Source organism: Alosa sapidissima, chromosome 5 (genome assembly GCF_018492685.1).
Source record: "Alosa sapidissima isolate fAloSap1 chromosome 5, fAloSap1.pri, whole genome shotgun sequence".
NCBI lineage: Eukaryota > Metazoa > Chordata > Actinopteri > Clupeiformes > Clupeidae > Alosa > Alosa sapidissima.
The window spans coordinates 32,980,348-33,124,526 of record NC_055961.1 but is presented as its reverse complement, the minus strand read 5'-3'; the positions used below and the strand labels follow the sequence as shown (position 1 = coordinate 33,124,526).

Below are 144,179 nucleotides of genomic sequence, written 5' to 3'. Positions count from 1 at the left end.
CAAGAGGAGACGAAAGCTCTCACCCTCTCTCTCTCTCTCTCTCTCTCTCTCCCACTCTCTGTCCCTCTCTCTCTTTATCTCTCTCTCTCTGCAGACTTTATCAGCCAGCTAAAAGGATGCCCTCACAGGGAGCCAGTCCACTTAGAGGCCAGACGGGACATGGTCTGGGGCCTCGTGCTCAACTGCCCAGCCGTGTGCGTCTGCCGTAAATATTGAACATGTGAGGGGCCGAGTGAGTGCACACGGCGGGCAAATACTTCAACCAGCAGCAAGGCTCAAGACCAGACTGACGCGCCGGCCTTGGTGAGAGAATCATTGACTGTCTGAAGGTCACATCGATCATGTTCGACTTGTCAATATGCCATCGCACTTCTTCATTATGGCTATGCAGCTTTGACCTCCCCCTGAGCCAATTTTTGTTTACGATGAAAATGTTTGTCTGAGATGATGATGCCAAGCATGTTTCGTGACTGTTAGGAGTTAATCGTAGCCTGGATTTCACCCCCCGCCAGCACGAACCCCCACCAGTGCCCCATGGTGCAAATCCCTCTCTGCATGCATAGATTGATTTTTGCTAAATATGGTTCATAATGTCACCTGGCATGTCATTGGCCCTCCATGTCTCTTGCCACACTGGAAGTGATGCTGCCCTCTATTGATGAGCTATTAGCACTGGCTCCTGAGCCGAGCGTGCACTAAATAACAGCATGAGGGGCCAGACAAAGGTCACGTCAGCCAGCATCCTCCAGCACACATTCACGTGTGATTGGGAAAGACATAAATGCCGCCATTTGGAAGACTTAAGGGATCATTTTTTTCTGACAAAGTAGATAATTGAAAGCTGGTAATGCACCTGAATCAGAGCCTATGGAATGGAGGTGCCATCAAAGCCCATGATTTCAGTCCCCCAGTGAAGCACGCCTTCAGTCAAAGCAAATTCACACATCCCTTTTTCAGAGTCTGCCTCGCTTCCCCCACACAGCCAAGTTTTAATTGAAAAAAAATAATAATAAAAATCTCGCATCAGCCCTTGAATTTTCTAGTATGCAGAAATCACTCAGTAGACAAAAAAAAACCCCTTTGGCCTACATACCAGACGGAGCGACGGGTGAGAGTCTGGTGAACGTGTTTGGTGTGCAAGTGCAGATTGTAAAGCTCTGGGTGCAGGTCGATAAGGTAATGCAGGCTCTCGTCCTCATCTCTCCCTCCTTGCTCTCGCACACTCTCTCCCCATGGGGTGGGGGAGCTATAAATTAAAGTGGGGAATTACTGCTAACCGTTGGAATAAATTAAAGCGCTTTTGCATCTGTAAACACAGTCTGACTGAATAATTACTGCACACTCCCACTGAGAGACAGAGCTAGAGAGAGAGAGGGAGAGAGAGATGGAGAGAAAGAGAGATGGAGATGAAGGAAGACTGAAAGAGAGGGAGAGTAATGAAGACATAGAGATGGAGAGAAAGAGAGAGGGATGAGTAAAGATTGAGAGAGAGAGAGCGTAAGGGGTGAGGAAAGTGAGAGACAGAGGGAATCCAATGAAGAGAAAGAGAGAGTGAGGAAGAGTAAAGAGAAAGAGAGAAGTGGTGGAGGAAAGAGAGATGATGAAAGACCTGTGTTTGGACAGGCTGGGGCTCTGTGGCTTAGTGGCGCCTGTTGTCGGCGCAGACCTACTCAGTGTATTTTTTTTATTAGCTCCTCACATCTGTGTGAATTGTGTAAACTGGTGCGACGTGAGGTAATGGGGCCCGCTTGACATGTCAGAGTATACAAACATCAGGATGGGCACGTTTTATATTCAACATGCCCATCAGTTGGGGGCATAATTTGTTATGCCTGTAACTGCCACATTACGGACCCCAGTGCCAATGTGCCCTTTAGACTGCTATTATTGTTTGCATTACTAGGCCATTAATCTTTTCAGAGCATAAAGTCCTTGGAATACACTTTATTTGTATAGCTGATGTAACAATACCACAATGCATTGCTAAGAGCATAACTTTAGCAATGAACAGCTTTTTTTTAACCAGAAACACAACTGAGATATATCATGTACTCACATTTGGGTCAATTCTGACTCAAGTCATACACACACACACACACACACACAATCACACACACACACACATCTTTGTGTTCGCAATATGAAAGTGCTTAGATCTTAAAGACAGTTTGCTAGTTAACTACAATGAAGAGTTTGGCATCAGATCAGATCAATTACACTGCACTATTTTCAAGTGTCTCATTACCCAGCTCTGTGTAATATCAAAATAATTTCTATGAGGCATAATATTTTGTGCAGATTGCAATAATAAACTATTTCCCCCTCAGTTCTTACAAATCTGTCAATTTTACATGAACTCAAAGAGGTCACCAGAGAAATCTAACATGATGTGTCTGATCCCCCCCCCCCCCCTGCCGCCTTTCTCAGAGAAACAGACTTCAATGGCTTCAACTCAAATCACGGAAAAGCTAAACAGGCTTCACCGCATTCAATCAGTCATCACCAGCAGTCCGATGGAACAAAGGGAACCTCTCCAGCCCTTTCTGTGCCAATCACCAGCTCCTTGGCGCCTTGACTGACGGTGCGGCGCGATGCGGCCAGGCTGATTGGAGCCATGGCGACGGTGACTGGGGTAAGAGACATGAGGTGGAGCTGGTGGGTGGGGGGGGGGGGGGTTGACTGATGCAAATGAGGGGCAGCCTGGAGTATGGCCCTGCATGGAGATGGAGAGAGGGAGGGGGGGGAGAGAGAGAGAGAAGGTGGGCTATAGGAAGATTAAGCTTAAGAGCAGACACAGAGAAAATATGCCAATCAAGAAGATATGAGAGATTGTGTGATATAGTGAATGAGAGTGAAAGGGGGGGGTATTAGGGCCAGGGATAGGTAGTCAATAAGAGAGAGGGAGAGAGAGAACAAGGGAGAGAGAGAACAAGGGAGAGAGAGAACGAGAGAGAGAGAGAAAGAGGGATAGTAGTAGAGCAACAGAGCTGTCATACTGCTGGTCTCATCAGCGCTCACTTGATAGAGAGGATGTGCACGGGGTAGCAGAGTGACTCAGAGACAGACGGGCGAGAGAGAGAGAGAGAGAGAGAGAGGGAGAGAGAGAGAGAGAGAGAGAGAGAGAGAGAGAGAGAGAGAGAGAGAAGAAAAGAAAGATGGCTTCAGGGACCATTCCGCCTGCCTGTGTCACATAGCCCACACCTCCTCTTTATGCGGTGACTAGCTTGTTAGCAGGTGTGAACAGGCCCAGAGCTACAGTAATATGTGCACCCAGGCAGGTGCCGAGAACAAGTAATGCGAGCATGTTTATAGAGTGGAGTAGAAAACACGGACAGGCAGTCCCCGCTGACTACACACACTCAACATTCTTCATTTCCAGTCGCAATTGCAAATGAGGCGAAACCGTTGATATCCCCTCCATGGGACTGTTAAGTTCATGCTGTACACACTGTTTTTTCCCTCATATTTGCATTCTTATTCATTCATACAGCAGATGTTTTCTTCCCTAATTTTGTGACTCGGGGCATTCCCAAGGAGACATGCAGTCCAGCGAGTTCATCCATTTGTTTCGCGGCCTTCTTCGTCCCCCGGGGGAATTGACACAGTAGGCATATGGTGGTGCTAATGTTTATGTATATTTATACGGCTTCAAAATAGATCAGCGTCTCAGTCACAACATGCCTAACGAACAAAACACCCGATGGGCGGTTGCTAATCCAAGGCAGCACGTCTGAAGAGCTGGTAGGTGATAACTTCTGACAGCTTAGCGTTTGAGTTTTTCGATCGGTCGTCTAACTTACCGGCGGTCAGGATGTGTTTTTGGAGCCATTGGTCTAAAGTAATTATTGCACATCTGTTTCCCAGGTATAATGTCCCTGGATAAAGGAGACCCTCATTAATATCAATCTCATTACAATACACCGAAGACAGCTATGGGTACTTGTGCAATTACCCAGTTGTGTGCAGCCCATCTCCAGCCAGATTTAGTGAGGAAGTCCAGGCAAAATGTTCTGTTATTGTGCACTGTGACTTTTAAAGGGGAGAGATGGATAAATAGGCTGACCTGAGTATTGACTCTCTTTTCCTCTCTCACACACACACACACACACACACACACACACACATACATCAACACTCACACACATATACACACACACACACCAAATATACACACAAAAAAATTGAATTTAAGCAAAGTTTTATCCTCAGAGGTTTAACTGTAAGGTCTTTTGACCCTGGAATCACCCATCATTCATTTCCTGCTGACTGCCTCTCTCTCTCTCTCTCTCTCTTCCCTTCCCTCTCTCGCTCCATCAGTTACAGGCTATATACTCGTGAAATGATCTTCCTCTCTCTCTCCTCTCTGGGTCCCTCAATAATTAACACCAAGGTTCTCTGCTTGTCTAGTCTCAGCAAAACCCATGAGAGCCATGGTAAGAGAGATGGATACACACATGTAGGGGGGGGGCAAAACCTTGCAGAGTTTAAGATAGACAAATAGAGAGAGAGAGAGAGAGAGAGAGAGAGAAGGCAAAGACATTGATGAGGATGAGAGGTGAAAAGAAAGACACGCTGTATAATTCAAAGTCTTCGTCATTCATAATTCACTCATTTTGTCACTACGGGCCAGGAGATTGGGATGTGCTGCAAAACAAATCCACCAACCATCGGTCATTCTCTCTCGCAGTCATTTACCCCCATGATGGCATGGATGATGGTGCATGGCGAGAAACAGGGGTCCAGACGTGAGTGGCACTGACACGCTAAGTGCTTCCTCTGACAACATGCTCCACCACAAGATGCTCCCCATTTGTCTTATGTAACCTTGCAAGAGGAGAGGACCACACACTGTGGCACGTACACCTCAGGAAGCTTTCCCGACCCACCATTAGCGGAGAGCTCACCCCCAACGCATTTTCCTCCCTAGTAAGACCGTGTAGTTTTGCCACAAAGAGAGAGAGAGAGAAAGAGAGAGAGAGAGAAATGAATTTGGATCCCATCCCATTCCGTGCAGAACAGTAAAACAATATGCAAGGACAAGAACACAGCACCACAGCCACGGCTTTGTGCAAAGGGTCTACGGTCACTCTGCAACTTATGTGTTATGTCATCCTCCATAGACATGTGCTCTGATGCTCTGACATGAACCACTGAGGAATGTTTAGTTGGCATCTATATGGATCCATTGTGCAGGTTACAAAAGGAGTGCACAATAAACAAAGCTGAAATTATCATATCTATTATCCGTCTTATCAGCATCCCATGAATATGTGAGTGAAAGCAGAAACTAACGAACTGAGGCACAATTACAGAAGAATACATCAGGCCCTATCTGCAGCAGATGTTAAACGAGCAGAGACAGAAAGAGCACAGAACGTCAAGCGGAGAGAGAGAGTGCTAACAGAGAGAGAGTGCTAACAGAAAGCTTTTGAGACCTCTCCAACTCAGCTGCTCAAGAAGCACCATACTGCACTTTTAAATAAAAACAAAATATGATATAATAATTTTAAAAAAAAGAAACAGCTGGGAAAATAATGCCGGCCTCTCTGAAAAAGCCAGATAGCAGCAGTATCACTCCGGTGAAAGATGGCACTCAATTACTGGATGGTTCTTGGAGCAGCAGGCTCCTCGCGGCTCCTGCCTGCTCCACTACAGAGAGTAACATCCAATCCTCCCCGGAGACCCCTCTGAGCGAGCTAGCACTGAAGCTCTGCCAATCCAGCACAATTCCCACCCCTGAGCTTCCCAGCGCAAATAAGAACAAAATTCCCAGCAGCAGAAATCAAACAAACGCTTGTGGATGTGCCAAGTCGTAATAAGTGTCTGCTGCTCAGCATATTAAGACGACAGAATGAGATGATGAGTGTTGCACTGTAACAGCGAGCGCATCTACATGGTCACGTGCTGTATTATGGTACAGGAGAGAGTCCTGGTATCAAGACTGCTGTAGTAGAGTAGAGTATGTCTCTGTTAATTGAGGTGGTGTGTTAGTGTAGTGGGTAAGGATCTTGGCCAGCATGCAGTAGACACAGACATTGTGGGTTCGATTCCCAACTACCACCACTGTGCTCTTAAAAGGCACTTAATCCTGAGTTGTTCCACTGAGACAGGCCCCTAAAATTGGCATCTGATAGATAGATAGATGGATACTTTATTCATCCCTAGGGAAATATGCTTTAATAAAGTATCTATCTGTAAGTCGCTTTGGATAAAAGCGTCGGCTAAATGCTAAACATAAACATCTCAGATGGGTCTGCTGAAACTGACCGTCCTGACATGCACTGTAACTGAGCCACCAGAACTTACTCTACTGTGTCGTCTGCTTGGCCTGGGCACCGCACAGCGTTGGCCACTGTTTGCAAAACAAAATGGCCTACTGGATAAACAGCTCTCATGTTTTGACAGGTCAAGAAAATATGAGAGGAGCCCCACGAGCACGGCGCAAGGAGAGGACAGTGAAGGGGGAAGAGGTGAGTGATGGTCATGATGAGTCGAGATTAGCGCTGAAGATTTATCACTGGTATTGATCAGCACACAGCCGGGCACTTAACACTCCCCACTGAACGCCGGAGTCAACTAGCAAAAAAAGGAATGAATATTTACACAGCGCTCCCCGCGCCCATAAATTAAGCACGCGTGCACAGGAAGGAAGCTGCTGATGCCAACTTCCAGCATAAACGCATGAAATCAGCTGTATTGCTGATGCACACAGCAGGCCACACATGGATTCATCTAACACACTCTTGCACATGTGCTACTGCTCATGCAAACAAACCACTCACACCGTGTGTGTCGTGTGTGTGTGTGTGTGTGTGTATGCAATGCATGGTGTGTGTGCATGTGTTTGTGTATACGTGTGTATGTGTGTGTGTGTGCGTGTGTTTCTGTGTGTGTGTGCATGTGTTTCTGTGTGGTCAGTGTGAGTCAGAATAAGAGACATGAGGCATGAAAGCTTTGGGGAGAGCAAATTGTGATGGAGACAGCAGCTCTGCAGGAAAGAAGGCTGCTCCCTATTTCTCTCTGGGGGGACACACAGAATTAAATAGAAATTGAATAAGAACTCAGTGGGAAAGAAAAACCCCGCAAATAAACCAAGACACACCATCTTGGCCAAAACCCTGGCAGGTTCTTTTAGCAGGAGTGACATAAATGGGCGCATTAAGCCACTGATGTGATGCGAGCCCCTGATTAGACCTGCTATTCTCCACAAAAAGACACAAATAGCCCAGTGGGAGACACTGATCTGTGTTAAGTTGATTCTCCTTGCACAGGGGCACGAGCCTACTTGTCAGCCTACAAACTGGAGCCCATCAACCACACTCCCATGAGAGAGACAGAGCGAGAGAGAGAGAGAGAGAGAGAGAGAGAGAGAGAGAGAGAGAGAGAGAGAGAGAGAAAGAGAGAGCTGCACATTCTGGCCCGTGTAAGAGGGCCTTCCCTCCATGAAAACACCTCACACACACACACACACACACACACACTTGCAAGCCCCCAACCCCAACCCCCTGCTGTGTGCGAAGGGGATGACATTAATAAAGGATACGCGCCGGTTGATTGGATAATGCAGACAACACAAGGAGTGTGCATGATATTAAATGCGTGTCCCAGGCTTTATGGTCCTCCAGAGCCGCGGAGGAGTAATGGCCATCGCCGTGTTATTTGCTGCCGGTTCAGAGAGCCCATGCGGAGAGGAACAGGCCTGCGCATGGGTTTTGAAAATGACCTGCTAAAGCTTTGGAACCATTTCAGACTGCAAGAAACCCAGAGCCAGCTTTTAAGATTTGATGTGCCCAGAATTGATATTACAGTGCTCAGAGGGCTTGTGAGTATGTGTGTGTGTGTGTGTGTGTGTGTGTGTGTGTGTGTTGTGTGTGTTTGTGTGTGTGTGTGTGTGTGTGTGTGTGTGTGTGTGTGTGTGTGTGTGTGTGTGTGTGTGTGTCTGTGTGTGTGTGCACATGTATGTACTGTATATATATATGTGTGTGTGTGTGTGTGTGTGTGTGTGTGTGTGTGTGTGTGTGTGTGTGTGTGTGTGAGTGCTAGAGAGAGCAAATAAGGGAGAATTAGAGCGAGGGAGAGCAAGAGACAAGTGGGGAGAATGTCAGAATCAAAAGGAAGTGATGGGGTGAGAGGGAGAGAAAAGGGAGTGATGGGGTGAGAGGGAGAGCATCCAAGCCTAGACTCTGAAAAAAACTTGTGGACAGGGAGTAACCATGGCAACGACAAAGCCCGAAGGCTAGTTACTGAAACCGAGTTAATTATGAAGAGGATGATGATAGCTTTATCTGTCTCGGCTGACACGTCTCTCACCAACCCTGCTGTGCTGACAGACTAGCCTATGTGTGGTGGCAGAAATGCAAAAGGGTTTGAAATGGCCACACACATGTATGTTTAAAAGAAAATGAGACATGGAGAAAAAAGACACAATAGATCACAATAGATTTCCAAAGGAAAAGGAAATGACTGACAAATCTGAAACAAGGGATTGGTGGATGAGGGCAGGGGGTGGGGTGGTGTGTGTGGGGGGGGTTACTGGGACCACAGGCAAAGAAATACAATCTGTCCATCCTGGAGCAAGTAGGTCTTGGTCCTGGGGGGGGGGGCATCACTGTCCAGTGATGCATCTTGAATGGCTTGTGCTGAGGCTTTTATGATGTGTTGGGCCACCAGAAGGAATAAAAACCATGCCAGGGGAGTGTGTGTGTGTGTGTGTGTGTGTGTGTGTGTGTGAGTGTGTATGTGACAGTAATTGGCACATTAATTGTCTCGTAAAACAAAACAGGCAAATGGGTTTAGCCCTAATCTAATTTGAAGAGACCTTTTGGAATATTAAGATTTATGTGCGCAGTCGAGCACTTTTCCAGGTGTTTGCGAAGGCACGTCACACCTGGAATCGAGAACTGAGCGAGAGGCAGATCAAAGGGAACAGGAGAAGACATCAGTCACATCAACCTCGGGATTCTGAAGTGGCGCTGAAATCCCTCTGATGCTTCTCCTTCTCTCTCAAGTGCTTTCTCAACACGATCTTCTCTTGTATTCCCAGGGAGAACTTCTCCCAAATGATTTATGTAATGTCTGAACAAAAAATCCTCTTCTCTCTTTATCTCCAGTCTTTCTCAGCCCTTGCCTTTTGTGGTCCCCCTCTGGCTATTAAAAACGTCTCTAATTGTTTGTATCAGTCATTACACTGGTTGGTTGCCCTGGCATGAAAGGAACCAAAGCATTTGGACTGTAAACTTTGCCCCCTAACTCCATTACTGTTATCCACTTTACCCTTTGGACATTCAGAACTAAAGTCTCATGAACCATGATGGCAGCGGCTACATTATATATGCATGTGTGTGTGTCATCTCAGTATAATATGATATATACATACATATATCCGTTATAGTTACTGTCCTCAGTATTTCGTTTCTTGGCTTTTTGTGCTGAGATGCTCCATCTGTGCATGAGTAATTTAATATGATATCAGGAGTGATGTGGGATTAACCTGAGATTACTGATGAGTGGGTCTGTTAGATTATAATTGTATTCCCATATTCCAGGAGCAAATATGGAAAGGCTTGAGAGCTAGCCTGGCCTCCGCCTGCCTACGTACTTTCTACGTTCTTTTACCTACAGTACTCTGCAAAGTCAGAGAGTCTGGTATCCAGGCTACTTGAGAGCAGCTATTGGTAAATTATTTCTTATCTCTACCTTAAACAACCTGATCATCCCATAGAGTAATGAGCACATGTACTGCAAGCCTGAGGAGAGGGTGAGTCTAATGTCTACTGTAATGATAGTCTAATGCATTCATGCACTCAATTATTCATTTTCTTTGGGAGGTTTCTTACCTGCTCGACATCTTTCATGTAATAGAGTTGGACCCTCTAAGCATGGGTATGTGCATTGAATTGACATCACTGGACTGTATATTGATGATATATGCAGTGCTTCAAATACCATGTAGGTAATAACAATTCAAAAAGGACTGGAGTGACATGGAATGTTTTGATGTGTATGTGTGTGTGTGTGTGTGTGTGTGTGTGTGTGTGTGTGTGTGTTCACACATGTTTCTTCTAAATTAACAATGACCAATGAGCTCCCGAAAGTGTCTTGCAGATCAAACAAAAGTCATATAATTTCTTTTAAAAGTAGACCTGAATATGATAGAAACTATATCTTGTTTTGTGTCATCACACTTGTTTGTGTCATGGCATATTGAAAGTACTCACCTACAGTAGGCCTAATGGTGCTGAACAGCTTTCAGGGGGAAACTAATATAGGTCTGACATTGCATTGTTCAGTAATCCTTACTTAATGAAGACGGTGTTTAGTCTGAGTCTGTTCCAAAGTTCACACTCTTGGCTTCTCTGTTAAATGCTGAACTCAGAATGTTATTATTATTTAATTTAATGCGGGCACACACACACACACACACACACACACACACACACACAGAGAGAGAGATAGAGAGAGAGAGAGCAAGTGTGAGAGGGAGACTATTGTCTTCTAGCAAGTCATATCTTAATTAAAGCACTGACTAAAATAACAGACTCTCTTCTTCCAGTGCTGACTGAGAAAAGTCACCCCCCCTGCAATACCCCCCCCCCCCCCCCCCCCCCCCGCAACAATGGGCACACCGCTCTCCCTCTTTTCCTTCACCACTCCCCATCTTTTATTCGTTTCTCCCCTCATCCTCACCCGGCACATTCAGAGACACTGGAGCGGCAAGCGTCAGAGAGATGACGGACGAATTGAGATGACACGTTTCCAGACAATAAAGAACGCCCGGACCTAGTGTAAATTATGTATTCGCAGTGAAAAGCGGGGAAATTAGTCGATAAGGAGAATGGGACCAACCGCAGCGAGCAAGTTATTTTAATCGCTTTCCCATTATCCAACTACGCATGTATGATTAATTTAGTATATTTCATAGTTAGGCCTACGTAGTGGTGGTGGAGAAACTGACGAAAAAAACGTGAGGGGTGGATTGGACAGTTGGTGGAACGAAGAGGAGCGAGAGAGACACCGCGAGCGAGAGAGAGACGAGCTGGCACATGATTACAGTGATGATGACTGATTGACGGGCATATCGGACCAAAATAACATTGGCTATGCTTATTGTTGAACAACGAGTAGTAGACCCAGTTTCTCAAATATTTAGGTTACGCGATAACGGGGAAGTTGTCAATTGTAGAAAAACGCTGGGCGAGAGAGGTTACGGCAAGCAAGGAAGAAATGGTTCGCAGTGTATTGAGAAGGTAAGGTGAACATTTTAAGTAATCTGACTAATATGATTTTTGTTTTAATATATATATATATATTTTTTTATTTTTTTATTATTTCAAATGTGTTGCGGCTGTTCACTGTTATTCCAAAGGGCACCGCGCTTTTGAGAACGCATGAAATGATGCAGAGGGTATACGGGGAGACTTAGGCTTACATACCCTGCTGGAAATACGGGATTCTGGTTTCATGCAATTTTAGATATAATGTCGGGATTTTACAAGCTGCTGCAGCATCCAACTCCGTTTTAGTGACAGCTCAGTGACAGTTTACTGTAGTGGGCATCTCCCTGTTGACCGATAAACCTATAAAGGCATAAGCTATGTTAATTGAAAGTCAAATGTGAAAATACGTGTCGCGTGAAATCCCAGTTGAGCATCGATATGCTGTAGGCAGTTTGACATACGACTAGTCTAGGACTTGCCTCATACAGGTTATGCAGCCTATGTGAATTGTCGCCAAAGTAGCGTATTAATAATAATACAATGCAAAAATCAAATGTGTTGAATCTGGTTGTCGTTTCGAACAAAAAGGTCTGATGGTTATTCGAACAGGTTAAGGATGCCCACGTACAGTTCTGTAGGCTACCAGTGCGTAACGACGTGTCGATAATTTGGTAGACTGGTTGGTAGATGATAAAGTCGGTCGGTTAATGCGGCATGTTGGCTAGATATAAGGGCAAAACTAATCTTGTAGCGATTGAAGGCATAGCCAGGTCATGTTCGTATTCATACTGATGCTACCACAGCCTTCAGTAACCCTTTACACACATAGCCACAGCCTACGGGCTGACAATGGTGGGTCACACCACGTTGGTTGTTTGAGCAATAGACTTTTCATTGGCATCAGCATCAATGAAGAGAGTATGTAGCCTACTGCAGATGTGACTAATTCTGTGGCCTTGGGCTCAGGATGTTCTGGTAGACTCGGAGTGGTGGCTCCATGGCCCTGCCTCCAGTGCTCAGTGCTGCCTGCCCTTGTGAGCCCCAAAAGACTCTTTTTTTTGTTTGTAATAAGACACCCTTTAGCTGAAGTGTCTTTTTCTAAGGATCCTCTTAACCAAACATACCTTGAATGCCACCAATATTGGAACACACACACAAACACACACACACACACACACACACACCACACACACACAGTCACACACTCTCTCTCTCTTTCAGATGAGTGCTCATACTTTAAAGCCTACAGTATTGCTCTCGCTAGTCGTGTTTGGCACGGCACATCACATAGATGGATTATTCCTAATGGCCCCTTAGTAGAATCCTAGCCCGGGGACAGTCCTGCATGCTGAGCTTACAGAGTTGGGAAGGGATCCAGCCATGATGAAACGTTCTGGCCGACTCCTCCGCTAAAGTTAGCCACCTTCATTTTATGACAACGTGGCCCAACAACGACTGTGCTCCCCAATCTATCTGCAGAGACCCAAGTTCTGAATGCTGCAATCATATTATATCATTTCCTATCAGATCTTATTGTTCTCTTCTATTCTTCACATTCTATATTCTATTGTATTCTTATATCACATTCTCATTTGTCTTCTGAATGCTGACTTGCTGAAAGGACCTTTGTGGCTCTCACATGATTCTCTTGTCCTGCTTGTTGCTCGTTCATTCACTGTGGTTTTATTAAAAAGGGCAAATAGTAACCAGGCCCCAGGAATTGAATTGTTTCAAGAGCTACAAAAGCTGAATTCAGTCGATAGAGAAATTTGCTCATGCTCAATCAATACTGTCAGTTCAGTCCTGTTGGCGTGCTTTCTCATTTGATTCCCGTCAGCCGCGGCTCTCCGAGGGGCTGCAACATGTTTTCATCCATGGTAACATCAAGGGACGGTTGCAGTGGACGTGCAGCGTGGATGCAAGTGGGGGACCTGCCTCTCGGCCTCCCACTCCCTCTCATCCCCATTCCCCCCTATCCATTACCTCTCCCTGCCTGTCTCCTCCTCAGCATGCTACCTTCTCTCCTCTTCTCTCCTCTTCTCTCCTCTTCTCTCTTATCGTCTCCTCTCTTCTCTTCCCTCTCTCGGCTCCCTTCTGTCCCTCAGTGGATACCCTGTGCGTGGAGGCCCCCCATCATGCATCATTTATGGCTTCTCCACAAAGGCTTGTCTTTATTAATTCCTTGGATTGGAAATTACTTATAAAAATAAAACAAGCCTTCCACTATTTCTCTCTCTCCCTCCCTCCCTTCCTCTCTCTCTCTTTCTCTCTCTCTCTCTCTCTTCCTCTCTTTCTGCCATGTGTGCTGGTGGAAAGACATGCACCAGTGTAGGAGATCAATTTATTCCTTGGGTGGAGGCAGCCAACACACTTCAGCCATGCCGAAAAATGCAGTGTGCGGAGGTTTTTCCTCCCCTCCGCCTGGCTGTGCGCGCACTTCGCTTGCTCTGCTCGCCTTCCTCCCTCGCAGGCAGACACATTCGCTCTCTCTCCCCTCCCCTCCAGCACGCGTTGACTTCTGCTTTTTTCGGCTCCTGTCATGGCAGATGAGGTGAGGGTCATAAGACCGGAGAAGGTTGCGCCAGACAAAAGCCTTGTCTCTGGCCCTGTTATTGTTGTGGACTAACGTGAGCACAGCTTCCTAATTGTGGGTCAATCAGCAGTCTTTGCTAATACAAAGATGCAAATGTGTGCATAATTGCCTCCCATTATAGTATCTTTGAGTGGCGACGAAGCTTCATGCATAAAGAAGTACACAAACTGCATACTAATATCTCAGTGCTTTATTGTTGGACTAGCCTTGGCACTTTCATGTTGAAAGAAGTTTTCTGCCTCTGTCTCTCCTCCAGCTTCCACTCCCAGTTTACAGTATCTCTCCTCCTCATCTTCCCCCTGTTTTTTGTCTTTCTCTCCTCTCACCAGCCTTCTGATGTTTATCTTTTCACTTCACACAGGGCCTCCATCCAGAGCTGCAATGTTGCTTATGTCATCAGCGAAGAAATAATAAGAGTGTAGACAGAGAGGGAGAAAAGGAGAGATAGAGAGAAAGATGGAGGGATAAAGAGAGGGGGGATGAAGGAGGGAGGGAGAGACAGAGAGAAACAGAGAGAGAGAGAGAGATGTAGGCTTTATGTCCTCACCCCACTCTGTCCCTTTTCCTCTGCTGAAACGCTTCCTCTCGGCCGGTGACAGCTGGCTGCCAGTGGGGCACTTTCGCCATGGCAGTGCCAGTGCCAGCGCAGCCCATTGCCAATTTAACTGCACAAGACATCCAGGTACAAGATATGACCATTAGCCATACAACCACTATGCAGTTACCCTCTCACTTGTCTGTGTGACCTGGCTGAGCTCATGCAAAGCACACAAACACACACACACACACACACACACACACACACACACACACACACACACACACACTTGTGTATACAACATTTGACAATGACAGTACACACAGACAGACACACAAGGAAAACACAGATGTTTGTGTGTTCACCAGATCTATTTTTTCCCATGACCTATTCCAAGATAAAATTTTGGGTACAACATGTCAAGGAACTGTACTGTGAAACATGACTTAACGCAATAGACTGAAATGAGCATGAGTGACACTAACTATACTAGCACTTGCTGCAGGCAGCTTTCAAGGGCTACTGGATTAGGACCACCCTAGAAAGAGGGCTAAAATAGGAAAAAACGTCCTGCTCTTTCGGCCTCTCATCTGTCCTTAGGTGTTTGTCCTAATTAATTCATCAGTTTTTGCGAAGAGCGAACGCTTAGATCAAATAAGCATGCCATGGGCTTTGTGGTATTATCCCATTCTGCTCCTTGAGGTCTGAAAGCACATCTTTGAGGCCCTTTCTTTTAAACACATCCAAGAGACTTTGCCTTTAGATATTCAGGACAGGGCTTCTTGAAGAATGGCATATTACTCGGGAGATGGGGTTTGTGCGGCTTAGACAAAGGGCTGGCTTTCGCCTTTGTCTGACATTTGTTGGGAATTAATTGAAAATTCCCACCTTGGAGCCGATCACCAGATGAATAGATTCAAAATAGTCGTGCATACTTCAGGAGCTTGATGAGTCATTTCAATAAGAATTGTTGCTATTGTTTCACGTTCAGAGAAAAACAGGATATTATACTGTATATACCACATATACTGCACATCACTTCAAAATGAAGGTTCCTGCTCCTCATAGGCATATTTCAGATAGATATAATGGAGGTCTGTGTTTAATAGCTAGTTGTTTTATTGCAATTAGGGGAAGTTATGTGAAGGACATTTATGAATTTATGAATTTCTGTAGTATGTCAGTGTGTCCTTCTATCAAAAAGAAAACACAGTTGCATTTGGCTTAGTGAATTAGTTAGTAGCTAAAACATGTTGGACAAGGATGTTGAATTATTCAGAATGTGATCTTTCTTTAATTAGCAGTGAATGCTTGCAATTGTGAAGTGTGTAGACTAGTGAATGCCACCAATTCAAGCGAGAGCTGACTGCTTGCCATTCTGGATGCAATTTGTTGAATGTTTGCTATTCAAATGAACTGACTGCTTCCAATACAAGATTTCCCCAATACTCAAGTCTAATAGTCCAAGTCTATGGACACTGAACGCCATTGTGGCCAATGAAGAATAAATGAATGCTGACCACCCCTTTCAATCAGAGGCTGCAATTTTTCCTGGTCTGATGGCCTCAATGTTATATAGGCTTAAAAACAGTATTAAAAGTTTGATCTGATTCAGGGGTTTTCAGGGGATAGGGCTGGGAACCTCTCAGATAGATTATGAAAGTACAGATGCCAGGCCAGGCTTGTGCAAACGCATGAGATTATGGCTACACAAACAGAGGGGCACCAGTCAAGATTATAGTTTTAGACACACCAGCAGTAAGATTAGGCCAGCATACTCCCACACACACATGCTCTCTCTCTCTCTCTCTCTCTCTCTCTCTCTCTCTCTCTTACACACACACACACACACACACACAGATGTGCAAGCACATAGGCACACATGCAAGCACACACTCTCCCTTGCGCATAAACACACACACACAAACACTCAAACCCTCTATGGCTGCATGTAATCCTGGATTATTACAGTACAGATGTGGTGCTTGTCCAACACTCCATATTAAAGCCACACATACTCACACACACATGCGCACGCGCACACACACACACACACACACACACACACACACACACACACACATACACGCACACACACACACACACACACGCACACACGCACACACACACACACACACACACACACAGACACACAGACACACACACACACACACACACACACACACACACACACACACACACATAATGCACATCCAGATTAGAGGCGGAGGGTGGGGGGGGGGGGGGGTGAGAAAGGAAGGAAATAGCTGAGCAGTGGGATGAAGCCTAAGATGAGCACGGAGGAATAAGAGAGGAGGAAGGGAAGCCATGAATGCAGAGTTTGGGGGGAAGAGAAGAGAGAAAGAGAAAGGAGGAAGAGAAGAGAAGAGAGAAAGAGAAAGGAGGAAGGCATAGAGGTGGAGGGAAGGAAGCCGGTGAGTGCCTCTGCAGAGGGCACAGAGTAAGAGACATGTGGGCTGGTCTCGTATGCCTCGCAGGCACCTTCCTATCAGATACATATCTGTGGCGCTGCTGCTATTTTTAGTCACGACTAATTAATGACAGGCAGTCTTATTCAAACTAATTTCTGTCAAGGACTTAAGGGTGTAAGGCCTCCACTCATGCTGCTTGCGCCCTGTGATTGAGCTGTATTTAAACACGGAATATTAGACACGCTGGTCCAACCTATAAAGAAGGCTTTAACACAGAAACAATGTACAGCCAAATCTGTCGGCAAAGAATACATGTATGATAGTGGGGACTTGGACTGTGGTCAGAACATCCCTTAATGAAACTACCAGGCTGTTGGCTCAGATTTTGCTTGTTGTTATGTGCTTTTGGAAATGTAATAATCAATTGATTTTTTACCAGGTGCCTAAATCAATCATGCTTTATTGAATGGTTTGTACTACTCTAAGCTCCAAACAAACTGTCACTGAAGGCTTAACATAATGGGATAAAGTGGAGGATGGGGCATAATTGGATTACATTTGTAGACCACATTCACAACAACATTGAAAGACAGGCTGAATTAAATTAGCCAGATCTTGTGCATAGTGAGAATCAAAATAGGATTGGATCAGGTGGAGGTGGATGGCCTCCCACCGTACCAAAGGTAGTTTGCCAAGTTTTTTGCATGTGCATGCATGTTAATGAGTAGGTGTGTGTGTGAGTGTGTCTGTGTGTGTGTGCGTGTGTGTGTGTGTGTGTGTGTGCGTGTGTGTGTGTGTGTGTGTGACTGTGTGTGTGTGTGTGTGTGTGTGTGTGTGTGTGTGTGTATGTGTGTGTGTGTGTATGTGTGAGAGTGCTTGTGTGTGATAGTGCATGTGCGTGAGTGTGTGTGTGTGTGTGTGTGTGTGTGTGTGTGTGTGTGTGTATGTGTGTGTGTGTGTGTGTGTGTGTGCATGTGTATGTGTGTGTGTGTGAGTGTGTGTGAGTGTACACTCCTGTCTGTGTCCATGTGCTGTGGCCCTAGCCAGCCAACAGGCCTGCTCCTCCTTGGACATGACGCGGTGCAGTCTGTGCTGCCGAGCGCTTTCCTCCCTTCTGGCCCGGGGCGCATGCATGTGAAATGAGCTACAATAATCAGCCGAGCTGCAGAGCATTTCTCCCAAGAGTTCACAGGGAGTTCCATGAGCTGCCCATAGGATTTGCTCTTTTGGGCTGCGTCAAAAGGAACTTTGTTCGTCGGCAGTGATGTAATCAAGCCGGCTTTTTATTTCGACACAACTAGCACGCCGGATGCATCTGTATTCAATTCTTTGTCCCGACTTGAAGGGCAAAAAAAGAAAATAAAAGATAGCAATCTGTGGTTGGGTGTAAGATCTTGGTTATTACAATCCCGAGGACTGTAGTTATAGCCTGGGAGCGTTTATCTTATCAAACAGCTATTCCTTCACTGGCTATTAACCTCACATTTCGCGGATGCCTCTATTGTTCCTTATGGAGATGAATCCCTGGCTTCTAAGAGTAAAAGGCAGACACATTGTGAGGGTGTTTCTCCACCCTACTGAATTATTCCATGAATGTCCTTAAAAACTCGCAAATGCACTTCATCTGAATTGCAATTTTGCTAAGTGTCAAATAGGACAAAAAAATGGGCCTTTTTTACTGAGCAAGTCCTATGGAACCATATGGCGTGGACCCGTTCCAGCCCTCCTGCTGGTTTTAAAGGAAAATTGCGAAATTGCACCAACTCAGGCCAAGCCCGACCCTTGCCGGCTTTGTCTTAGTGTTTTACCGTAAAGCCACAGCCTTTAGTGGAGCCATTGTTAAAGCCCTGGACTTGTCAAGGTCTAAGAGGAGTCAGGGTGGTCCACACTCACTTTCAATTGTAAATGTGCAATATAGCTAATGGAGTAGCACATTGTGGTCAATTTACCGAAGGTCCATGGGGGAAGGGTTGATAAAATGTGATAGTTGGATGTTGGGGGTCCATCTCTATATGTGTATGTGTAGTGTGTGTGTGTGTGTGTGTATGTGTAGTGTGTGTGTGTGTGTGTGTGTGTGTGTGTGTGTAGAAGGAGAAGGGGGGGCTGACACAGTGCTGATTTGGAAGAGGCAATAGAGGGGAAAAAGAGGGAGAGCAGCAACACAAGAGAAACTCAGAGATGGAGACAGAGGGTTGGTTTACATCCACTTCTCTCTGCCTCTCTCTCTCTCTCTCTCTATCTCTCTCTCTGTTTCTTTTCAGGCTATTCTCTTATCTCTCTCTCTTTGCTTCTCTCTCTCTCTCTCTCTCTCTGGCTGTTTGTCTGCCCATTGTTTATGGTGCTGTGGAGGCTCAAGTTGCCTGCAGCCTGTGGGATGTGTCAGCATGTAGGCCGATTAAACCATTAGACTTTATTCATTATTAACTCAGATGTGAGCACAACTGGGCCTGTAACCTTTTAATATTCATGCCTTGTGACTAGAACAAAAAATATGATACTAATATGCAGAGATGGTGGAATAAAATAGCCCCAGATTTAACAGTTTATATCTGTATGTACAAGAATAGGCATGTATGATATCATATCATATCATATCATGCAAACACACATATTAATTGTAAATGTATCACAAAAACAGACACACCGTTTTACTGTGTGCAAAAATACAACTGCAGTGTGGCCCCAAATGACTCGCCACTTAGAGGGGTCCTTTGAGGGGTCGATGTGTGTGTGTGTGTGTGTACAGTAGGTGTGTGTATGTGTGTGTGTGTGTGTGTGTGTGTGTGTGTGTGTGTGATGTGTGTGTGTCCCTGTCAGGAGCTCTCTGAGTGCTGAGCTGAGCCTTGGTGAGGCTGCTGGAGGAGCACTGCACTGCTCTCTGGATTGAGTGTCTGGGACATGGAGGAGCTATCAGTCCAGAGCGGGCTGCCATTTTCTCCCTCAAGGAGCAGGTGCAGACTTTGAGCGCTCGTGTCCTCGCTTACTCGTCTCCTCGCTTACTCGTCTCCTCGCTCACTGGTCTCCCCTCTCACTCGTCTCCTCACTCACTCGTCCCCTCACTAGCTCGTCTCCTTGCTCACTCGTCCCCTCGCTCACTCGTCTCCCCACTCGCTCGTCCCCTCACTAGCTCGTCTCCTTGCTCACTCGTCCCCTCGCTCACTCGTCTCCCCACTCACTCGTCCCCTCACTAGCTCGTCTCCTTGCTCACTCGTCCCCTCGCTCACTCGTCTCCCCACTCGCTCGTCCCCTCACTAGCTCGTCTCCTTGCTCACTCGTCCCCTCGCTCACTCGTCTCCCCACTCACTCGTCCCCTCACTAGCTCGTCTCCTTGCTCACTCGTCCCCTCGCTCACTCGTCTCCCCACTCGCTCGTCCCCTCACTAGCTCGTCTCCTTGCTCACTCGTCCCCTCGCTCACTCGTCTCCCCACTCACTCGTCCCCTCGCTAGCTCGGCCGCCAACACCACAGGGCCATTGATTTCCATCCCGCTCTTCATCTATAACACCGTTCAAAATGGAGCATTGACCACCAACAGAAGGAGGGGGGAAAAACGCCTGCTTTTATTGATCAAACGCAGCACTACGGCGGAGTTGTCAAATTGCGTTTTCATGCGCCCGCTTTGGCACCACCCCTGCATCTGCTACGTGTGTGTGTGTGTGTGTGTGAGTGTGTGTGTGTGTGTGTGTGTGTGTGAGTGTGTGAGTGTGTGTGTGTGATCCCTGTTTAAAGGTGCCGTCTGAAATACAAGATGGTAATGAGATTTGCCCGTGTTCTAGTGTTCTTTGCTCGGCCTTTGTCCCCACTCTGTCCCTCCCTCCCTCTCTCTCTCTCTCTCTCTCTCTCTCTCTCTCTCTCTCTTCATCTCTCTCTTCCTCTCTCTCTGTCTTGCTCTCTCGCTTCCCCTCTCCCTCCCTCGTTCTCTCTCTCCTGCTCTCTCATCACCACTCAGTCTTCCGCCATGCATTGACCTTGCTCCCTCCCCCGTCCAGCCAGAGTGAGTAAGTGTGTGTGTGTGTCTGTGTGTGTGTGTGTGTGTGTGTCTGTGTGTGTGTGTGTGTGTGTGTGCGTGTGTCTGTGTGTGTGTGTGTGTGTGTGTGTGTGTGTGTGTGTGTTCGTGTGTGTGTGTGTGTGTGTGTGTGTCTGTGTGTGTGTGTGTGTGTGTGTCTGTGTGTGTGTGTGTGTGTGTGTGTGTGTGTGTGTGTGTGTTCGTGTGTGTGTGTTTGTGTGTGTGCAGCAGTGAGGATGGGGACTGAGTGTGTGAGATCAGGGGGAGGGATGGGGGAAGCACTGAGGTGTCCAGCACTTAAATTGCCTGTTTATTTCCAGTCATCGCATCATTTACACAGACACAGGAAGAGAGCTGCTTCTCTTACTGCAGTGTGTGTGTGTGTGTGTGTGTATGTTTACTATAGAAAAGGTGTGATTAGGGAGAGGTGCTGTTAGTATGGGAGGATGATGTGTGGGTGGGTGTGTGTGTCGGTGTGTGTGCATGTGTGTGTGTGTGTAGGAAAGGTTTTGTGATTAGGGAGAGGTGCTGTGAGTATGGGAGGATGGCGTGTGTGTGTGTGCGTGTGTGTGTGTGTGTGGACTTACTAAAAAGGTGTGATTAGGGAGAGGTGCGTATGGGAGGATGGTGTGTGTGTGTGTGTGTGTGTGTCGTGTGTGTGTGTGTGCTTACTATAGAAAATGTTGTTTGATTTGGGAGATGTGCTGTGAGTATGGGAGGATGGCGTATGTGTTGTGTGTGTGTGTGTGTGTGTGTGTGTGTGTGTGTGTTCTTGCTTATTGCTATAGAGAATGTTGTGATTTAGGGTGAGGAGCTGCGAGGATGAAGTGTGTGTATCTGTCTGTGTGTGTGTAGTGTGTGTGTGTTTGTGTGTATGTGTGTGTGTATGTGTGTGTTCTTGTTATAGATAAGGTTGTGTGATTGGTGTTGTGGGTATGGGAGGATTGAGTGTGTGTATGGATGGCACGTTTTACCTTGTCCATCTCTATGGCACCTTTCTGAGATGGTGGGGGATGGGGCATAGTGAATTGTGATTGTGTGTTTTATGTCTATGTGTGTATGTGACATATGATGTGTGTGTGTGTGTGTGTGTGTGTGTGTGTGTGTGTGTGTGTGTGTATGTCCTGACATGGGGAGCAGGGAGGTGTGCTCTCTAGGGGAGAGAGCGGGGTGTGGAGCGGTACGGAGGTGTGGAGCCGTGTGGCTGTGACAGGCTCCGGTGATTAGTGTGGCTCAGTGGACAGAATTTATCAAACTCAGCAGAGGGCATGAACAATCCCGGACTGCAACCCAGCAATTTGTCTTCCACTTGGCACCGTAAAATAGGGACAAATGCACATTTGTGTATGTTCCAGCAATGCAATGCATGAGTGTGTGTGTCTGTGCGACTGTGTGACAGTGTCCATGTGTCTGTGCTTGTGTGTGAGGGATGTGTGTATATGTGCACATGTTTGTGTGCATGTACTTGTTTATGAATGTGTGAGTGTGTGTGTGTGTGTGTGAGTGTGTGTGTGTGTGTGTGTGTGTGTGTGTGTGTGTGTGTGTGTGTGTGTGTGTGTGTGTGTGTTAAAAGTTAAGCGATCAATACGGAAATGTCAGGAATTTAGCTAACACAGAAGCATTGCATAGTGGGGGTGTAGTGGTCATAAGCATTACATAGTGGGGGTGTAGTGGTCATAAGCATTACATAGTGGGGTTGTAGTGGTCATAAGCATTACATAGTGGGGGTGTAGTGGTCATAAGCATAGTGAGGGTGTAGTGGTCATTAAATGTGAGATTCTTCACTTCACAATGTGTTTCCTCTTCGCTTGATCGGCATTAAAATTGGTTGCACGGTTGCGCGGTTGTGGACTAACACCTGGACAGCTACAGACACAAACATTGCATACTTTTTGCAGTCTGCTTGGAGTCCGCATTCTCTCTTCCAAAATAGCATCAAAATTGCCTGACATCTCATATGTCATAAGCACCATTTCCCATAAAAAAGGCAAACATTTACGTTAAATACAAAAAAAACGGTTAGGAGGACAAGGCCGCGTTACATTAACTAGGTGCTCTTATAACTGGTGGTCATATGTATGAACAGAGACACACGTTTACCTTCTAAAATTTAGAAGGAATTTATGTCAGTTAATACCTGTGTTTTATTTATTTTACCTGTATGCTTCAGTTTAGAGTAAATAATTGAGACCTGTTTTTCTTAAATATGTTGTTTCCATTATATAATTAATAAGGAACCATTAATATCCTATTATCATGAGTGAGAGACTATGAGTTAGTATAATATTTTGTGAGAGACTTGTACAACATGTTTTTAAAGGATGCAAAATGCTAATTATACTAAATACTAATTATCGTTATTAACAAAATCCCAGAAAATGTTATATTATAACAAGATATTTTTGTCAATATTCCAGTGTGTGTGAGACTCTGTGCGTAAGTCTGTGTGTGTGTGTATGTGTGTGTGTGTGTGTGTGTGTGTGTGTGTGTGTGTGTGTGTGTGTGTGTGTGTGTGTGTGTGTGTCTGTGTGTGTGTCTGTGTCTGCGCATGTATGTGTGACGTTAATATTCATATTTACTTGTCGGTCTGAATGAGAGAGCAGGCGTGTGTATAAGCTACGTATAGGCGGCCTGGTGATGGAAAGAGATAGCTTCTAGAATGATGAGTGAGGGAAGAAACAGACAGATTCCAAGGAGCAGAGAGAGAATTATGGATATGTGGTGTGATGTATGTGCATATTTTTCAGTGAGAAGGCAGTGTGTGGCGCATGCATATTAGGACATGTCTGACTGTGGAATGCCAATAATTTTACTGTTGCGTGTGCAGACCATAGGCTGTATAAAAAGATGGATAACGTTGCTCCATTCAGTTATGTTCTATAGAACCCCTATAGACAGTCATTGGCGTTGACCAGTTCCTTTTATACGATACTACCCATGTATACAGTACTACTCAGTAGCAGGCTACTCATACCAGCACATTTCATTCTGTGCTCCCTCATCCATACTATTTCTATTTCTCATCCCTGTTCCATACATCTTCTCATCCCTGTTCCATACATCTTCTCATCCCTGTTCCATACATCTTCTCATCCTGTTGTGCCCTTCTCTGCCTGCATCCTCCAGCTGCATCACTCTGTCCGTTTTGCTTTAGTCTGGCCACAATCACCAGTGCAGTTCAGCACACTCTGGGCGCCAGCGGTCCTATTCCGAATGAAAACTGCCAACCAGTCTGCCTCATCACTTTATATTTCCCCTAAATCTCTCCTCTCTCCATTTTCTTTTGTATTGTCCTTGAGCCCACCCCAGCTCCCTATCTCCCTCCTTCCCTCCCTCTCTCCCTCCCTCTCTCCCTCCCTCTCCCCCTCCCTCCCTCTCTCACTCTCTCACTCCTCCGCGCCTTGTTCCCTGCCCTGCTCTCCTCTCCTCTCTTCCCCTCTGCCTGAATAAGGAATGTCAAAGCTCATCTACTCGAGCATTTAGAGCGAGCGAGTGAGTGGGGAAGGGAGTGCAGAAAGGAGAGGAGAGGAGAGGAGAGCAGTGTAACTGTATGAATGGCTTAAAATGGCACCAGCACTAAGGGTGGATGGAAAAAAAGACAAAAAAAAACGGCAGAGGGGTGGAAAGAAGGAGATTTATGTGGGGGGGGGGGGTCGGGAAAGGAAAGGTAGTCACAGAGAGGGATTGAGGATTCAATTAGTTGGCCAGGAGAGAGAGAGAGAGAGAGAGAGAGAGAGTAAAGAGGGAGAGAAAGTGAGCAGCTAAATTGAGCGTCACATGCTGCATATGGGTCTCTCTTAATTAAGTGTGCTAAAAGGCGCTTTATTAGGGCCGACGTCTCGGCGGGTAGATGGAGAACCTCGAGAGCCATGTCCTCTCCATTCCTCCATATGTAGAACATCGCCTCCTGAAAGAGACAAAAATGAACAGAGCAAAGTGGGGGAAAGGCAAGAGTGAAGGAGGGCTACAGAGAGAGGGAGAGAGAGAGAGAGTGATAGAGCGACAAAAAGACAAAGTAGAATGGTGCTGAGAAAACGTTGACTTTTCAGGAATAATAAGTGAAGCACAGGGCTCTTAAAGGGGATGCATCTGGTGCTGTCTACCTCTTTCCCCTTATTTTTCATCTCTGTTTTTTCTCTCTCTCTCTCTTTCCATCGCTCTTTCTCTCTCTCTCTCTCTCTCTCTCTTCCTCTCCCTAGAGCATGTCTCGCACTGAATGGGCATTATGTTCGCCTGTGTTAAGAGTCTAGTCACATCCGCGCGGGTGTGTGTGTCTGTGTGCACGCGTCTTTCCAATCATTTCAGGTTACTGCACCCCCGCTGACTTGCATCGCTAATTAATATCAAATCCCAGTGACAAACTCACCAACAGGCTCAGTTACAGTACACAAATGCACACACACACACACACACACACACACACACACACACACACACACACACACACACACACACACACTCACACACACACACTCTCACAGTATACACACACAGAGACACACACTTGCACACGTCATCACACCTACATACACACAGAGAGATATACACATATACACACACACACACACACATGCAAACAAACACACACACACACACACACACACACACACACACACACACACACACTCACAGTATACACACACAGAGACATACACTTGCACACTTAATCACACCTACATACACACAGAGAGATACACACACACACACACACACACACACACACACACACACACACACACACACACACACACACACACATACATACAAACACACACACACACACACACACACACACACACACACACACACACAGAGACACACCCAGACATACAAACAATTTCATCTAATAAACATGAGTTCAAATCCCCAGCTGTATACTCATCTAGACTAAAATGTCAAGTATTTAACATTTCTTATACAATGTCATTCAAACATAAACACATGATAATACACACACACACACACACACACACACACACACACACACATACAACACACACACACACACCCTCTTCCCCACCCTGAGATTCTTACCAACACACACACACACACACAGGCAAGCGTGCCTGGTCACGGAACATACAATCAGAATGTGTGTGATGTGGGAGTGATTGCATCAGTGTGTGACTATGCATTTTTATGCACTATCTTTGTACTCTGTATGCCCCTCGCAACACACCAGGGGACTTTGTTTAGCTCCAGACCCCCTCCTCTGTTGCACTGGGAGAGCAGAGCCAGTTAGAGGTGCCATGGGAGGAGGAGACAATAGAGTTTGAAGAGAAAGAGAGCGGAAGTGTGTGTGTGTGTGTGTGTGTGAGTGTGTGTGTGTGTGTGTGTCTTTGTGTGTGTGTGTGTGTGTGTGTGTGTGTGTGTGTGTGTGTGTGTGTGTGTGTGTGTGTATTTGTGTGTTTGTGTGTCTTTGTGTACTGTATGTGTGTGTGTTTGTGTGAGAGAGAGAGGGGGTGGGGGGGTGGGGTCAGCATTTAAGAGTTTTGAACTGAAGTTCTGTTAATAATAGATGAAGCCAATAAACACAAGGTAAACAGGAGGGCGCATAAATGGCTCCTCTTCACATTTTACTGCATGTAGCCGATGTCTAGTATCAAGTGCTACACGCACACTATTTTATGGACCAACTCAACCATGCATCTCCATTCAAATGCCAGCTATGCCATCTATGTGGAACTACATAGACACACACACTTTAAAAGACACACACACACACACACACACACACACACAAAACAAACATAAACATTACTTCAACATCTTGAGGGATTTTGATTAAAGCCAAGTTAAACTCTGGATGGAAATCTGTCTTGGCACTGCATTTTTTAGTGTCCAATTAGGGGAGATGTTCTTGAGATTGACAGTAATTGCTGCATCACTGGCCTCCACAAATACATGGTCACTCTGCCTGCTCTCTCACCTCCCTGCATAGGCACAGCCTCACGCACTAACTCACTCCCTCCCCGTCATTCTGCATTACACAAAGCCTCAGATCAAATCTGTTCACACACACATACACATATACTATACACATGCACATGTGCATGCACGTATGCACACGCGCACATATACACACACACATAGACACGCACACACACAAACAAAGCCTTATTGGAGTCTAGTAAGTCTAGACACACACACACACACACACACACACACACACACACACACATTCATATGGGTGCAAATCCACAAACTCGTACAGCATGTTATACGATGAGGAATGAGTGCAGTTTTGTCGTTTCCTCTTGGGGCGGTCTGAATTATTTAGAATTGTTTACTTTTTATATTCCGTTGTGGGAGAAAGTTTCATTTTGAATTAAAACACCAGTGCCAGCATTCTCCTTGTTGCCATCTGGATCACATGATTCCCATTCTGTTACCACTGCCTCTCTGCACACTCCCTCCAGCCCAACTAAGACTGGCTCTTTTGGAGCAGAGTGGAAATCATATGCCTGGTGTGTGCATCATAATGAATGCATGTGTATTCCGCGCTGTATGGGAGTCCCTTTCACACTTCCAAGTCATTCATTGCACAGGAGATTTCCCAGTAATCTAAATCTGCTCTTTCCTCGTTTTCTCACTGTTCATCAAAATCCTCATGTTCCCTTCTTGGGAAGATTTGTGCGATGAGGATTCCATTTTGAAGAATCTTGGCTTAGCATATGTGATGCTCCCGAGTTAATGTATTAGCCATTAATACCGCTGGATACTCTCTGAAGTGCTTCGTGGCTCGCTTCCCACCATCAATTTCAAACGGCACAGCATCGGTTTGGACACGCACACGTCCGCAGCCAGCCGGCAGCGCCGTTTGCCAATGCGTGCACCAGCCCCACAGGCTCTTTGTGTTTGCATTATGCAGTACTGTGTCTGTGTGTGTGTGTGTGTGTGTGTGTGTGTGTGTGTGTGTGTGTGTGTGTGTGTGTGTGGAGGGGGGGGGGGGGGGTTGTTTGGTTGGATTGGGGGAAAGGGTCGATCAGATGCCATGCTAACGCATTTCATTGTGCTATCTTTTCCCGGACGGTGGAGGCCTGCGATATCAGCTGTCGCGGGCCGCTACGGTCGGCGAAGGCTTTGGCCTGTAATTTGGTTGGATCGCGTATGTCAGTTGAGTGAGTTATTCATCTGTCAGCAATATCCTTCACACTGACCATCAGGCTCAGGCATCAGGGAAACGGGGGCGGGTTGGTGGTGGTGGGGGGAGTCTGGAGACGGTGGTGGAGAACATTGGGCTTCACTGTGATAAATCAATCTGGTATTGATGGAAGTCACAGCCAAACTCCTGCTCTAGCTCTGGGAAGAGTGCCGGCTCGGCCGCTAATGCCGGCGACGGAGGTTAAACAGCAGTCCAGCCGGGCAGGTGTGATTATATTGTTTTTCCCCTCCCCGCTCGTCATGGACCACTCCAACCTGTCAGTCATAACACCAGCCCCTATGGCTCGGCCCCCGCTCTGAGAGCTGCCAGCGGGGTCACTGCTCGTACATCTAGTTAGATATTTAAACCCCTCTCTCTCTCTATCCTCTCTCTCCTTCTATCTCCCTGTCTTTCTCTATCCTCTCTCTCCTTCTATCTCCCTGTCTTTCTCTCTATCTCTCTCTCTCACTCACTCCTGGAAGGAGTATTGAATTTGAATTCACAAGTAGAAGTCTTCAAGATGAATCATTTTCCTCTACAGCACTGGCAACGAAAGCATCTATTGCCGGGTTTCTTGTTTTTCTTTTTCTTTCGATCCTCCGTATTAGTAGCCTACTGCAGGGGATGGCATCTGTTGCCCAAAGCCAAGAGGCAAACACTGTTCCGTTTTAAACAGTCCCGTGCTAATGCTAAAGCTGCGAATACTGCATATTTGTAAAGGCTTTTGTCACTAATATCTCTTCCTCTCTGTTTGCCTTCACAGCTCCCTGGCTCCAGCAAGATTGACTGAATAGAGGAGAGAGAACATATTTTGTCTGGACAGCATCGGCAAACAAAAGGACTCAATATCTGCTGATGTCAAAATAAACTCGTCGAACACACACACTAAAGAAAGCGAAGTAGATAACGTCTCAGCAGAAGCAGAGTGGGAGGACGATGACCAGACAATGGCGTAATGTTGTAAGAAACAGCATAAATTCTACTTCTGTGCCCTGAATATCAAGGAGTGTGCCATGAAAGAGCCATTACTGTTCCTCTAGTTCACCAGTTTTAAAATTACAACTCTCAGTTGGGGGCGGCCCAGTTGTAAATCCATGCCATGTTCTGGCAGTTCACTTCAGTTTCTGACTGAAAAAAAAAAGGTGAAAACCTTCCGTTGGATTTGTTGTTTGGTGGACTATCAGACTATTGGCTTGTGGCTGGAAACAGTGTGCGATATTTTGACCTGAACCCATTTACCCCCTCGCAAACCCCATCCATCAACCTCGGAGGCTGTCAAATCCTGGTCGTGGAGGCGAAAAAGGTGGGGGTAAAATGAGGTTCTGCTCTGGGAGTGGACGTCATGTCTTCCTCGACTGGGACGCGACTGTGAGACGAGACCAGGAAGCGCTTTGGGCAGACGTTCTCCAGGGATAGATCCTGAAAAAAGCGCGTCCGGCTGTCACGGCTCTTCCACGTTTGACACACTCTGCTCAGCGCGTCCGGCGCCGTCTCCCATCAAACCCTTCTCCTATGGGAGGACTTTACACAGAGCGAGGTTGAAGGCCAAATCCCCCAGCTGGGTGGGAGTTTGACCTTCTGCGAACCTGAATAGGATCCCCCGCTGCTCAGTGCACACCTGATCCACTTCTCCAGAGAGCCAACTAGCGAGGGAGGCAGAGAGAGAGACAGACAGCTAGAGGTAAAAGGTAAGAGCCCTCATTCACTGAAACCTCTACAGCCAGAGCAGATACTCATGTGTACCTTACCTTTATCCCGCCTGGTGACAATCCACAGCCCGCCTTTGCTCGCCTTGAAAAGGGCAGTGTGTCTTTGTCCTGCCTCCCAGATTAGGTAGAGTGTGCTCTCGCCGCCCCAAACAACAGAACCTGTCAATTAGAGTAATGAAACCCATCGTATCAGTTATAGTTTCCCAGACACCCTTTGCACACAAAATGGCAAACGACAGCAGCCCTGGCACTTGAGAATTATTTTTTTTTCATGAGTGTAGGGTGTAGTGGGGAATTGACTCTAAGGGAGATGGCACTGGTGGATGTTTGTTAGGGGGTTGGCATTTTAATCTGCAGGAAGCATTATTTGTCAGGAGGAAGGAGAAACATTGGAGGAATTGTATCTCAGCGGCTTTCGTCAGCTGAAGGAGAAATGGACAGTGAAAGTGGGTGGGGTGGTGTGGGTAGGGGGGATTAAAAGAACATTGTGAGAGACCACATACACAGAAAGAGAGAGAGAGAAAGAGTGCAAAAGAAAGCATTAGTGAATGTAATAGAGAGTAGGGATGGAGAGAGAGAGAAATGAAAAAGGGAGGAGGAGGGGGTTGGTAGCTTGTGTTTCTCACCAAATGAAATGAGCAAAGAGAGCATCGGAGGAGAAAGGCGGAGCTCAGCGAGAGACAGATGAAATAGAGGAATGAAGAGGAGATGGAGGACTGAAGATGAAACGGGCTTATTGAGGGTGAGGAAGAGTGAGATTATGAAATGTTGTGGTATAAATACACTGCGGAGCTGGAGGAGAGAGAGAGAGAGAGAGAGAGAGAGAGAGGGGAGAGAATGTGGAGTGAGAGTGGAAAGCAGAGAAAGAGATAGCAGAAGGAAAGTGTGGAATGAGAAGGAGAGAAAGAAAGAGGCGGGGGGGGGGGGCTGCGGGAGAGGCTCAGTGAAACAGAGGCCACAGAGAGCCAGGGCGAAAATGCGACTCAATCAGCAGCCATGTTCTTCATGCAGGGCATGTGCAGGGGGAGCAGGAGGGTGACGGGGAGAGGAGCGAGGGAGAGAGATGGAGAAAGAGAGGGAGAGAAAGAGAGAGAGAGAACGAGGGTGCCTTCAGTGTTCATGGATGCATAGACACAGCTTTTAGATCACACTTAAATGTCAGTGGAAACCCACCCAATGTTGTTTAAACCTGCACAAAAATATATCACATACAAGGCATACAGATGAAGCAGAGACACACACGCACATGCACACACGCACACACACACACACACACACACACACACACACACACATCGATGGAATGTATTATATGCCTTTGCCCTCAGAGATGTATGGTGAGCCACAGTTGACATTTCAGCAGCATTTCCGCCACCTTGAAACTGAGTCTATGTTGGTGGCATCGTGTTTTACTTTGCCATCACAGCAGGGGAAGCAGACGAAGGCATGCAGGTGAACACACAAGTCAACATACACAGTACAGAAGTGCACACACACACACACACACACACACACACACCTCGCCAGCTATACACAGCACATAAGTCTCCATACAGAAGAGCACACACACACCTCCCCTGCTAACACTAGGACCGCTGCGACCGGTGCAATGTTTTTTTTGTTGTTTTTGAATGTTGAATATTGAGTTTAAAATCGAGGGGTCAAAATGATAGCAGTTCTAGTAGTTATGAAACGCTTCTAGTGCTCTAGTGCTCGCTTCTAGTGCTAAACGCCTGGTTTCAATCACCAAACTTTGTGAGCCCATCACCTTGGGTAAAAGAGTCTGCTCAATTCCACTCACCTTGACATTGAACTTGTATGAACTGCCAGGTGTCATTCAGTTAAGACCAGTTCATTTCAATTCTTTCCTTGTATACGGTGCATTTGTATTTTGCTACTGTCCTATTTACTTGGACTCTGCATCACTGTTTTGTTATCCTCTCATTTACCCTTCATTGACATTGAAAATCATGTTTTGCACTATAGATTCTCGCATAAACAACCTAATGTTTTCAATCAAAAATAGCTATGACCATGGCAAAATAGCAAGAATTGCTAAGACCGAATTTGTCAAAAACAAAAACACTAAGAGAATCTAAGAGGCTAAATGCATAAACAAACAGATACATCCCTTATCTTCTTAAAATCTTAAAAAGCCATGTCTCTGGGCTACACAGAGAGTGTTCTATCTTTCCTGTTGTTTTCAGATATCCGCTCCCATTCTCTTCCACATGCCAGGGCATGGTCCATTAGAACAAAGCCACCACCTTTAATGCATTATGAAACTTGTTTCCGTGTAACGACAGAGAGTAGAGTAAACACATGCATTGCAGGGGATTATATATTAATGCCAGCATCCATAGCATCACACTGTTATCATTCACCAGGCTGCACTGAAGATATCAAAGACTCCCCCTCCTTCCCCTGAAAATGACAGTCATCAAGATAAAAACCGACTCAATCATTGCGCCATCATATTGCATCATTTTTTTTCAGACATCATCTGACAGACACTAAAGGGAAATGAGTTGGGATATTTGAATTGAGACGACAATCCTATTGTGCGTAATGCTGTTTTTAAAGTACAGAATCAGATTAGATTGTTGTGCTGGCAATGGCCATGGCTTCATTCCGCACAAGTATTTAAGCACAGCTGCGCCGACTGCCTTTGTTTGTGTTCTGCTGAAAGGCTCTCTTCATCCAACGTTCAGATGTTCAGTTAGTCATTCACATTATATCCCCCTAGCCTCTCCCTCTCTCATTTCTTCTCTTTCTTCTTTTTTCTCCCTCTCTCACGTGCCACGCTTGCCCTCCTCTCCATTTGTAGACATTTTTTTTTTCTTTACTGCCAGGGGGGGCATGACTTGGCAGTTAATGCCTCCAGGATTTATTTTTAATCTGTGATTCCGTGGCAAGAGACATTGAGCCAAATGAGTTGTGTGGCAACAGGTTTTGATCACGGCGGCTCACTTTAGTGGCCATTTGGGATTTGGAGCGGGGTTGATTTAGCGCAGGTCTCAGAGACGGGCCTGTCATTTTGCTTTTCTGAGGACTTGATCCCACTCCAGATTACGCTCTGATAACAGACTGTTGATGCAGGGCCTATTGCAGCATGCTTTTGACTGTCACTCATGATTCCGCTGTCACCTCCTATTGAGCATATCTACTTCCTGCAGCTGTCAGACTGCTCGGTCCATTTCTGGGAAATAAGACACATTGTGCAGTGCACATAAAACATTCATCAACATAATACAGATATCATGCACAGAGAACTAGGTTCTCCTGTAGGAAATGGGAGGCTGTACAAATGGTTGGATGGACAGGCATAAATCATTTGAATCTTTGAAATATCCATCTCGGGGAGAAGAATGACAGTCATAATCTCTTTTCCAGGAGGCACCAGGTAATGCCTTTTATTGATATAAATAAAAAAGAGATATGCGGGTCCCCCGCTTGGTTCTCATGAATTCATACGTCGTCCCATGCCTCTGTTCTCGCAGACGCCATAATGCCCATCCGCCTCGTTTCTGTGTCCAGCCTGCGTTTCAGATATTACGTTCCAGCCGTACCCAAGGCAAACTGGACGGTGGTGGTGTGATTGATAAACCACACAGAGACATTATCTTCTGTGCAGCATCAGACGGATGGGCTACCTGATGCACCAGCGGGCCTCTCTGATAATGCCAAGATGTTTTTTTCTCTCCTGTATCACACGTGACACCTTGCGATTCCAGATATGGCTAGAATGCTGTGTTTTTTTTTGTTGGGATAAAGATAGCAGGGAAGCTCACGCTCACTCAATCACTATTCCCACTGTCTCTCCCTCGGTCCCTCCATGTAAATTGATACAGTCCTTCTTTGCCCTCTCCCTCGTCATCTCTCTCTCTCTCTCTCTCTCTCTCTCTCACTCTCTCGGCCGCCTCCGTTTCCATTATTAGAGTGGTGGTGCTGCGTTGTGCTGGAGGCGACTTGCTGTCTGGACGGTCCCATTTCAGCCAATCCCCCCATGGCTTCAGCCCCGTTTACCAAGCTGACGTCTGTCACGGCCCTTTGTGTGTGTGTGTGTGTGTGTGTGTGTGTGTGTGGATGGTGTGTCAGGCAGGCAGGCCCTGGTCCACACTGGAGGGGACTCATCACACACTCTCTTACTGATGCACACATGCACGGTAGCCTCCTGACATTATTTCATATGCCTGTCTATCTCACACAAGGAGGTGAAGCCATGAGAGTCTGCAAGGTGCACACAGACACACACACACACAGACACACACACACACACACACACAGGCACACACACACATACACACACAGGCACACACGCACACACACACACACACATACACACACAGAGACGTCAATGTGTTGGCCAGTGTCAGTCATATTTTTGAGGCATGAGACTTTTTCACTTTCAGAAAAGCTAAAAAACTGTCTCTCACCCACACATAGTCATGGACACAGACCGACAGACACACAGACACACAGACACACAGACACACACACACACACGCGCGCGCACAATCACACACACACACATACACACACAAACACATTAAGTCACACGTGCACTGAGGCACAGACAAACAAATACGTACTCTCAGCTACAATCCCCATATCCTTTAAAAGCCAGCCAGCTTAAGATAGAAGCCTAGAGTACCACCACGTGACACCACTCTTTTGATTTTCACCTTTCCAGGAGGCTAAGATGAAAGAAGAAATGTGTTTGTGTGTATTTGTTTGTAAATATGTTTGTGTGTTGTTATTGTTCATCCATGTGCCATTCTTTTGAACACCTGCTTAATCCAACACAATCACAACTCCATATGTTCTTAATCCCTCCCACTCAATGCACCATAGCAATCTCTCTCTCGCTCTCTCGCCATGGCGACCCTCTGAAAGAGGTGACCCAAATACTCCACGCTGCTCGACAGACTCGTCCGCCCAGCTGTTCCGTCTCAAGCAGACACCCCAAATCTCACCCAAAATCTTCTAGCACAAACAGGCCACAAGATTAGCACATATAATCATCCCCCAGGCCACAGCCAGGGACTTAGTGGCCGCTCGTTAAAACAAAACACAGTGTCTCGGTCAGTGCACGGGGATCACATGACACGCTATGCCTGCTTATTTCCGACTGATGATGACTTCAATTATTCATTTTGACTCGTGATTAATACATTGTAAATAAGCACGTGTAATGCGTCTGTGCATTGTAACAGATCCTAGACATCTTACAGATCTCCTGCTGGGAATTGTGACAGATTAGATAAAGGAAAACCTTTTGGTTTGTCTCTATTTCTCCCTTCCCCTGACTCTCTCTCTCTCTCTCTCTCTCTCTCTCTCTCCCATCTCCTCTGCTCCCTTGTCTGTCACACTCTCGTTCCATCTCTGTCTTGTTATTATAACTCATATCTGGTGGAGGCTACTTGTGGTATGGATAGATTTGTCTCGCAGTCTAAGATGAGGGGTGACAGTGAATAATAAATGCTTCACACTTTGGACATGTAGTGGAATAATCGTGTAGCAGGTGCTATAGTACTGTATCATTGCAAATATTTATCTGCCATTGCACAAACCATATGTGATTATGCAAATAGTTTACAGGGTAACTAACACAGAGTGTCTTCTGGAATTTTCCACAGGCTGGTGACACTGGATTGGTAGCCAGAGGGACTTGAGATAAATAAGCACTCGACGTTCGGCGCAGCGAGGAGACGCTGCTGCCGCTGCACAGACGCATCAAGAAATTGGAGGCGATAATAGAGGAATCAGAGGATTCGAAGGAGAGAGTCGAAGGAGAGGGAAGCAGCAACATGGCCCCTGAAGGATCATCACACTCCCGTGATTGCCTGTTCACGCTCCTGCTGTGTCTGACTTTAATGGCTGAGGTTTTTGAGTTTAGCGTCGCCGCGGCGCAGGGCCTGGGAGAGCTGGACGCAGGAGACCCCTACTGCCCCTCCGTGTGTCGGTGCGATGAGGACTTCATCTACTGCAATGACCGCGGCCTGAGCGGCATCCCACCGCTGCCGCCGTCCGCCACCGTCCTCTACCTGCAGAACAACCACATCGACAACGCCGGCTTGCCCACGTCGCTCGAGCACCTCACCACGGTCCGGGTCATCTACCTCTATGACAACGAGCTGGACGACTTCCCCATGCACCTGCCGCCGTCGCTGCGCGAGCTCCACCTGCAGGACAACAACATCCGCGTGCTGCCCCGAGCCGCGCTCGCCCGTCTGCCCCTGCTCGAGAAGCTGCACCTGGACGACAACTCGGTCTCCACGGTCAGCATCGAGGACCAGGCGTTCGTGGACAACCCGCGGCTGCGTCTGCTCTTCCTCTCGCGCAACCACCTGTCCAGCATCCCGTCGGGGCTGCCCGCCTCACTGGAGGAGCTGCGCCTGGACGACAACCGCATCTCGACCATCCCCACGCACGCCTTCCGCGGCCTCTCGTCGCTGCGGCGCCTGGTGCTGGACGGCAACCTGCTGGCCAACCAGCGCATCGCCGACGACACGTTCGCGCGGCTCTCCAACCTGACGGAGCTGTCGCTGGTGCGCAACTCGCTGCAGCGGCCGCCGCTCAACCTGCCCACCGCCCACCTGCAGCGGCTCTCGCTGCAGGACAACGCCATCACCCACATGCCCCGGGGCTCGCTGGACGGCATGCGGCGGCTGCAGAGGCTGGACCTCTCGGGGAACAACCTCACCACGCTGCCGCGGGGCCTGTTCCGCGACCTGGATGGCCTGGCGCAGCTGCTGGTGCGCAGCAACCCGTGGTACTGCACGTGCAACCTGCGCTGGCTCCACGACTGGCTGCACGCCCGCGGCAACACCATCACGGTCAGGGGCCTGACCTGCCAGGGGCCCGAGAGGGTGCGGGACCTGGCCCTGAGGGACCTCACCGGCCAGATGGAGGAGTGCGAGGCCACAGCCCCCGCCGCCGGGGCTGCTGGGAGCCGGGAAAGGGCAGCGGTGGGGGGGGGCGGGCGGCGGTGGCGGCGGTGTGGCGGCCAGCTCGACCACTCTCTCTCCACTCCAGGGCTCGCTGTTCACGCTGCGCTCGCGCCGGCCCAGCCTGGGCTTCCCGGACGCCGGGCTGGACTACAAGCTGAGCAGCAGCGCCGTGGGCAAGAACCTGGCGCTCAACGTCAAGGCGCTCTCGCACGACAGCATCCGCGTGACCTGGAGCGTGGCGCAGCACTCGTCCTCCTTCCGCCTCAGCTGGCTCCGGCAGGGCACCAGCGCCGCCATGGGCTCCATCACCGAGACGCTGGTGCAGTCGGACCGCCGCGAGTACCTGCTGACCGCCCTGCAGCCGCGCTCCAGCTACGTCATCTGCATCGTGCCGCTGGCCGCCGCTGGCAGCCCAGGAGTGGGCAAAGGCGCGGTGGCGGGCGAGGACGCCGACGTAGACAACGAGCCAGTGTGTGCCAAGACTGAGACAGCTGACCCCAGCCAGGACGCCGGACAGGACGGGGAAGGTAAGGGGTCGGAGCACCTGACCACCTTGCCCCTCGCGGGCATCATCGGTGGGGCAACGGCTCTGGTCTCCCTGGCGCTCATCCTGGCTATATTCTGTTGGTACACCCACCGAGCCGGCTGCCTCTCCTCCCGAGACCACTACACCCGCAACAACTCGCGCAAGAGCAAGAGCAAGACCTACGATGACTACATCGAGTCCGGCACGAAGAAGGACACCACCATCCTCGAGATACGTGGCCCCGGCTTCCAGATGACCCCCATGGCCACCAGACAGCCCCTGCAGCCCAAACCCCTTCGTGAAGACTACATCATTCACACCATCTTCCCTCCAAACGGCACAGGACTATACAAACCCCCCCACCAAATGACTAACACCACTGGCTACGGCACGAACCGTGGCTACAGAGAAGGCGGCATCCCAGATTTAGACTACTCCTACACGTGATGGGGCTCACCACGCAGTAAGAAATGTCCTGTACTGTATAGATGCACAGTTTTTATTCTATCAGCATGGGTTGTGAAGCACCCCTTTGTGCCTTCTGGTTTCCATTCCAACTTCGCCCCGCTGTTTACGGCACGGAAACTTTTAATTGGCTCCTGTGCCCTGGGGGGCGTCCCCTCCCTCTGTGCGCAAAAGGCTGCGGTGGTGAACGGTCGACAACCAACTGCTAGTTTCGCACTCCGGTAATGATCGGTGTTATTACACTGTTTCCCCTGCGTGCGCACTCTCGATGGGAGAGGTGACTGCCAAAGTAGCCTTGCACAGAAGAAGCTAACATCGTAAAAAAGACTTTGCACACGGACCAGTGTTGCTTTCTTTCTTTGCTCACACAGGCTATTCAGGTCGACAACACACACACACACACACACACACAAACACACACACACACACACACACACACACACACACACGCACACACACAAAAAGAAGCAGCCACCCAAGAATCTAAACCTGCGAACTGCAAAGGCGCAAGAGGTTAGCTGTCCAAGCAGTTGCCATGCAGTAAAAGGCTACAGCAGTCATCGGGAAAGAACACAGAAAAGGACACTACATCCTGTGGGTTCTCTCTTTCTCTCTCTCTCCGGCTCTGCTTCAGCGCACAGAGGAAACTGATTGCTGCAGTAAGGCATTTTTTATGATGAAAGGACTGGTGGTGGGATATTTATGGATCAGCTGACATTTGGCTCCAAAGGGAGAAGCCTAATCTACTTGCTGTAGATGATTGTTGCACCGTGAAAGGAGACTTGATTTGTGCTGTATCTCCCCCCCCCCCCCCACACCCCAAAATGCAGATTCATAAAATACCTGAAGAGCCGGTCAGTCGGTCGGTCTGTCTGTCCGTCTGTCTCGGAAAGGAGTCTTACCACATGCTTCGTAATGCCTCAAATACCGTCACTTGCCAGCAAGCTAACAGTACATGCCTAAAGAAATACTGTATTTTTAACGTGGCCCTTTAAAGTCTGATCCGACCCCAGGTACTGTGTAAATCTGTGAAAGGGTTCCTATTGTGATTGGTTGGCTGTTAAACATTTCGGAGAGTGAAAATCTCTGCGCTGTACTGAATGCAATCCATGTGTGTAGATAAAGACATAAACCTACACTTATTAATGGACATCTTTTGTGAAAATAATTCTCTGTTCCCAAGTAGTTCTTTTCCACCAAATCTCAGAGTTCACCTTTATGTATTTGATCTTTTCATGCTTTTCTGTTTTTGTAATTTTGACTACTAAGGACCATCAATAGTAATAGACAAATTACCCCTCGGGGCTTTGAGAGTATTTAGATATTGAATATGCCATTTGGGAATGTGACAGTATGCCAATTGAAATAATGATATGTATGAGAGCGTCATGGCTTTCAATATTTCATTTGTGCCCCCACTGGGAAATTCTCATGGTAGAAGCCTGAAGGTTTATCCACTTCCTGGTGGGTTGTAGCAAGAAGTAAAAGAGAGTGGTGTTATGGTTATACAAAAATAACACCGCGAGTCCCGTGTAGTTGCAACATAGTGCTTCAAAGATACTGCGTAAGCCTCACCTAGCTCTGGATGAGCTTTCATATTGCCAAGGGAACGGTAGGCAGAGGGGGAGAGGATGACAGCTTACGTCTCAGTCTGAAATTAGTCTGTGCTAATCACCTGCTCCAAGCCAAACACATTACGAGATAATAACGAAAGGCCTCCCGTCCTCCTCTCTGAGGTCGTTTTAGGATCCGTCCCGAGCGAGTTGGTGTGAGTGGGGGCCGTCAGGGAGACTAGAGTAAACTTGACATAAAAACACGAAACCGTTTCACTGTGGACCTGCACTGTGGGAGGGTTGAGGAGAGGGTCAGCGGAGAGAGGCGAAGGGAGCTGGGTCTGGCCCCTGGGTGTGGGCTTACAGGAGAACACGTTCCTCAGTGCCCAGTCCGAGCGCCTCCCAGCACTACTAATGGAGAGAAGAAGCAGCACTTAACAGGCATTCTTTATTACAGGCATATGAACCAAGAGAAAGGCGAAGGGAGAGAGAGTGAGTGAAAGAGAGACGGATAGAGAGAGGGAGAGGGATCAGAAGACAAATAAGAGTTGAGAGATGAAGTAAAATGATAGCTCGGGAGCAGTGAAGCTCACCCATGCATAAACCTGTTTGTCATAGCCTGATATCTCACATCGCATTAGTGTCCTCCACAGACTCTGTTCACAGAACCATTTATAACTGCACTGTTTGAAAGATAGAAACAAATTGTGCTTCTTTGTCTTTGCTGTACGAGGGGGGAACGTACGGCCGTGTTTGGGATGTGAGGGTGGGAAAGAGGGAGTTTTCTCCCCAGTGCTGGTGCAACCCAGAACATATTTTCTTTATGTTCTACAGATGTGGCTTGACTAACATTGATAGCGTCAGCACATTCCTCCCACTCGGTTTATGTTCATGAGTCCTCACAAATATTTCATATACCAGCACTTTTTTGTCCTTGTTCACTGCTACATTGCTGTCCTTAAAAGTGGCACCATTCAAAGTGCAACACAAACCTTTTTTTTCCTCGATTTGACATTTGCACTGTGATGTTTCTCATTTTATCACTAATATTACGATTGCATATTTTGCTCGAGCACAAGTTACAACAGGTTTTCACAGATGGATTGATATACTGTATGGGTGATCTTGGTGCAGTGGAGTGCACAACATACGCAGGCAGATATGATGCCTAACTTCCATTTGCAGCCTTGTTTGTCCTACCATCCATTTCCCAGAATTTCCTGTGTATAAACACATAATTTGATGTGTTTTTCTTTCATATACAAGAAGCCTATGAGTGAGTGTGTGTGTGTGTGTGTGTATGTGTGTCTGTGCACACATCCATAGGTATGTCAATGGGTGTGTGTGTCCTTTAGTCTTTGTGAGACTTTTTTTGTGAGAAACGCGGTGATGGCAGCAGGTATTTATTTGACTATTTATTTAATTATCTTATTTATTTATTTATTTATTGAAACCATCTGCAGATTCTGCAGCTCCTGCCGACTCGGACCAGCAGTTGTTCCACCTGCAGTCCATTAACACAGATGTCCCCCCTCCCCCCAACCGAGTCCTGGCTCCGCTAGAAAAGTGTTTGCCTCCTCTGTGTCCTGTGCAAATAGACAGCCTCCTCTATACTCCTATTGCGCTATAATTGAGCTCTCAGCGAGGGTCTTTCTAGGCTGCATCAATGAGTCGTCCATCTTTTTTTCTTCTCTCCTTCGCATCATGTCCGTGTGATGGTCAACTTCCACTGACATCGTCTTCACCTGCCACCGCCGTCACTGACATTACGCCACCCCTCAGCCCTCTCTCGCTGCGTTTGTGTGACAGAGGGGGAGGATGTACGACTCACACTTGGCAGTCTGCGAGTACGATAATGGCAATGCTGTTTTCCGGAGGCCACAGTAATTACTCTTGGGCAGCGCCACATGCCGCCCGTATGGATGCCGTGTTGAAAATGGCCAAACATGATGACCTTGTGTGCTCTCTCTTCCTCCCTCTCTCACTCTCTCATCCTCCCTCGCTCTCATCTCTTCCGCCCTCTCCTCTCTCTCTCTTTCTCTCTCGCCTCTCTGCAGCACCGTCAGGAAATTATGTGCCTTTTCCTGATGGTGCCGCAGGGAGAGAATGTCATGAGTCTGCAAGGATGGATGCAGGTATTCTTCATGGACAACACAAATAAGACAAGAACATGAGCAGTATCCGGACAAGATTGTGGATTATTATTATTACTACTACTACTGCTACTTTCATTTTTAGTTTTCCAACACAAAAAGAACAGACACTGACTGTTAATCAGAGTGTTATCTGGTCTGCTGTTTGGTCTTTGAGAAGCGTTTTCACTGTAACTTTTTTGTAGGCTGCTGCGTTTGAAACATCACTTCCCCCTCCTTTGCTGGACTCTGTGATATAAGTCAAAGAGAAAAAAACAACTATTTTGTATAAAGTATGTTTCTTTTCTATGTGATTAAAGGCGAGATGTACTGAAATGTCTCTGGTATGGTGTATATTTACAACATCCTTGTGATGTTGTGAGGTATATGCAATGATTATTATTATAATCATATTCTTTATGGAAATGCAACTTAGACATAGTTTAGGGTCGGCGTATATTTTTGCACGCTTATCGGAGCAGCAATAGATAGAGGAGACAGAAATAGATAGAAAAGAAACAATGTGTGTGCGCATGTGTGTGTGTGTAGGTGTTTCTGTGCAGAACAGAACAATGGCTCTGAGGGCGTGTGTTGGGTTGAGCCAGAGTTGTACTGACACACAATAATCTCTGCAAAGGGAGTCCCAGCTGGGGCATGACTACAGGTGATTACAGATGTATTGATTTTTTTCTGCGCTGGCCTAGAGTTGTATGCACACGCAGGTACAGTACTCACCAACACCTCGTATCTGCATCTCAAACCTCACACAAACACACACACAATATTCTACCGTTTATTTTATCTTTATTTTTTTTTACAAATGCAAATCCTCAATCAGGATTTTCATTTGGATTCTAAATTCTAGCATTGAAAATAGTTGAAGTCTTTTGTGTTCAGATGTGTAATTATGTCTTATTAAGTAGTTTGCATATTTACGATAAAATAGCATCACATTGTTATTGCTCCATGGGCAATCAATTCATCATCAACCACAATTTCACTAAAAATAATAATGTAGCATATTTTGATTCATGATGTTTAATATGATTGCCTATTGATGCAAGCAGAAGGCAGTGATCCTATTCTAGCATTCTCAAGGAAAAAGCTGTATTTTAGGTCAATTATGTTTCATCTTGAAAGAAAAAAATATGTGAGAATGATATTGAGATAAAATGAATTGATTACAATCATATATCCAAAATATTGCACATAAATACATCATGGAAAAAATTTGTACTTTTTACTTGATTCAAGTTGCTTGTTGGGGTGACCAAAAAAGCACATTCAATTTGGACAAATGCAGAGGCAAATACACTGAGACATCTTCCAGCCTGAGGGCTTGTAGTCATAAAGGAAAGAGTGATGTTTTGCTCTCACTCATGCAGAGAGCAGAGTCCAAGTGCCCGGGGCCCATTGGGCTACCATGGTTCATAGAGTTACTAGGGGTGCCATGTTTAATCAAAGCATTGGGATGGCTTAGGGATCATTGGGCAAGGCTGGAGGTGGACTCCCACCCCACTCAAAGTGCTCATAGAGGGGAGCGACATAAACAGCCTGTTTTCTGTATTGATCAGCACTGAGTGAGGATGAGGTCAGTGTCTGTGTGTGTGTGTGTTTGTATGTGTGTTTGTGTTTGTGTGAGCGCACATGTGTAAATGTGTATGTTTTTGTGTGTGTTTGTATTTGTGTGTGTGTGTGTGTGTGTGTGTGTGTGTGTTTGTGTGTGTGAGTGAGTCTGTGTGACAATCTATCCTCGTGTCTCCTTCTTCATTAGTCTCTGTTTGCCTCCACCCAACCCCACCCCACCCGTCTCCCCTGCTCTGTCCCCTACTTATTCCTCCATCCATCTGCACCCCCCCCCCCCCCACAGCCCCACCCCTCCCCTACTTCTACTCCACTGTGGAATGTCTCTTTGTCTGTGTCCTTCAGCTGACATACATAAATCAATCAATCAATCCAATTTCTTTCCAGGCTACTGTAAGGCCTGACAAATTTGCCTTGAGCAATATTTGGTATTTAGAGTGGGTTGGAAAAAGAATAAAAAGTGCCTAATTACTCTCTAAACTCCATTATGGCTACAAACCGATCTATAGGAAATAAAAAGAAAATGACAAATGGACAGCAGGCCGGCCATGGGGTTTGAAGAAAAACAATTAGAGATGTCCAGGTAATATTTCATGGTCACAATTAAATTAAAGCTCTATTGGAGTTCTATTTACAGTAAGTTCCTGTTTTTTTTTTTATATGGAGACAGTTATAGAAAACATATTCTTGTTGCACCTGTGTGACAGTTGTTTGTGGCTCTCTGTGCCTTGCCCTGTGCAAGAGCTGATAAAACGAAATAGAGAAGGGACTGGCGTATAGCTGAGGGAAATCTAAACAAATCCCTCATCAGCACACACACACACACACACACAAACAGGCCTGTGCTTCCAGGACGCTGTCCGACCCGGGCTGTGCAAAGCTGATTTAAAGCCGACCCCGCTCTCCATGGTGCACGAGAGCCATTCATTACATGAGCCAGTGCCTTAATCCTCACGCTCTTCCACACGGACAGGGCTGTCCACTGATCGATGCAGCCGGAATAAATCAATCGATGGGCCATGCCACACGGCCGTACTCTCTCCCTGCCTCTCTCTCCCCAGCCAATCACCCCCCCCCCCCATACACACACACACACACACCACCCACACATACACACACCTCATTTAAGCTCCTTTTTTCATTCATAGCCAACACCTCTGCAGGGCTCAAGTCAACCCATTTCCTCGCCTCTTGTGGCATTTGTCTAGTGCAAGGAGGACTTCTCTCCTTCCCTCCTTATTTAGTTTGCTGATATTAAAATGATCTGCACCGGTAATTACTGTATTTGCTCTGGCTCATAATGGCCAAGGTTGTATCACCCCTCTGCTTCAGCTGCACTCCATATTGCAATCCTTATTTTAATGGGAGCAGTTTCACTTTTTATATTTCAGTGTTTATCACGCTCCCTCTCTCTACTCTACCCCTTCCTAGGCCGAGTGCCCTGTCGTTCTCTCTCTTTCTTTGGCACAGCCTCTCTCATTTTTCTCTCGCTTCTTCTGCAGGCAATCTAGCTGTGCAGTGAGCTGTGAAAGACTCTCTCTCTTTCTCTCACTCACTCACTCACCCACTCACTCACTCACTCACTCACTCACTCACCCACTCTCTCTCTCTCTCTCTCTCGTGCCCAACACACTCTTACACATGGGCACCAGTGTATACAAACATGCAAGCCCATAAAAACTGGTGTTTCGCTTGTCCTTGCCTCTTTTTCTTGCCATTTCACAGGCGGAAAAAAACCCCAACAACTCCCAACTGATATGAGAAATAGTGCAAAGGATTCTCTCACACTTTGTTGAATCAGTGGTTCAAGATTTGTCTTATAATAAATTACAATGGTAGTCTACCCTCATCCCTTGTTTGTGTTTGTGTGAAAGATGAAATCTATTGACTTTTTTTCTTATCAGGATGGATGGAGGGTGCTGGTGATCTCCTTTACTCCCCAAGCCTTATTCTGACAGTTTCAATAAAATGAACATGAGGCTAAAAAGCACTTGTTCTATTCGATACAACTGTCAAGGCCAGAATAACAACTGTGGACTATGATGAATAGGGTTATATGTTTTGAAATGAAATGCTGATGTTCGAATACGCCACAGTATCCTTTGAGGTGATCTCATTCAAATTCTCAAGGGTATGTTTTTAAAGCCTCTGTGCTCTGGTTGTTTTTTTGTGCCAAGACATGTAATTGATATTTATTACCAAATGCCCTACTCTCAAAACATTATCTTTGTCCATTACTATAATTGTGAATTCATGTTCGACAGGCATATCTTTAAGAGGAAATATCACCAGAAGCTATAGATCTTCCTCTACATCAATCTTTTAAATTACAATACTAAAATGCTCTAAATACACACAAGTATTATTATAAAATGTGTGTACAAATGATAAAAGTAATATGAGATATGAGAGTTGTTGAGTTGTTGATGTGTTTGCAGTTGCTTCAGACAAAAGCATCTGCCAAATATAACCAGCCTACTATAGCCTACTAAATTTATAACCAGCGGCAACGTCAAAACATTTTCTGACTAAAGCCTGCAGAGAAATTTTAATTAAAATAGAATTACAAACAATAGAATTGGCTTAGCAGAAAGTAACCTACACTTGTCCTGAAAAGGTCTCATAAAGGCATGGTAATGTGGTCTGGCTAGTTGTCATGTGTGCTGATGTGGGCAGACAAAACCATGGCTCATTTCACCTGGACATTCCTATTCCAGTGAGCAGTATAAATCTTAATAAAATATACAGCCACTGCAACAACACCAGTGCATGTATGTACCCACCCGTCCAACAATACACTTAGACACACATGCATGCACACACACAATCACAATCACGTACACACACACACACACACACACACACACACACACAGAGAGAGAGAGAGAGAGAGAGAGAGAGAGAGAGAGAGAGAGAGAGAGAGAGAGCAAGATCCCCCTTGTACAACTCTAGTATTAGCATTCAATTGTTGCCATCTGCTGGTAAGTGTATATAATGCAGCCCATTTTGTCATGGTGATTATGCTGTGCAATAATTTGCCACTTTTTGATGCATGTTTTCATTAGCAACTACTTTTGGTATATGCAACAATCAGAATATGCAATAACAACTTACTGGCCTGCAAATTTGATGTCATTGTAAATACCAAGGGACAAAAGTATCTGCTAAGAACTAAACAAAGAACATAAACACAAATTGATTGGGATTGATTGACATAATCTGTTACCATCCTCATAGTTAAAGATAAAGGAGTTCTGTCCAAGGGATTAATCAACAATCTTTTAGAGGTGTACTAAGTCCTGTGATTTCACATAATCACCCCTTGAGGCTCATTTCTAAGGTCAGCTGTGTAGGCCCTTCATATTCATTGGTGTCAGTTATACATATAGAAATCAATCAAGTTAGCCATATATTTTCTTGTTTTGTCATATTGTAGTGTGCAGGGAGGTTGTGCACTTTTGTGTATGAGTGATGTACTTTCATCCCATAGCTGTTACTGATGATGTTAATATTTCAGAGTTGTTGTCCCAGATTATGACAGGATACAGGATCACACCACGTAGACTGTGTCTCTGTTTCTGTCAATGTTTGTGTGTATTTCTGTGCTTCACTTCCTTTTGGGTTATGTATTTTGTGTTGCCTTTGTGTGTTTACCTGTCTAGTTAGTGTATATCAATGTCAACATTGAATGGTTATGAACCAAAAGAGAAACCTGCATATTGCTCACTTTGCCACACTGGGATGGTGATGATGACCACACTCAGGGTCATTAAAGAGTTTCTTGGTCTTCACTTTATAGTGGGGGGCACAACTGAAGGTGTTTTACTCTGAGAACCTTAATGAGTCAGGTTGAAACAGCAGTGTCCCCTCTCCAAGTAAAGGAGGAAGGAACACTGGATGGTACGTGGTACCAGCATTCCGCACCCTGGATGATGAGGCTCCCACTCCAACACCATGCCAGGCCCCACTGTCACTACGACAGGACCACGGACTGGACATGCCCACGCACCAGCCAGAAGAGGTAGCCACACAGGGAGCTCCAGGGGCATCACTAGATCCCTTTTACTGGGGCACGTGTATTGAACTGCTGTGCCCCAGTAATTAAGTTGAGGTTTTTAACTAGCTCCTTTTATTATCATTTTATTATAAAACTAGCCTTTTATTATCATTAGATTGGACTGTGCCCCAGTATAGTGCATTCTAGTGACCCCCGCTGCTCCAGGACCTTCCCCTGCTGGGGTTACCTCGTGTTTGCCGACAGCAACCAAGAGGAGCTGGTGCTCCTGGCTGTCATCCGGGACTTCGAAAGAGAGGCTTGGGAAGCACATCCGCCTCAGTGTGGCCAGGTCACTGGTGTCAGCCCTAAATGAGGCAGAGTGAGTGAGACACGTCCAGTGGTCCTAAGGCTCAAAACATCATATGTGCCAACTAAGCCAACATGGAAGAGAGGAAGGAGAGGCGACTTGTCAGATCACAGGGTCAGCTTCTCAATAATCAAGACAGGCCGCCACCAGCTTTTGGTCACTGAAACATGTTTGGGAAAGGTTCTAATTTGAACTGATTTTAATTACAGGCCTTGAAACAAATTCCACATTAACCATTTTTTTGTTTCTGAAGTTTTTTGCTTATAAGCCACAAGGTAAGGTAAGGTAAGGTAGGCCTACATTTATTTATAAAGTGCCATTTTCCAGCACAGTGGCAACTCAAAGCGCTTCATATAGAAGCACAAAGACACCATCAATAATTAGGCTATTATTGAACAACACACAGCTGCATGGTGTTCTTGAACTGTCTAACTGCAGGTAAAATTAGGTTGTATAATAAACCAACCATACAAATTATTACATATCTTCAGTTTCAGATGTTTTGAATGATTTACTTTTTTAAAAATCCAAAAGGGGGATTGGATGCAAATTGTTGCGGAGCCCCAAAGATGTTAAAAGAGATTATTGGGCAATTCCATGGAAAATTATTTTTTTTGTAACATCCATAACACCAATAAAATGTAATGAATGATTACATGAAATTTGAGCATTTGCTAATTTTGGCTGAAGAATGTAGCCTAAATGATAAAAAATGCACAAAAAATTAATGTTATCATTCACATCATACAAATGCCAAGGCATTTCACTGGCGTTATGGATGTGACAAAAAGTCAATTTTCCGTGGAATTGCCCTATTACACTACACAGGCTGGTTTCCAGAAGCTTCCAAGTTCAAGGAATGAACTAGAGTGTCCATGCCATCAAGGAATCAACTAGAATGTTTATGGCGTCAACATAGCCTACCATCTTCTGACCCCCGAGGAGGACGACTGTATTTTGTCAAAGTGAGCCTTGCTGACGAGATCAAAATCACTCTCTTTTTACTGCGAAGAGGAAGTGGAAAATATATTTAAATATAATTTCTTAATAGGATACGGCGGAACGAGACTTGGGCTACAACTTGTGTGAAAAACACTTCCACATTAGACACATCACGGTATGTAGGCCTACAGAAGAATCGCTGAAGAATAGCCTAGTAATGGATGTATGACTATAGGTCGTATCACATGTTGATCTTACTTTTCAGTTAACATTATTGCGTTTGACTTGCAGAAGGATTATCGAATTCTAAAAGCTTGGGACCGTCTGAAATTCTGTTGGGGGGAATCTACAGTATCTGGCAACCTGTTCCCTCAGCGCAGAGGCGGAGTTCACCCGCTGTCGTTTCACAGTAGTTTCTGGAACCTCATGGTCGTACCATGGAGAAAGTGAGTAGCTAACAACTTATATCGTGAAATATATTACTTATTGATCAATTTCCTGTTGTTGGAATACACTAACAGCGTCAATTACGTTTATTTTTTATGTTGTAGTATTATCACATTTTAATGAGCACAAGCGATAAGACCAATTATCTGGAAGTACTGCAGTAGCATTAACTGTGCCTTCATTGTTAGCTAACTAGCTTAGCAAACCAGATTACATTAGCTCACTGAAATGACATGTTAAGCGTTACAATTCAGAATTGGCAAATGCTGAATTTATATATATAAAAATATTACCCGCGAAGGTATGGCGAACCTGCTGATTACATCTTTATGTTGAGGTTCGAGAAATCTTGGCTCCACAAGCTAACGTTAACATTAATGCTGGATGGCATAAAGCAGCATTGAATCGCCCTCATATGCCAACTTTCACTAACGTTAGAGAATGTCAAATCCACTGCGGATAAATGGTTTAGCTACCTGGCTAACTAGCTATTATGTATTTAAACTTTCGCATGTGCTTTTCGGCGAATATGAGGGAAGGTGATAAATTGTCACTGAAATGTTCCTTGTAACCTTAGCTACCTGGCTACCAAACGTGTCCTCAAGTTAGTTTCTTTTGATTTGGTGTGTTAACGGTAGGCAAATGTGAGCGTAACGTTAGCCAAACGTTAGCAATCCACCTAGCTTACTAGCTAGTTAGCTAATTTGACTAAGTTGTCTCATGCCGTCTTTTGGGAGGCGTAAACTAGCATTATTGACATTAAATTAGACTAATATGTTTCAGTTAGTGAGTCTTACTAGGTGGTTAGCCACAGCCACCAGGTAGCTGTGTATTATGGCTACCGTTAGCTAGCTTCTAGGTGAATCCCCTATTTCGCTAGCAATTTAACATGTTCCTGTATAAACTAGCTGATGTCACTGACAGTGGGCTAGCTGTGAGGATCTTGTAGACGGAATGAATTCGAGCATTTTACTCGTAATGATGGTCAACTTCTGCATAAATACAATCAGTCTTCTATGGGTGTGTTAGCATGCATCAATGGAGGAAATAAGTATTGCCTTCTGAGGTGATGTGTCTCATCCATCAAATACAGAAATATGCTCTCACCGCATACAGACAATCGCATCAATCCTATGTCTATGTTGTGTTATTTAAATTGGCAGCATCTTTGATTGAGCTAAAACTAGTTCTATGCATCCCCATGACCGTAATTAATTGCTACAGAAATTAGCTTGTCTCTTATTGGGTGCTTATGACTTTGGCTCGAATGTCAGAGACAGCTGATCCATGGCAGGTGTTGAACTCAGCAGCCATTAAAGACAAATGGGACAAAACAGGTGATGGTTTGTACATTCGATTTCACCAGATTTGACCAGATGCATAGAGAAATGTCCACTATACCTTCAATAGTATACTTAAGCTCAAGTGTGTTAAAAGATCTGAGCCCCTTACTTTAGACATGTATTGAATAATTGTAGAACACCCAAGGTTTTGTATTATTTCCAAAAACAGAGCTGATGTTAATTAGAAGGCCTTCCAGCTACTCAACTGTTCCATGTTTTTATTTTACCAGCTACTCAACTGTTCCATGTTTGTTTTTACTAAAGACTTGCGTGGGATTTTTCCTCTATGTGAAAATTATTGGGGGGCCTAGCAGCAAAGCTGCAAAGTGTGTCAAGTGTTTCTACCTGTTCTTCTTCTCCCCTGATTAATTTTACCAGGCACCCCAATTCTCAACATTGGATTTTACCAAAACATGGAAATATTTTCATAGGTTACAAATTTTGTCCATTTACTAAGTTTAGCACAGATGGTCCTCAGACCAGTCCTCACAAAAGTTACCTATTGCCATTTTGATTTGCGAAAGTGTTCACTCAATATAGCCACAATTCAAAATTGGTGGCAAGGGCATCAAACACAAAGTGTCTCTCTCTCCATGATGGTTCCAGAACAACAGGAAACGAAGGAGTACGCGCACATCACAGGAGTGCAGGTGCTGGACCAAAAAAAGTAACTGAGAAGAAATAAAAAAGGTCCGCACACTGATTGAAGCTCCCAAACGTGGATTTATTTGCACAACGTTTCGGACATGTTGTCCTTCATCAAAAGTGCAATGCAAAACAGGTGTGGGGGGTGGGGTATATGTACCTGGGAATAGGGGAAGGGGTGTGTCACTCATGAGTCAAGAATATATACAAAATGTACACAAGGGGGCCATAATGACCCAAACAGAACACCCACTTAATTGGCAGGAGAAATTACATTAAGGTATAAGAGGCTCATATACATAGTAAGGTTGATGTACATTGGTTTAATACAGAGCTGTATTAGACCATTTCACATCAACCTTACTATTTCTTCTCGGTTCCAGAACAACACCATCCTGCTAGACTGCTAGGCCCCTGCCGCTTACAGCTCTATTCTTTTCTGTGTGTCGTCTTCAGTGTGACGACAAACTGTAACTCGCCATATGCCTGTCCAGATCCCTCAGCCCCAGCCTGATCTTCCTCCCGCACCTCTCCCTCCCCGTCATAGTGACGTCCCCTAATATCGGTCCTCCACTTTCCTCTCACCCCGCAGGTGGCACAGCTGAAAGATGAGGGCAACAAGGCACTCAGCGCAGGGAACATCACTGAGGCCGTGCGCTGTTACACTGACGCGCTGGCCCTGGACCCCAACAACCATGTGCTGTACAGTAACCGCTCAGCCGCATACGCCAAGAAGGGAGACTATGAAGATGCCTTGAAGGATGCTTGTCAGACTATCAAGATTAAACCTGACTGGGGCAAAGTAAGTGTTAAAGAAATGGTGTGTTTTTGTGTGATGGAGTGAGGGGTAATCTGATTGTATTCTGTTCTAGTTGGGTTTGGAATGGGGATAGTCCTACAAGCCGCCAAGCCATTTTAGTCTAGTTGTTTTGCCACCCTAAAAGCAAATCTATTTGGTGAGGACACTTTCTGAACAGAGTGTGGCTACCTTACCAGAGTGCATTTGCTATCAAACATGGGTAATTGAAGAGTAATCTGAATTTTTTAATCTTCCTTACTGCAAGGAGTTATAACTCTCTTACATAGCACAGTTCACAAGCAGCTCTATTGCAGACAAATGTTGGTGAATATAAATTGACTGTAGTCTAGCTTTACAAGCACCAACATGCCCATTCTGTATATTCAGTATCAGTAATGTCTAAGTGTACTGCTGGTCTTAGATCTGTGTTCCTTTTTTGTCTCTCCTCAGGGTTACTCAAGAAAAGCTGCGGCGCTCGAGTTCCTCGGGAGATTTGAGGATGCTAAAACAACTTATCAAGAGGGCATTCGCCAGGAGCCAGGCAATCAGCAGCTGAAGGAAGGACTCCAGAATATTGAGGTTCGCCTGGCAGGTAGGAGGACTTTGCAGTGCGGAAGTCTTTTTTTGATGGCAACACTTTGAATGGGACTAATTACACTGTGAGCAGCAAGCCACCTGAAGGCTTTAAAAGCAAAGTTGGATGAGGCCGACTGTTTACAAACAACATTCGTTTAGCAAAGCAGAAGGCTTCAGAGGCTGTTTCGATTGCCACTCAGTGACATCAGCCAAAAAAATAACCCTTCAGGATGTGTAAACTCAGAATCAAGTGCACGTTGTTGTTTCCTGTTTCAGTAGACTTAACAATCACTTGGCAAACTGAACACAATATTTCCAACGTGCCACATTTGATTGATGGTGAATATTTTCGTAACAGATTGTTAGATGTTATTATAGCTAATTTGATGTTATTCTGGGGCTGTCTTTGCACATTTCACTTTTTACCAGTTTATCAGTTGGCTGTTTTAAGGTGTTGCCTTGAAGTAATGGTTCAGTTATCTAAAATGTTTATCATTCCTGTTGTGCTCAAAGGTACTTTAGTAAATAAGCTGTGCAGGTCATGTAATGGAGCCATGATAAGCCATTCTGTTGTCCACATATGAATGGATTGTGTCAAAGAGGAGAATTTGCATAATTAAAATCGCATAACCCGTGTAAATCGTTTGGTGGTGGTGTTATGTTGGCTCTTTCTGGAAGAGTGTAATGTTGCACATACAGCTGGTTAAGACAGCCACTTTGATTACAGTGGAATTTTCCTGGTTGTGTTGTTGTCTCTTGTTACTAGGGGAAACTACCCCTGTAGTTCCATATATAGACATGGTTCAGGATTTTTTTGGCCTAAATATGTTTGCTGTTCTTCAAAGCATGATGATCATAGTAGTGTGTAACATTCTTCCCTAATTTGGTGTTGCTGCACAGAAAAGAAGATGATGAACCCCTTTGCGATGCCTAATCTGTATGAGAAGTTGGAAGGCGACCCCCGCACCCGTGCCCTGCTCGCCGACCCCAGCTACCGGGAACTGCTGGAGCAGCTCAGGAATAAGCCTTCCGAGCTCGGCACGTGAGTACATCTCCCCCTCGGGAAATTGTAAAGTGAAATCAAAATGTGGAAGAAAATATTTTAACGTTACCATTTTGCTGGGTTGATGGGGTCAAGTGGGGTTTGAAAATTGCCCTCCTCCAAAGTTTGAGAACCACTGTTGTAATCTAACCTCGGTCATCCTCTCGTTAGCCGGTTGCAGGACTCGAGAGTAATGACCACACTGTCAGTGCTGCTGGGCCTGGACCTGGCTGGTATGGAGGAAGACGAGGAACCCACCCCACCGCCGCCCCCCAAGCCCAAAGAGACGCAGCCTCCTCCACCCAAAGAGGAAGACATGCCAGAGAACAAGAGACTGGTATGGCTGTGACTTTAGCTTACTTGCTCCACCTGCAGACCACAATGACCCGTCTATTACATTTACATGTATTCATTTAGCAGACACAGTTATCCAAAGTGACTTACATATGTCAACTATATTACGAGGGATTACATTGTCCCTGGAGCAACTTGGAGTTAAGTGCCTTGCTCAAGGGCACCACGGTGGAAGCCTGGAATTGAACCCACAACTTCCAGGCTACTGCACGCTAGCCCATCTATCTATCTCTAAGATTTAGTTACCAAGTTACCACATGTGGTGGTGTATGATGGTTATACATGCATAGGATACAGAAATAATAGTACATATGATGTTTTTTTTTAATGATTTTCATGGCTGTTTTTAAGATTGTGATATAAAATTGAAAAAGTCCTGGGATTGTTCCTAATTATCTCCATGTATTGCAGGCATTGAAGGCAAAAGAGCTCGGGAATGATGCCTATAAAAAGAAAGACTTTGAAACAGCACTGAAACACTATGAGGAGGCTGTTGGTCACGACCCTACCAATATGACTTACTTGTCCAACCAAGCAGGTACACAAATATTCATAACCCATAACAAAATAATGTTCTGCTCCAGCCATAATTATTTTCATCTGTAATGAATGCAGTAGATTAAAAGGCCTAATATGGATTTGCTACAATAGAAAGTAAATCTTGTAATCATTAATTTGCCCTCGAGTATGATCAGGTAATTTGGTATTAACATAATTTTTACAGTAGTTACTCAGCAAGGCAAACAGTTGATTGAAAAAAATGGTGCATACCTTTGTTATTCCTCAGGCAGGAAGATGGGTAATTACAGAATGCCAAATGCAGAAAGTAGCCCAAAAGCATGCCTGATTGTAATCTTTTGTTTAAGAGTAATCCGAATCTTATTTGTATATTTTATATATCTTTATATCTTGTTTTTCACATAAGGTATCTTTTTAATTTCTCACCTTTTCCCATTCCAGCGGTATTCTTTGAGAAGGGCCAGATGGAGAAGTGCAGGGAGCTTTGCGAGAAAGCTATTGATGTTGGCCGAGAGAACCGCGAGGACTACAGACAGATTGCCAAGTGAGTGCCTCCCTGCTTGCTTAGCACTGGCTGTGCTCACCCGGGTGATGTGGAGTAGGCAGAGGAGGTCTGACCCCATGCCAAAAACAGCCCTTCCTCTCCCCCTCTTCTAACTGAAGTGCCAACATGCAGTGATTCACAGTTGTATGAATGCACTATCCAGAGAGGTAGAGCGTATGCTGTGCACTAAAAGTGTCAGAGGTGTTATGTTGACCTTGTCCAAGACCTCAAGAGTTTGATCAGTGCACATAGTATGTGGATATTGATCAAAATAGATCAAAATACTGCCAAAAGCCATTAAAAACAAATCTGTTATCACTTTTTTGTCAACTCTAAACAAGAAACCTCCACTTCAGTAGCACTTCACACTAAAGGTTCCAGTCATACTCTTACATGCTGGAGGATTTCATGTATGATTTGTAACCCATAGCATGGAAAGTAAATAAAAGTTCCTGAACATATATAGCTTGGGTTTTCAGCAAATGTATGAAGACATTCTCCAAAATACAGCATTTCAGTAATAATATTTCAATTTAATATGTCACCAAATTGTGATATAAAAATAAGTAGTTATTTCCTCTAGGGTGGTATACCTTGCCAAAAATCACCATGAGACTTCACCATGAGAATTCTCCTCAGATGGTATCGACCAACCCCTCTGGCTCAAGGACTAATTGTGTATTTATTAGCCTACCTGAAGCTACACATTATGAAACTACTCAGCTGCATAACCTACCTCCTGTTGTGCTGGTCTCTGTGTAGGTGTGTTGGATAATCTGCTTCGGCTTCTCTCTGACTCATCTGATTGTCTATTTCAGAGCCTATGCTAGGATTGGTAACTCTTACTTCAAGCAAGGGCAGCAGAAAGAAGCCATTCATTTCTTCAACAAGAGCCTCGCGGAACACCGCACCCCTGATGTGCTGAAGAGGTGTCAGCAGGTAAGCCCTTGCCGTGGCCTTAGCCCACCTGGAACCTGGGTTCTGGGCCATGGATTGAGCTGGACGGGTGTCAGTAAAAAAGCTCCGTCAGTTGTCCTTCTATTAGGGTCGACCAATTATCGGCCGGGCCGATTATTAGGGCCGATATTTAGCATTTTTATAATCATCGGTATCGGTCATTTTTTTTACTTGTTAGCCTACAAACTCGGGTGCTGCGCGTCAGAGAGTTCTTTGCCTCCGCCTCATCCATTAATTGTGAATAACGGGAAACCTCTGCGGACGTTATCCCTTAGATAGTAGACAAGTCCGAAATTATGCGATAGCGGACGTCAAAAAGTCTAGTTGCTCCTTATTGAAACGACTGTCAGAAAAGACTACAGGCACCCAGGGACAGCCGTAATTAATCCGACCTGGACTAAATGTCGTCTGTGCTGAGCTGGCTATTAACGTGCCTTTTAGGCTCACAAAAGTAGTTTATAGCCTATATATGGACACAAATTGCATGCTTAAATAGCCTAAGAACTATTTTACTGTGTATTTTAAACTGTTTTGTTAAACTATTCAACCTTAACACCTTCCTCTCCCTCTCCCTCTCTCGCACTCACACACGATGGCAAAGCATCCTCTTTGTGACAGGTCCCTAAACTAACACATAGTCATTGTGTAGGCCTAGTCTATGAAAATAATTGCTCACTCAGCTCTTGGATTAACATGATGCACAGGATTTACACTTTTTGATAGACAATTGTGTAACAAAACTAGTTGATAGACAATTGTGTACCAAAAGAAGAAAGAAAATTGGCATAATTAAATGCTTTTGAATGAAATTTTTGCATTTGATATCGGTATCGGCCCTGAAAAAACCATATCAGTCGATCCCTACCCTCTAAGCCAGAACCATGACTATCATTATGCAATGACCTAGCAACAGTAGTTAGAGCTTTATATTGTAATGTATAACTACTTTGTGTGCCAGGATTTGTTTAAAGTGCACTTCTAACATAATGTAGTAGATATGAGCTACTTGAGTATAGTGGCTTTAGTGGTGTTTTGAAGATGTAGATATAGATTTTGCATATGGCTGACTCTCTTACTTCTGTGTGCTCTCAGGCGGAGAAGATACTGAAGGACCAGGAGAAGCAGGCCTACATTAATCCTGAATTGGCCCTGGAGGAGAAGAACAAGGGCAATGAGGCCTTTCAGAAAGGTGAGCCCCAGCTGCCAATTCTGACCAGGTGGCAATTAGGAACCACACAGGGTGTTTGTGCTCCTCTGTACAAGTATGGGGTTATGATGTACTATTTTCCGGACCTAGAACTGTATTGGGGGGGGGGGGGGGGGAGTACAAAGAAATCAATTATAGCCAATTGCTGGCGGATGTGGCTGTTTTTCTGTTTGCATTGCACGCCCTGGTTCTGAAAAAGCACAGTGTGCAGAATCTGGCTCCAATTTTGCCACTGTAGCCGGCCAATTTTGACTTCAATTCTTCAGAACATAATTGCGCTGTTTCCTGTTGTCTATTATTATCTGTGTGTGTGTGTACATAGTCACTCACTGGTTGGTACAATTATAGGAGAATAGCTGGGGTAAGGCTACACTAACATTTCCAGAGCAGTCCTCGATAGCGTTGTGTCAGTCCGATATTCAAGATTGCTATCAGTCCGATATTGGCCAAAATGACTGGATCGAAAGATAAAACAGTTACTAATCCAATCCATTAACCTAAAGTGAAGTTATCATGACTACACTTCAGTATTTCCGCTAGATTTTTTTTTAACAGTGGCGGCGGCGGCCAAGTTTTGCAATTTACCTTCGTTAGGCTACCAGTCGTTGCTTTTTTACTGCGTCGATTCACAATTGAGTGCACATCTAATGTAACAGCGGTCTTCGCAGAGACATCCACTCTCCAGTTCCATTTTTGCTGTTCTTGCGAGCGAGCTAATAGGCTACGATATGGGAAATCAGCTTCAGAAATGAATGGGTTTTCCTAGCCTGTGCTACACCTTTCCACCAAGTTGTGCGAAAATTGTAGTTTTTACGATGTTGACAAACTTGTGTAGCATATGGAAGCTCTTGATAGCGCATGCCACTAACATCTGTAAAAACAATATATTTAAGGAAATTAAACTCGACAGGTACCTCGGATTAGCATTGCTGTTTATTGTTAAACTGCAATTTTCAGCAGCCAGCGGAGGGCATTTAGCCTAGGCTTCCTTACTATGCTTCCGAACAATATTTTTCATCTCCCCTAATTCTGAAGCAGTGGCCGCTAAATGAAGAGGAAACACTGAGAAGAAAGTTAATGTTTTAAATAGGCTACATCAATACAATATATAATATGTGAAGTGAAACTGGACGGGCCATAATAACCTCTGACTAGTTTTAGGCTACTTATTGTTAAATTGCAATGTGAGCGGCAGCCAGCAGGGGAGGATACGTCGGCAGGATTATTTAAAAGCAACTGCAACTACATTGTACGTCTGCACTGATTATGATACCGTGGGGGTATTAATTAAACCGTGGCGGGCCGCCATGCGGAAATAAATGTAGAGGAAACATTAGAGGACACTCTATAAAGAGAGATGGTGTGTCACACTTTATATACTTTGATATACTTTGGGGCAGCCATACTGGTTAGCGCTTCGGACTTGTAACCGGAGGGTTGCCGGTTCAAACCCTGACCAGTAGGCACGGCTGAAGTGTCCTTGAGCAAGGCGCCTAACCCCTTACTGCTCCCCGAGTGCCGCTGTTGTTGAAGGCAGCTCACTGCGCCGAGATTAGTGTGTGCTTCACTTCACTGTGTGCTGAGTGTTTCACTAATTCACGGATTGGGATAAATGCAGAGACCAAATTTCCCCTCACGGGATCAAAAGAGTATATATACATACACGAAAATCATGAGCAGCATATTTCACGCGAACAGTAGAAGTGAGTTAGACCTGTCAGCAACACAATCACTGACAATGAGCACACTAAAGAGCTACGTACACCGGTGTCAACATTTATTCCATTCCATTCCATTGTTCTCAATACAGCCCCGCACACCAGCATTGCACTTCGCTGCTGCCGCCATGTAAATTACAATTCAGTTCTATTTAGTTGGCGCCGCTCCACAAAATCCATCATCCAGGGTTTGCCAGTTAAAAACTTGGGCGCTGATGTGTGTGGCAAGTAGGGCTGGGCGATATACAAATAGCGATACAAAAACAATAGCGATATATATCGTGATAGACATGTAATCAATATTAATAAAAACTCGATTGATACTGCTGCCTTTTCAGCATGCATCCAGGAAAATGTATTAATAGCATAGTTGTTTTAGTAGAGAACAAGACCATATTGGATTGTTATTGGTATTGGCAGATATTCAAGGTTGTCATATCAGTATCAGGTATGATAAAGTGGCCCCATTCTATTTTAGATGTGTAGAACCTACCTCAACATTACAGATGCTGGGCTGGTGCTGATGTGCATGATCACTTTTGTTTCATGGGAGGCCTCCTCTAATGCATTCATCTTGTTCACAGGGGATTATCCAGCAGCCATGAAACATTACTCCGAGGCCATCAAGAGGAACCCAAATGATGCCAAGCTCTTCAGCAACAGAGCTGCATGCTATACCAAACTGGCTGAATTCCAGCTGGCCCTCAAGGTACTGTGCTCTGCTATCAATATGGTCATACTGTAGTTCTAGGTCTTTTTGTGAGATATATCATGAGGGATGAGCTTTTAAATGCTTAATAGTCTCTCTTGTTCTTTCTCCTGTCAGGACTGTGAAGAGTGCATCAAACTTGAGCCTTCATTCAGTATGTATTAGGGTGCTTAATTTAGAGTTGTGTAATATTTGTTTTTACTATTTTGGGATTTACTAATGCCTTTTTCCTCTCGCAGTAAAGGGATACACACGCAAGGCTTCTGCTCTAGAGGCCATGAAAGATTTCACCAAAGCCATGGATGTCTACCAGAAGGCCCTGGAGCTCGACTCCACCTCTAAGGTACACAGCGAGATGTAGAGCAGCTGCTTGCCCACTGCAGGAATTCTAACTGTGATGTTATGTGAACTGGCCAGTCCTTAACGCATTGTCTTTTCTGATTTTTCTCACATGCTCTCTCTCTCTCTCTCTCTCTCTCTCTCACTCACTCTCTCACACACACACACACACACACACACACACTCTCTCTCTCTCTCTCCACTCCTTCTGCAGGAGGCCACGGAGGGCATCCAGCGCTGCATGATGAGTCAGGCCTCAAGGAACGACAGTCCGGAGGACGTGAAGCGGCGGGCCATGGCCGACCCTGAGGTGCAGCAGATCATGTCTGACCCGGCCATGCGCATGATCCTGGAGCAGATGCAAAAAGACCCGCAGGCCCTCAGCGAGTACGACCTCACACTCACACATATATATACATATATATACACTCACTGTCACACATACACACACACTCACACACACACACACACCAACAGCTTTTTGTTTTTTTTGCTCACTGTTGTGCCTTACATCACTCCTATTGTTTTGTAAGTTCTGACATCTACTGTCTTGTCTGTGTCACAGCCACCTGAAGAACCCGGTCATCGCCCAGAAGATCCAGAAATTAATCGATGTTGGACTCATAGCCATACGGTGATCGCCCACCTGGACTCGGGGAAGCAAAGGGCAGTGGCCCATTGGAGAAAACAAATTGAAGAGACAAAAGAATATGCCACTCCCTCTGGACAAGGACAGATCAACTCTCCATCACTCTGCCCACCCACCTACCCACCCCGCCATCACCCATGACTCCCCCCCCACACGCCAACTCAGTTACTTACGCAGGCAACCTCTTTCAGTCCCTACTCTGTCAGTGTTGACTTTATCTTCAGAATTTGGCCTTAATCAGATTGTGTACCATTGCATTTGTTCTGAAGTGTTCATTTTAAAGCACTCCAGACTGTGCTCTTGCACAATCTCTCTCTCTCTCTCTCTCTCTCTCTCTCTCTCTCTCTCTATATCTCTCTCTCTCTCTCTCTCTCTCTCTCTCTCTCTCTCTCTCTCTCTCTCTCTCTCTCTCTCTCTCTCTCTCTCTCTCTTTCTCTTTCTCTTTCTCTTTCTCTTTCTCTCTCTGTCTCTACACACACACTTGTTTATTGCTCAGCAGTAGGCCATTGGGAGGTTGAAAGTGTTTGAAGTGAATACTTGATTTGATGGTGTATTTGCCCCTGCAGCTCTTCAGATATTTATGTTTTAGACTTCTTTGGATACATTTTGCAAGGCACATTTTCATGTTTTTTTACATCATAAAATTGTCACTTTTAACCACAGGAAGAGAGGATGGATAGTTGTTTGTCTTTTTTTTTTTTTCTCTCTTGTGTTCCCGAAAGCCAATGTTAGTCTCACAACGATAAAGAACTAAACTCATACCTATCAAACAAGGCTCTATGAAGCTCCCATGCTTATCAAGCTCTTCTCATTAAACCTCTGTGCAGGACGCAAAGCTTATCTACTTCAGTCGGTGCGTAGTTACTGAAATTGATTTAGGCAACAGTACATCTGCTTCTTGCAGTTCAGGGACACATCTGTCTAAATTCAAAAGGCACATGGAATAGACGGGTGTGGGGGGGTGTATCAGTGTGCGCAGACATTTACCGCAAGCCACTGAGTGATTTTGTGTTTTTTGGGGCTGGTATTACAGGAGCAGGTGGCTCGTTGACGTAGAAGCAAGCGCTCATCACTTGACACAATATCAAAAAAAGTGGTGCTCACATGTTAACTGCCCTTGTAAAGATGACTCCCCTAATGTGTAATGTTATATCACGCTCCTGTCATGAAAATACATATGAATGTATTTCAATTGTTCAATTGCTTTTGTGTGTGTTGATGTGTGTCCTAACATTTGATCATCTTATGTGCTTTTAGTACTGCATGCACAAATGTCCAAAATACAATCAATACATACTGTTAATAAATGCATTAAAGTCTCATCTTAAGATGTAACTATTAGACATTATCAGTGGCTGAGGCTGCAGCAGCATTATTTCAAGTATCGCAGGGTTTCCACGGTGGTCTTAAAATTTAATGATGAATTTTAGGCCTTTAAACGGTCTTAAATAGATTAAAATATTACGCCCCTAGGTCTTAAATAAATACGCTTAGGTGGGTTTTAATTATGTTAATGTTCATATTACGTTCCTTTAATAGTGCTAATTACATTTTAGCAGCATAGATCGAAGTTGTTTAACATTGTAGTTCTTTAAACTGTACAGATAAAGAACATCCCAATGTAATAAACTTATAATTATGAAGAAATTAACTCATCACAACTTAGTAGCTTGTATAAAATTTCAGAGACCAAATTTATTTGCTGTGTGAAGAATGCAGAGACTGAAATGATCCTTTATGTTTTGCCAAAATGGGCATAAAATCAATCTTAAATTTGAGTCATATTAGTCTTAAAGCGTACTGTTGAAACCTATAGAAACCCTTTATTGTGTAAACTATTCTTCCCATTAATAATTCAATAACAGCATCAGATGAAGATACATTGTAAACGGCTGTGAGGCTGAGATGAGTGTATTGAATAGTTTGCCTATGGAAGATATAATAGAGGACTCCCTAACTGTCCATTGAGATAACATGCATTTTGCTGTAGAAGTAAAGGAAAGAATAGTTCACTGTCACAGAATATGGATGTACATTGTTGATTTGGGCTAATGTTCAGAAATGTCCTAAACGTGATTTGAGTATTTTATTGGGTCTTGGGAACACAAATGTATTAACTTATATTTGTGCTGAAACTTGATGACTAATGTTTTTTTCGGCACATAATTAATGTTATTGTACATCTGTACATTCAAGGAATGCATAGCTGGTATTTGCCTTTAGCGCTTTTAGAATTTAGGCTTATTGGAGCATTGCAGCAATCCATTCCAAAGAGAAAAGACCATGTTATTTTGCCAAAAAATGACCAAATGGATGAAAATGGCCATTGGCAAAAGCTGTTTTAACCCAGAGTGTATACCTGGGGTTATCTTAATGGTACTACAAACTTACAATTAGATATTTCAGTGTTTTGATCCATCCATACACTTAGATAAAATAGCTTCCAGACAGAATCAAAACATTGTCTAGACAGAGAGAAAACTTTTTAAAAAAGCATCTATTATTCTTTTTCTTCTTCACTTTCAAAGTTGTGGACATTATGCAGGATCTTTATACCCGCTGAAATAGAAACGGCTTATTAGAATGCACAAATGCGCAATAATATAAAACCTTGATGACCTGCAAAAAAAAAGCTGAGCAGTCTATACTGTGTCCACTGGAGAGCGCTCTACTCTGTGTTTAGAGACGCTGATGACCATGATGTGAAACTGAGGAGTCATCATTTTATTCAAACAGTGGTCTGCTTTTCCCAGAAAACTAATCCTCTTTTTTTATATTTAGCTCACTGCAGTTCTTGTCTTAACTTCTGTAATAAGTTACTGCATAAAAGAGACCAAATTCTCCTCATCAATTCATTACATTTGATTTTTAATAAAAAAAAAAAAAAACATTTCTTAAGTATAAAATTAACAGTATGTAGAAATGTAGCCGTATACTACTCAAAAGACCTTATTCAAAGTCCCCCTCCTTGCAAAAGAGCAAGAAGCACACAAAGAGGAAGTGTGTCTGCATGTGCTCACACAGGATGAAACTAACCAGCAGCAGCAAGTGGCACTAAAAAAAAAAAGCCAAGAAGAGGAAGTGACACTGTTTCTCGAACTGACAAAGTTCAGTTGTCACAGTGGCGAAGACAAGGGCGTTTTCTGCTAAATATATTTGGATCTACAAACAAGGTAAGTCATAAAAAAGGGTGTGGAGGGTGTGTGTGTGTGGGGGGGGGGGGGGGGTGATTGAGAAGCTGGAGTGACAGAAAGGGAAAGAAGAGCTCAGATCCGAGGAGAACGAAACCTTTAGGGCCTCCACATGCAGGCATAAGAACAGTGTGCCATTATCTTCATGTGAAAATATTGTTCATTGTTTCGTCCTTGTTACTGCTAGCAACAGTGATTACTATTATTTTGACAGATACATCCCTTTATCATGTCTAAGATATTAATTCAGGTGAAAGTTCATTTTGTTCTTCCTGATGGACAGGAGGGCAACGCTGGTGGTTTAATTTTTAGTACATGCCACCTGAAGGAATATTGCTGGTTAATGTGGCAGATTCTGTACATCACATACATAAATAAATCGCATGTGAAGAACCCCTCTTATGTGGTGGACATATTTATTTATCTTTTAAAAGTTAATGAACAAACCAAACCTATGTGCAGTGTAAGTGTCTTATTTGGTGGGACCTCTAGATGAATGTACCGTTAGAAACAGTATGAACACAACTCATTTATTTGTCAGACATAGCAGATGAATGGAGTGAATAGTTTCTCTTTGACAGCATGGCTGCATGGGACTTGACTGTAACCGTGGAGGAACTCGGTCCGGAGGCCCCTCCTCTCAAAGTTAGCGTGACCTCTGATCTTCATATCGGCGGAGTCATCGTCAAGATCGTGGAGAAAACACGTAAGTGTCCCAATTAGTCTTGATGACCTTAGTTAGTTCAGACATTAGTTTAGAGGTAAAGGTTTTTCCGTTGCCTTTTGTCTTTTGCATTCTACAATAGTGGGAGATGGAAGTGAAACCGTATACACTGTTGAGTGATGATACCAACAGAACCTGATAGTTTGTCAGCAAGCACAGAAAATGAGCCCTTTCATTTCATCTGCACACCCTCCATCTTTGGCACCTTCCAAGCGCTGAGTGCATTCCTCTCTGTCTACGTTACAGAGATAAAGAAGGACTGGTCCGACCACGCACTTTGGTGGGAGCAGAAGAAGCAGTGGGTCCTGCGGCCGTCCTGGACGCTGGACAAGTGCGGGATCCACGCTGACGCCCGGCTCAACTTCATGGCCCAGCACAAGCCCCTGAGGCTGCGCCTGCCCAACGGGGCCACCGTCCGACTCCGGGCCACCTTCTCAGCGCCAGTGTTCCGCTGCATCATGGGCATCTGCCGAATACTGAGTGAGTGAAGGTGGGAGTGGGGAGCTATTACACTCCATTACAAAAGGAGGAGATGGGAAAGTAGAATATGTCTCATGTATTGAGTCACACCCAGCTAATCCCTTCCCATGGATGTGGAGATGGAGCTCTCCTCAAGGAAATGAATTACCACAATGAGATTAGGAAAAAGAAATTATTTCAAGCGGCTTTGCCCAAACATTTGATGCCACAAATTGGATTTTTTTTCTCTCTTGGTGATTCTCTCTGGCGTTTTTCAGATATCCGTCGTCCTGAGGAGCTGTCCCTGTTGAGGCCCTTGGAGGAGAAAAAGAAGAAAAAAGACAAATCACCAGAGAAGGTGTATGACATCACTGGTGCCCCAGTTTCCCCAGGTTTGTTTACAAGCACTAATCCAGTCAAGAGCCAATGGGACTCACTCTGACTCATACTAATTTAGCTGTGGTGGCTGCCACTTGATGTTTAAATGACTTCAGGATGAAAATGCACCCATTATGTCAGACTGCCTGGGCAAAGTCTTAAGTCTAACTAAAGCTTACTTCATAACTACGCAAAGTGCAAACTATTAAATCTAACTAAAACTTACTCCATAACTACGCAAAATGTGTTTGTAAATGTAATACCATGAGAAAGATCATAAACACAAACATTGATGGTGGGTCAACTAAAATGATGATGATGACAATGAACGATGCCATTAGTTCATGCATGAGAACTTTGCTCATACACTGACTTTGCACTTTAAATTAGAGCCCACTGAATGCATTAACAACTGCATGCTATTAGAACAAGGTTTTGTTTTACTCATTACTCATCTGCCCTTTCGATTCAGTAAATAAAATATCAAATATACATCTGGAAATGTACAGTTGATTGATCAGTGTTAATGATATAGTTGGCTCTGAACCGTTGCAGACTCTATGCTCACTCTATCAAATGGGATGCCTGCTCACTTTGCGCAGTCTGCAGAGTATGAGACTGTGTATAAGATGCTGTCTATAAGCCAGCCAGCACCCGCCCCGGAGACCATCGCAAAGAAATATCGATCGTCCAGTGTTGTGGAGAAAGCTCAAGTGAATAGCAGGTTGGTATGCTTTAATGAGAGCCGTATGGAAGTGTAGTTGATTCTTGTTTACTGTGTGTACACAGTTGTGAGGTAATACTCAGAGATTTTGCAGAACTCTCCCATTGATTGAACACATCAAACAAAGTCTTGTTCTGGGAAACAGCTCCATATTGCAAAAAGAGGCTGTATATGGGCCCCAAAGCATGACCATGTGGAGTGTGTGTGTAGTGCAAAAAGAGGCTGTATGGGCCCCAAAGCATGAACATGTGGAGTGTGTGTGTAGTGCAAAAAGAGGCTGTATGGGCCCCAAAGCATGACCATGTGGAGTGTGTGTGTAGTGCAAAAAGAGGCTGTATGGGCCCCAAAGCATGAACATGTGGAGTGTGTGTGTAGTGCAAAAAGAGGCTGTATGGGCCCCAAAGCATGAACATGTGGAGTGTGTGTATAGTGCTTTCAGCTCAGTCGCTGGTGGATGCACTGCCTGGGAACTCAGCAGCATTTTTGACATGAAATATACTGTATATTCATGACATTTTTTGACATGAAACATGATTATATGGGAGGTCTAGGTGTTACTAATGACATTACCGGTACATTTCTGATTCTGCTACACTTAAATTGAACAGAGACTTCATTAAGGTATTTAGAGACACACTACTATTTCATGTGAAAATGGCCGCTGTGAAAAAGGTCTATTACTGAAGAGACCTGATGTGTCTCTCTCCAGATGGTTGGACTCATCTCGCTCTCTGATGCAGCAGGACATCAATGAAGATGACAAGCTGATCCTGCGTTTCAAATACTACACTTTCCATGACATGGAACCCAAGGTATACTGATTAAGCCCTGTTGCATGTATCAAATGTACTCAACAATGTTTTCAACATCCTGCATGTCTTCATGATTTTGCGGTTGTAGTATGGCATGCTAGTGTGATTTCTCAAATGATATGTGTTGTTTTTGAGAATGGATGGATTGAGGGAGTCTTTTTTTGTTTCAAGACGGATGCAGTTCGTCTAACACAGCTGTATGAGCAAGCTCGATGGGCCATTCTGCTGGAGGAAATAGACTGCACTGAAGAAGAGATGATGCTGTTTGCAGCACTTCAGGTACATATGATGACAGAAAAAAACTGTAAACACTTTCAACCTCTGAATACTTGTGTTTTGCTTGTGTTGTGCTTAGCATTTCACTCTCTCTCTCTCTCTCTGCCTGTGTATGTGTGTGTGTGTGCGTGCGTGCGTGTGCGTGCGTGTGCGTGTGTGTGTGCTCACGCGTGTGTTTGTGTGCGATTGTGTTTGTGCATGTTGTGTGTGTATATGCGTCATCCAGTACCACATAGGAAAGGTTTCTCTGACAGACCCTCAGCTTACATCATCTCCAGCAATGGACGATCTGGACTCTGCACTCCAGTGTCTCGAGCTGAAACTGGACGAGGAGAGCGGCAGCAGTGGAACAGACATGCTGGTCAGCCTCACAAGCTTCCTCTTCCCCATTGCTCCATTCCTTTTTTATATAAATGTTTTTCTTCTATTTGTTTTATCTGTGAAGCGACCTTGGGTGTCCTGAAAGGCGTTTTAAATAAAATGTATTATTATTATTATTATCTGCAGCAGACTTCAAATCTGTCAAATGAAAAATAAAGATGCCAAGTTGAAAGTATGATATGTGTTTGTATTGTAATGGTTGTAATGATATGTGTTTGTAGGATACCATGGCACCTGCTCCAGAACTTCATGATTATTTGAAGATCTTCAGGTAAGCGATGTGTAATGATGACACCAGGGACAAACACAACAAATGTTACAACCACTCGATTAATCTTACAACCACTCATAATGTATTCACACACACACACAAACACACACACGCGCGCACACACGCACACACGCACACACACACACACACACACACACACAAACACACACACCGGTAGATACACCTGTCCTGAATGCTGATGTATGGCCTCTAGGCTCAGTCCTCATATAAAATCTTCAGTGGACAAGCTGTACCTTCACTTTTACTGCATCTGCCTCATTATTGCAGGCCAAAGAGACTGACTCTTAAGGGCTACAAGCAGTTCTGGTTTACTTTCAACGACACGTCAATCTCATACTACAAGAGTAAAGAGGAGAGCTCCAGGGAACCCATTCAGCAAATGAACCTGAAAGGTAAACCTACTGATGAATGTAAAAGAATATTCATAACTGAAAAAAGCACATTTATTATTTAAACTTATACATATTCAGAACTGTTTTTTAATAATTTGTACAGGCTGTGAGGTGACTCCTGATGTTAGCATAGCAGGCCAGAAGTTTTGTATAAAGCTGCTGATCCCTGAACCTGATGGGATGAATGAGGTCTATCTACGGTGTGACAATGCAAGTGGTCTTTTTCTCATTTTCCTAACCACTATAAAAAAAACATCGTGTCAAGGGATTATAAGAATATGAGAGTAAATGGTAAAATACATAGTAATTCATGCTAATGGTTTTGTGCCTTTATTTTATGACATACAGTACATACCCTGGTCAATACCCTATCACCTCCAAGGCACTTAAGGTCTTTATTATCATGGCTTGGTCATTTTTAACGGCATTAAAAACTCACACTTCAGCATCAAGACTTCGTCAGGAAGTCATACCACAGTGTATGTCTTAACTATTTATATTACTTCAAAAGTGACCTGTCTATTCACCTCAACAGGAGCAACAATATAGCAAGTGGATGGCCGCCTGTCGTCTAGCCTCTAAAGGGAAGACTCTAGCAGACAGCTCTTACTCCGGTGAGGTGGAGAGCATTGAGTCCTTCTTAGCTATGCAGCGGACCAACCCTGGGGCCGCCTCTGCACAGACCGATGAAAGCATCAACACACACAGTTTGGTATCACCACGATACCAAAAAAAGTACAAACCAAAACAGGTACTGAGTTATATGCCCTTCTCACTTTCACACACGCACACACAATCACACACACACACTCACATATACACAAATACGCATATATGCACACACATATACACACAGACACACAATACATGCATAAACACTAATACATGCACACAGACACACAATACATGCATAAACACTAATACATGCACACAGACACACAATACATGCATAAACACTAATACATGCATAAACACTAATACATGCACACAGACACACAATACATGCATAAACACTAATACATGCACACAGACACACAATACATGCATAAACACTAATACATGCATAAACACTACTACATGCATAAACACTACTACATGCACACAGTTGATGGTCTGAGTAAGCCCTTTTTTTCTCTCCCCAGCTAACCCCTCGAATCCTCGAGTCCTATCAGAATGTTGCACAGCTCTCATTAACAGAGGCAGTTCAGAAGTTTCTTCAGATCTGGCAAGCATTGCCAGACTTTGGAATCTCATATTTTGTAGTGAGGTGAGTAATTAAAATGATTTGGCTTGTAGAAAAGCAGTGTTATTTCTTGGCGTATTCTAGAACCATTTGCAACATCTTGTAATATTATGAACCTTTTTTTAACCTGTCACATTTGGCACACTCATTTACAGATTTAAAGGCTGTCGTAAGGATGAAGTCCTTGGAGTTGCCAACAATCGCCTAATACGCATTGACCTCAGTGTAGGAGATGTGGTGAAAACATGGAGATACAACACCATGAGGCAGTGGAACGTCAACTGGGACATCCGTCAGGTGAGCACCTGTGTAAACATTTAGAACAAGGCTCTGCTGTATGCGTGTCAATGTCATCTATGTCTGCCCATATACACATTTTCAATATATTTTTTTCTTCTTTCTCGTCCACTTTTCATTGTTCTAGGTTGCCATCGAGTTCAACGGAAATGTAAACATTGCATTCAGCTGCGTGACTGCTGACTGCAAGATTGTGCACGAGTACATCGGAGGCTACATCTTTATGTCTACTCGCAGCAGAGAGCCTGGTGACACTCTCAATGAGGAGCTCTTTCACAAACTCACAGGAGGCCATGAAGCACTCTGAAGGCCCTGATACATGAACATGACTGTTATTTTCTCATATCAGTATTACAGAGAATGGCTTGGTGTAACAACTCAGAGCCTCCAGCCATATTTTTATGTGGTAAATTATTTTGTACAATAGTAGTTCCGATTCATCTTGATTGATCTTGATTCCACTTTACATCTAAGAGAGGAAATGGTGCAAGATTTCTTTAATTCAGCTTTGTTCAGCTGGAAAAATGCAGTTATAATGCTAAACAACAGGGCACTCAAATTGTATGAAGAAAATGTCCACTTAAAATGTACACATAAACCGTATTTACATACTCTGTAGGATACTCATGTGTTTTGCCATTTCATTTTTACTTCATGTACAAATAGACATATTACACCCACATCTTTCACCCACACATTTCACTTCCTAGTAGCCAAATAAATAGCCTAGGCTACATAGAGTAAAACAACCCACAAGTGTATCACTGCTGAATCAACCATTTCCTGTTTCCAGCTAATGAATATCTGGTTTGCTGTTTTGTATAAATGACAGTCATCTCCAAAGGGTTTGGCCAATGAGGTAAATGATGGAAATTTGTATGATTTGTACACCTTTGTAAATTCATGCAAAACATAAACAAAGCAACAAAGAAACACTGAATACGCTGAATGTGAATATTAAGATAGTATTATAAGATTATTATATTCACTGAGTTAGAACTAAGTAGTCTGTTAGTTATTATACAAGCTTAAATAGGGTGGGTGAATACACTACCATGATGAATGTAACCTCTGCATGCAGCCTTCTGGGCCTATGGTGAATAGCCAACCAGTCAGCCTCAACATGAAGATCAAGATCAGCTTAGATGTAGCCCTAATAAAATCACTCTTATGATGAAGAAGAATTCCATCACACACGGCCAAATCCAAAAGGCTTCATAGGTAGGCATAGGCTACTAATTAAGAATTAGCATTGTTTATGAGAAGAGTGGAGAGTGGTTGGACTGTCTTTAGAGGTCATTGAACATGGAGAAAAATGATGTCTCCATTTTACCTGTTTTAACCCTATTTCTGTGAATTTGTATATTTCACTATAATTAACACCACATTTCGCCTAAATCACTGGCTATGTTGAATAAAGTTCACAAAACAGTTATTTTCTTATTTTTAACAGTATGATTGTATGTCAGTATTATGATTGTATGTCAAACAATTAGAGATAAGATCAATAACCAATCAGTTTCACCAAATACACATACTCCATTGCTGAAAGATAGCAAAATCACAGATGAGACCTCAAACAACATTTAATTCATTTACATATACACAACATATTAGATCTCACCTCCACAAATTCCTCAACAAAATCTACTAGTCTACTACTACAACTAGTCTACTAAACCTTATTCCTACTCATCTTCTTAAGACTGCTCTCCCCTTCCTGGATAATGTTTTGCTCTAGATTATAAATAATTCAATGCTATCAGGGCATGTACCGCAGTCGTTTAAGACATCTGTTATTAAGCCCTCCCTCAAAAAACCTAGCCTTGTATCGATACTGGTCTTCCTACCTCAGCGCTGCCTTTGACACCATAGACAATGACATACTACTTAGGCTTGAAAATTTGATAGGCATCAAAGACTCAGCACTCGCTTGGTTTAGATCAGTGTTTTTCAACCACTGTGCCGGGGCACACTAGTGTGCCGTGAGAGATCATCAGGTGTGCCATAGAAAATTACCCAAATGTCACTCACTGGTCCAGAAAAGCAACAGTTGCATCAAAGAATTTATAACCACATATCTCATTGATTGTATGATTGCACTATTTGTGGTATGCAGGCATTGTACAACGGGGGCCCCATATATTCACAGAATCATCACATATCCAGTTCAAAACAACAATTAAATTAGATATAGTCACCTACAAATGAGGGCGCTTGTTATATTGAGCAGGTCTTGCATAGAAGCCATAATAAGGCCATATCTGTGTATTATTTGAAATTTTAGGCTATGGTATGTTTATTTTTTCTTCACACAGGATTAGTGTGTTAGCGTGCCGTGGGACATTAAGTGTCAAAAGTGTGCCGTGGCACAAAAAAGGTTGAAAAACACTGGTTTAGATCATACCTTCCTAACCGTCAACAATTTGTACAGGTCCATAATAAACCATCTACCCAGATTATGGTAAAATGTGGAGTGCCTCAAGGCTCAGTACTGAGGCCCCTGTTGTTTAGCAGATGATACATAACTATACCTCTCCATAAAACCTGATGAATTAATACTGTTAGCCAAACTTGACACATGTATAAGAGATATAAAGACATGGATGACGAATAGTTTCCTGCTTTTAAACTCAGATAAAACAGAAGTCATGGTTTTAGGTTCTAAAAAGATGAGGGATATCCTATCCACATCACAGGCTACATATAGTGATCTTCCACTGACCTCATCCACAAGTGTTAAAAACCTAGGAGTTATAATTGACCAGGACCTAGCACTAAGTAATCACATAAAACAGATCACCAAAACTTAATTTTACCATTTAAGGAACATTTCAAAGATAAGAAAGACCTTATCCTTACCAGATGCCGAGAAATTAATGTTTTGTCATCTCAAGGATAGACTATTGCAATGCTATTGCAATTCTATTATGCTGGCTGTAATAATACCTGTCTAAAGAGCTTACAGCTTATTCAAAATGCAGCTGCTCACACACACAAAAAATATGAACATATTTCCCCCATTCTAGCATCTTTACACTGGCTACCTGTTAAGTCATTGACTTCAAAATATTACTTATAGTTCTTGGTTGGTTGCCTGCATTGAAAGAGGACATCTCATGAAGACACTCTTTTGTCTGCTTCTGACAGAAGAAGCACTTATCTATGCTGGCAGCTGCTGCTGCTGAACAAGTGTCCCTCTAGATGGACTTGATGCAGTTGCAGGTGTTGCTGCAGGTTCAGAAGATGGTCTACCGCGTCTTTTCTGAAGACACTGAGTCCTGCCTGCTTCACATGATTTCTAGTAGCGAATCTTAGCATGCTGCAGATGCTCACTGTTACAGGTGGATTTGTAGCAGTTCCTGTGCCAAACTGCTTTGTTCTGTTGTAAAATAACTGCACTGTAACAATGTAATCGTTGGCTGATCTGTGATACCCATCTCCATACTCTCTCATGGACAAAAACAAGAAATTTGACATATGTCTCTAGTGATGGGTCATTCACTAGTCTACACATATCTGCCACTGGATACATAGCCCAAAATCTGTTTCTTTTAGAATATGTGTGCCATCACCAGGGGCAGCCGTGGCCCACTGGTTAGCACTCTGGACTTGTAACCGGAGGGTTGCCGGTTCGAGCCCCGACCAGTGGGCCGCAGCTGAAGTGCCCTTGAGCAAGGCACCTAACCCCTCACTGCTCCCCGAGCGCCACCGTTGAAGCAGGCAGCTCACTGCGCTGTGTGTTCACAGTGTCCTGTTTGTGTTTCACCGATTGGGTTAAATGCAGAGACCAAATTTCCCTCACGGGATCAAAAAAGTATATATACTTATACTTATACCTGACTAACAGAAAGACACACCTCAGAAACTAGACTGTGCCACCATGAACTATGAAAATGTGCTTGCTCAAATGTAGAAGGCTAGAAGGTCACTAATATCACCAACCATGAAGAACAGAGCACTATGTGCTTCAAGTTATTCGATATTCTAAATTCTATCACTGCCAGCTATTAACAGCCAACTGTCACTGGTAGTCAGGGATGGATTACTGCACGGGCCTACCGGGCCCAAACCCAGAGGCCCAAGGAGTCAGAGGGCCCAAGCCATTTCATGGAATCATTGCCTCAATATCAACACATCATATCAACACACAGGCTATGAATCTGATTGAAATAAAGTATTGGCCATCCCCAAAATGCACCAGAATACAGGAAATCACATCAAATAAATTTAAAAAATGTCCCCCGCAACAATTAGTGGGGGGCCCTTAATACATCTGGGCCCAGGGGCCAGAAAGTTCATAATCTGTCCATGCTGGTAGTGTCTCTCTTTCTCTTTCTCTCTCTTACACACACACACACACACCTGTCTGTTTGTCTAGCTGATCCTTTACCCTTTCTTTTCTTCACACTTACAAAGGCTTCAGAAGGCCTTACAGACTTCAGCTGGTACTATGTAAAAGTCAAGTAAACTTGATTTAACAGAGATCTCTGCACTTTGTGCTCTGAAAAAATGTTTTATAATATTGTATTGTTTATGTGGTCCACTTTTGCACACTACCTTGTAGAATATCTTTGCTTTTTGGCACCAAACCCTATGCTATAATACCAGCAATGTGAGGTTTATGGACAAAACACCAAATTTGACCTTTTCTGAATTTGACCTTTGATTTGGGTCCTTCAAAACCTTCAAAAAAAATGGAGACATGTTTTTTTTTACTCTTAAGAACCCCTAGAACATATAATACTCTCCAAAAATTAACATACGAATCCCACAAGCCCCCAAATTAGACACATAGGCCCCCCTACTATCATTCCATTTTAAGGAATAGGTTGGAGTTACCAGCTGTCATAAAGATTAAGTTACTTCGCCATTATTACTTAGGCCAATTGTGAAACGCACATGCCTTAATGGTTAGACCAATATTAATGTGAAATCAAATTCTGATTGATGTTGTTCAGTCTACATTCCTAAACATTTCAGCCGCTGCAGAGCCAGTCTACGGACGGAGATCTGAGTTTTTTTCCCAGGGTCCTTTGCGTCATCAGCTACGATAGCAGAACAACAATGGCGGATGCTTCGGTAGGATTATATGGAGGAATCGTACTGAAATGTGTTATTATTCGATGTATTGTGATTTATTCGACTCGTGGCCTTGCTTTAATATCCATAACTGTGTTATGTGTTCACAGGTGGATGTCGTCGAGGGCTGTCGGCTTCCTGTCCTCCGAAAAAATCAGGAAAACGAAGACGAGTGGCGTGAGTTCATCAGCTAGCCGGGTGCTAAATGTTAGCTGAATAGTAAAACAACTGTCATGGCTGACTAGCTACCATGGGTCAGCCTCTCTTATATAAGCGAATGGGACTGCTGTTGTCAGATAGTAAACAAAGCTTCGGCAGCTTGAAACGTGTAGTGAAACATAGTTACTAACACTTTGGTTTGTATTGCAGCAAACATAGCAAAATGTCAGTTGTCTAGTTAGTTGTTATAAGTGAATGCTTGGTAATTCAACGATAGTTCTTAGTTATTATTAATGTGAACATGAGAGAGAAGTTTATGTATTTCACATGTCAACGGCGGTGCACTAGTTGATGGAACGTTCTGAACTGACCACAATTTCAGGATTTTAACACTTTCCTTTTGCAGCTTTGGCTGAAATTCTCAGTGTCAAAGATATCCCTGGGAAAAAGCTCTACTACGTCCACTACATCGACTGTAAGTATATTCTTGTTCTTGATTTTCACTGATATATTGTTGTTATAGCCTACTAAAATCTCATGCCATACCTTGACGTTTCTTGTCATATTAGTCAACAAGCGTCTGGATGAATGGGTCACACCAGAGCGACTGGATTTGAAGAAGCTTCAATTCCCTAAGAAGGAGGCTAAGACCCCTACTAAGAATGGTCTGTCTGGATCTCGGCCAAGTTCCCCGGAGAGAGAAGTGGTAAGACCAGTCAGACCTGGACCCCATCCTCCAGCTACAGTCCCAACTGTAACTCCAGCTCCTCCTCACCAAACTACACAGACTCAACCACAGGTTTGGCAATATATTACCCCTCCACCCCCATAGTGTTTAATCAGGTGATCAGTGCTACATTAAAACCTCTTCCAATCAAGTATGACCTGATTATGATGTGTTCTGACAAGAGGGATCTGCATTTAAGTTGCCCAGTCCATTATAATGTCACAGGATTGGCTCACTTTTACAGAAGAATGGGAAATGCTGCAGAGGTCTTGATTCTCTGAATAAATTGATGTATAATTGATGTGATTACACCCATTTCTGAAATAATATAATGGTATTGCCTCTGAAATGAGAGCATATGGCCACAGATTTTATTCCCTTTATTCATTGTTTGAGAGTGTTATTTCTAGTACAGAATAACCATACAGAGAGATACTCAAATTATCCCTGTGGTGATCTGTCGGACTCAGAAGTGATCGGGCAGGTGGTGCATTGATTGAGTTCTAGTACATCTCATTCTGAATGTGTTGCCTCGGTGCTTGTGCAGGTGTAAAGTGAGACTGCCACCTAACCTCCCTTCCTCTCTTCCTTTGTGTCCAAATTCAGAGGAAGAGTCTAGAAATCAACGTTCCAACAACTACAGCTCCCTCCAGAGGCAAAACCCTCCCTACACCGGTACAACTTCCACCTTACCCATTATACACCATGAGAAAATCCAACTTCTGAACACCATTTTAAAATGCAAAGAATGGGTCCCATTTGGCCATTTTAGATGCCAGTTTTACTGCTGTAGCCCTCAGTCTTTCGCATACACAATTGGGAGGTCTACGCTTTTGTCTGCAGCTGTAGTCATTGATTACAAAAGGATTTTTTAAAAAGTGGTAAGATAAAGACATGATTGATGGCAGGGCACAAGTTGGGAGGGATCTTTTTTGTTATTGTCTAAAGATGAGAAATACTTTATGGCACATTTTTATATCTGTGGGTTGAATATCTGTGGGTGTAGGTTATTATAATTGCATGTACTTTATATGCTTGTCTGTCTTTACTTGTATTGCCTCCCAGTAGTGAATTAAGTATTGCTTTTATGTAATGCCACTTCAATCGAAAAAAAAACAAGAAAATATTTGGCAGATCACTGAACAAGGAACCATTTGAAGTTGCAATGACCCTCATGTATTTGGAAAAAGCAGAGAGCATGTTTTCAGATGGATGTCTATATGTTTACCCTCATCTGTTGAACAGAAGAGAAAAGCAGAGCCAGTCTCCTTGACGTCACAGCCGTCCCCAGCAACAACGCCAAGTGCCACAGAGTCCCCCCAGACCTACCCACCCGTGAGGGAAGCCTTCACTCCCAAATCAACTAACCGGGAAGAGCACGAACCGCTCGCAACAGTACCGTGTCTAGCAGTTGGTTTATTATTTATTTCCCTTAGTTGTGTTTGCATGTAACTTTCTTACTCTGAATTACTCGAGTTTTGTTGACTTGTAATCTTACCATTGAATATGTTTTGCCTTTCAAGAATGGAACCACGCGTCGCCTCATCCCTTCTCAGCCAGGGAGGAAGAGGAAAGCCAACTGTGGGGGCACTGATGAGGTAGCGCTTCTTACTTAGTTTATTTCCTCATACCTCCCTCTGTTTCATTAATATTTTTAATTTATGGTGTTTTAGTGCGTTGAATCCATTTGTCCAGTTTTACAGTAGATGCTATGTTTCATTGCTTGAAGGTTTTTTTTTATGAGGTCGTTTTCATTATACTCCATTTATTGCTATAACAGTCATGTAAAACTTCTTCATATGGACACGTCTGGAGCATTTTTCCTGAAAGTGTTTGCCTTGGCCAGTTTAGTGTCAGACAGTGGCATAGTGATTATGCAGGCTGCCTGTGTTAGGCTGAATTTAAACAGCATACATGTGATCAAAAGCTGAAAGTTCCTAAAATTCATTGATATAGCCATGAGGATTAAAATACCTGTGCTTTTTTGTATTCTAAGCCATTTAGGAAATGTATGTTGGCAGACCATAATTACCTACTTCAATACACACCTAAACCACACTTTAAACACATGCAGTAATTACATAATAACAACTAATTAATTCGCCTGCAGGGAAATTATCCTTTTTATGAAAGTAATATCTTCCTCCCCCTTCAAAGCATGTCCAAAAGCCTGCAATTCCTGTGTTTCTCTGCTAGATTATAAAGGTTTTCCAGTATAACAGCCCTCGATGCCCCAGTGTCTTTCTGCCATCAGGAGAGGTCCGTCTGATTTCTTTGTCAATGCCTGTTTACTGTGTGTTTGTTAGGGCCCAGGCTCTGGTTTATATTAAGGAGTCAGTCCACGCAGTAATACTCTATGGGGGGCATATCCCCTTACCCTGGGAACAAACCAGGGCCTTGATTGTTAGAGGTGTTGGTACTTGATGCGTATGATGTTATTGCCCAACACTTGTAAGAAATAATATTTGGTTCAGAATTAGGGCATCAAAATAATAACAATAAGAAAGCTAGAGTTTTAAATGAAAATAAGTTTTAGTTGTATAAAATTCATTTTTTTTTCTTTTTAAAAAGATATTAATCCTTGCTCCCGTCCTTGCATTGCCTCTCCAACCAATGGTAATACTTTAGGATTCCCAAGACAGCACGGACGGGATCCCTTCGGCGCCACGCATGACGGGCAGCTTGGTGTCGGACCGCAGCCACGACGACATCGTCACGCGTATGAAGAACATCGACTGCATCGAGCTGGGCCGGCACCGACTCAAACCCTGGTACTTCTCGCCCTACCCGCAGGAGCTCACCGCCCTCCCTATCCTCTACCTCTGCGAGTTCTGCCTCAAGTACCTCAAGAGCCTTAAGTGTCTCCAGAGACACCTGGTGAGTGCCGTGCCGCCTTTCGGCCTTTGTCAGGTCAACAACCAAGTGAAAGAGGTATTTTAACTGTAACAGTATCAGCAAAAAAACTCCATCTAATATGAATGACAACATCTGCACATATTTCCTTATCGTTGGTCAGTGCGGACACTCGTATCGTTTTAGTTAGTTATCGTCCCTGGAATGAACTGCTCTTTATTCCCTCTACTTACTAGCTTACTTTATTAGACGCTCTCTCGGATGTTATAAGCAGCAGTAGTGGTGCTTTGTGTTTGGTTTACTGTAGTCTTTTTGCAGTTTGTCTGTTTTTTTTTTCCAGACAAAGTGCAACCTTCGCCACCCTCCAGGAAATGAGATTTACCGTAAAGGGACCATCTCCTTTTTTGAAATTGATGGCAGGAAAAACAAGGTGAGCTAGAACATATTGAATCGGGGCATTGTCCCCATCGGGGCATTGTGTGTGTGTGTGTGTTTGGGGGGGGGGTTGCTATGTCTAGTTACTATGAGTCATCTGTCATTGTGTAATTTTACAGACATACTCCCAGAACCTGTGTTTGCTTGCCAAGTGCTTCCTGGACCACAAAACCCTCTACTACGACACAGACCCATTCCTGTTCTATGTAATGACTGAGTATGACTCCAAAGGCTTCCACATAGTGGGATATTTTTCTAAGGTACAGTACAGACGTTTCACCTTTTTCTGCTAAAATAGAATGTAAGACTGTAGCCCTAATGCAGATTTTTCACTTGGGCCACTGGGTTGGATATTACCATTATGTCTACTCTAGATTCCTTCACCTGGGTCTGTCCTTTACCTTTTCTAGGAGAAAGAGTCAACAGAAGATTACAATGTGGCATGTATTCTGACATTACCACCATACCAGAGAAGAGGCTATGGGAAGTTGCTCATAGAGTTCAGTAAGTCCACACATGCCTTCAAGAACCCCACACCTTACACTGAAATTCTACAACACACAAGACCGTAGTCTAAAAAAACAGAGCAGTATAGATTATTATGTTTTTGCTGTTAGAAAACTATGCATTTATCAAACACTTTTGTTGACTAAAGGGCCATTCACACCAAGAATGATAAGTATAACGATAACAGGAAAAAAGTATTGCTCTAGGTAATATGAATGGCAGGGTCCACATATAAACTTTACAATAGCGACATGAACAACAATATTGTTGGGGATCACTTTCAGAGTGATTTTGAGAACGATAAAAAGCTGACCGCCTATCAGAATCAATCAAATTTTAGAAATCACATTCATCAACACGAGGATACACTTTCTTTATCATTGGTCAGTGAGGATGTTGTTATAGTTACAATCATCGTTATAGTTATCGTTCCTGGTTTTTATTTAATCTGTTATGTTGTACCGTGGTTACTTAGGTAGCGAAGTTCATCTTAACCCTTTCTTCTTCCCCACCTCAGGCTATGAGCTGTCGAAGGTGGAGGGGAAGACTGGCACCCCGGAAAAGCCGCTGTCTGACCTGGGCTTGCTGTCCTACCGCTCCTACTGGTCTCAAACCATTCTGGAAATACTCATGGACCTCAAGTCCGAAAACGGCGAGAGGCCACAGATCACCATCAAGTATGTGTTCAGCTTTGTCCGCTCATGATGCCCCCCTTTAATTGAGGCTTGTTAATACTCTCCGATGTGATTTTTACGGTGGTCTAGTCATTTTTCTGTTCATGTGTGAGATAATTTGTCCAATCTCTTTCAGTGAGATCAGTGAAATAACCAGCGTTAAGAAGGAGGATGTCATATCAACCCTTCAATACCTCAATCTCATCAATTACTACAAGGTAATCTATAGCTTTGTGGCGGCCTAGCCAGTGTGTGGATGAAACTGCTGTTCTCAGAAGTTATTTTTGTGAAATTTATGGTCAGTATGCAGAGCATTACCTATTTCTTATGCCAGTGATTTGGGCTAAAGTGAATACCCTCATCTTACAAGTAAAGAAAGAAATATGTGTCTCCTTCGCCTATCACAGAAGAGCATCATGTGTTGTAATGTAATATGATGCCCAGTAGGGGTCTCCTTTAGCCAAGGCGTTTGTAGCAGAAGGGCTGCCAGTCATCCAAATGTCCTGCTAAAACATCCGATTATATAGTCATATTGTATATATATATGACTTCAAACTACTATTATGTAGTATTATAGTGTTGTATAGTCATATTAAGTAGCCTGTTTCACCTAAAGCCTGTTTAAATTATTATATAGTCATGACTCATGATGAATGTGTTTTGTGTGCCATGGTGTGTGAGTGTGATACACAAGCCTAGTCTCCTAGTTAGTCTTACAAAGTGATGGGCAAATGAAGCTTTTGTGAGGCACTGAACCACTTCGAACAGTTGATTCGAAAATGGGTTCATTACTCGAAGCTTCAGTAACAGCGACCTCTCCCAGTGAAAAGCCAAGACTGCATCTAAATTATCCCGGCTAGATAGTGGACAGAAAGAAATAAATCTAGTGCACGCACCTAACCACCCCACCCCCACACATACGTAGTGCACATGAATAAGAATGGGATATCATTATTTATACAAATAAACATTGATCAGGAGCCATCAGAATAAAGTTTTCCCATGTCTCTCTTACATTGTAATAAAAATAAATCGATGCGAACAAACTATGCTTGTCACAGTAGAGGCTACGAACCAAACGCAATGTTGTGCATTAGCCTAAAGTGTTAAAAGCCTAAAGTGTGAAAATGCTTTGAGCTCGCTACAATTCAGACTAGAAACGAGGCCGTGCCAGTTGCAGTGGCAGCACGATCGGTTCGCGAGGCGGTGGCGCTGCGAACCACTCAGGTGATTCATTCAGAGAATCAAGCAGTTTCTGCTTCGCACGTCATATGTCAAGTGATTTTTCCATACCAAAGCAACCTTCGGAGCAGTGGTTCAAATGGAATTGTAGTTACTGGTTTGAAGACGTATCAAAGCTTCAGTGTCAGACTGCCATTACTAGTCTTACACACAAACCCCCCTCAGCATCTGAAAGGTTTTCTTTCTTCTGTCTCCTCTGTTCTGCTCAGGGTCAGTACATCCTGACTCTGTCTGAGGACATCGTGGAAGGACACGAGCGAGCCATGCAGAAGCGTCACCTGCGCATCGACCCCAAATGCCTGCATTTCACCCCCAAAGACTGGAGCAAGAGAGGGAAGTGGTGATTCACGCCACAGGCACAAAAACACCACATCATCCAAAATGCATTTACCTTCACGCACATTAGTCCTCCACAACCCTTGTGGGATTGTCATTTGTACAAAAAAATCACATATCCAGCAGACCGTGACTAAAGCATCCGTTTAGTGTTCAGATGTATTCGTACATTTAAAATTGTTTCTTTGTACAGGATTTTTTGAATAACTTTGTGCTGAACAAAACTGGCCGTTTCTCCTTTTAAAAAGCCATGATATACTGTTACAAGAATGTAAATTTGGGTACTTGTACAGATGTTTGTCTTTTTTATCTGAATGTAAACTATGGTAATACTCTGGCACAATGGCTGTGCCCATTTTAAATTAGACAATTTTCTGTAAAACTGTGTATTAATCTTTATAGTTGTAAATGTGAACTAGGAACCGAATCATGTTTTCACCCTAATAAATGTATAGTCATTGAAATGTCATTGACGAGGTGTTTTTTTTATTTTTTTTATCCAAATAATTAAGTCTGGTTGTTGTTAATATGTTTAAGAGCATATGCATAAAAAATACATTTAAAATACAGAATAATTCAGTGGGTTTTATTGCCCTGGATGTTTGGAAATAAAAAGTGAAGAGTATTAAGTTGAGTCCAACTCAGTATCCTCTTCGCCAGCCTGAAAGGGAAAAAGAAAACATCACTTGCTGTGAACCACTACAAGTTTGTTGTTAAAGATGATGCTAAAGAGGGTGTAGCATTGTAGCTGCCCAGGGTGTAGCATTGTAGCTGCCCAGCTACTACAGCTGTTGGCTGCAGCAACTTAAGCTAGGTAACACAGATTTATTTATTCATTTTGTACTGACAGTACTCTGTGACCACAACAAACAGATCTATGTGAACAATTGCCAGAATATTCCTTTAAGTTCCACCAGCTTTTTTCAGCATGAGCTAATTGCTCTAATAATATCTTTCATTAATGTGTCACTTAGGGATGACTTTACCTCAAAAAAGTTGTCGATAAGCCTGTCTAGTACAGCAGCCTGGGACCAGAATGTTTGTTGGCTCTGGTCAATGGCAGCAAGACGTTGCAGGTAGGAGCAGATCAACTCAACCTCCCTGCAATCAACAATCACAATTACATTGAAACATCTTATAATCCACAACTTCAAGCAACATTTAATAATATAACAAAATTGAACAATAACATACAATTTAAATGACGGGCAAAGTCTGTCAACAAGCTCAATTTTCGCACCTGAGCTAGAGCTGTCATGTGATATGGGAGCACTGAGCTGAATCATCAATGTTTGCGCTTCAGGTCTTGTCCATGGTGTTAAATTAGCAAATAGATTTCACCTAGTTATGAAATTAGCATTAGTTAGACTTTAAGACTTCGTACTTTGCCCATCTTTGTCTGGAATAGAGCTAAACACCAGTATAATGCCTCTATCCCATAACCAGATGTACTGTAAATAGACACTGGTGGCATGTGGCAAGGTGCAAATTTAGCAAACAAAAATTTGTGAAAAATGTATGAATCTTGAGGTTGTCTCAAAATCTTTGGTAATCATTGCTTTTAAACTATTCTCGAATGTACACCATTGAATCAGCATTCACATGGATTGTGGTCAGCAGTAGTTTTAAAACATAAATGTTATCTTTTTCTCTGAACTAATTTTGTATTGCACTACTTGCTCGCTGGTTGTTAATGAGAAGTTAGATGACCATAATGAACTGTTTGTCCTTTTCTACTAATCTACACTGTTTTATAAGTAAGTATAAGTATATATACTCTTTTGATCCCCTGAGGGAAATTTGGTCTCTGCATTTATCCCAATCCATGAATTAGTGAAACACACTCGGCACACAGTGAGGTGAAGCACACACTAATCTCGGCGCAGTGAGCTACCTGCTACAACAGCGGCGCACGGGGAGCAAACCGGCAACCCTTACAAGTTACAAGTCTGAAGCGCTAACCAGTAGGCCACGACTGCCCCCTAAGAAGGTTTTGCAGTAAGTCAACAGCATCTGCTATCTTAACCTAACTTGTATTTGGCCTACCTCTGGCAGTATTTTTTTTCATTGTAGGTCAGTTTCAGGGCCTCTTGGTAGAATTCCTCATCCGTCTCTGTTGTGACGGGCTTGGCATCTGAAGAATCAGGAAATAGGAAACATTTCTGTTTCAGACATCTGATTTTCAATCTGTTTCAGTGAACATGTATTGTGCTACAGTTAATATACATACAGTATATTGTTTACCTATTTTTCTGATTGACTCCAATTCATCCTCAAAAATGTCCTGAAACTGAAAATGGATATATGCCTTATCTTGATTTCTCCTCAGTAACAGCATGTGGCGTTTAAGTAGAATATGTATAGTTAGAATACCTTCTGATACTTGGACAGCATTCTCTTTTTAATTGTGAGCTGGAAATTGTCTACTAACACAGCCATGACCAGACTAAAAAGAGGAGGGTGCATGAATAATTTAACTGTACTATACACTGTATAAAACCTACAGTAAAACAAAGGGCACCATGCATAAACTGTAGCATAGCCAATTAAAAGAAAAACCAAGACATAGGCTGCCTACATCTATGTAAAGATTTAAGTTTGAGCACTGGTGACCACTTACTTAAGAAAAGTAAAGTACTCCACAACAATATAGAGGATGAGGAAGATGATGATGTGTGGAGCACCTTATTTCCCAGAAAGATACAGATACAAAAAACGATGTCAATACAGAGAGAATCACTGGTTCAGATCAATCCCACAAAGATGCAGCCCAATCCCACTGAAGCCCCCAATCCCTACCATGGTCCCGACTGATTGAGTAGGTTAAAGACCAGTCATCCAACGTCAGCAGCTGGAAAAGAGTGAAAATAGTACGGAACATGGTCCCAAAATGTCCAGGATCGGACTGGCTGAACATCTCACGGAAGATGACGGCAAACATGAGGAGGAAGGTGAACATGAGGATGATGATGGCCCCCATGGACTGGATAGACTTAAGGCACGTGGACACAATGGACTGCAGGTTTTGAAGGTGGCTGGAGGTAAGGGCATCGAAAGGCATTGTTCAAAAAGTTGGCACACACTCTTAACAAAATAACTGAAATATCGTGGGTGGTAGAACCACTTACCGGACGGACCGCAAGACACGGAATGCTCGTATGACACGGATACCTTTGAACATTTTCAGGAGCTGGAACACCGAAGACGCTTTACTAGAGTAATTTCCCAAATGCGCCAAAGGCATCATGAAATCAGTCAGGCTAATAACAATAATCAAGAAGTCTGTGTGCATGTGGGGGGAGGGGGTTGACAATAAAAAAAAAAAAGCATAAGCACCAAAGAAATACTCTCTGAATATACATAAACATTCAGTACCATTACTATTGGTAAAGCAACCCACCAGCGGTATTCCATGAGTTCTTGAAGTAGATAAATCTCCAGACAATAAACTTAAGTACAAACTCCATCAAGTAGATTGCAATGAATGTTGCGTCAATTGCTGTCAAAAACCATCCTGTGACAGAGGAGGATGAAAGGGTGGAGAAAAGCTTTTGCATATCTTCTGACAATTACCATATTTATCTTCCTTTTCATATCAATTCTTCTTTAACAAGAAACCTTCTCTTTGGTGTTTGTTTATACTTCTATTCAATTCAACTTCATTTATAGCACTGTAACATAAGAATAATTCTCAAGGCGCTTCACAGAGGCCAGCTTGAACATGAACTTTGACCTCCCTAGCAGTAAGGTGACATGACATGTCTCATTGGAGTTGGAATTGAGTGAAAGTGAATGTCTGCTTTTTACCTCCTCTCACGGTGACCATATCCACTGTCTGTGCCACCAGAGTGGCAGCATTGAGCATCACCACAAACAGGATGAATTGGTCAAAGAAAGTATCCTCTACGAAAGTGTACATGATCTTGTTGAGCCGACCAACCCAAGAGAGCAGCATACCATTTGCTCTCTCCCACCAGAATGGCGAGTACCTCAGCTCTTGAATTTTCCTCTCCTCAGCTGCAGAGAAAGCATATAGGGAGGCACAAGGGATTGTTGTTGACCAACAATAGTCCTAGTTTACACACTTCATAGTTCTGATTACATCAACTGTGTTTATAAGCAAAAATAGGCTACCCATATTCAAGAGCTTCTGTAGCTGTTCTTGAGTGATTTCACCGCATGTTGAAAACACTCTCTTTTTCGATGTTTGATTTTTCTTTCGTTTGTGCACTTGCGGTCCCAAAAAGAAAACAGGTTACTATTAGTCATGTCATGGACATACAGTCATTATAGTCAAGCCATAGCTACCATAACGTACAATCTAATCATTGAGATCAAATATAAAATATTTATTGCAGTTGACTTGCACAAAGCGTTTCTATAACAGTGAGTCACACTTTCTTTTGGTCAGTCACATACCTGCACTGGCCACCATCTGCCGATAGGCCCTTGATGCTGGTCTCTTCTCCATCTCTCTCACTCTCAGCAAGCACAACTGAGAGTAAACACAACATCCAAATGTAGATTTTTTGGTCTAGATAATACTATTTTATGAAATCTGGACATAGCTGTCTGAACAGCTGTCTGAACAAAAGCTAGTCAAAACAGCCTTATCAGTTATTTAGTGCCATGTTGCAAAGACCATTCTCCTCACTGACATTTTGAACAGCTGTTAGCAGTGATATAGCTTTAAAATAATTAGACTATATTTACCTCTATCCAGTGGTAGAAAAACAACAATCTGTTTAAAAGAATTGCATTTACCTATATCCAGTGGTAAAAAAAAAAAAAACAGCAATTAAACAACACTGAAGTTAGATGGTCATACAACCATACATGCCTGCAGCCATGTTGATAAACACATGATAAACATTAGGGACTCACAGACTTAGAACACCGTACCTAATTGTTCTAAATCACTATTACATCACAAAACTGCTCCTTTTCAAGTCCAGTGTCTGATATGACTGGCGTTTAGTTGCCTGTTTCTCATGACATGTTCAAACTAGGCTAATAATCTCAGTCTCATTACCTATTTTTATGCTTATTTACCCTACAGTTATGATGTGAAAGATCATTGTACAATTCGTTTTTATATTACGTAGCCTAATAAGTAATAAGTAATTATTTTTATACTAATATTTTACTTCACTGTGCTGTCATTTACATAGGCTAGTTAAATAGCAGCCTAGCCTATGGTTAAAAGTCAGCCTTTCACTCTTGAAGAAACGAAATGTGACTTTTTATGTCAAGACACGCCTTCCTTGAGCCTGTGTCTTTCTTTTTTTCTTTCTTTCTTTCTCTCTTTCTTTCGTTCTTTCTTTATTTTTAATGAACAAGCGGTGGCCATGATGAACGACCTTTTCATCTGAGAAATGAATATTGAAATATAACACATGTAGGCCTAGGACTATTTTGTGCCAGTGTTAGGCCTACTCCGGTCTTTTCGTGCTAACTTATTCATTTATTTATTTGGAGTGAAGAACTACATGAATAGACAACAAACTGACCTGGTATAATAATGATTGAAGAAAAATGTAACTTTTCACTCGGGTATTTGTAATGATAGGCAATCTCATCTCAGACCTGCACGTTGATGGACAGAAGTCCCTGTCAGTCAATAAAAGCAACAAATGGATGATTAGGCTATGAGTTGTCTAACAACACACATCCGATTAGTCCTGCAGTCAGCTAAGCACATGAACATATCTTCGAATGAATAAATGTCGGTGTAGGTCTACCAATGCCTCTCTGAAAGTGTCTAAATGTAGCCTATTGAAAACTGTTCTGTTGTTTGTAAATGTCCATTTTGTAATCCTCGAATAAAAACCGAAATGATTTGAACTGGGAAATAAGCACAGAAGTGATTGAGACTTGAAGTGATTTTATTAAATACAGATAGAAAAATACGATTAGAAACGTTGTTGCTCTTTCTTTTTGGATTCACACAAAAACGCGACTAGTTGATTCACAACACACTTCTTCACAATGTAAATGGACATAAATCATACAAAAAAAGTCAATACAGTTACTTAAATAAATAATATTATAAATAACGGATAAATAAATTACGAATAAATAAATAAATATATTTTGAACACAGACACAAACGTTTACATACTGGGTTAGGATACATGCAATTTTGGGATATCGCCTGACATTATATTTACATTTTTAACTTAAAAAAATGAATTATAAAATATAAAAATCTTATCACAGGACTAATTTGGGATCAGTCCTTTTGGGCTCAAACAGTCCGTGATAGAAAGATCACCTGTCTCTTCTCCGTTGGGTGAAACTTGTTGATATGTCTTGTAAGACCAGGAGATGAAAAGAAATTGTCTCCACAAAACCTGCAATTGTACACACCGCCCTCGTGCACAGACGTCGGCTCGTTTGTTGGGTGCTGAACTGAACCGTCTGGCGTGTCTCTTTCTTTGCCCTGGCCGGTTGGACTTTGTGCTGTCACAGTGGCCTCTGGTGAAAGCTGGTTCTGCGGCAGGCCACTTGCTTTTCGGTTGTGGAGAGCCAGGTGTTTCCTCAGGTACGCCTGCCGTCTGAACTTCTTTGCGCACAAATGGCAGCTAAAGGTCATCTCATCATCTGAAGCCGAGTCCGAGTTATGGGGTGGCGGCGTGGCACTTTCTCGGTAATTCGTCCCGTGACTGGAAGCCGATGGTGAGGATTTGTTCTCTTCAGGCTGCGGGGAGACACGTCCCCCTTGTGCGCCCCTGGGTTTGTGCCAGCGCCTGTGCGAGGCAAGATTAGCGGGGCAGCTGAAAACTTTGTCGCACTCGTTGCAGCGGTACTCGACTCGCACAATGCGGGAACACTTGTGATGAGCCAAGCTAAGCGGGTCCGAGTAACTTTCTTTGCAGAGTTGACAAACGAACCCGCTCAACGGACTGCTGTTGGTGTTTGTGCTCTTTTTCGTGTCCTCATCTGGATCCTCCTTGATGCGCAAGCCCAGAACCGGCGACGTGGTGACCTCGTCCCGGCTGACAGGGCGCTTGTCTTGATTTGGAGAGCTGGTGGCCTTGCGCTTTTTGCCACCGGTCAGATTTTTCGCGCTGGTCGAGGCAGGTCTCTTCGCCGCGGCTCGTGCCTGTTCTTTACATATAGAGTCCAATTTGGATGTCATTTCGGGTAAAGAGGGTGTCGCTGGAGACCCATTTACAGCGAAGCTTCCCAGAATCGGTTCGGGGAAAATCTCAGTTAGGGATGGTGAGACCGTGCTGCACAGAGGCTCTGTGTCGGTGGGGTACTGATTATTGTACTCCGAGCTGTCTGGTCGAGTTGGGCTAAGGGATGGAGCATAGAATGACTCGGGCATCCCTCCGAAACAAACCCTGTTTGGTGTTCTTTGTGCGAAGCTGCACGCCTGCACATTATCCCTAAACAGATGGAAAGTCGAGATGCCAGTAACTGAGGGGAGACTTTGAGCTGGTTCGGAGTCGTCACGAATTCTGTATGAGACGGCACCTGTCCTTTTGGACCGTTTTACAAGAAAACCCTTTGGCATGGTGATGGTCGGGATTCCAACACGTTTGTTTTGTTTTCGCCTTAAGTTCAAATGTCGTGCTGCCCAAAAGAAAGATAGAGGAGTTGTGTCCCGAACACTCCGACGCGATTACAGACATTGACACCCTGTCGTTCGACTCGTCCTTTTAAAGCCCCGGAGCGTGCATTGTGCATCGGTTAGGACGCAGATGGCCCCAGTCCAGGCATCAATAGTGGGGCCCGGCAACATGATCCACCCGGGGTCTCAGATGAGTGGAGTGGCAGATGTCACACCCCACCCTCTCCCCCGCCTTCCTCTTTTTACCATACCACTCCTCGACCACTTGCCCCGTCCTTGACGGTCCCTCGCCATTATGCAGATTACACCATGCCACACTCCAGCCTTATCCAGCCTTTATTCAGCCTTCTCCTGGGGGACTCCATTCAACACACACGTGCCGAATCCCCTCGTCCGTTCATCAAAACGGTGGAAAGAAAAGAGAGGGGAGAGAAGTGCTCCGTTTTAGGGGGGAGGGGGCCATGGTGAGTAAAGATAGTGTCAGCATTTAAGCAAAAAGTCATGAAAAAAGAATGTCCCCTGCCCCAACGCACCACCTCCACCTCCACACACACACACACACACACACACACACACACACACACACACACACACACACACACACACACCATTTATAATATTGGTTTAGATATTTGTGTTTATTTATAGTACTACCATGATATTTCATTCTTGTGATGTTAGCTCATCTGATCGGTTATGAGTATTATAGCTAACCCTCAAAATCCTCCAAACTCGCGCGCCCCCACCTCCTGACGTCTGACCCAAACAATGGCAACAGTCTGGCATGTCATTGTCATCAAAATTAACCATTTTCATCACACGTCCACAATCTGGCGCACTACTACATCACTACGCTCTTGTGAGAGCATTTCGATCGGCGCCACTGGTGCCGTTGTAGGTGATTGTAATGTGCATCGGAAAACTCTTTCATTGTATTGTACCTAAACAAACGAATCAAGTTATTCTTCTTTTTCCAATAAGGCCTGTGGTGACAATTAACTCATTATATCAAAGACTAGGTCTCTTTTTTTAAAACGTTAACTAAGGTTTGGCCTGTATCTTTACAACAAAATCTCACATCTCACCTTTGAACTTGTGGATAAGTAAAACAATTCTGCAGAGCTTTTTTCTCTGAGATGTGTTGGTTCATGGAGAAAAACTAAAATCTATTATTGAAAGATTCACTGAAAGGATCTCATAGGCTACTACATAAAACAGCTGTTGCCTACATTCATTTGCAGAATAGACCCAGTTTATGTTAGCCTACATTGACTGACTGGAACGTTTAAGACTATTTTGTTGATAGGCTACATTACTGAGATTTATTTCAACAACCGACTTGGCTGTTACTAAGCCTTTGAACTCCTTGATTTTGACCTTGTTTGTTGAAGATGCTCAAAAATATTTTACACTACCCGCAAATGACCTATACCACGCTCAACCACTTTGGCATTTGCTGTTTGTATTCAATAGCCAGTGTCTGCCTGGCGAAACAGATCTAACTAAGTAACCCATACATACAACCAGAAGCAAGTGTGTAACAAATGATGGCAACGGCGCTTTGATTTGACATTAAAACAGACGTTGCGCCTGAAAGCCATCAGGATACATTAAATGAATATACATGAGTCTGAATGTGACCACCTCCTCCGCTCTCCTTTGCATTCTGCCATTGAGACGACACACACAGACCCGGCCCTCTATCCCCCACGCAACCCGCAGCCGTTGTGCGTGTCCCCCAACCGGTCTGTTGTCTCCAGGGAAAGCTGATTGTTATTGGATTTTTTTTCTCCCTCTAGGGAAAAAGAGGACAAAAAGGAGGCTAAGAGCGCGAGGCGGATTGCAGTATGGAAGGGTGGGGGGTGTCCTTCCCCCATTCTTTTACTTTCCGCCTTTGTTGGAATTGGAAGTTTGAGCGTGTGCCTTTGGAGCCACAAGCCACGCGCCCGCCCTGACCCCTCTGACACTGCATTTGCATAAAGCTGGAAAATTGTATTCAGCCCATTCTTTAACGTGACCTGCCTGACATGCAACATTACCACCGTTTCAACAACAACAAAAAATATCCAGAAGGACTTTTGCGCATCCAATACTGGCCAAAATTTACATTATATGAATCGTTGTAAAAAATAATCCCAATAGCGCAAAACATCATGATCAGAACAGGCTATAGCCTTGTTGAAAGTATAGGCTAGCCTACTAAATGTCAGATATAGACTAAACCTGAACCCAGCATACCCAACACAATACCCATAGCAAGCTATCCATATTCACATTAACATCTGATGACTATAGGTGTCTTAATGCATTTCCCACTAAAATTCACCATTAATTCCAGTGAACAGAATGCGTATATATCTTGGCGTATATTTTTGTTAGTGTCCCTTGCCTGATGTCTGAATAATGACTCGAGATGGAAAATTAGGCTACAGCGATTAGTTCATGTAAAACTCTGCCAGGCACAACACAAACATATAGGCTACTACATTTGTTAATGTTTGGATAGGACAGGTGCAGTGACAGACGAAATCTGGACGCCTTTATTGTCTGCAACATATAATCCATGCATCTTTTAGAAAGAAAATAACACTGCCACTTTCCTTATAGTCTAGGGCTGTGTAGGCCCCAAAAAACATCTAAATGATGACAGGGATATGAATTGTCAAACGGTGAATAGTCTTTCAAAGCGAGTCATTTTTAATACTGAAATTGTAAGCCGTCCAATTGCCTTGGCTATGTTACACAATATTGGAGCGCAATTCTTTCTCAGTCTCTCCCTGTCGAATCCAGACAGAATAGCCTTATGATAATGTCGTCTAGGCTATAGGCTGCATCTTGTTGCTAAGGGGATTGACGCTGGCATGCCCGTGATTGGATGTCGGGGCTCGCCAGCCATGTGCGACCTGTGCTGTGTCTATTTGCATACAGCTGTACAGTACTTGCTGTGGACGTGAATGCGCCTCCTCTGCAACAAAAGAAGAAGCAAACTTACAGCCACCGCCACGATCCATTCCTTCAATCTCTTTTTTACAGCCGCATACAATCAGATTAAATGGGCCACGGTACGGGGAGGGGGTATTATAAAGCCGCAAATTGTGATCAATTAGGAGGAGGTGACAGCGATAACACGCAAGTTGCCTCGACCCCTGTTGAGGAATTCTTTCACCAGATTCCTTCAATATAAAGAAAACAAATAATGTGACAATGTCCCGAGAATCGTCTTTGTCGTAACTTATAATGTAAAAGTGTGTCTCAAAAAACAACAAACTCATTGGAGACCAACAGTTCCCTAGTCCTTCATTCCTTACCATTTTCTAGACATTTCCCAAAAGCATTCCCTCGTCAGCCCACTTTTTCAAACTTGCCTCTTACTAACAAACTTGCCTCTTACTGGGGTTACTGGTAGGCTGTATTTGGGTCCATTTTGCCTCTCATATTGATCTCTTTTTTTATCATAGTGGAATGAGTGGGATTGCTGAGGATAACTGGACATACAATACAAAACTTAAATGAAAAATTTCTGAAAGATCTTGTGGTCCCTCATGTGACACAGACTTGTAGTCTTCCATCTGAGGTGGACTTTACTACATCACTACTGTATAATTATTGTTTTATTGCCTCCATTTCAAATCAGCAGATGGGGAGCGAGTACAGAGTAGAATGTCACAGAGTAGAATACGGATGGCAAAGGAACCACAGCCGGGAAATGGCAAAGTCTAGTGTAGTTCCATGACAACTTGACAGGATCAACACCTCAACACCAGTGATCTGCTGGTATGTCTCATAAATAATAGACAACACAGCCATATTACATGAGCAAAAACGCCTGGGTCATAAAGAGGGTGATGTGCATACCCTGGCATGAGACAGTCTTATATATTGTGTAAGTTACACAAGGCAGGGTGTTAATTGTACATCACTTTTCTTTTTGAGTCTTTTTTAATCCCATGAAAGAGTGCACTGCTGAGTTTGTGCTATGGGCTACAGATTAACGGTCCGTGACTCATACCATATCATTTTTGTAAAGGTCAGCAAATTACTCCTTACACATCACTTTCACACAAACATGTTAGAATTATGTACTGTGCCTTTAATCCGGGAGAATGCGGAAAAGCCACAGGGTAAGTTTAGTGATCCTGACAAATATCTGTACATTTTGTGTCAAGCAGTGCTATTCAAGTGGCAACAAATGGTCAATGGGATAACATGTCATAGGACATGGAGTATTGTGCTCTATAGAATCCAGAGATATGACCTCAGGCAACAGAGAGGGGAAGCTGCTAAAAGCCTGTACCATCCTGATCCACTGCTGTGGAAACAGTCATCCCAAGACTGAGACAGGACCTCAAACCTGACAAGTGACCAATCTGATTTCTTTAAGAGTGGACCATGTAAGGCAATGGTCTTTTGGCATATTGATCATACAACAATTTGCCAGAGATATGCTTACAAACATCTATTTTCAGTAGTCTCTGTGATTAAACAACATTATTCATACCCCTGGCAAATATTGATTAAATGTTGATTTTTCTCTTGACCAATATGTTTGTTCGGACTGAAAATTACATTGCCACATGCCAAACGGTTGTAAGACAATGTAGGCCTAGTAGAAACATGGAATTAAAAAAAAGAAGCGTTTTCATCTTGATTATTATTATTAGGAATGATTATTTGCTATCACTCTGGCCTTGTGCTCACTTTGTTGAGTGATTGAGGTCTGGACTCTGGCTGGCCCACTCTAAAACCTTGATTTTGTTCTCTGTTAACCATTTCTTGCCTTGTTTGGCTGTATGTTTTGGATGATTGTATGGTTTAATGGTCCAATGCCACCTCTTGGGGCTGGTCTCTCGCCAGACTACCTGATCTTTTCCTCCAAAAATCTTAATGTAGCCCCTTGTTTTAGTGTCATCCTCTTTTAACAAGCATTGGTCATGTAAAATACCCAATCGATCGGAAAACAGCAACAAATGGAGGTTTCCTAAGCTCATTCTATAATCTCAACTGCCTGTCAATCATTATATGAAAGTATTATCAAGTGCTGCCACGAATCACCTAAGCATAGTAGCATCACATACTGTAGATGTTTGTGTCATTCTGGTGCATCAGTGCTCCCAATGGCCCAAGCCCCCACACAGGAGGGAGGTGAGGAATGCCGATGTCCTGGCAGAGCCCAGCTGAATTCAAATGAACTGTATGAGCTCAGCTGGGATGAGCTGCTTTTCTACAGGCTGTCATTAAGTCCCAAAGGCATGGGACATTGCTGGGTACCTGCTGCAGGGACCTGCCTCACAGTAGCCAATTGTATAGATGGGGAAGCACACAATGGCTCGGCACGGCTGGGGGCCCCTGCCTGCACCCATGGATGAATGACCCTCAGGGGTAGAGAAAGACCACAGGGGAACACTTTGAATTGACGATTCATGTCTTCAGAAAGCATTGTTGTGTGCATATGTGTATAGCCTACATAACATGGAATGCAAAGGGTTAGTCACGTTTGTATGCCTACAAGCAAGAATGTTAATCAGTTTTAGAAAGAACATGAGTTAGTTGCTTCATATCTAAACAGAGGCGGACAAAGTACACAGCTTCATTACTTGAGTAAAAGTACAGATACCCTTTGCTAAATATTATTCAAGTACAAGTAAAAGTACAACAGTCAGATGTCTACTTAAGTAAAAGTACTTGAGTATCAAGAGTACAAGAGTAGCCTACATTTTCAAAATATTGGCGCAAACTCAATCACCTTCAACTCAACACTTCAAAGACCAAGGAGATGGTGGTGGATTTCCGCAGGTCTTAGCCCGCTCTGCTACCAGTCTCCATTGATAGGGGCAATGTGGAGGTGGTAAGCACCTACAAGTATCTGGGTCTCCACCTGGACAATAAACTGGACTGGTCAGCCAACACTGATGCACTTCACAAGAAAGGACAGAGCAGGCTATACTTCCTGAGGAGGCTGCGGTCCTTCAATGTGTGCAGCAAGCTCCTCAGGATGTTCTACCAGTCTGTTGTGGCCAGCGCCCTCTTCTATGCAGTGGTATGCTGGGGAGGAAGCACAAAGAAGAAGGATGCTGGGCGACTTGACAGGCTGGTAAGGAAGGCTGGCTCTGTAGTGGGAGCTGAACTGGAGTGCATCACTTCAATATCTGACAAAAGGACCCTAAACAAACTGATCAACATCTTGGACAATGAATGTCATCCACTCTACAGCACAATCAAAAACCAAAAGAGCTTGATCAGCTGGAGACTTCGCTCACTGCCATGCACATCTGAAAGGCTGAGGAAGTCATTTGTTCCTGAACTGTTCAATGCCTCACTAAAGGGAAGAGGAGAGATAGACTTCTCTGCTTAGTCTGTCTGCCTCTCTACCCTCTCCATGTTTGAGTACTGACTGCCCACTACTGCTTTACTACTGTTTTACTACTGTTTTACTAATGTACACAACCTAATGTTTTTCACTACTGTTTTACTGCTACACTGTTTTTCATGCTATATTAGCACACATGATCAATGGCTGCGGTCAGGCTTCTGCTACAATACTGAATGAATGAATGAATGGCTATAACCCTATTACCTTAACCTGTTCTGGCACTGAAATAGTTTTTTATTTTACCTTGTCTACATTATACTTTACTCTCCTATTTGTCCATATTATTTATGCTGGTCTCTAGACCTTACTCTTGCACTGTTACACTGTTGGACTAATGTTGGACTACTTTTTGTACCTTCACCATGACACTCACTCCCTTTAGCACATTACCAGTCCCAGCCCTGTTACTACAAGCGTCTTATGCTTGATCACCCTCAAGCACATTGGACTTTCTTAATTTAATTTATATATTTAGTTTTGTTAGTTTTCTTATCTTTCTTATCTTGTACTGTCTTTATTGTACAGTGGAGTTTAGTTATATGTTTATACTTATACTTATGTTTACCATTTCTGCTGTAAGTGCATGTTGTGTGTGATGTCTGTATGCTACTGAGACCCTTGAATTTCCCCATGGGGATCAATAAAGTATCTATCTATCTATCTATCTATCTATCTATCTATCTATCTATCTATCTATCTATCTATCTATTGCATTACTACTGCCACAGTGCTTACATTTATGTACAGAAACGTCCTACATGGAGTTATGAAAAATGTTAATACTTTGGAGAGTGTAAAATGAATTGGAAGTAAAATCATTTTCATCTTTTTACCATGTTGCCAGGGATGGGCAGTATTTCTAATGCATGTATTTCAAATATGTATTTCAAATACAAAATACTATTTTGTAATTTAAACACTTGAAGCGAAAACTATCATTAACTTGTTCAGAAAATTGAAATAGTCTGGCGAGGTGGGGCCACAGGTTGGCACATTTCCGGGATGGACCTGCTGCGTCTTCATCCATTGTTTCGTCCATGGTTTCATCTTTTATCTAAATCTGACCATGGAGTTGACTTTGGCAGAAAGCTGAAGGTGATTGCTGATAGGCTGTCCCAATCAGTGGCGCCTGCACAATCCAATCACGTTTCAGAGGGAAGCAACAAATTGAGGGTTTCCGAGATTTTTCTTTTTTCCTTTTTTTTTTAGAAGTAGTAACGGGTACTCACGGTTATGGATAGAAATGTAGTGGAGTAAAGAGTACAATATTTGCCTCTCAAATGTACTTGAGTAAAGTCATGAGTACTCCCCAAAAATGATACTCGAGTAAAGTACAGATCCCTCAAAATTGTACTCAAGTACTGTACTCAAGTAAATGTACTCCGTTACTGTCCGGCTCTGTATCTAAACAGCCCTTTGGCCAACAAAGTTATTTACGATTATAGAGACAACCAGCCGCATATGGTAGGTGAGTATGGTAGGTGAGATATATTTGACCACATCTATGTTACAGCAAGGAAGGGTGGATTATCAATTAAAGCGACCAGAACCTGAGGAACCAAAGAAGTGTCTATTTCACTGAATGCTGGCAAGAATCAAACACTTGTTTGACCGACTACTCCGAGAGGAATAGAAACTACCTCACACTGTGGAATGAAGTATGTTTGGGAATGGATATTCATCAAGATTTTGGAATCTGAATCTTAATATTTCTTCCGTTAACGTTTTTTTGGGGGAGCCGTATAGCAGCGGCAGCTGGCATCCCATGCCACAATAAGGGCCTCAGGGACCCGGTCTGAGGTCACTTCCCCAGTCTACTCCCCATCTCTCTTCCTCATGCATTTCTTGTCATCCACACTGTCCTGTCAAATATAGGCGAAAAAGTACAAATCATGTTTTTGAATAGAAATGTTGCTATATTCCCTAGGGTAAACTAAGCCCATGGCAGCTAAGCACCCATGGAGTAGCTCTATTCACCAGATCTGCTGTAAGGATGACCAGAGATATGCAAGTCCTTGAATGAATGAATGAATGAATGAATACGCCTGCTGTAGCTCCATACCAGTGACACAACACAGACAGTGGATACCAGCTGGTGGAGACAAAGGCTGTTTGGTGCTTCATAGGACATAATAGGGTTTTGCAGAATAAGAAGACGAAGGGGGATGATTCAAGTAGCACAGCAGAATAGCCCCGCTAATAGGCCAGTGACACAAGAGTACACAAGATTAGTCAACTAGCAGCTGCAGCCTAATGGAGATAACTGTCATCCCGCTTTGTAAGACCTATAGAAATACAAGTTTTGTACATATTTGGATGGTGTGGTATAGTATTAAAAGTTGCTTAAAAGAAACAGAAAGGCACTTGTAGGTCTTGCACAGCCACCGCCATCTGCTATCTGTAAGGAAAATAAGAATAAACTGCAGCTTGTATTTCAATGTAAAAAGTGTTTATAAAACTGCTTACCAAAGTCAAAACAATGAAACATGCTCCAAGTTTAATTTGTCAAGATAACTTTGAAGAAGTGTCACAGACAGATGGCTCATTAAATCATCATGTTTAAAATATTTCTTTATGCCTCAGAAATCATAATGTAAATCACAAGTGTGATTGTGTTTAAATGTGTTTGAATCCACATATACAAGCTAATGTTCTTATGTGTTCATCAAAAAGGGTTTCTGTTCTTCTTTATTTAGAGGTATTTATTTTTTTCTAAGTAAGTTAGAATATTCACCCTCATTTCTATCACCCCTTAATATAGTTAATATCCTCTTAATTCCTGTAGTTTACATCAAATTATTTGACATAAGCTATCTAATGTTTCCAATATGTGCAATTACTCCATCTATTCCAACATTCCATGCCAAATGACATTAAAAAATAAATCCTACTTGAATCCCTCTCTTCTCCATTTGTTTAAATCAAAGGCCAAATATCACAGCCCACCAAAACTTAAGAAATAAATGGCACTTTAAATTAAGATACCCTCTAAAAATGTCCTGTTTCACTGTTCAAAGTGTGCTGGAGCTTTTTCAGACACGGACATCTTCAAAACCATTGAGGATCTCAGCATGAAATCTTCCTCTGTGACATTCACCCTCACACAAGATTTGGGACATGTTTCTTGTTCCATTTTAGAACTTCACCTTAGCTCCAAATTTCAATATATTTGTCCTTTTGCTATTTGACATGTACCTTATACATGTCCTTAATACAATACACCAATATTTATTTTCAGATGAAGAAATTCCCACTCTCAGATTATACAAATGGAAGTTATAGTTACCTGAAAAATACATGATATTGTTATCCTGACGGGATATGTCCTGGATTGATTATGTCATCTGGATATTCTCAGCAGTGTTGAAGATGGCATTATCAGAAAATGCCACATTACACCACAGACAGTGACAAAATTCATGTGATCTTTATTCAAACTGTGATCATGTTATTATATTTTGAGTTGGGCTCTGAAACTTTCTCTGCACATTCCTGGACCAGAAACCTGAGGGAGTCTTGTGGAGACCTCTGGGTGATTTGGCTTGGATTTACAGGCCATTAGCAGATGTTTGTTTGTTGTTTCTCTATTGCTCTGTCCTCTATTGCCCTGTGTTTGTTGCCCCCTTCTGGTGTTCTCCTGTGCCTACTGCTGTCTTGTTCATGGTTGTGAGTGTGTGCATTTATGAGTGTGTGTGTGTGTGTATGCATGAATGAATTTCACCTTTCTTTTAAGTACAGACCATGAATGGGTTTCATGTCTTCTAAAGGCTTAGGTGTATTTCAAAACGTGTGTCCTTAATTTCTTAGAGTTTAAGCTCAATCACTGCATTTAACAATATCTGCATAATGTGAATATACAATATATAGCCTATGCATAGACTGTTGGGGCATTACCTTTCCCATCGTCATTCACTACTGTCTCAAATGTTGAAGTTCAAACCAATTTATTTCGGATCAAACAATTATTATCTGTATTAAATTTGTTTGTTATTTTCAATGTTATTGTTGAATAGCATACTATGTGAGAAACCAACTGAAATAATCCAACTGGGATCGTGAAGATTAATGTGATATGTTATGAAACTTCTTTGTACTTTCTATATATGATATCTTTTGGCCACATGGGTTTTTTTCCAGAGTAGTAAACCTTTCTTCCCAAAGTGTAATGTACATTTTGCATTAGAGAGTCGTGATTCTCTTTTCAGCCCCTTGTTTATAAATATATTATGTTGTGGATGAATCAAGGCATGGATGACATTCTGTCAAACGGTCTTTCAGTGCATCGTGATATTACCATTGGTTGGCGCTGTTCCTGCTTTTGCTATATGCACTTCTTGTTGTAGGCAATAGATGTCGCTATACTACTTTTTATTTATTCTTTCACCAAACATGTCAGCATTGCAACATACTGTAGTCATTGAAGCCGTGAAACCAGAGGCTATATTAAACTTTTTATCATATTATTCCTACTCAATGTTAATTTTGGATATTAATTAATGTCATCCCCTTGGTTGTTTGTTCTGTTTGTTGTGTGTGTATGTGTATGTGTGTGTTTCACTAAAAAAGAGCACAGCTTTTACTAAACCAGTGAATGTCCATTGGTTGGCACTTGTAAATTGTAAATTTAGTTGCCTCTTGTAAAACGGTTTCTAAAGAAACAATGAACACAGGACAAGAAGACCCCCCCCCATGTTCAAGGTATATCTCCAGGGATTTTTAGTTGTGTGTCCTATAGCTGACAGACCTTACTGCCAATCACAGTACAGAAACATACATTTGGCTGCCCTCACAATAGCTGACTGTGTACCCACCCCCACCCCATTCTACTTTTTTGAGTGTGAAAAACTTGATTGATTCATTGATCTAACTGAGGCCATATGGCTGTGAGTTGTTTCAGTTAGTACCGAACACTTCAGTCTCAGTGGCCCATAAGCTAAGGGCGGTTTTCAAAAGTGGACCACAAAATAGCCCAAAACATAGCCTGCTTATCAGGGCAGGGACAGGACAGGACAGGGCTGTGGGGAAGACTCAACCAATACTATGACCCAGTTCTTTTTTATTTGTGAAGAAGTGATCCATGACAGATACACTATGCCACTTCACACAATAATCATTCATATGAAATTACCTGAACTGTCCAGTTTCTAATTACCTAATTTGCTGCATAACCAACAAATCACACTATACATGTAGGCTCTTTTGTTCAAGGCAGGCTACAAGATTATAGTGCCTCAGTGTTTTTGTGTGTGTGTGTGTGTGTGTGTGTGTGTGTGTGAATTTAATACCATATTGCCAGTCCTTCTAAGCCCCCTGATGGGAAAATCCATCTGAAAAAAAGGAGACGAGAATATTGCAGAGCCAGAGCCAGAGCAGAGCAGAGCAGCGGAGACAAATTGAAAGCAGTCTAATCCGCCGTGCTAATGCTTTAATTTGCCATAGTCACAGGCTCACAAAAGCCCTGGTATAATTCTGCACTCATAAACATTTCCCTTCGTCGGTCATGCCACTTGAGTGACACCACTGGTCTGGCACGACGACACAATCAGATCGAGGAGGGTCTAGGTGAGACGAGGGCGAGTGCCGAGGATGCCACACGCGGCAGTTGGGGCGGGAGAGTGGTGGTGGGGGCGGTGGGGTAGCTCTGGATGGGGGCATTATCCAGCACCGGTGGGGCATTCGCTGGCCACTGGAAGGGGGTTGGGAACCGGCCCCGAAGGGGAGCTTCCAGCCTGGTGCACAAGCTTACCCTCATTACCATCACACATTTGTTGTGTGTTGTGAGTCCTGGCTGAGTGGAGAGAGCAGCAACGGCGGTCTTTAGGGGTCGGGGGTGAAGAGACATTGAGTCCACACGTCTGTCCAGTCCTGTCCCGCCCACCCCTCTTCTCAACCAAACCCACAAGCATAGAATGCTTAGAGTGGCACATACCAGCTGACAGGCAATGTGCACTTAGTCATTGGTAGCTTAATCTGGTCTCCCTAATCATCCAACCATTAGTCTAGAAAATGGATTAGCTTCAGAGAGAGAGACAGAGAAAGAGAGAGAGAGAGAGTATATCCTTCCTACTGCTGTGTGTGGCTTCTGCTTTTTCTGACAGAGGGTAAGAGAGAGAAGGGGGAGGAGAGAGAGAGAGAGCAGTGCTGAGCTCAGGGAGGAGGGGGTTGGCTTTAGTGTGATGTGAATGGAGCAGAGACAGTGTGCGCGAGAGCAAGTGAGCGAGAGTGTGGCAGAGGGAGAGAGAGAGAGACAGACACAGAGAGAGAGAGAAGGAAGGAGAGAACGAATCAACCTGCCTCTTTTCACACAACAACGGGATGGGGAGAGCCTGCTCCTAAGCCCGGCTGACCACAGAGGATTTTTTTTTTATTTCCGCGCGTTTTACTGCGGGGAAGGGAGCGAAGGAGAGAGAGACGGAGTAGGAGAGGGAGAGAGAGAGAGAGAGAGAGAGAGAGAGAGACGCTGCCGGCAGGAACCCGAAGCGTGGAGGGGAAACAAAAGCAGCCTCTGACCGCGGAGTGTGCGAGAGGGTGAGAGAGAGCGAGAGAGAGAGAAGGGGGGAGATAGATAAGCGGAGAAATGCTGTCAAGGGGAGAAGGGGGGAGGGAGCGACCAAGAGGAACGGGATGAAAGAAGGCTGGGTTGAGCTGGAGATGAGATGAGATGTGGAGGTAAGTACCCAACGCACCTCCCTACCCCCCCCCCCCACCCACCCGTCGTTCTTTCTGCCCTCTCAGATTCCTCCGGATGGCCTCGTGCCTAGCAACGGAGATGATGCTGAGCTGCAGCTAGTTCCCGTGCTCGGAACCAGATCACCACGGCATCTCTCGCAATGAATGTGTGTGTGTCTGTGTTGGCTATTTTTTGATCTGCCTTGATTCTGCGAGCCGTAAAGAACAACAGAGAGGCCAGGCAAGCAGGATGAGAGAGGACGTGTCAACACAATAAGGGAAGAGCTTTTGTGCACAAGAGGAAATGATGTGTCTGTGTGTGTGTGATGTGTCTGTATGTGTGTGTGTGTGTGTGTGCGTGAGGTAGGCTAGGGTAGCGCGGCCATGCAACCTCAGCGCTGTGCTGTTGTCTCTTACATTTTGTGTGTGTGTGTGTGTCGCTTCCTTGCTAAGCGCTGTTATGACATTGACGTGCAGCCACTGCAGACCTTGCTGTAGGGGCTCCTTCGAGCCGCAGGACTCAGAGATGTGGGCCAGGTGGTGGATGGGAGAGAGGGAGGGAGGGGGGGGGGGGAAGAGAGAGAGAGAGAGAGAGAGAGAGAGAGAGAGAGAGAGACAGAGAGCATAGCTAGGAGATGGAGGAGGAAGTAGAGAGGGAGAAAGGCAGACACAAAAAAGGTATGAGGAGTGGGAAATGCCCCCCCCCCCCCATCAATGCCCCCCCCATTCCTTTTTTTGTCCTTCTTCACCAGTGTATTGTTGTGATTTGAGATGGAGAAAAACCTGCAGCAGTTGTCTGTGTGTGTGTGTGTGTGTGTGTGTGTGTGTGTGTGTGTTATTGTGTTGTTTAGGGATTTATGTGGATGAGGAGGGATTGTCAGGGCAGTGCATGTAATATGCAAAGACAATAATGGAATGGGGTACTGCTCTGGTTGCTGCTGCTGCTGTTGCTGTCGCTACTGCCAATGTGATGTTATTTTCAAGGTGGCAGCTACTCCCCCCCTCCCCCCCCCCATCTCTCTGTTAGTTTGGGGGGGGGGGGACCAGTGCTTTGGGATATGTGATCATCAGAGAGAGAAAGAGAGGGGGATGTGTGTGAGATGAGAGAGCAGGGGAGCTGTGCAGAGGAGAATGAGAGCAAAGACAGAGCGAGGCTTCTTATATAAGACCGTGGACCTCAGGACACTGAGCCTCTCGTTGCATTCTGTTGCCACACGGACCGGCATCCTCTCTCGGTGTCCATTGTGTGTGCCAGAGCAGCAGCAGCAGCATAGCATCTCATAGCATCTCAGATAGTGATGGATGCTTAGAGATCAGATAGTGTTGGAGCAGACGTCAGCCTTGAACTGTTTCTCTATTGTATCGTCGCTCTGCTTTCTCAGTCACCAGCCCTAAGCCGAGTAGCATACCCCCCCCCCCCCCCCCCAAAAAAAAATGCAAATCCACATTTCATAGCGCGGCCTGGTGTGTCTATGGTGCCGTGTGTCATCCACCCCCACCCCCCTCGACTCCCCACCCCCTACTCCTGAGATCGTCCGAGGGTGTGACGTTATTCATCTGGCTCTGTGACTCTGGATTTGGAACAGATGTGGCCACAGATAGGACGTGGGCCAGTGTGTGTGTGTGTGTGTGTGTGTGTGAGACACTCGTTTATCTCCTGGTAATAGACTCCCAGCGTGCACTGGTCAGCATCTAAAGCGCGCAGTGAGTGGGCTCGGCTGGTGGTCGTACAGAAGCCGTCAGTATTTATCTCAAATGCAGGACATATGTCAGTCCGTGTGGCATAAGCCAGCAGCCCAGCTTGCTGGGAACGGGGAAAAATACATACTGTATGGGGATGTGTGCTGTGGTGTGCTCATTGACTGAGCAGTTAATGTGTGCTTTGTGTGACAAAGGCATTGGATTGATTGGTTGGAGAGGTAAAGTGATGTATACACACACATCGAGAGTCACACACACACACACACACACACACACACACACACACACACAAACACACACACACACAAACACATTCACACACACATATTCACACACACACAAACACACTCACTCAAACGTATACAAAACACACACGCCGTGGGCCTTGCACTCAGAATGTGCTGGTGTCAGAGAGCTTTGTTGTCATTGTGCCATTATGCCTTTCTAGTGCTTGAATGTCCCATTACAAATGTGAATGAGGCTGCCTTTGATATCTCCCATCGTTCCTTAACATGTTCATTTACATACATTACACAGGAAAATTGCTTCTAACCTACCGTTAAAGTTACTGAGCTGAATGAGAGTGAGAGAACACTAACAATCAGGGGTCTGTTTTGAGCAGATGGTCCATAACAATTCAGTAGATTCAGTACATACACAGTCCAAAGTCTATAAAACCCTGCTAATACATTGAGTGGACCCCGAATGAAATGTGCATTTCTGTACTTCCTGGATCATTTTATGTAAGACAATAACATTTCACGTATTTTTAAATATTTTATATGATCATAATGTTGCACACAGTTCAGTATAATACTGTACAGATGTTTGTTGATTTTTGGCATCAACACCATAGATGTTAAATGTATAAATTACAGAGATTGTATTGAGATGATATTATCATCCATTTAATAGACAGTGCCTATATCCCATGTGTAAAAGGGACTTAATACTGTTTCCAGCTATTTACTGAGCTGCTCCCCTTTGAAGTGAGCGGTTGGTTGTGAGGGTATTTGATGAGTCCTGGTGAAGTCGACGTGAGTGGCGTTAAAATGCTTTCTGTGGGTACTGTGGCTGTTCTCATTAGAGTCGTGGTGCTCTGCTCTTGAAAACGCCGGCGCTATACTTAGAATGTTCTAAAACGGTGGCCTTAAATATTGGATCATTTGACCCAAATGAAGAAAACTAGCTCCAATGCGGACACATAAACATGTCTGTGTGTGCACATATAGCACTGCCATTGTCATAAAGCTGTCTTCAGGCGTAGCACCCTATATAAGGGGGGAAAGCAGCCATTGTTGTCAGGACAAAGCCTATCAGGGAATATGGTTGTGTGTTGTGCATATATGTCTGTGTGTGTATGTGTGTGTGTGTGTGTGTGTGTGTGTGTGTGTGTGTGTGTGTGCAAGTTGACAGGGGGATATGTAGCATGCTGTTTTAAGCTGGAGTGGGAGATATTGTGGAGACGCTCATAGCCGTAATCAATTAGAGAACTCCAACTCCCTGAGGATGATACAGCATGGGAGACCCACCCCCACTGTAAGCACACATCAGAGACTCACTAACACACACACACAGGAACATTGTTCACATAGACTCTCTCTCTCTCACACACACACACATACACACACACACACATTCACAATGACGCCACGGCTTTCTCTTGGCTAGTAAAAAACCCACAGGCTCTACGAGGAAGTGATCGCGTGTGTTAAACACTTCCTGAATGTTGTATCATGTACTACTGTATCTGTTTGTAATTCACAGACAGACATTTATTTAGTCAAATAATGTCCATGCTGATGGTAGTGGTAGTGATAACTTTGAAAGAGAGAATCTTTTTTTCTCTTAACCATGGCTGGTGCCCAGGAGCTAGTCACCAGAGCCAAGGCTCAAAAGGCACTAAATCAAATTTGAGCTCCACCTCTCGGCTTGCTGTGGCCATGCCACTGCCATTTTGCCTACCAAATTACATCTCCCGTTCAAAAACCCAGCAGACGACCTTGGAAAATACTGTTTATCTCATTTCCATATGATAGTACGGGAAAGATAACTGCCTTCTAGAGAACTCAGGCATAGAAAAGGGTGTGGATATTTGTTGGTGTATCACATATTTCTGTTGTATTTGCTATTTTATAATATAACCTCTCAAATGCAGTCAGTGTGGAACCAAATGGTACAAGTGAAAGATGAGAGATAGCAATACTATGCAGAACAAACTATAGTGAATTTATTCTATTGATGTCAGTAGGGGAAATAATCAATAGAACAAATCGATGGCGTTTCATCACTGGGTTATCTTTCACACTTACATCTAAACACTAAACCTGTCCATCCTAAAAAGCGAAAAAAAAAAAACATCAAATGAATCAATATTAGTCTTTCTACCATGGTGGCCATTTTGTAGATGGTGCTCTGCATGCTGACTGAAACTCCCTCTCCCTGAATGATGATTAACAGGGAGAAAGAGAGGAGAGGCGAGCTTGAAGAAACAGTACACACATAGACACACTCTCTCTCTCTTACACACACACCCACACATACATGCACTCCTGGATGTGCAAGCAGAGATAGCATGGTGTTGGCAGTGTAAGCCACACTGCCAAGCCTCTAATCAGCTTGCAGCACAAATGCCCAGGCTCCTTCTTGTCACCTGTCCTCTCTGCCACTCTGTTGATGGGAGCTCAGCCCTCTCCCTCCCTCACTTTCTCATTCACTCCTTCGTTCTCTCTCTCATTCTCACCCTCTCTCTCATTCTTTCCCTCCCTCACTTTCTCCTTCACTCCTTCTCTCTCTCCCTCACTCACTCAATCTCCCTCTCTTTCTTCCTCTCTCTCTCTCTCTCTCTCTCTCATTGAAGTCACCCTTAGATTTATGTCCCTTTGCTTTCTCCTGCCATGCCCAACCCGGCCCAGCCCAGACACTGACTGCGCAAAGAGAGGGGGAGAGAGTTGAGTAGTGGAGTGAGTGTTATAGATGATATGGTGTCATGGACATGACATTTTTGGTGGTGATGGTGTGGCGATAGAGGCCCAGCACTACCGTGCATTGCGTCATTATTCATCTGTTGACCCTAGAGAAACTCCACATCTTTTGTCTGACTTTCTGAGGTACTTTCCTTTAAACGTCAGCGCTTGCACAAAGCAGAAGTTGTCAGTGTAACATTTACTCCTAAGTGACGCCCTCGTTTACATGCCGAGAGAGTTTTTAGGTCCCTGTGGTTCCTGATTAATTTCCACATTGATATGGTGTGTTCTGAGATGAGAGCATAACAGACTGCTATCCCAGCATATAATCCCCCGATGAGAAGACCTCTCCCAAAAAAGCACAGCACTTCTAAAGACCGCGCGCTCTCATACTGGATCTCCACGGCTTATCCAAATGACACAAAAGCTACACAGAATATCAACTAAGGAGAGAGTGTCACTTAAGCTGCACTGCTGTCACACTAGTTACAGACACATTTGGCTGTCTGTCCAGTTTGTGTCCAGCTTGTCCAACATACAGTGCAGAAAAGAGAATACACTATGTGTGAAAACATCCTGTTTAAATCTAGTAAAAGCGCTGGCTATGGCGGATGGATTTGATGGGTGTCGGATTGGAGGACTGGGTGGGGTGGGGATGACTGGGTGTGGTGGTGGTGGTGGGGGGGGGGTTCATCCATGACGAACAGAACGCTGCCAGACTGACAGATCTGTTTCACGCTTGTCCTGCCGCGGCCAGGACATCCGCCCATGCGCTCCGTGTCACTCAGCCGCCCGTGACACGTGGCAGGCAGCGTGGACGTAACCTCGGCGACCCGGAGGGCATCGTGGGCCAGTCAGCCGACGCTTGGCCTGTGCCTGCCTGTTGGTGGCAGTGCCAGCATCGTGTGTGTGTGTGTGTGTGTGTGTGTGTGTGTGTGTGTGTGTGCGCGTGTACGCTATGCTGCTGAATCGAACGCTCCTCTCTCTTAAACTCCTGCTTTTAATCTCCCGTCAGGCCCTACCTTCCCTATCCATCAGAAGCACTAATACCCGACGCAGTGGCGCAGATCCACCCCGGCTCCTTTGGCACTGATGTGGGCTCCACATTCAGCTGCGGTGGCAGGAGAGAGCTGCATGCCTGCTGTGACGGGCGTGAGTGCTTGTCTCCTGAAGCCTCGCTCAAAGTAAGAGGAGCAACGTGATGCTGGTGGCAAGGCAGCGCTGCTATTATGACAGCTGTATTTTTAAAAAACGTTTCTCTTGTGGCGGAAAAACAAATTAAGTCTATGGTTAAATCTAATTAAGCCACGGGCTCTGAGGAAATCTAACTTGCTTTTTAGAGATATCTTGAGAGTAGGAGAGTTAGCCATTTGCTAATAATCTTCATGCTCACTAGCTGCAGTTATTGCTAACTAATAAAAGCTCAGTGGTAGCCTTATGCCGTTGCTGTGGTTACTGGAGGACCATCCAATTACCCAAATAGCCAGTGAAGTAACCTCCTGACAAGACTCACTAATCTGTTATTTTTCACACATGCACATTAGATAGATTAGCAGTTTAACATCTGCTGGAATGAAAGAAATGTGAGGTATGCTGACTTCCATGTCCTCACTGCCATCCTCCAAAACATTCCTGGGGTTGTTGCTAAGACTGTCAGTGAGGTGTATTTAGAGACATTCAAGGATCACAAACATGTGGGGCTAAAAGCTGCCTTTTCTGGAACACACCCAAAATCGTGATTGTTTCAGCACTAGCTCATAGTTTTACATATTATCAGGCACCTTGGGAGATGAATTAAGCAGAGTGCCAGCACAGATTCAGCCAAAGCTGTATCAGTGACTGTAGTCTATGCTACATTGCCATACCACTTAACATCGATCTGCATGCTATCAAAGTAGTCAGGTTACAGTCTGGCCCAGGGGGTAGCTTGGGTGTCTTTGTCCTTAATGGTAGGGGGCAGAGCCCTGAAAATTAAATGGTCATCTTCTAAGGTCCTGCGCCCACAGATCGACACACTGAATGATATGAATGATGTGTCCTAGGTGTATAGTAGGCTAACATCTACGAACAACGATTCAGTTGAAGGGGAAGTCTGAGCAGAGGAGAGAGGTGATATTGTATATGTTGTGGGTAGATTTTCCAGAGCCTAAAGGCCTACACACAAGGGCGGTGACGCGATGGTGACTTATGGCAGGCGACCAGCAAAACTGAGTAGAATCAATTGAAGTGAATGGGGCACACGGCAAGTGGAACGACGGGGAGTCTGTCGCCGTTGCATCGCTCTAATCGCCCCCGATGTTTTTTTTTTTTGATGTTTTTCAAGGCGATTTTGATACGTTATAATAGAAAACAGCTGTCTGGTCAGTGTATCGCCACTGAATCGATAGATGATCGCGTCGCCAGTAGTGTGTGTATTAAAGCAACTAACAGAGACGTTTTCGCGTTCGACTGTCGCATCACCGGCTGTGTGTGAAGGTCTTAAAAGGGCATTTTTTTGTAGCCTATGGCAACAGACAGGTAAAGGGATGTATTCATTTCATCATTCATATAAACATCTAGATTCACACCGAATTATGATTATGCATACACACATCCAGATTCACACCGAATTATGATTATGCATACACACATCCAGATTCACACCAAATTATGATTATGCATACACACATCCAGATTCACACCGAATTATGAGGCGAGTCGAAACATTTGCTTCAATGTACTGGCATTTTTTCAGGGGCATCTCTCACATAATTTCCACTCAAAATGTCCTTCATCACACATCCTGTGTGTGTGTGTGTGTGTGTGTGTGTGTGTGTGTGTGTGTATGTGTGTGTGTGTGTGTGTGTGTGTGTGTATGTGTGTGTGAGAAACTCTAAACGGGGCCAGATTTCTGGAAGGACTTTTGTTTACTACAGTGTACAGCTCAAGGATTCCAGTCTTAAAAAAACCCACCCTTAGCGCACCTAATTTTACACTGTTGGTCATGGTCATGTGTTGTTTGAGAAAAAATGTGGCCATGCTGTTCCAGCTGCCCTCTTGAAAAGCATCCACGATTTCCAACTCCGTGTTTTTCCTGTGAGACAGGGAACAGTTTCCCCTTCCGTCTCACTCGATTACCACCCGTACTGCTCATCCAACCTTCCAACCAGCCGATGCCATCTGATCTGCCAAGCTAGCTGTCAACAGCCAAATCAATCAATCAATCAATCAATACCTATTTTTTTATGACGAGCCAGGTTCCCTACTGTGGAATGGATCACTTTTGCGTACATTATTTATTCGACATTCCCCTCCACATTGGATCAGTGCTGAGAGGGGCACAAAGTGATGAAAATCCGCAGGAATGACACATCCGTTTCTGAAAAAGGCACCGCTACGGTGTTGAATGAGCCCAAGAAAAGCCTGCCATGAGAATGCATTGTTCATCAGAATATGGTAATGAGTTCAAATCTTAGAATTATGGCTCCCATTAGCCAAACAAAGGCCTCAGCACGTCATCAAGTTTCTCATTAAACGGCACATTCTATATTTAAACCGGTACATCTGCGTGTTCCAGTAATGGGAGTAAGAAGCAGAAGAATTAAGGAATAGAAACATTTCAGAAGGGGGGGTTGTGCCTCATCACTGTACACTAATGAACTGAACAGGATGACTTTGTGACGGTGGCAAAGGTGTCTGATCAGTACCGCAACCCCACACCACACTAGCATGAGGTAATAGAAAACAACCTGTAAAAAGTGACGTATATATACATCCCACAGAGCGCCACAGTCTCCCAGGTCATGTCCTGGCGCGCACGTGTGTGTGTGTGTGTGTGTGTGTGTGTGAGGGTGGCGTTCGGTTGGAGGGCACTAGGCGGTGTTCTGCAGCACAATGGCGGAGGACAGTGTGAGGAAACGAGTGAGGTCGGTGTCTCTTCCTCTCCGAGCGGATGGAAAGCAGGAAAGTGAAGAGTGTGTGTGTGTGGGAGAGAGAGAGGGAAAGAGGGAATGAGAGTGTATGTGTGTGTGTGTGTGTGTGTGTGTGTGTGTGGGAGAGAGAGAGGGAAAGAGGGAATGAGAGTGTATGTGTGTGTGTGTGTAGGTGTGGGAGAAAGAGAGGGAAAGAGAGAGAGTGTGTGTATGGGTGTGGGAGAGAGAGAGAGAAAGAGGGAATGAGAGAGTGGGAGAGACAGATAGATGAATTGTTAAATAGATAGAGAGAGAGAGAGGAGAGAGGGAGAGAGAGAGTGTGTGTGTGTGTCTGTGTGAGAAAGAGAGAGTGAGTAGGAGATAAAGTGTGTGTGTGAGTGAGTGGGGGGGGGGGGGGGGGGGGGGGGCTGTGTAAGGTTTTTTGGTGGGCAGTGCGTGTCCCCCCGGTCAGGGCCAGCTGCAGAGGCGGAGGAGGCGAGGCACAACAGAGCGCAGTTCAGGCCAGCATAATGGAGCCAGTGATGGAGTGAAGGGCAGGCGCTCTCTATAGCGGAGGGACAGCTGTTCTTCCTGCCACTGTGGGCAACGGGCCACATGTCTGCAGGCCTTTCTGTCTTTCTCCCTTCCTTTCTATCCTCTCTCTCTCTCTCTTTCTCTCTCTCTTTTCCTTTCTCTCAAATACAGGGAGCATAGATACACTGAGGCTCACTGGCACGCACATGTATGCACAAAAGAAGCTCAAGACACACACACACACACTCACATACACACTTACATGCACACACACACACACACACACACACACACACACACACACACACACACACACTCATTGACACACTCACTCAGATACACACACTCACTCACTCACTCACACAAACACACATATTCACACACTCACATACACACTCACATGCACCCACACTACACCACAGATACGTACTCATACTGGGTTGTATAATCCATACGGGGCTTCAAAAGGACAAGTAGGCTTGAATAACTGGTCAGCAAGGAGCAGGGAAATATACCCACGAACAAAGGCAGAAGATGAAATGATTCTGTCTATCACTCACGCACATAGATACATGCAAACACACATCAAACATAGACACATAGATCTTGAGGTTTTGTTTTTATGTAAAAACATTTTTGGCCAATTATCCAGTGATGTGCGATACTGTTCAAAATGACATCGGTTTCATTTCAGTCATAAGAAGCAGAGACGTGAACACATACCGCTTTGCTGCTGATATTTGACCGAAAGAGGAAATGGAGGTTTTGCGCTCAGATCGCAGACAATGCTGCAGAGAGAGCCCTTCTCAAAGCCTACTTCCTCTTTCTGACCTGGCTGCATCCACCAAATCGCTGGTACCACCAGATTTCAGTTCTACTGCAGACAGTCAAACAGAAAGAGGTACACACTCAAAACCTGGTCAATCCACAGAGTTTCAATAGTACTAATGGATGGTCTATATGAGTGCCTCATGATTTGAAAGCATAGATTGGGTGGTGATTGACTGATGATTGACTGCTATTCGCGTACACAGGCGTATAAATAGACAGACCTCAGGTACACAGACACAAACACACTCTTGTCATTTTTTAAACTTGCCGTGACTTGTGTACTTGATCTGTGAGGGGTTTGCTTGCAGTGTCTTCAGGCTGTAATAGTTTTCAGTTTTCACCTCCTACATCTTTGACATCCTCAGGAGAGTACTCAGAAGAACAAGGCGGTGAGAACTTGTCGTCACAGACCTAATGTCACGCTCTGCCCTCACCTCAACCTAAAACACGCGAGGGGAATTTTGTCAAGCATTAGTTTCAATGTGGCCACAGTGGTCTTGCAGACAGCATTGCAACAGCAGCCAATAGCACACCAATATACTGGGTGGGGTGGAGTTGTGTTTTTTGTTTTTGAGTAGAGGTGTGTGTGTTTTTCTGGAGGTGGGGGGGGGGGGCTTGGGTTGTTGTAGGGGTGGACAGGGAGACAGATTTTCAGATGACCAATTGATGTGTTTCATTTGGGAGACAGAGCAGGACAGGCCACTACCTGAATAATTAACCAGTGTCTACGCAGTGTCCCACCGGCCTCATTAATGATTAAAACCCAACAGATGTATGTCCAATTTTTGAAGGACAGGTTTAGTCACACCCCATGACAAAAAATTGTGTTTGTGTGTGTGTGTCAGTGGGGATGTGGGATCTCATTTTAGATGCCATCAGCAGATACTATATTTGTTTGTCCCTGTGGTGAGTTTGACCTATTCAGAGTGGTCCTTGGAGTAGCCAGCCCTTTAAGCGGAATATGCAGCATGCAAAAAAGGACCACATCGCTGCAGTAATTCTAACTGTGATGCAACACCCTGACCAAACACCCACGCCCCCCCCCCCCCCCCCACACACACACACACACACCCACCCACACACACTCACAGACTCTAGTACTGATGGTGCAGCAATGCATCCTGGGTAGGAGGCTGAGGGCAGGCAGGTTAACACTGACAACACGCAGCCTTTGGTTAACTTGCTCAGTGACAGGTGTACGCCTCCATGAAAAGAGCATTTCCAAGGTTAGGGCCGTGAGCTGGCGGCTGTGCAGAACAGATTGGGGACTCAGATAAGGGAGCATCCATGTCTGTTAATGGCTCGGGCTCGTGTGCGTGCACAAAGAGGAGAGCACAGCGGTGCACTCTGCCATGATGACTCACCCTGGCGCCGGGCCAGCCGGTGAAAAGAAAACAAATTGTTGTCCTTATTACCATCGTGCTATCTAATGTCAATTACTATCCCCTGCGCGACCCAGCCACTGGAGGTGTTAAGGCTCTGATTACGGTGCCGCATTGATTTGATCTCGCCAGCTCCTGCACCCAACCACCCACCCTCGCCCTCGTCCATGCACCACCTTGCCACCCCCTCAAGCCCTTGAAGGCGGTCTATCCTTGCTTGCAGCGCTCAGGGAAGGCGGTACCCTCACAGGAGGGGGCCCTGCTGATATAGCTTCATTGTAAGTGATAGGCTGGTGTCCCAGAATCGCTCTCCAGACTGAAAGTCACCCTTCCTCCACCGCCTCCAGCCCACCCCCCCACCACCCACCCATAGCCCCATCCCCCTCACTCCCCCCACCCTGACAGCTAACCTATTTTCCAAGTCAATCTATTGAGTGGAGGAAGCCGCCACTGCTGAGGCCAATAACTCAGTCAGAAGGATGCTTGGGCTATGAAATAGCAGAAAACACAGGCCAAACGCATGACAAAGGGCCGAGGGGGAGAGCCGGCACCAATTACTTAGTGCTATCTCTGATCCCAGCTTATTGGGAGACAGAGACAGCAGTGAAAAAGAGGGGTTGGGGAAAATGGATGTTTATCTATGTAAGATTTATGCATGGAATCAACATTTTTTACATAATGCTGAATTACATTTTTTTCTTACCGAGGAAGTATTGCCGAAATGACTGTATGGAATATGTTCAAGCTATGTGCTCTGACATTTTTTAGGAAACAGTTCAGTATTCAGCATTACAGTAGTCTATTCTGCAATACATAACTTTATTCTTTCATAAATAAAGAAATGTATAACATATTATACAATTTTGTTGTTAAACGGTTAAACTGGAGGCGCTGTAAATCTGTAAATATCAGGCTTGAGTAAGGGAGAGGACCCGTGGAGCGTTTGATCAATAATGTTTACAGGGACTGGCAGCTGGAGAGAGAGAATATGAGGTTAATTGGTTCAATTACCCAAATCAATCGTTATTATTGGTTGATGCCTAAGTCTTGTTAAAGGCACTGGTCATCAGACCACAGGCAGTAGCTCTGTGATGACTGGTGATAGATTATGCTGTGGGCACTGCAATATAAACAATAATTATGCAAAACTTTGTTTTTACCCATAAACAAAAGGCACTGATTGTGGCAGACAGATAGGCACAAAGAATGCTTGCAGGTGTTAGTTATTCTATTTGAAATGGACATGAACTCATGATAACACACCACCACATGTGCACATTTTGAAGGTGAAATTTTTGGTTCTTTCTTTTACACCCATCAAAAAAGCACAGCTCTATTCAAGGCAACTACATTTGTACTCATGAATACCCTTGGTCAGATCTGTGGCGTCGTGTTGTGTCATGCCTTTGTCTGTACTAGCTGATGTCATTTCTGTAGTGCTGCAGTGAGGTCTGGGGGTCTGATCTGATTTCATCTGCATGTCTCCTGCCGTTTAAGGGATCGTCTAAATCCCAAATAAACACAATAGAAAACCAAAAACTCACTAAAACAGACCAAAGGGAAGCCTTTCTGATTATATCAAGTTGAACACCAAATAACAAATGTCCCAAATGGCTTCAAATCTACCAAAAGCCGAAGAGCAACAGGGGATCAATCAGTGTCGTGGCTCGGAGGGCAGCGGAGAGGAAAGGAGAGGCGAGCCTATGGCAGATGTGGCCCACGTGATCTACTGTATCTCGTTTGGCCCCCAGGGAGCCGCAGGGGCCCCAGATCAGGTTTCATCTGCTCGCACAAATCAGCACGGCTCTTGTGGTGCCTCTGGTTGGGACCTCAGATGTCTGCGGCTTAGTCCAGAGGAGACACTCTTTTAATCAGACAAAATGTCTCAAATCCATCATTTGTTGTTTGTTGCCCCCCCGAAAAGGTATTTGTGCTTCCGTCATTTTTTGGTAAAAAGGGGCAGAAGGATCAAAGGGCTTAAAGTGTGCAGGGGCATATGGGTCAATTTTGACAGGATTGGATGACCACAGGAACACATCCTTAACCAGGGTGCGGAGGTCAACATGTGGGTATCATCACTTCTTGTCACGCAGGAAACAACCGCCGCCCCCCCCCCCCCATAACTCCCGCAGGAAGGAGAGGCTCTGTGAGTGTGTGTGTGTCTACGTGAGTGTGAAAAAGAGTAACCAGGAAGTAACGTTTCCCTGAAACTGAGCATATAGCCTCATAGCCTCAGCCTCTGACCTTGTTTCCATTGTTAAATCCTGACCCAACAAACAAGCGACGCTTCAGCCGTTGCGGCTCGCCCCGCACATGTGGGCTGCACAGGATAGAGTTGGCGAAATCTCCCTGCCACGCCAGCGCGGCCCTCACACCTACGGTAGTCACGTCACCACAGGCCCGCTTTCCAACAGACCGATCTGAGATACACACTGAGATCATTGTTGGCACAAGCTAAACAGCCAACCCACGGTCACAAAGACAGCAGTTCATTATGTCGTTTTTTTTTTCAGCTCAGCAGATCCTCAAAATATCCTTAAAAGTGACTTACAACGTACATTATTAACAACAGATATGCATTTTCTTAGTATGTGTGCCCCCTTGGCACTGTATTCATGATCCTAATACTGTTAGCAGATAGCGCAACCAGTTGAGCTATTTGAATTCTGTTTCGCTAGGTGTCACATATTTCCATAGTAGGCTTATTACAGTAAAACTGACCCTGTTCTCTTTTGTAGTCCTGATAGCAAAAGCACAGAGCATGCCAGGCTTGAGTGGAGTAACTGTGGTTTCCAGTAGAAACCAGAGGGGCAACAGAATGCAGAAGGGTCGTAATTAATGTTTCCAATCTTTAGAGAATCCTGGAGAGCGCTCTAATCCCCTGCAATGGCTGCATGTCCTGTGTAATCCCTCTTTGCTTAAGCCTCTGATAGAAGAAAGAAACATTGTAATTTGTACTTTATTTTGATTGTTTTAATACTGGTTTGTGCTTGATACACACACAGGCAAGCAAACATGCACACACGCATGCACACACACACACACACACACACACACACACACACACACATTACATACACACACAAACACACATACACATGGCAGTGGTCACAGTGCTTTACTGTTTATATCAGGAAGCAGCTGTGTTTTAAGTCACATGGCGCGCTTTTGTTTCGGTCTGAATGCCATGTGCATCATCAAACGCAAAGGGCAAATACAAACATACATAATCCAACCACACTGTTCCACATGGGAGAAGCGACACAGAATGTATCGGACAAAACCAGTATGTTATTTATCCCCATTGAAAGAGGAAATGAGACCTGTGATGGCCTTAAGCAATTAAAATTCTTCGGTATGATGGTGACGGTCAGTCTGTCAGGTGAGCACTGCAGGACACACAGGAGAGAAAAAAGAAAAGTATCTCCCAAAATCTCCATTTTGCTCAACTTATGTATAAGTAAATGAACCAAATACGCTTATATAATGAATTATATATTACACAGGAACCAAATATTATTTTATTAAATTACTTGAAAATTAATCACTTACACTTAGGACAACCCTAAGTGCCCTGTAGATGCAGGATACAGTGGCTCACAGGGTATAAATCTGTAGCGTGGCTTGGGAGCAGTAATCTCCTACAGGGAGGTAGGGATCTGGAGACCCAGAGGATTTCACTGAGTCTCTGATTGGAGGGCAAGCACACATGAGAATCACATATGACTACACAGGACTGGGGTGGAGAAATGTTTAATAGTCTCTCGTATGCGTGCAGCGAGAGCTCTTCTGTATTTAGCTACTATGATTCATAGAGTTGGATAAGAGCTCCCTACTGGTGTGAGTGTGAGTGTATCTGTGTGTCTATCTGACTGTATGTGTGTCTGAGATTGAGGGAGTGTGAGTTTACCTTTCCTGTGGGGGTTGAAGAGAAGTTAAGAATTTTGAAATTTATGGGAAAGCTAAATATAGAGCCATCTGTTTATCTTTTTGGTTGGTGTTCCTTTGTTTCTGCTTTACTTGTCTGTCAACCAGCTCATCCACAGTCTTTAATGTGGCATGAAAAACTGAAGGTGAACTAAACTGGAGGCTCTACCAGTGTTAAGCGGCATGAATGAATATTTAATACCAGAGATGATGGGGAAAATATCGGGCTTCTTGGGATTCATTCAATATTTATCACACATTATAATGTTATTTAAAGAAATAGCCTAAATCTGTGGTTGGCAGCAAAAATAGTGTGGCAAACGCATTATACAGCACCCTGCCCTTGCCATAGGAGAGTCCAAACAGCCTGATTTCCTGGTGACAAAAGGCTCATCACTGCAAATATGCCGGTGGTACACAGACACATAGTGAAAACAGAATGCCACACTCACATATCAGACAACTTTAGTCTTTGTTCAGGTCATTACTTTCTGTTAGACAGTTTTCAGTTCAAGGACATCCTTAATAGTTAGTTACAGCAATACTCACTTCCCTCAACATATAACTAGCCACTGCATTAATGTATTAGTGAAATGTAACAGGATTTTGTAAAGCAGCATGTACTGTAGGGGCCAACTGCTTTGTGCCAGGATAAGGAAGTCGACTGATTCAAGCACTTCTACATTTGAGTCATTGCACATTTGACCTTATTCATCATTATAAACGAAAAACAAACAAAAGTGAGGAAACCTTTTCATCCCCTTTCAGGCATGTCAGGATAACAACACCACATTTAGAGCTTTGCCTTCGTCCAAAGGTATACTGTGATTCACAGAAAGAGGATATGACCATACAGTTATTAACCATGCAGGCAATTGAAAAGGCCAGCCAAAAGAATAGGAATGACTTATTGAATCCTATTCCTATAAAATCAGAGAGTAGAGTGACCTTTGCGTACGAGTATTGCACAACCTCCAAGCAGGTGAAAAGAATTATAAACAAACATGGGAAACTCCTTGAATGTGATCCCAGTCTGAGCTACTTACCGACCAAACCCCGATATTGTTTTTAAAAGGGTAAAATTATTATGACCGCCGCGCAGCGAACACTCATTAATGTGAGTTCAGTTAGCTGATTACAGTAAACACACTACTCAGAACACAATCCATCATTGACAGAAACACTTTGCTTCAATCTCTCCCAAGGCACTACTGCATATACTTCGGGTTCTGAGCGATCCAATTAAATTCGAACTGATGTAGCAAATAATAAGGGAGTTTGTACTATTAAAAGTGACAGATAATTAGGCTGCACTTTTTTTCTCTCAGCTGCTGACGGAAACTTTGCTGCTCATAATCGTCTTCACCTTAATGCACCACAAAGTCCTCTCCCACAAATCTGTTAACATTTTGACATTGGTTTGACACATTTTTCACATTTTCACACACTCTTTCAAAATGGTGAACACAGATATTAGACAAAGACACACATACATGGTGACAGATGTTTACTTTCATGATAACATTAGTGACCATGAAAACTTTGGCTGGTTTCTAAAGAATTTACTCAATTGATCTGTTTGTGTGCTGTATAACAGAGGTGTTTGCAAGCGTAAGCGTTTACATAATTCTCTGTAAGGGCCAGTGTATTTTGCAAACAAAATGTGTTATTTTGGGCAGCAAGTAGGCCTACCTGTTTAGCACAGGGTTTTAAAATGTAACTCCAGGTGTTCCAGCAGATAAGAAAAAACCTCAGTCAGCATCTGCATTTACGTCATTACTAGGAGAGAGTTTGGATGACTGAAGCGCTTGGAACACTTAACGGCTCTGTAGCTATGTGTTTCTGTTTGGTCAAATAAATGGGTAGTGGTGGGAGGGGAGATGGGTATGTTTGGTTTGTCTGCAGTAAACACATTCACACACTGACAACATTTGCCAGAGTTAAGCTATTGTCTGTAAGCTTATTTTAGATACACACACACACACACACACACACACATATTTTAATATATGTGTGGTGTGTGTGTATATATATATATATATAGAGAGAGAGAGAGGGAGAGAGATAGATAAATCTATAGATATAGATATATATAAATAGATAGATACATACATACGTACATACATACATACATACACATACAGATATTTAAATGGTTTCAAGATGAGAAGAATACAAGCATACTTGAATACAGCTTGTTATTATTATTCTCAACCCATGGGGCATGGTATTTGTGCAATATGCATGATCGTATATGTTGAGTGTGTTCACTTGTGTGTTCATGTGTATGTGTATGTGTGTGAGAGAGGGGGAGGATGATTGTTGCAAAACCATAGTTTCCTCCTCTTCCCTCTCGGGCGAGCAAGCGAGTATATCTCTGCAGCAGCAGTCTGCATTCAGTACTGGATTCAGCCGCACACTGCAACACACTGCACCTGCTCTGGAGGCAGCAAATCATCTCAACAGGGGTTGCGTGTGTGTGTGTGTGTGTGTGTGTGAGAGAGAGAGAAAGAAAGAGAGAGAGAGACAGAGAGAGGGACAGGAAACTGCCTCAAACTGAGAGACGAGCTCATCCTCTCACCTCTGTGCTGACTGCAAATGGCTTTCCGTCTTTGCATAGCTGACGTCAATGCAGCCCCACAGTAAGGGCAGCTAGAGGAGAGGAATTGACAGAACTTCACGAGAGCTGCTTCTTTTTCGCTGGAGTAGGTGTGCCCGTATCCGCGTGTCTGCCTGTTAGGGGAAAGAACAGGCAGCTGATGACATGTCAGGTGTATCGGTAAGCAAGGAAGCCTTCCTATCAAGCTTCTGTCACACAAATATGACGCAGTTGATGTATTGTCAAGTTTTGCTTCGCAAAGTCTTGCAATGCCTTTAGAGAGAGAGAGAGAGCAAACATACATTGCATCATGGCAGAGTGAGCTGAATTTTCACGCTGGCCCTTTAAGGGCCTAACTCACTGATGAGGCGGCAACAGGGCCGATGTCAGCCTCAGGGCCGATGTCATCTTCATCTGTGACTCCTGTACATTCTCTAAGCGGCTCGCACGCAGTGTAGGTGGACATCAAGCACGTTGGTAGGTGTGAGGGAGCCAATAGATAGACATTCCACTCTGTGAGGTACGATTTGGAAAGCCTTCAGAGTGGTCTTGTTTCCCTTCAGCTGCTGGTAACTCTTTCTTTATCTTTACCTGCGTGTGTCTGTCTGTGTCTTTCTTTCTTTCTCTCCAGTGTTACTTTGTTGGCAGGCTAAGACAGCATTGTTACTTTATTACTATTTTACTCCGAGGCCGCTTCGGTATACAGGAAGGGGCCCCCTCCCCCGTGTGAAGCAGGCTATTGTGACAGTCTGTGGGGTGGATGTGGTGTGCCCTACACCGGCTGTATGCAGGCTATTTTTGGAAGGGAAAAATAATAGTGCACAGGAGAGTGAGATATAAAAGTGATGTGGAACAATGGTTTTAGCGTCAGACCGCCTTGTTTGCCTTGTAGGTAGACGCTGAAGGTAGAGTTTTGAAATTGTTGTCTCGTCTGTAAATAGTACAGGTGCTGCTGAGTGATTAGATGTAGATTTTCAAAAGGGTTTATGTTTCTATGGATATTGCAACAAACATCATCATAAACAAACACATTTCATACAAATGTTCTCTCTTCCACCCATAAGAACAGAGCTAACTAGCAAAACTCTTGGGAACCTACCTCAAACATATGCAACCCCAAATCAGACAAAGTTGGGCCGTTGTGTAAAATGAGAATGTAAAAACAGAATGTGAAATGAGAAAAACAGAGTGTAATAATATGCAAATCTTGTGAACTCATATTAAGTTACCAAAAGGACACAGACAACATGTCAAATGTTGAAAAATACAAATTTGACTATTTCATGGAAAATATATGATCATTTTGAATTTCATGTCATGTTTCAAAAAAAGTTGGGACAGGGAATGTTTAAAACTGTGCTGCTTCACCTCTTCATTTAACAAAATTCTGTAAATGTTTAGGGGTTGTATATCTTTAATAATGTGATTTAAATGACTACTTATAACATTTTGGGACAATGTTTCCAAATTGAGGAAATGAGTAATGTTTTACTTAATATGAAATTTACCGTACAATCATATTGAGATCACACTGAGAGAAAATAATGTCTACTCTTCTGACTAACTGTCAGTGTCTGTGTTTTTAGTGCGATAACTTGAGAGACTAAAACTATTTTCTTTGTTTCACAGGCAGTCATTGACACGCACCAAAGCACACCTGAAACTCCTGAGAGCCCATGGAGAAGCTGACACAGAGGGATCCTCACCTCCCAGCACGCTGCATCAACCTCTAGAACCGGTCACTTCTGCTTTTCCTCGGTTCCTCATGTGTGGTTTCTCCAGGAACACCACACAGTTACCTCCCCCAGAGACCAGAGCGGATCTATGCTCACGAATGGAGACTCAGACTTCACAATGAGCAGAGCTCTGAGCCGAAAAACAGAAGACAGCATTATCTAAAGGTCACCTTGAGAGGGGACTGCTGTTACTTTGAACAATCTGAGGGTCCCAAAGGACAGTCACACAGCCACTGCTACATGGCACATGAGAGACGCGTGTCCGTGTGCAGCATTTGATCGTCAGCTCCAGTGCAAACTCGCAGAGCAGAGAGACCAAGCTGAGATTTATACTGTAGTAGTGACCACACAAAGGTTCTAAAACTGAGGCCTTTCAATATCCTCGGACTGGCCGCCATGCAGTCAGACGACCTCTTCATCCGCAAGCTCCGCCGGCAGAGCCCGCGGCCACCGCTGGCCACTGTCACCTTCGATCCGAAGCGCGACAGCAGCGGGATCCGGACGCGGGTGGTGGCCGAGTGGCCTCCTCGGCGGGACGGTGAGGGCACGGAAGGCGAGGGCGTGACACCGAGCCGTGCGCTCAACCTGCGTTCAACCTGCCGCAGCCACATCATGCAGCGCAGCAACAGCGACGTGACGCTGGGGGACCTGGACTCAGCCGGGAAGTCGTGCGGGAAAGCGGCACGAGCGGCCGGGGGTGAGAAAGCTGGCTCGGGAGCATCGGGCGACTCGTCGGTGGTGCTCCACCGCGAGTACGGCAGCCTGTCATCATTGGAGAGGCAGATGCGGGGGCTCCAAATGCAGGGGCTCCACGGGGACGAGCACGGACCCCTCAGCCCAAGTGCCGAACGCTTCAAGGACCCGCTGCTGCTGCTGGGCTTGCAGCCTGTACCGACAGAAACCGACGGCGCAAGCTTGTCCACTGCAGCTTGCGGGGAGCCCCCTAAACCGGCCAAGCCCCCAAAGCCAGACGGGCTGAATAAGCGTCCCAAGCCCAGCCACGCGTCCCTCCTGCCCCCGCCCGGGGTGTGCGACAACATGGCCGGTGGCTCATGGGTGCGGAACTTCGCCCACTACGACGTCCAGAGCATCCTCTTCGACATGTCCGAGGTGGCCTCCAACCGCGACAGCATCGGCCGCAAGAAGAACATCACCTCGGGCGCATCAGCTGCATCGCAGCTGCGGCCTCTCAGCCAGCCAGCCCCAGCGTCGCCCTCGCAAGGCAGCGGAACTGGAAACAGTGGCGGGTGCGGGACGATGGGCAGCAACAGCAGCGAGGACGCCGATCTGTTGGGCCTGCTGATGGACGAGGGTGACGGCAACGACAACGAGCTGCTGCTCAGCTGCCCGCACTTCCGCAACGAGGTGGGCGGTGAGGAGCAGGTGGGGCTTGGCAGGACGAGGGGCCGCTGGGGCCCGTGGCGGAGCCTGCTGAGCCCCAACGACGCTGTGTCCGTGCTGGAGGAGCCGCGCGAGAGCCATGTGCAGCAGCAGGTCAAGAGCAACTACTTTATCGAGCACGCCGATCTGGGAGCACGCTACTACCACAAGTACTTCTACATGAAAGGTGATAGTTGTGTACACGAGTGTGTGTGTGTGTGTGTTTGTGTGTGTGTGCCTGTGTGCGTGCTCCCGTCATGGGTGTGTGTGTTTGTGTGTTTTCTGCGCATGTGTGACTATGTGAGAATTTGGTTTCATGACTCAAAATGAGGTTTAGCAGAGCAGTTAGATTTACCCTCCTGGGTGAATGTAGGTGTTTGTGTGCGTGTGAGTGTGTGAGTGAGTGTGTATGTGTGATAACTTATGCCTGTGGGTTTGCAACTTCAGTCGTTGCTTCAGTCACTTCCCACAGCCTTGACTGGTATGTGACAGACAGCCTTTGTTGCACATGAGGTCTGGTCTGCTGCATCTGTGGCGTGTCATGGAGGGGCTTTGGTATATTGTCAGCTACAGTCAAGTCAGAACCTGAGGATGTGAAACTGGGACAGAGGCTGTTTTCAGCTGCATATATTTTTGTGTGGTGTGTGTGTGTGTGTGTGTGTGTGTGTGTGTGTGTGGTGTGTCTGTTCAATGTTCTGGAGCCTAAAAAAACAAAGACTTCAATTGTTTTTCATCAAGAGAAGACACAAATATTCCACACATACATTTTTTTCTAGATTTCCTTCCATTCTTGATCTTTTGCCAACACCGTAATTGTTTTTCAACTGTTAGCTCCCAGCTGTCTGCTGTGTTTACATCCATACCATTATAAAAAGGTCTAACTCTCTGCCTTCTGACACAAGATCACCAGAACTTCTTTGGCGTGGATGATCGGCTTGGCCCAGTGGCCATCAGCTTCAGACGGGAAGAGAAGGAGGGTTCCAGTGGAGCCCAGTATAACTACAGGATCATCTTTCGCACCACTGAGGTGAAATGAAAATAGAAAACTACTGCACAAGACACATTGTATAAGTCTGACATTATTTACACCAAATGCTCTCTCTTTCAACTGACTCTTTTCACGTAAGGTATCAAGGCTACTCACTTCTGCAATCCTATAACGAATCCAGCCAAAGATGTCTTCCACACCACCAACAGCGGGCTATATTTGCACTTGCTGGATTCAAACTGTAGCCTAGACCAGTGTTTTTCAACCACTGTGCCGGGGCACACTAGTGTGCCGTGAGAGATCATCAGGTGTGCCGCAGAAAATTACCCAAATGTCACTCACTGGTCCAGAAAAGCAACTGTTGCATCAAAGAATTTATAACCACATGCTCTCATTGATTGTATGATTGCACTATTTGTGGTATGCAGGCATTGTACAATGGGGGCCCCATATCCAGTATTCACAGAATCATCACATATCCAGTTCATAACAACAATTAAATTAGATATAGTCACCTACAAATGAAACAGAGGGCACTTGTTTTATTGAGCAGGTCTTGCATAGAAGCCATAATAAGGCCATATCTGTGTATTATTTGAAATTTTAGGCTATGGTATGTTTATTTTTTCTTCACACAGGATGTTAGTGTGCCGTGGGACATTGTAAGTGTCAAAAGTGTGCCGTGGCACAAAAAAGGTTGAAAAACACTGGCCTAGACCTACTAATACCTCTATGAGTAGCCTAAAACCATATTCCACACAAAATTATTCTGGCTAAGATAAAAAGATAAATGACTCCAGAGCAATAGCCTACGCTGAGGATATTGTGGGCCTACCTCAATACTTATGAAGACAATTCTGAATTTGGTATTATTTTCGTAACACATTACATTAAGTCACGTGAATAGCACTAGACCTATCTCTCATGCTAACTCGCGCGCCGCTGCACCTTTTCTGTCCAGCTGAAGACATTGCGCGGCTCAATCCTGGAGGAGTCTGTTCCCTCATCGGCACGGCACACAACTCCTCGCGGCCTTTCACCCAAGAGGCTGCTGGAGTTCATTATCCCCGAGCTCAACCTGCACTGCCTGCGGCTGGCCTCCACGTCGCCCAAAGTCCGAGACACGCTGCTGAAACTCGATGAGCAGGGCGTGAGTTCCCCATCCGCTAACCTCTGACATTGTTTATTGACCTTTACCATAACATACCCAGTAGAAAAATCAATAACTATAATACAATCATATCATATAGCTTTAAACTATATAACTAACTATAACATACTATACTACTATACTATAACATAACGTCATATTTCTATATCCTTGTGTAGTTAAATTTCCAGAGAAAGGTGGGGATAATGTATTGCAAAGCAGGACAAAGCTCGGAGGAGGATATGTACAACAACGAAAGTGCAGGGCCGGCCTTCGAGGAGTTCCTGGACCTGCTGGGAGATCGAGTTCGACTGAAGGGCTGGGAGAAGTATCGGGCCCAACTGGACACCAAGAGTAAGTTGCAGGGTGATCACTGTGTAATGCTAAAACTGGTTGAACTGTGTCATACTTACACTCAAGATGGATGTTGACATTCACTCTCATGCGTTAAGGCAGTGACAGTCAAAGGCTTGATGACAGCCAAGTGCAGAGTCATCCTGTTCTGTATTTTAAAAAAACAGTGTTTTGTACATAAAATAGAGCGCCAGGAATAGTGCTCATTGTTTCTAAAAATGATAAATGGTGGTGCACCTCGCATAAGCCTGTCAGTGAATGTTAGAAGTGCACTTCATTTTTAAGCAAAGCAGCAAATTTGACTTCAGATATTTGAAAAGATGTTAACCCATCCAGGCATATTCTAAATACTGAAATGAGTGTGGCATTGGGAATTCAAATGATTGACACAGTTGAAAAAGAAATAAACAAGATGTAAACTCAAGAGGCCTCCACTAAAAAGGTGTTATGCTTCCTAGCTCTACAGTCCGCCTGTGTAGTGTTTAGTGTGTCAGGTCAACCTGCTCTGTGTGTGTGTGTGATTTGGTTTGTCTTCCCCCCCCAGCCGACTCCACGGGAACCCACTCACTCTACACGCGCTACCAGGACTATGAGATCATGTTCCATGTCTCCACCATGCTTCCCTACACACCCAACAACACGCAGCAGGTAATTAACCTCAGCCAGTTGTATATAAAAAAACACCACCTGTAATTAAAGGGATGTTGCTACCCAAAACAAAGTGTGCCTGGGAGTGGCAAGTGTAAACAATATTGTTCTATGCAAGCTACTAAATGAAATTACACAACAATGCACAGCGTACCCAAAAACACAAGGTTTTTAACAATACACAAATCTGATAAGCAGAGGGGCATATGACTTTAAATAATCCAGGGGAGGCCTGTGCTGTGCATGATAAGGATCTCTCTCTCCCTCTTTTAAGGACAGCAAAGTAAAATCCTGTCATTGTGCATTGATTGTGAAGGCTGCGCTGTTAAACCGCACTTGCCAGGGGAGACTTAAACTTCAATGGTGGCACTCGGGTAAATGCCTCTTTGGCTGCCGACCAAGGGGAAAGTAAAATCTATTAAAGGCTGTCCGAGTGTATGGCACGTTGCCTTCGCTGCGCCCCTTTGCCTGATGGGCATGCTGCGCCAGTAGAGCCCCGGCTTACTGGAAGCGACCTGCTCCTCAGGGCAGTCGCCTAGTCGCCCAGTCTGAAATATGACGCACGGCACACAGTTAGACACGCAAAGTCCATAATCAGCAGTGGATTGAATTACTGCACGCTTAACTGTGTTTCCTGTGTTGGTGTTTACCACTCACTCTCTCTCTTTCTCTCTCTCTCTCTCTCTCTCTCTCTCTCCCTCCCTCCCTTCGTCTCCCTGTGTCTCTGTCTGTCTTCCTCTTTTTGTCTTTCGGCTTCTCTGTGTCAGTTGCTGAGGAAGAGGCACATTGGCAACGACATTGTGACCATAGTCTTCCAGGAGCCTGGAGCCTTGCCTTTCACTCCCAAAGCCATCCGGTCACACTTCCAGCACGTCTTCATCATCATCCAGGTCCACGAGCCCTGCACAGAAAACACCTATTACAGGTAAAAACAAGAAAGCTGCCATGATTGGTGTCCCTGTGATTATACATTATGAAATTCAAGGCTGTTTCTTTCAAACTGCTGCCCCAGTATGGGCCAACAAAGTGTTAAAATATTTATAATTTGAAGCTCTGGTATATTTCTGTTCTATTTTGTACATTGTTAAACCCTTCTCTCTCTCTCTCTGTCTCTCTCTCGCTCTCTGTCTTTTTTCTCTCTCTCTCTCTCTCACACACACACACACACACACTCTTTCTCTCGCTTTCTCACTCCCACTGTCTCTCTCTCTCTCTCACTCTTCCTTTCTGTATTTTTTTTCTCAGGGTCGCTGTGACGCGCTCCAAGGACATCCCACTGTTCGGTCCGCTGTTTCCCAAGGGTGCTCGCTTCCCGCGCTCACCAGCCTTCCGCAACTTCCTGCTGGCCAAGGTGGTGAACGCGGAGAACGGCGCCGAGAAATCGGAGAAGTTCCGCTCCATGGCCACGCGCACGCGCCAGGAGTACCTGAAGGACCTGGCGGAGAACTACGTCACAACCACGCCCATTGACTCCTCCACCAAGTTCCCGCTGCTGTCGCTGGGCGGCAAACGCAAGGACAAGAGCAAGGGGGCGAAAGGCGCGGAGCTCCACAGCGCGGGGGCCCTGGTGTGGGCAGTGACAGCCGGGCAGGCTGGTGGGGTCATCGGAGAGCTGGACTGTCCGCGGCTCCCGTGCCTGCTTGGCGTCTCGGCCGAGTCGGTGGTGCTGATCGAGCGCTGCTCGCGTCGCGTGGTCTTTAATAGCTGCTGCCGCGATGTCATTGGCTGGAAGGCGGTGACAGAGAGTGGGGCCAAGAGCGGCCCCTCACTCGACATCTTCTACGAGAGGGGCGAGTCGGTGTCGATAAGCGTCCCGGAGAGCCAGGTGGAGGACATCAAAGAGATCGTGCAGCGACTGGAGGTGAGTACACACTCTCAATGACCCCTAATTTAAGGTCATTGCCGGTCAAAGTCCAAAGTCAGTCTATGAGCAAAGTTCTCGTGCATAAACTAACTGTATCAAGTGGCGTGACCCACCATGTTTACCTGACCCACTGCTGTTTGTGCTTAGGATCTTTTGTCATGGTGTTAAATTAGCAAATAGATATTACGCTTTAGTTAGATCTCAGACTTTTCACTTCGCCCAGCAGTTAAATTAGGGTCCATAGTCTTTGTGTCTTAAAGCCATGTCTAGCTGTGCGTTTAAATTAGTTGTTTTCAGTATAGAAACACTCCTGTCAACACACACTCACACAGACACATATACAGTATAAGCATGAATAACCATAGCACATTCACAGTGTTTTTGCCTAACCACCATGTTTATCTTTGTTTATATTTGTTAAATTAGTTTTTTTATAAAAACACTCCCATCACACACACACACACACACACACACACACACAGAGGCATCACTGTAATTTGCTAAGCATGTGAATAGTCTCCACCACGTCCCTGTAATGCTTGCTGAGCTCACTGCTCTCCTCACACCCCAGCTGGTGACCCGGGGCTGTGAGGCGCGGGAGGTGATCCCACTGCGTGACGGCGTGGGCCAGCCGGGCTTCCTGATGACGGAGGAGGGCTTCGTGACGGAGCTGCAGCCCTTCGGCTACGCCGAGAGCGGCGGACTGCAGCGGGGCGCGCGCGTGGTGCGCTTGTGCGGACAGCCCCTTGTGCACCTGGGCCCAGAGGAGCGCAGCCGCCTGCTGCGCACCGCGCACAAGATCCACATTACCGTCATCCCACCTGACGAGAACGGCAAGCCCCGCAGGTGAGCGGCCTCGCAGCAGTGTGGGAGTAGCTACTGTTTACATGTGTGTGTGAGTTAGTGAGTGTGTATGTGTGTGTGGGTGTTGGGGTGGGGGGGAGGCGTACAGGTGACGTTACAGCTGTGTTAGATGTGTTAAGATATAGAAAGAGCTTAATAGAGAAAGGTTTGGCTGTTGGTAGTTGGTTGGAAACAGGTCTTAATGTTTGCACGCACTTTGCTGGAATGCAGGCATGGAGCATTTAACATGTGGAAATAGATCATTGTATACAATATAACAGTATCAAAACTGGCACAGGCACAGACATTTCCCTTGCTCTAAGCCCAGTGGAAAGTCTTTATCATTAGAGGAACTATAGCTGTTTTTATGCATGCCCTCTGTAGGACATTAGCATTGCCAGTGTTGCCAATGCAAGCCTGGTTTCTAGATTCTACACACATTTTGTGGTGGTAATGAATGAGTCATTGGTCCTCATGCAGACACTCCATGATGCAAGAGGTCAGGGTGCAGAGATTCCCTGAGAATGAATGAGGGGTTGGAGATGTTGCTATATTTAGCGGATGGATTGATGGTGTAGAAAGACAAATAAGCAGAGTGGTCTGGGGACAAATGATAAGGAAGGGACCATAAACAAAGCGACCCCTGACAACAGCGATAGCATATCTCCGGCTGTTGTATACAATGAGGAGGAGAAAGGCATTAAGGTGAGCCTAGGTGGAGAGAGAGAGAGAGAGAGAAAGAGAGAGAGAGAGGAAGAGAGAGGAGCTGAAGAGCTCAGCTGAATGGTGTGGGTGGGAGAGGGTAACACCTGGGGAGGGGTGGGTGGCAGAGTGAGAGAGTAAACAGATGGAGTCAGGAGTCAGGCACGGGGTCATGCAGAGGTCACAGGCTCAGCTCAGTTTATAGCGTCGACGGCGGCGTTGGGTTAGCAGGTAGTTCATTTCCACCAGTTGGCTAGCCACCAATCAGCTCTGCTAATGAGGCTCCATGATCACGCTTCGGCAGGTAGCGGCGGCCGCCTGCCTCCATTCCGTCCTTTTGATGTCGGGCAGATAGACGCCGTGCCAATGCAAATGCCATCCTCCTGGAGCTCTGCTAGCGAACGCTCCCGAAGAAATGTGTGGACTGAAAAAAAGAGAAAGAAATTGGACTAAAAAAACACACAGATAAAAATGTTGAGAGATGGAATTATATTTGCAGTCTGGCCCTAATGCAAAGCGATGTGTCATTGCCAAAAATATATTTAGAGAACCATTTCATTAACAGGGGAATGCTCTTAACCAGCAGCAAGATGAATTTAGAAAACTGTGTCACCGCTGTTACTTCTGGTTCTTGACAGACAAGTGGCACTTCCTGCATTTTAAAGGACAAACTGTTTTTTGCGTAGTGAACGCAGTTTATATTGTCAAAACCACACAAAATCAGTTCCTCTTTCTATATCCTCTAAAGCTTTTCATGGGTAACCTGTGCAGAGACGCAATTCTTTAGAAATAGGAACAGAAAGGTGATATGATTTACAGTAATGGCTTAATGTGGGTGTTTTTATTTGGTGTGTGTGTGTGTGTGTGTGTTTGTTGTGTGTGTGTGTGTGTGTGTGTGTTTGATGACCGTAGGAGCTTCTCTGAGTTGTACCAGAAGGCGATCCAGGACGCCGAGGCCAAGTCCGGTGAGGGCCAGTCAGGTGAGGCCTGGGTGCTGGACGAGCGAGAGGATGAGGATGAGGAGGAGGAGGAGGAGGAGGAGGAGGAGGAGGAGGAAGAGGAGCAGACGGTGGGCGAGAGGGTGCAAGGAGAGGGCAAGGAAGCCGAGCCAGCGGATCAAGTGGACGGGACGGACGGCAGCAGCGGTGCGGTCCCACGGCCCGGCCCCACAGGCATGGACCTGACCAGCGGTGAGGGAGCCCCCGGGTCCCTGCTCTCCCCACCCAGCCTACCCCTCCTGAGGGCCACCTCCCTGCAGGACCAGCCCCTACCCCCGGCCCCAGAGATCACCCCCTCCGCTCTGACGCGCAGCTACTCCCTGGAGAGACACCCACCCGGCCAGGACCTGCTTGACGGGTATGGCAGCTTCCCCCCTCCCCTACCCCACTCACCCTATGCTAGAGCAGCAGAGCCCCACCCCACACCCCCTCCTCTCTCTTATATCACCCAGGGCTACAGTGTTCAGGCGTGAGCTGCTATGTGTAAGATTTGAAAATAGGCAATGAGACTACAGTATACATGGCGTCCTCATAAATGTCTGATAACTTCAGGCCCAGATATTGGTATTGCTTTAAGCCCCGAACACCATCAAACAGCTTCTAAAGCCACGTCACGTGTTCCCCTGCCATTACCACCCATGGAGGTTTATTTCTGGACTTGATTAGTGAACAAGGCAGGCAGCAATCAGTCAGTAATCAGTAGGAATGTTTGTCTTTCTGTGTGGGTCTTTTGGTGTGTGTGTGTTTTTGAGAGAGAGACAGAAGAGTGAGAAGAGGAAGAAAAAAGATATTTTTCACTGTATGCTTGTCTTTTATTGTGTGTGTGTGTGTGTGTGTGTGTGTGTGTGTGTGTGTGTGTGTGTGTGTGTGTGTGTGTGTGTGTTGAACAGGCATGTGTATGACAACGTAGCCGTGAAGGTGGACAGGCACATCTACGAGAACCCTGGGGAGCTGATGGATGCCACGCCTGACCTCATCCTGGCTGTCAAACCCAAGATGACTCTGGAGGAGGACGGACAGCAGAAACAGGTCACACACACACACTCAGACACACACACACACACACACACACACACACTCAGACACACACTCAGACACACACACACACACACACACACACACACACACACACACATACTCACTCTCTCTCTTTCACACACACACATACACACACACACACACACACACACACACACACACACACACACACACACACACACATACACACACATGCAGAGTGAGTGAGAGAGAGAGAAAAAGAGAAAGAGAGAGAGATTGTATATATTGAGGGATAGACAGAGAGAGAGAAAGAGAGAGAGAGAGAGGGACTCATACAGAGAGAAAAGGAGAGAGAAAGAGAGTGATGCGATTTCATACATTCACCTTATGGGCGTATTGGCAGAGGAGAAGAGGAGCTGCGTTTCCCCTGGAGCTCTGTTCCTCTTACTGTAGTGCTTCATTAATGTGTAAGACGTAGCACGTCACCAGCTCTGTCTGTCACTGATGATGACTCAATTCAGCCTTGCCACGGACGCTCTGCCTCTTCCGCAGCCAGTTTAAAATAAGACCTTTAATCTGTTTCGCTTTGTGTAGTACAACCTGGGTTGTACAAAATACCACAGTTTATTTCCTGCTTTTGGCGGGCTTCACAATAAAGGCTATTGATGGACAAACAAACACATACACACACACACAGGAAATCTTGATAAAGCATGAAATAGGCATGGCAATATCAGAACATTTGTGGTTTTCATTACAAATGCTGAATTATCAGGTCCATTTCAGAGCTGTGTGTCTGTTGTAGTTATAGTTTCACAGTTGTGAAACGCACACAGCTCTGGTGTGAAGATGTGTCTGTCAGATAGCCGGTATCTGTCTCCTTGGTCTCTTTCCCATCAGAGTGAGATTGCAGAGTGTCTGGCTAAGAACCAGTGGAAATGATAATCAGTGACTAATTTGACAGTTTGGTCATCACTCTTCGTTTCACTGCTAAATCCCTTGAGTAAATCCTCTTTCACTTGTAAATATTTCCTAATGCTTTGCCTGCCATTATTTGATATTGAGCGCAAAAGAAGTAGGCTTTGTAGGTTGAAAGGGAGCCGTTCTCCACAACTCATTACAAACACTGTGTTACACAATACTGGCTCACATTCCTGTCTGTCTCTGTCTTTCTCTGCGTGTCATGCAGTTTGGCTTGGATGAGCTGAACGAGGAGAAGGCGTCGGCCAGCAAGCCCACTGCCCGCTCCGAGTGCATGGACCGAGCCGAGCGCAACTCCAGAGCCATGAGCCTGCACAACTCCATCACTAAGAGTGAGTTCCCTCTCTGTCCCTCCATCTGGCCAGCTGTCCTGTTAACGCTCATTTCTGCTCCCTTTTTGTCCTTATCTGTAAATTGTCGTTAATCGTATCTATATGTTGAGCATAAATAAGCCTAGCATTTATCATTTAGCATTTAGCATTTATCAACTCCAACTTACGGCTCGTCCCCTACTCTGTTCTCTCCTGTTCTATTCCATGACCGCTCAGGTAATATCTGTCTATTCTGTGGGTCATAAATTGATACAGATGTTAAAGTGAATAGTTTTGAGGGAGAAGAGCTGCTGTATTTGGTCAATTTAAATGAGAACCACCGATGTGTGTGTGTTTAGCGATGTAGTCTTTGTGGGTGAGAATGTGTCTCTCTGGCTTCGATTCTGCCGTGATGTGAGTTTCTTTGTGTGAGTTGTTGACAGGGTTAGCAGCAGTGGAACATTATCATATGGTTGGTAAATGTACTGTAAGTGGTGTTTTTGGTGTGCACAGCAACAGCACAGACTGCAGTGGGCAGAAATGTGTGTGCCTGTAACTGAACAATACCCGTGCTGCCCAAAATTGTGTAATTGAGCCCATCTTTTGAGCAGCATCAGACCCTTTCTCCCCTAAAACCCCCCTCTCCACATAATCCAGCCCCTCCCCTGTTTCTCTTTGTCCCTGGGTCTTTCATCTCCACTGCCCTCGATCCTCTTACCCAATATTGTTCAGCACCCCCCGACTCCACACACACTCACACACACACAAGCACACACACACACACACACACACACACACACACACACACACACACACACACGCACACACACACACAAGCACACACACACACAAGCACACACACACACACACACACACACGCACACACGCACACACACACCCTAGCCCCTTGTGCTAGCACCCCCACCAGCTCCAGACTAAAGGAGAGACAGATGGGGGCAAGCAGGGCGGGGTGGGGACTCAGACTGCCCCAAATCAAGGGGTCCTCTGGGCCATCTGCTGCCCCTCTGCTGGGGCGGCCCCCAGGTCCGCTCCCCTCTCTACCCCAGACCCCCAGCCTCCTCCACTGCTGCTGCTGCTGCTGAGTGAATGCTTGAACTGGCGTGGAGGAAGTGTGTGTGTGTGTGTGTGTGTGTGTGTTACTGTGACTGCCTCTCCACAGTATCACCACCGCTCTGCTGACAGGCTGAATAGACCGTGGTGCTGTTGTTGACTGCTCCTCATGGTTGAGGCTGGCTGTTCTGCTGTCAGTGTGAGCTGAAAGTGCCCTCTAGTGGCCGTATGTGGCTACAGCCAATTTTGGTTTGTTAGGGAGTGATGTAGGCGTTTTTCTAAGGATAATAAGATTTTGTACTGAACGTAATGCACTTATGATCACTGCATTCTATCAGTAGCATCAGTAAGCATCTTTCTGTGGAACTAGTCTGGAACACCTGTTCTCTTCCACATTTCATTGCTCATGTGGAAACATTGTATTACTCTCCTGTAAATATCATAACTTAAAAATGTGTGTATTTCTTCCCAGTTCTTTCAGAGACAACAGACTCTACTGAAGAGGAATGGCAGTCCATTTCTGACTTGGCCACAGCCTGTCGAAGCATCCTGGAGGCGTTGTCAAGAGAAGGTGAGATGTGAGAGGAGGGATAGCGGGGAGCCAGGCATTTGTTTCATCCTCTGAGATGGAGCCCATGAGTAAAGCTGTGGAGAAGCAGAGAGGTTGTTATTCTAGAGACTTCATTTCCTATAGTTTTCTATTTAATGGGCCATGTAATGAGACCTCTGCAGTGTTTCCTCTCATCCTTTGAGTGTGTGTGTGTGTGTGTGTGTGTGTGTGTGTGTGTGTGTGTGTGTGTGTGTGTGTGTGTGTGTGAAAAAGACAAACTTGAACTCATGCTTGCACCACTGGGTGCTGCAGTGTGTGGGAGGCTCAGGCGAGTGTGTGTGTATGTGTGTGTGTGTGTGTGTGTAGTGGGCCCCTGTAGAGAGTCTGACTAACACTGACTAATCCCCCCTCCACCCCCTGCAGACCGGAATCCAGGAGATGGAAGCCAGGCCTCCGCTGAAGCTCACAGTCTGACCGGGCAGTCCGATGCCAAGCTGAGGGACGTCAAAGATAGGTGGGCTCGCCGTCTCTAGCATGTGTCGGTCACTGGACTATGACCACCGAAGCCTTAACCTATGACAGTTTCACTCTGAGTCAGTGTGGTTGGTGACGACAGTGTGGCGGTCATCATTGTTTCTCATTAGTTCTCTTTACCTCCCTCCTCCTCTCTCTGTGTCGTGCACACGCTGACATATATCTATATACTGCACATGCACATAATATACTATTATATACATATGCATGCACACACACACACACACACACACACACACACACACACACACACACACACATACAGAGCTACTAACATCCCAGGATAGTCTGACTTGATAGGCCAAATGCATTGGCTTGATAACACTTACTGGAAATCAGACAGAAATCAGAGAGCAAATAGCATGAGGGAATAGGTTCACCCCAAGCCCACTGTATTAGAGGAGGTGATTTGCTCTCTCATTCTTATTCCTGCTCACCCCCACTGGTGAAGTCCCTCCATGTGCCCTCTGAGTCACTCTAAAGGCATGTCTCTGGCTCTGACTCTGTCTAACGCTGCCTGACTCAATGGTTCCGTCTGTCTCTCTCTCTCTCGCTCGCTCGCTCGCTCGTTCTCCCGTGGTCTGTGGTCTCTAGGTGACCCGCCTGGAGTACTGGACTCAATCTCTTCTCTGTTACAACAGGATCTGATTCAATGATGGAGCTTTCTGTCTGTCTGCCTGCTTGCTGTCTTCTTCACACGCACAGCAACACACACACACACACACACATACACACATGTGCGCATATACAAATACACACACCACACACACACACACACATCCCTATGTCACATAATGTTCCTGTCTTATTACTGTAAATTATATTATATACGGGCTGATCCAGATTGGCCAATCAGATTAAATATGCATCCTCTTCTCTTCTCTTCTCTTCTTTTCTCTTCTCCTCTCTTTCCTCTCCTGTCATATTTCCTCTCCCTCTCTCCCTCTCTCTCTTTCTCTCTCTCTCTGTAGTGACTCTCCTGGCCACCTTGAGGAGAAGGTGTCCCAGCTGGAGGACATGCTGAAACGGCTGCAGGATGACCTCCAAAAGGTACTGCCAGTGCAGATGGTCAACCACAGCCCGACCCCTGACCCCCATCACAGCATCCTGCCCGCCCAGTGATCCCCCCCCCCCCCCTTCCCTTCCCTTCTTCCCACCGCCACTCGTTTCCCTCTCCAGACAACCCCCCACCCCCCACCCCCCAACCACCCCCCACCCCCACCCCCACTCCCACCCAAACCCTTCCCCTTCCCAATCCCTTGAAGCCCACCCCTTCCTTACCACCTACAAACCAGACCCTGATTGCTACATTACTGAGCCAATCAGACAGAGGGATATAGTGGTAGGGCGGGCCAAGCAAAAGAAACCTGTCTTGTCATTGGGCAGGGTGAACAGAGGAGATGATGAGAGAAGATGGCTGGAGGGACACTGGGCAGCCATGCTCACTCTCTCAACACTAAGCGACCAGTGGCAGTCGAGGCAAGTACACCACGAGCATTTCTCCTCCGTTGCGCTTCAAAAACAAAAACGAAAAACAACCCCCCCCACCCCCCCCCATGTCCTCCTCTTCAATAACACATCACCAGATTGCCTAGTGAGTAGAGCTACTAAAGCACACCCTCACACCCACACACTCACACACACCAAGACAAGCACTCCTAACATGCCGTGGAGTATTGGAGAGCAGATTGGATATGAGCAATCTCCCTCTGTCATGAGAGACACACCAACACACACACACACACACACACACACACACACACACACACACACACACACACTCACACATTCCCACAGTTCTACCAGGTAGGGCGTTGAGGCGGTAGAAACGCAGTGACGAGAGACTAAAAATACACACAACTCATCTGCAGCCCACACGACTTACACGAAAAAGCTCTATGCTCAGGAGGCAGCTCCCCCAAGCTTTTACACCTTGGTGCTAAAATGGGAATGACAGAGAGGCGAAGAGAGAAAGAAAGAGAGAGAGAAAACACAGCACCATGTATTTTTTAAAATCCCTCTCTCATTGGCCACCAGGTGACACTTAAGTAGCTAAGTCATTTCCAATTCAGCAATAGGGCACGGTTCCACTTTCTCGCACCAAATTTCCCCCGAGAAGACACAGTGTCAGTGGAAGACCACTGCTAAGCAGGAGGCCACAGTATCCAATCTAGTGTGCAAGGCTCCAAGGATTTAAGTGCAAATGCTGTTCTCCCCACTGGGTTCCTGAGCCACAGTTCTAGAATCCGGCAAACCGAACTTCTCTATAAGAACTCCACAGCCCTCTAAAGTGCCTCTAACAAGTCCTAACCCACTTCCCCTTCCCTTTACGGTGACTCACCATTAACATTGTATTATCATCAATCTAGAGACACATATACAGGAAATATCACATGCATATTACGAAATGTCACATGTATATGTTATGAAAGACCAATGAGGCATTATGACATGCATGTGTATGGACTTGGTCTACCAGAGGAGACTGTATGGGACAGTCTGTTTCGAGGTCATGTCCACTGGCTAGCCTGCACCTGGGAGAGTGAGCACGGTTGCCCATGGAGGGTTCCACAGCCCTTCAGAACTAAGAGACTCCATTGCATATACAGCTGGCCTAGTATACACGTAACCTGCTCAATGGATTTAGCACTAAAGAATTCTCTGACTGAAATCCAAACATCTAGCAAAATGTCCTCCCTCAAAGCTTCTTTTCCTGATTGTTATGAAATGTCTCACATAGCGGGGGGCATTTTCTCATACATTTCTCATGCCATCCGTCCAACGCGCTGGCAAGGGTTAGATTAACTGCCCAGATTGATGATAATACCCATCTAACCTCATCTACTCTGTCATTAAGCTTCATCTAATAAGAACTCAGTGATCAACCAGTCAGTTTCCTCACATGTCAGAGCTACAGTATGGCTAAGAAATTGCCCTCCACTTGTACGTTATGTACAGTTGGATATTGTGAATTTCCCTGAAACTATGGCATGTAAATTACACTATGCCATACAAATTACACTATGCCATACAAATTACCGGTACACTATGGCATACGAAATCATTTAGTAAATCTAAATGGAAAGCATGGAGTAAATGGTGAAAAGCAGTGATTTGGATACGCTGCCTTAGATAATGGATTTGACCCCTTAAAGCTGCTGACGTTTCCTGTAGCTCTGGTTTGTCTGTCGTGTACCATCTCTCTCTGTCTCCCCATCACTTCATTGTCCACTTCCTGTCCACTTTCCTGTCCGTGATGCCCGTGTCCTGGGTCCTGCTCATTTATAAAGCCACGTGTCCCCCTTCCTCTCCCTGTGTATAGATCGGACAGGAACGGGGGTGACCTGGCCTAAACTTGTCCAGTTCGCTCTTCCTTCCTGTGAGAGATCACAAAGGAAAAGGAGAGAGGACAAATAAGCTCTTTTTTAGTGTGTGTGTGTGTGTGTGTGTGTGTGTGTGTGTGTGGGAGGGGTGTGTGTGTGTGTGTGTCAGGCTCATGAAAGGCTTACTGTGGAATACCAATCTGCAAGTTATAGCGATAAAAAATGCAAGATGAGGGTAATTTGACCTCTCTGTGGATTTCCACATCCCTGCAGTGTAACTAGGCTGGACTGCTTAACTAGAAATGATTAATTACAGTCGTGCTGCATTGGGAGATTATGGTTTCTTATTTCAGGCCTGATTACAAACTTTGTGCACATATTTACAAGATAATGAATGCAATATGATAATAAACAATAATCAGGTTTTCTTTTGAACATTTGAAATGATTGTGATCACAGTAAATCTTTCATTAAAACCCTGTATATTTTCCATCTGTGTATGTACCATTTTCAGCAGCCAAATCACCTATATAGAACTGTGTGTGGAGGGGTTGGTGGTAATGAAGGGGTTGTTCAGTGTGTGTGTGTGTGTGTGTGTGTGTTTGTGTGTGCGCGCGCACGCGCGCGCTTGTCTATCTGATATACCTCCTCTATGTTGGAATTGAAAGTGTGAGGGTATCTGTGAGTGTATGTTTGTGTCTGTGTGTGTGTGTGTGTGTGTGTCTGTGTGTGTCAGCTGTAGAGTCAAATTTGGCAGTATAAGATGTCCGCCCCGTGCTGCCTCTCCTCCCTCCCTTCTTCATCTTTCTCTGTCTCTGTCCATCTCACCACACTCATCCTCTCCTTTAGTCCCTGTCCTCCCTTTCCTCCACCCCTCCCTCCCCCCAACCCCTTCCCCTCTCTGCCCGTGCGGGAGCTCTTATGGTGGGCTGTTCTTGTGTGCCGCTCCCCTGGCAGGAGAAGGAGGACAAGGCAGTGCTGCAGGCAGAGGTGCAGAGTCTCAGGCAGAACAACCAGCGGCTGCAGGAGGAGTCCCAGAGCACCGTGGCGCGCCTCATCAAAGTCACCGAGCTCTTGTGCAATGTCAACAAGCCCTGCTAGCCTCGCTGCCGCTGCCGCCGCGGCAACCGCTGCCACAGGGACCCCTCCCAATCCAGCAGCCTGCTTCCCAGGACCTACTTCCATAGGCCCACACTGATACACACACACACACACACACACACACACACATACGAGTGCAGTCAGTGCACGTTAAACAATACAAAACAAAACAAAATAAAAACTGCTAGACTTGCTTAGCCCAGCAATCCACCAACCAACCAACCAAACAAGCAACTAAACAACCAAACTATTCACATAGCTCTAGCAGGCCCAGGTGGCGGTTGACTCTGAAACGATTCCAAATGAGTCAAGTCCTGACCTGCGCCAGGTCTGGGCCAGATTAGTGTCGCAACCCGAAACCATCTGGGATGCATGGAGATGCAGTGTGCAGTGTGCTGTCCTACTTTCAGACAGCTCATAAATGCCTGCCCAGAAGTGTCTCACTCCCCTTACTAGGCAGCCTCCATCCTTTATATCTCTTCAAACCCATGAACACAAAAACGCATGTATATATATACTCACCGTCGTAGGGAAGGTTCTTAGTGCAGACCACAGGCTCGCAGTAGATTATCAGTCTCAATTAAAGTATTTACAGATGGGACCTCACATATTTATTACACTTACATCAATTGACAAAAAAAATAGAGTTGGGAACAATGCATTAGCATTCTAATACATGCTATATCAGTACATAGGTAATATATTATGTCCTGCTACAGAATGGAGACCGTTTATTCTATTCCGTCCGCTCAGTCCAGTCCATTCAAGAACATTTGAATCCCTGTTGCTGATTGTTTAAACGGGCAGGGACAGGTTGAGGGAGGTTTCTTATTTCAAATAAGTAATGTGTACAGGTGTTTACGTATGGGTTACGTGTGTCCTGGGACCATAGTACTTATCGGCCCACATTACAGACCAGTGGGGCAGAATAGCATTTGTTCCTTGAGAAACTGAGGGGAACACATTGCCAGCAAAGCCAAACAAATAGGAAAATCGGAGCTGACAGCAGTTGCTGAACAGGTCTCTTGTACAGTATTGGTGTGCCTGATGGGTATTGACTCTAAAGTGGAGCTGAAAACAAAACTCATTTACAGCGGGCCCCCGAGCCCTTGCAGATGCCTGGCTTCCCCTTTACCTGTCCAATCACAACTAGGACTTGTCATTTCCTTTCCCTCTGCGCACGTCAGCCTAAATATGCAACGACTCGGCCTGAGGTGAGGAGCGTTCTGCCCTGACCGAAGGTGTCCGGTGTCTTCTGCTCACATTAATACACAATCACACACACACACACACACACACACACTCTCTCTCTCTCACAAACACACAGGAACACAGCCTATGCTGAAGAGACAACAGTGAGGTGTAGCTGGAGGGACAGTGGCTCTCCCACTCTCTTGTATGAACATGGTGCTGTTCTGGACAGACTTGTTCACTCGCCCCTGCTTTTCGTGGGAACTCTAGCAATGGACTGACTCGACCAAACCATGTACCAACTACCAAATCCTCTCTCCTCTGGCCTCTGCTACAGACCACACCATGAGTGTGTGTGTGTGACTGTGTATGTGTGTGAGTGAGTGTGTGCTTTGGGTAGGAGGGGGATGCTACCCATATGGGTCAGGGGAGAAACATTTCAAAAGGGATCGATTGACTCATGGAGAGTACTGGCTCTTTGGGGTTGGGATGTGAAGGGGAACCCTGCCTGCGTCACTGCGGAGATGGGAGTACAGGGGCCTCAACAGGGACTCTCTTTGTGCAGCCCTTGTGCCTGCCAATATCGCCCCCGGTGGACACAAGGGGAATCGCCAAACACAGCCATTTTGCTGCAGGACCGCAACAAAAAGAAATGTACTGTAAAGGGAAATGACTTGAAATTGTGTGGTATTTCTTCAAATGAACAATTTAACTGAGCCATTTTTTATTATTATGAGTGTCATTATGTTTGCGCTCCTCCTTAAAGGGACATTTTATTGTAAAAGGAACTCAAAAGTCTGTTATTTTATGCCTAAGAAGCACCGCACTTGAAAAGAAGCTGAAGAGAGTGGAAGGTGTTTTTCCCGTGATGGTCTGCTGGTTGGTCTGCGTTTGTTTTTGCTCACACTAGCATTGCCTTCATTTGGTTATATGAACACAGTACATGTGTGGCTTTACCCATTTTGCTTTTTGTCTTTTTGCTTTTGCCTTGTTGAAAAATGAGTGGATTCTCACCCCTTACCTCACCTTCAGGTTCAGTGCGAGGGGGTATTTGGGGGAAAGTGTGTGTATGTGGGGGGGTGGGGGGGGGTAGATAAGTGTCAGATGGTGGAGCCGATGGTGTACTCGCCCCCCTGGTTCATTTACCCTCATCCCCAGATATCCTGCCTGCAGATGCCAGGGTATTTCACCCCTACTCACACACCCTGGCTGAGCCAGCACATACATACACACACACACACACACACATATTGGCACACACACACATACATGTATAGACACACACCATCACAATCCATGATACAGCTACTCACAATCTCTGAAAGGGATTGCAAGCAAATGCTGAGTAATAATGAAATATCAGTGTATACTATATGTTGTAAATAAGTCTTTTACTTCCTCTTGTTGTAAATAAGTCTTTTACTTCCTCTTGTCATTTTTAAGTTTATTTTTGAGTCACTGTGATTAACTGGTACCAGCAGAATAAGATAAAATATTACGATTAAATTATAAAATCTATATCTTTATCTCTATGTGAAGACATGTACAGCTGAATGGCTCTGTGTGATGAGTAGTACACTCCAGTTGCGCACGCCCTCCAAAGCAAGGCATTTGTGCAGATATGTGCTCAAACTAATTTGATTGAAATTGTCGCAGAACGTGATGCTTAGTTGGGTTTAATTAGTGAAATGGCCTTGTACAAGATTTCTATTATGTTTGACTTTGTGCTGTATAGTTACATAGATTGTAGGAGGTTGTTTTAAGCACGAGAATGCACCAAGCAACTTCCGGGTTTCCCCTTCTGTATGTGTGTATGTATGTAAAAAAATGTAATAACTTATTAATCTTGCAAATGTGGAACTCCTTGTTAGATGTCTTAGTGCTGAAGGGAAGGCTCAGCAAATCAATGTGCAACTGAACTGAAAGTTATAGGAAGTTTCTGTTTGTGTTCCTCCTGGAGATATTAGTTTGCAAAAGTCACATACTGTAAGTTAAATATGTCACTTGCAAAAGACATAAGAAAACTGTTAAACTATGTTTGAATATAGTACATTATTTTACATTAGTAGTGATAATATAAATGATTATAAACCTTTTGAGCTTTCCATTCAATGCTCAGAACCCATGTTATCACAAAGATCTTGTATGTCGTGAGGTATGCCTTAATGGATAAACCTTGGATTTTCCCCCAAGAGGTTGGGGAAGATTCATCACCTATGGGAAAATGTGAAGGCTTAACTCTTAGATTTTGTGCCTACTTTATTAACAATTTATGGGGTTCTATTCATGCTTAGTTTTTCATTTAAATTTCATGGCATTTCAAATTGTCTCCTGATGTACAGATGCTCTTTCATAAAAATGATGACACCAAGCGACTCAATGAAGGAGTTTTCCAACGTTTTCTAGAGTCTTCCATTCTGTGTCATGACAAGAGTTGGCCTCTTCTTGGGACAGAAGGCCTGTCAAATTGTTGCTTGGATATTTCAAGATTGTGTTTATCTCATTGTTGATAACCATGCATTTAAACCAGTCACAAACATCCTGTTTAAGCTATGTTTGACTTTTTGGAGCGTTTTAGACTTTTTGATTCAGTGTTGTCATGTTATGCTATTACAGATTGTCATATGATTCAGTGTGATCTGTGCAAAACAACAAACATTTGCATTTTGTGCACTTTAAAAGTCCATAGGTGATGAAATGCCACTTAGTATGGAAGTGTGAACGCTGCAAGCAGCAAGCAGAGGAATCGAAACCACAGAACAATCTCTCAGTAACTCTGCCCTACTCTCAGAGCGGGTATAAAGTCTTATCTCAGATCCGATTTATACGCCCCACGACCAACTGACCCCAAACTCCGCTCCTTAAAGTGTCTGGTTTAATGTTTTCCTTCTTCACACATCATGTGTCAGTTTGTGTTGGTTGTTTCTTTTTCTGTCATTCTCCCTCTTCTTCAACTGCTCTCACCTCACAGTTTGTTACAGGAACTCCTCATACTCCTCATTGAGTGTAGTACCTCAGCATAAGACAGAGAAGCTTCTCAGTAGTCACACGCAGAAGACGATGATGATGGTGATGATTATGGTTGTGGTCATGAGGATACATCCACCAAGCCTGTGCTCCTGGAGGGAGGAGCAATATCATCACATGGGCTGTTGTGACATGTGCAGTTGTGCAGGTTTGCATAGGGGGGCAGAGGCATAGTTAAATAAGCTTGGGGGGGGTGTTAGACAGTGCTGAGGATGCCTTGGTCACATTGAGTGGCACCCATACCACCCAAACACACACAGACACTTACAAACAAACACATGCACACACACACGTACAGTCATACACAGCACTGCACAATACTCTGCCATGTACTCAGTCGTGAGGCCTGCAGCACAGTGAAGGAGACCAGGTTCACAGGCTGTGGATCTGACAACAGTATCAAACCTCTCCAGTTAGTCTTCTGTATGTCTGCGCAGATGAGGAAAGCGTTGGAAGTGTTGTTCATGTATTTGACTGGAGGGCTCCTGGCAATAAAAACAATCCTGTATCTGTACAAATATCCAGCCTGTGTTTTTGGACTTTGTCAAATGTGCCTTTGTGTGCTCTGAAAAAACAAGAGCTCTGTTCATAAAATGTAGATCCCATCACAGTTCAGTAATTATATCCCCCCTCAATCCTGCACAAACCATCTCTCCCAATGCGCTGCGGCTAATCAGATGGTGATGGTGCACTGCACACAGGGCCTGGACTTCAAAGCTGGAAGTGCTCTCTTTCTCTCTCTCTCTCTCATGCTCTCTCTCTCTCGCTCCTACATCAGACAGAAAGATGAAA

General features: G+C 44.7%; 7 protein-coding genes across 12 annotated transcripts; 5 read left to right on the top strand and 2 right to left on the bottom strand.

Annotated features, from left to right (window-relative positions):
• The first annotated feature begins 29,297 nt into the window (after positions 1-29,297).
• On the top strand, positions 29,298-38,416 carry flrt1a (fibronectin leucine rich transmembrane protein 1a). Its single transcript, XM_042092429.1, is given in 3 exon segments — positions 29,298-29,616; positions 35,277-36,617; positions 36,619-38,416. Coding segments are annotated over 2 exon segments (2,115 nt in total). The 5' UTR covers positions 29,298-29,616; positions 35,277-35,447; the 3' UTR covers positions 37,564-38,416.
• A 9,744-nt stretch (positions 38,417-48,160) lies between these two features.
• On the top strand, positions 48,161-61,201 carry stip1 (stress-induced phosphoprotein 1). Its single transcript, XM_042092430.1, has 16 exons — positions 48,161-48,179; positions 48,266-48,331; positions 48,448-48,602; positions 51,184-51,393; positions 51,841-51,982; positions 52,867-53,008; positions 53,180-53,345; positions 53,774-53,900; positions 54,323-54,425; positions 55,244-55,364; positions 56,475-56,571; positions 58,892-59,016; positions 59,134-59,170; positions 59,256-59,359; positions 59,570-59,742; positions 59,921-61,201. The coding sequence occupies exons 3-16, from the start codon at positions 48,594-48,596 to the stop codon at positions 59,991-59,993; spliced, it is 1,629 nt and encodes a 542-aa protein (XP_041948364.1). The 5' UTR covers positions 48,161-48,179; positions 48,266-48,331; positions 48,448-48,593; the 3' UTR covers positions 59,994-61,201.
• Positions 61,202-63,070: 1,869 nt separating this feature from the next.
• On the top strand, positions 63,071-69,796 carry im:7154036 (fermitin family homolog 3). Its single transcript, XM_042093324.1, has 15 exons — positions 63,071-63,177; positions 63,777-63,901; positions 64,166-64,399; positions 64,657-64,770; positions 65,312-65,480; positions 66,190-66,292; positions 66,464-66,571; positions 66,795-66,929; positions 67,171-67,220; positions 67,509-67,633; positions 67,737-67,843; positions 68,169-68,384; positions 68,776-68,900; positions 69,032-69,173; positions 69,301-69,796. The coding sequence occupies exons 2-15, from the start codon at positions 63,778-63,780 to the stop codon at positions 69,478-69,480; spliced, it is 1,932 nt and encodes a 643-aa protein (XP_041949258.1). The 5' UTR covers positions 63,071-63,177; position 63,777; the 3' UTR covers positions 69,481-69,796.
• Positions 69,797-74,174: 4,378 nt separating this feature from the next.
• On the top strand, positions 74,175-81,657 carry kat5b (K(lysine) acetyltransferase 5b). 2 transcript variants are annotated; one of them, XM_042093019.1, is made up of 15 exons: positions 74,175-74,255; positions 74,366-74,432; positions 74,821-74,889; positions 74,984-75,213; positions 75,748-75,816; positions 76,387-76,536; positions 76,665-76,739; positions 77,338-77,400; positions 77,770-78,018; positions 78,335-78,424; positions 78,549-78,689; positions 78,840-78,933; positions 79,454-79,613; positions 79,747-79,828; positions 81,062-81,657. In XM_042093019.1, the coding sequence occupies exons 1-15, from the start codon at positions 74,241-74,243 to the stop codon at positions 81,194-81,196; spliced, it is 1,689 nt and encodes a 562-aa protein (XP_041948953.1). In that variant the 5' UTR covers positions 74,175-74,240; the 3' UTR covers positions 81,197-81,657. The 2 variants fall into 2 exon arrangements, with proteins under 2 accessions (XP_041948953.1, XP_041948952.1); XM_042093018.1 differs by having other exon boundaries at positions 76,387-76,551.
• A 103-nt stretch (positions 81,658-81,760) lies between these two features.
• On the bottom strand, positions 81,761-86,089 carry LOC121709551 (cation channel sperm-associated protein 1-like). Of its 2 annotated transcripts, none has more exons than XM_042093021.1 (13): positions 85,953-86,089; positions 85,608-85,683; positions 85,323-85,418; positions 84,996-85,205; positions 84,589-84,702; positions 84,317-84,470; positions 83,988-84,223; positions 83,809-83,872; positions 83,562-83,634; positions 83,433-83,478; positions 83,235-83,322; positions 82,175-82,289; positions 81,761-81,849 (listed from the first exon to the last, which is right to left on the bottom strand). In XM_042093021.1, exons 2-13 carry the CDS (start codon positions 85,657-85,659, stop codon positions 81,814-81,816), a joined length of 1,284 nt encoding a protein of 427 aa, XP_041948955.1. In that variant the 5' UTR covers positions 85,660-85,683; positions 85,953-86,089; the 3' UTR covers positions 81,761-81,813. The 2 variants fall into 2 exon arrangements, with proteins under 2 accessions (XP_041948955.1, XP_041948954.1); XM_042093020.1 differs by having other exon boundaries at positions 85,902-86,088.
• A 1,216-nt stretch (positions 86,090-87,305) lies between these two features.
• On the bottom strand, positions 87,306-88,813 carry LOC121709452 (insulinoma-associated protein 1a-like). Its single transcript, XM_042092856.1, has one exon. It carries the CDS (start codon positions 88,708-88,710, stop codon positions 87,436-87,438), a length of 1,275 nt encoding a protein of 424 aa, XP_041948790.1. The 5' UTR covers positions 88,711-88,813; the 3' UTR covers positions 87,306-87,435.
• A 12,522-nt stretch (positions 88,814-101,335) lies between these two features.
• On the top strand, positions 101,336-143,907 carry zmp:0000001168 (signal-induced proliferation-associated protein 1). Of its 4 annotated transcripts, none has more exons than XM_042094065.1 (16): positions 101,336-101,806; positions 121,266-122,939; positions 123,655-123,779; positions 124,702-124,890; positions 125,070-125,244; positions 125,789-125,892; positions 126,660-126,817; positions 127,138-127,753; positions 128,328-128,602; positions 130,214-130,657; positions 131,190-131,328; positions 132,488-132,611; positions 134,134-134,232; positions 134,635-134,725; positions 135,717-135,795; positions 139,026-143,907. In XM_042094065.1, the coding sequence occupies exons 2-16, from the start codon at positions 121,769-121,771 to the stop codon at positions 139,167-139,169; spliced, it is 3,933 nt and encodes a 1,310-aa protein (XP_041949999.1). In that variant the 5' UTR covers positions 101,336-101,806; positions 121,266-121,768; the 3' UTR covers positions 139,170-143,907. The 4 variants fall into 4 exon arrangements, with proteins under 4 accessions (XP_041949999.1, XP_041950002.1, XP_041950000.1 ...); XM_042094068.1 differs by having other exon boundaries at positions 136,132-139,159; XM_042094066.1 differs by lacking the exon at positions 101,336-101,806 and adding an exon at positions 119,433-119,816.
• Positions 143,908-144,179: the final 272 nt, after the last annotated feature.

Coding starts and splice junctions, on each gene's coding strand:
- stip1 (XM_042092430.1), top strand. Junction 53,346..53,773: donor TGCCAGAGAACAAGAGACTG/GTATGGCTGTGA, acceptor CATGTATTGCAG/GCATTGAAGGCAAAAGAGCT. Junction 56,572..58,891: donor CAATGAGGCCTTTCAGAAAG/GTGAGCCCCAGC, acceptor TCTTGTTCACAG/GGGATTATCCAGCAGCCATG.
- im:7154036 (XM_042093324.1), top strand. CDS start 63,778: ATGGCTGCATGGGACTTGACTGTAACCGTGGAGGAACTCGGTCCGGAG. Junction 66,293..66,463: donor TCCATGACATGGAACCCAAG/GTATACTGATTA, acceptor TTTTGTTTCAAG/ACGGATGCAGTTCGTCTAAC. Junction 66,930..67,170: donor GCAGTGGAACAGACATGCTG/GTCAGCCTCACA, acceptor ATGTGTTTGTAG/GATACCATGGCACCTGCTCC.
- kat5b (XM_042093018.1), top strand. Junction 78,019..78,334: donor AGTGTCTCCAGAGACACCTG/GTGAGTGCCGTG, acceptor TTTTTTTTCCAG/ACAAAGTGCAACCTTCGCCA. Junction 78,934..79,453: donor GAAGTTGCTCATAGAGTTCA/GTAAGTCCACAC, acceptor TCCCCACCTCAG/GCTATGAGCTGTCGAAGGTG.
- LOC121709551 (XM_042093021.1), bottom strand. CDS start 85,659: ATGGAGAAGAGACCAGCATCAAGGGCCTATCGGCAGATGGTGGCCAGT. Junction 82,290..83,234: donor GAAAAAAAATACTGCCAGAG/GTAGGCCAAATA, acceptor TGTTGATTGCAG/GGAGGTTGAGTTGATCTGCT. Junction 81,850..82,174: donor TTATCGACAACTTTTTTGAG/GTAAAGTCATCC, acceptor TTTCCCTTTCAG/GCTGGCGAAGAGGATACTGA.
- LOC121709452 (XM_042092856.1), bottom strand. CDS start 88,710: ATGCCAAAGGGTTTTCTTGTAAAACGGTCCAAAAGGACAGGTGCCGTC.
- zmp:0000001168 (XM_042094065.1), top strand. CDS start 121,769: ATGCAGTCAGACGACCTCTTCATCCGCAAGCTCCGCCGGCAGAGCCCG. Junction 127,754..128,327: donor AGATCGTGCAGCGACTGGAG/GTGAGTACACAC, acceptor CTCACACCCCAG/CTGGTGACCCGGGGCTGTGA. Junction 128,603..130,213: donor GAGAACGGCAAGCCCCGCAG/GTGAGCGGCCTC, acceptor TGATGACCGTAG/GAGCTTCTCTGAGTTGTACC.